Consider the following 142,112-nt stretch of genomic DNA (forward strand, 5'->3'; position numbering starts at 1 on the left):
AGTTTATTAGAATTTATAAGTGATACGATGAGTTTTAGAAATTTTTTTAAAAAAATTTAAAATATAAATTTACAAAATTTACTCTTATATTAATAATTAAAAAATGAAATAAGATGTAATTTTATATAGATTTTAGTTAATTTTTTTAAAATAAAAAAATTATAATATTCATAATTGTAAAAATCATACAAAAAGTTAGAAACACAGTAAATTTTAATATTAAAACAAAATTAATCCATAGTATATCTATATATAACAAATTTAGAATCTAAATAATTGGTAGTTAAAACTTTGATAGCTAATTAGATATCAATTTAGAAATCATTTAATAATAATAGAAACTAATTTAAAAATCAATTTTTTTTATCTTCTAAAATGGTCTTTAATATTTTTCGTCTCTAAATTGATTTTTGTTTCATGATTTTTTTATCGTATTATTTTTGTATGTAATGAGTAAAAGTATTTATATATGAATGGTTTTTTTTTTGTATATAATAGTATTTATATACGCAAGTTTTATGTATATAATAACTAAGAATATTTATATATGAATTTTTTTTCTGTATATAATGACTATGAATATTTAGACACGAAAATATTTCAATATCTAATGACTAGAAGTATTTTTATACAAAATTTTGTTAGTATATAATGACTAAGAGCTTTTACATATATGGAAATTTCCATATCTAATAACTAGGCACAATTATATTAATATTATTATTACTATGTGGATAATAATTTATATATAATGATGAATATATTTATAAATATACATCCATAGATAATAATCTATATGTAATGTAATGTTAAATTTATTGACGAATAAATATTTGTGAGTAATATCTGTATATAATGTTAAATTTATCAATAAATCGTATATATATAAAAATTCATAGATAAATTTATAATTTCTTCTAATGTTTATATGAATCTTAACATTTAATTAATAGTTTTTTAATTATTTGATTAATGGCTTATTTATGTTATTAGTAGTGTAAATGTTCTTTAACATATAATAATTTAAAACGTGTTAAGGTTTTTCACACCTATTATCCATATCACCACTATCTTGTCCTTACAACTAACATTATCTAATAATCATTTCTAAATTATTAATTTTGACCAGTTTAAGATAGCAAAGATTATTTTAAATTAAAAATATATTTTTAGTGTATAATTAAATTAAATAATATACTTATTATTTAGTATAAATAGTATGATTATATATTATTTAAAATTTTCAATCAATAATTTAATTGTTTAACATCTTGTTTTTATTAAAAATAATTATAATTTACTCAGATGTTTATAATTCATTTTTTATATAATAATTTTGAATGATTGTAAAATATTTTCTAACGTACCATAAATAGACAAAAAAATAGATTTTTTATATTAATTTTTTGTTATTCTTTACATAATTTAAAACCATAAAATATTTATAGAAACTTAAAGCATTAAATCATTTTGTATTAGTTTAAAATTGTTTAAAAACATAAAAAGAAAAAAGTTTTTTTTTTATATTTTCTATAATTTAATTATATTATAACTATTAAATATGAAAACCTATTTTTATTATTTTTTTCCTAAGAAATGAAATCTATGTTTGCGATATATTAATATGAAATTTAATATGTAAAAAATAAATTATAAACTCTAAGTAAAATACAATTATTTTAAATAAAAATATATTATTAAAAGTAAACTATTGAAAAAAATTATATATATATATATAATCTCTTGTTTATAATAAAAAATAAATATATTACTTAATTAAACATGTGCCTAAAAAACTATACCTATTTTAATTTGAAATATTCTTGTTAACTTAATATATTTATCTATATTAAGAAGTAGTATCATGTCCTTTAAAAAAGTAAAAGAAATATATCCAGAGCTGCTTTGTAATTTTCTTATAACCACTCATGGCGTTACTTTAATAATGATCAAATTGCCCATATATCTTATTTTGCCCTTAAATTTTCAAATTGCCCATATTTTATGAGGTTGTGATTAGTTAGATATATACTACTTTTATTTTTCTATAACTTTATTCTTATTTTTTCCATATTTGTGTTGTAGCATATGATCCAAAACCATGAATAAGAAAATGGCTAAATATATTTTTCTTCTTCTATTTTTACGTAAAATTGTTTTTTCTTTCTAGTTTAAATTTTTATCTTTTGAATATTTCTATTGAAAAACTATTAAAAAAAATTATTAATTTTTTTTATATGAAAAATGAATTTTCAGAATAAGATATTAAAATAATTCATAATCATTAATATGAATGATATGATATTATAATATAACTCACGTTTAAAAATTTGTTTATCATATTTGAAAAATAATAGTTTCTTCATTGCAATATATAAAAAGATTTAATGTTAAAAAAATAACAGTTTCTTCATTACAGTATATAAAAGATTTAAAGTTTGGGTTAAAGATAAAAATCATTTTAAAAATAAATATTTAATTCATAAAATAATAACTGAAAAATATTATAATATGCTAAAATGTGTGTTAGAACACAACGTTGACACGTTAACCGAACACCTATATGAACATTACCCAATGAGACATGAGACTGAGACAATCAAATGTTGCTTGTTAGTTGTTGATTATGGCCATGTTTATCCAAATCAACTTTAGTTTAATTTGTTTTAGTTTAAAAGAAAAGTTTTCAAAAGCTTTTGCATCTTCAATAATATTATCATCTAACTCAGTTTCAATAGATGGCACTATTAAATTTGTGTCTTGTATCATCAAAAACTGAAAGTGCTTAGTGTTATCCAAATACATTTAGAACACGAAACTTGAGTACAAATTACGAAGAGTGGAATCTTATTCAGGTGTTAGATTCACAAATAAACAAACATGCAAATGTTGTTTTCATACCAAAACAAAACCAACAATGTTTGATGTGATGAGTATCTTTTTGAAATTGGGGTGTGATGAGTAATACGTCAACTCATTCCACGGCTCATATTATTCAATTATTTCAAAATTTATTTCTTCTCGTCATTTTTGTCTTTGATCTCACAAAATATAATTAACAAATTCTTCTGATTTTTAAAAAATTATAAGAAATTCATTCAACGTTTTTTTTTTTTCATCTAACAGAAGAAGAAGAATTATTTTGTAATAATGAAAAAGGTACAATACAATTATTTATTTATTTGATTATCGAAATAAATGCATCAGAATACTATGCATGAATGAGCAACAAATAGAAATTTGAGAATGCCACGTCTAGTGGGCCCAGTGGGCGGTGCCAGAACGATAGTAGTGTCGTTATCACTTTTTTCCGTGGCGTACAGTACAGTATAGTCTACACTACTGTATTTTATAACGTACTTCTACCTCTTGACAACTTCTCTACGCGCACAGAGTGGCGCGTAACCACCTCATATACCCTTCACGTGTATGATTTCGCACGTGAGAGAGTTGTGGTTAGTTTTATGGTCTGTGGGTCCCACAGTTGAACCTCCAAATCTCGGTTGTGGGCTTTTTACAAAATTTGCGGCGGCGGCGGCGGGCGCCGTATATTTCAGAATGGCCGCCGGGTGCCGCCATGGTTCTCTTATCCCAACGAGCATGATGGGTGTTCCGATTTTTCTTTTTTCTTTGAAAAATAATTTAAAACTTTTATGTGTAGTATGAAAATTGTTTCATAAATTAATTAGGGTCAATATATATAAGATTTTTTAATAATAACTTGTTAGGGAGATAAGACCTAGAGAATTATTGAAGTCTTCGTCTTTCTCTTTTTTTTGGACAGGTTGTTAGGATTTTACTGGGATCTTTCTCACCTTTGTGCTACTCCTTCGACTCTCGGGCGAATGCCAAATGGGAGAGGTACCTGCAAAATGCACTCCGATGCTCAAGTCAGTAAAGAGAGTGTTTGACACTCGGGTGAGTGTACAGTAATAATAACGTACCTTGTTTCTTGAAATGTGTGATATTTATATTTTTTTAATAGATTTACCTTATTGGGTCTGATTAGTGAAATGTATCACACTTACGGTTGCATTACCTAATTTTTAGTAGTAATTTAGTTTCACTGACCTTGATTTAAACGTTAATGGTTATATGTATTGGTCGGTCAGACCGTCCGTTGGTATCTCGATCAGCTCGATCAGAAAGACCGAGGCACGTCAGCTTTTCGTTCAATCATACCGACACAATAATAATACTTAAATTACAATTTAAATATAATAATCCATAACATTCTATTTGTATTAGTGGATATATAAGTTTAAACCTCTCCTTCCTATAATAATAATATATAAACAAAAGCAACTTAACTCATTCATAGTTTGAAGACAAATCCATAGAACCAACATCTTTTGGATTTCAAAAAAAGACACTATAAAATATTATTAACAAAGAAAAGTATGTAATTCTTAAGGTTTTTTGGTTAGTATAACTTTTATCGAATGAAGATTAAAATGTTAATATAAATATTGTGAGTAACGCTGTTTGTTTTTTCTATAGAAACACACAAAAATACTGTTTCCTAGAAATAAGAAGAAAGTGTGAGAATAAAAAACAATAAGTACAAGAAAGAATTAAGTTTCAAACTTTTACTTAAAACTCTAACGAAAGTTTGAAAAAAATTATCTTTAATAAATTAATCTTTTATAATATAATTTACTTTTATAAATAATTAAAACAGATATTAATATATTGAAATAAATTATTTTATTTGATATCAAAATTTAAATTAATTTACTATCACTTTAAAATATATCTTTTTATATATTAAAATTTATAACAATTTATTTATTTTAATTTTTTTTACATTTTTAAAAACTATTTTTTACATTAATTTTTTTAATTTTCTTTTTATCAATTGAGAAAAAAAAATTCTAATACAACAATCACATTAATCAAGAACTTTTATAAACATTTTTCTATTTATTTTAATTCATACAATATTATTTTTTATATTTCTTTTTCAAATTTATTTAAATTTATTTCTTCATCCAAACAAAGTTAATAAAAAACGTGAGTACAGTATAATATACTAATAATATGATATATTTATTAATAAAATTATCGTTAATATAGAATATTAATATATACTTTTATTATATTAAATGCTAGTATACTGCTAATATAGACATTTAACTTTGTGCAAGGAAAAAAACCTCTTCCGTTCATTTAACCAAGTAGTCGTTGAATGCTTGTCGCATTATTACTGTATGCAAGATTATATGTTTTTAAATTAAATCGAAGGCAAAAATATTTTTCAAGAAAAATTTATAAATAGATTTTAAATAATTCATTCTTAAATTGTTTTAAAATTTTAACTCTTTAAACTTATATAATTTCTACATTATTTTTAAGATTCAACAATTTATTGATTGTTTATTCTTTCTACAATCCAAGGTAGATTCTGACATTAAAATAGATTGATAAAAACTTTGATCTACATAAGTACTTGTTTCTATATAGTTGATTTTATATTTTTATATTTTTTAATATTACTAGAAAATCATTTAATAAAAATTAATTTTAAAAATAAAAATATCTAGTAAAAATAATTATAGAAATAGAAATTAATTTATGTCATGGTTTGAAAGACATCGAGAAAACTTTTCTTCCTATCTTCGATCAGTCGGTCACTCATCTTCCTTCTATTCAGCTCAACAACACCACTTCACCTTGGACAACTCTCACTCCTTCACTTCTATCAACGTCTTCTCTCCTTCGTAAGTTCTCCATAGGGAGAACACCTGCAAAAAGATGTTTCGACGATCAAATAAGTATTTAGTATTCAACGTTTAGTGTAATTAATGCACAATAATGACTACCTTGTTTCTCGAAACTTGTAACTATTTATATGATTAATATAAATAATTATTATTATGTCATATTAGCGTTTGGATCATGGTTAAAAACACACAACCTAATGGTTACCTACTATTTAGACTCATCAATCTCTTATTGATCCTTAATGTATTTTAGACATGTCCGGATATCGAATATATGGGATATGTCTGATTTTGACTGGTACATTCTAGATATAATAATTTTTTTATTTTTTAAAATGATATCTAATTTAATTGGTATAATAACTAATTATTTTTCATATTTAAAATTAGTTTTTATTTAATAATTTTTTTAATATATGTAATAGTTTTATACTTGTCTGGATTTACTATATTGAAACTCTCCTCTTGAGTTGAAAGCATTTTGGGCCACATTTTGTATTGGGCTATGATCTTGGAACTGCGTACTCATAAGAAAGTTGATGAAGTGAGGGTAAGATACAATACGTATCTTTAAAACTAAACGAATGAAAAAAAGGAGACCAATTTAGAGAATTTAGTGTTGTGCATCTATATTTTAACAAAAATATACTTTAACACTAGAAAAAAAAAATATCTATTTAAAATTCCATTGTAAAAGTATATATTAGTATTTTAAATTTAAAAATAAAATCATAATTAAAATATTAATTTATTGAATTATTAGACAGAATCTCGAAACAACAGCACTCATATTTTAATCATGAAAAGAAAACCATCAATTTGAGAATTCATTTGATTGGTCCCACCATGCAAAGGGACGTACGTACGTACGTACTTTTGCTGCTATCGTATATATCTCAATCTGTAGCTAAATATAATCACTGCACTTTCTTACTTTTGGATTATCGTTTGAGTTTTTGGCATTGAAAACAATTCTTTGTTGGATTTTTTCTTCATTTTCTCTGTTATTCATGTTCTATACCGATAATATAATTTTAATCAGAAATTGAGATTATGAAAGTTTATATATCTTTTATCTAACTTATTAAGATATTTTTTAAAAATAAAATTGAGATGAAATATCAAATTTTAAAATAAATAATATCTTAGATAAAATAATAATACTATTATACTTTTTTGGAATAATATTAGTTTCCATGGTCATCATTATCTAGATACCTAGCTATCTCCATAGCCGTCCAAAGGTTTTGTTTTTTATATAAAAGTTATTCTGTGATGATATGATGATAATCACATGCAATGATAGATTGTATGGCTAATAAGTAGTTTTCGAAGAATATACGTTTCTCTACAACATGCTATCCATGCAGAATTCCCAAACTTTTTATCTTCCTTTTTCCAGGATACCCTAGTTATATCAAATCAATGCATGTCCACTAAATATATATGACCTTGTAAATTTTCAATTTCATTTTAAACAATATATTAACGAAAATCATATCAAAATGGTTATTGTACACGTCCTTATAAATTAGTTGTTTATAACGATAATTCTATAATCGTTGTTATTAAACCACGTTGATGGCACGTTAACTGTCATTATTTTATCAAAAGAGAAATAAAAAAAAATGTATTTATAACTTAATTCAAAAAAGGATTTTTAAAGACGTTTTAAACCGACATTATAAATAATCTTTTTAAAAGATATTTTATTATTATATATATATATATCCTAATCTTACATAAGTCATAACAATGCATGTAATATTATAATTTAAATATAAAAGTTTACAAATTTTTTTTATAAATATATGAATAAGTTTTATATTATTCTAAAGTCACTACAAGAAAATCATGAAATAGAAATCAATTTATAGAAATCAAAATAATTAGTTGCAATAGTAACTAAATTAGATACCATTTTAGAAACTAAAAAGAAATTTGGTTTTTAAATTGGTATCTAATTAACAACCAACGTTTTTGCTACCAAATTTAGAAACTAAATAATTGGTAGTTAAAACCTTAGTTGCTAATTAGATACCAATTTAGAAACTATTTAACAATAATAGAAAATAATAGAAACTAATTTAGAAACCAATTTTTTTTTTAGTTTCTAAAATGGTTTCTATTTTAGTTTCTATTGTAACTAATTATTTTGGTCTCTAAAAATTGGTTTCTATTTCATGATTTTCTTGTAGTGAGTGTTATATATGGTTACCTTAAGGTGCATCCAAGTGAGTTTCTTTACATTTGTACTTGCACTTCTCCTCCCACTCAATATGTTATATCTAGAATATGCACTGCAATAATAAGATTTCATGTTAGAACACACACATAACATTGTGTAATGTAATGTATGAGTAATAAATTTGTGAATGTAATATAATCATAATGGTTTGATAAATCTCTAATTTATACCAGAAAACGTCATGCAAAATTTCAGAATTTTTTGACAAGTGTAAGTATGAGAACTAAAATCTCAAACTACCAAAAAAATACCTAAATAATACTTAAAAAAAATAGTAGACAATGAATTTTTGGAATTTTGGTGGACGCCAGTTCCCTTCAGCATTGACCACACGCCTCTATCCGACTACTCTATCAAAAGTTATGTTACATGCTAATTTTTGACAACTCCAAATCTATCACTCTTCTCTTCAATATGAGGACTCCTCCATCAAATATCCACTAAATGAATTTTCCACAAATCCTAAACTATTAATTAATCAACACATACATTCAAATATTTATTAAAAAAATTAAAACCCTAAACATACTAACTTTTTGGAACCAAGTCTGCGGTGGCAGCGTGTGGTGGAGGTGTTGTCGGTGTGCGGAAGGTGTTGTCAGTGTGTGGAGGTGAAGAGTTGGTGCACGAAGGCAGAGGCAACTATTTGCTTGTGCACACGGAGGAGAGAAGAAGACACTTGGCGTCTTGGGGAGTTTTGATGGTTGGCGCGTTTTGTGCCAACTTGTGTTGCGTGGTGGTGAGGCGTGGACAGATGGACAAGGCACGAAGCGGCGAGGCTGAAGTTGGAGGACGACGCACAACTTTTAGTGTGTTGGAGAAGATGAAGAGAATGGGAGAAGAAGAGTGACTGAAGTAGGGGTCGAATCTTTGAGTGTACTGGAGAGTGAGAGGCGAGAATGAGAGAAGAAAAGAGAATGGAGGAGGGTGTAGAGCTTTGAGTGAATGAGAGACACAAATGGGATAAGATGAGTGAATGAGTGTGCGCGGGATAGATTTATTTTTCGTTTTTTTAACGATAATTAAGTGTTAAACCGTCACAGTTTGGTCCCAGAACCCATTTTTAACGATTGTTCAGAAAAAATCCATCACAATTTTCACACAGGACCATTTTTAACGACGGTTCAAAAAGAAATCGTACAGTGAAATGTTGAGTTAATAACATAAATGCATTGTGTTTTTCCCAACGACGGGTTTCAACCAACTGTCGTTATTCAGTTTATTTTTAATGTTCTTTTTTACTAGTGATCAAACCTCCTTTCTCCTTTATCTTAGAAACCTTTTATTTTATAGCGTTCTATTTGGAGAGGATTAAGCAAAATCATCAGCAAATTGGAAGGATGCTAATGGTTGGAATTGAAAGGATGTTCCCTATGTCTGAGGTGGAGAGGAGAAAAGGTAATACAAGGGTGGGAATTACTTGTTGCAGGGAAGCCAGGCTTGTTTCTGTATACAGCAAAAACTTTGGTTTCTTTAGGTCCTGAGACCCATTTTGAGGTATTAACCGTCTCACTGATCACAGTGCAAGTTTCTTGTTCAAAGCTTGTTTTGTGTTTAAGCTAGAGTTTGCAAAACACCTTCTGCACGACCATTGCAACTATGAACATGTTAACATTGTTGGCGTAGAGTTAAATAGGTGTTGTTGTTTTAAGCACTGTAAGGACAGAGCTGGAAGCCCAGTAGACCTCTCTTTTCAGGACTGTTTTGTGCTTTTTTGTTAAAGGTTTACTTCGATTTATTTTCATAAATGTTTATTAAAAATAAAAAAAGAAGATTTGTATTGTTAATTAAATCAATTTAATATAATTTAATTTATAAAATTATATTATATAATTATTTAAAAAAAATAATTTTTAATTTATATATGTAACCAGATTTCGGTTTATTAAAAAATATTTTTATTTTCTTGAAATTACTTGTTGAGAAAACAAAACCTACGTAAAATATAATTTTTTTGTGTTATTTAGATTAAGGCTACTCAAAGAGATTACTCATTTCCAATTGGTACTGATGTCAAATCTTGTCCTTTGAAGTGCAAAACACTATAAGTTTAAAAGAGAGAAAAAAAATACATTATTATTTAATCACAAAGAACATAAGCTTATTGAGCTTTGCAATAATTTTCTTAATAGTGATACTAATAATTTGTACTCCAATAACTATCCAATAACTATGTAAGACTATTTTATATATATCAATGCATAAATATGAAATTTGTAATTTAAATAATAATTTATTGTTTAAACAACAGCCTTAAGAAAGTGGTTTTCTAGAGACAATCTTTTGTATGTAAAATTTTGGTAATATATATCTTCCACATGGAATAATAATGCTTAAATAGGAAAAAAAATAAAAATTGAAACTCCAGTGAAATTAAAGAATAATTAATAAAATTAAGTCATATGAAAAATTAAATAATCCACTCTTAATCATGATCTATATATTCATTTCGACTTAACAATAACAAGGTCAATCACACTTATATAAATAGACACGACAACAAAGACAAAATGTATATTACTATTACACATTTATGACACCGAATATCGAACACTTATTTGAACATTGTGTGCTCCCAACCAAAAATTGAGATAGTAAATCAGAATCGTTCAAAGTAAAAGAGTTGGAAACGAAAGATTGAAAAAAGGAAAAAAATAATTAATTGTTCAACTAATTAAATTTCTTTCGGCCTTTGAAGGAGAATAGTTATCAAATTTAAATAAAGAAACAAATTATTTTTCAGTGTAAACTAATGATAAAACTAAATGCTGTGTGAGAAAAATAGTGTAGATGTTTGAGAGAAAGAAAAATAGTGTTTGAGAGACAACAAATAGGAAAAAGTTTATGTTAAGCTTCAAACATTAAAGAATACCAGGCAGAAGTACTACTTATCATGATTAGCATATATATATAATCAAACTATGCAGTTCAGAAGAATAGAGCTTTGTCTTATATATTCATATACTATTACTTGAAATTAATTAAGTTTCAAAGCACTGTAATGTCACATGATAATTGATGTGACTCATAGCCATAGTATTTAATAATAAATGTAGCACTCACCAGAAGAATCTAACGAGGGTATAATTCAGTAATTGAAGCCCCATTCACTGATTCCTGAGCTGATATACCACTGGACTGAGTCCCTTTTGTTGCCCATGAATCTTCCGATGACATGTTTGGAAGGCTTCCAGTTGCACTATCTATGAAAAATGCAGGTTTTTTAGGCACTGGGAGAGTGATAGAACAACTATTAAGCATGAGTGCAACGTTAGCCATGGTTGGTCTGTTGTTTAAATCTTCCTCAACACAGAGTAAACCAATGCCAATGCATCTTATCATTTCATCTAGTGAACTATTGTTCAATGTTGGATCCATAATATTTGTAACTGTCCCCTCTCTCCAGTTTCTCCAAACCTGCAACAATTTGCTCAAAACAAATAATTAACCACATCTTATAGTATTGGATTTCTTTATTAGTTTTGTAGTATTCAGAAAAGTAACACTCACAAAGCTTAATAGACCTTCCCCATTCTTCTCATCACGAACACCATGGTTCTTTTGGCCACTTACAATCTCAAGAACTAGTACACCAAAACTAAAAACATCTGATTTCACTGAAAACTGTCCTTGCATTATGTACTCAGGTGCCATGTATCCACTGCATAAGAATATTTTTTTTCTTCAATAAATTATCAACATTTGACCAGCTAAAATGTGAAATAATTAGTTGATTAATCTTATGATGATTAATAAGCACTAATATATCTTAAAACTTACAAGGTTCCAACAACTCTGCTGGTATTTTCTTGTGTTTGACCTGCAGTCATTAATCTTGCAATACCAAAATCTGATATTTTAGGAATCATTTCTTTGTCCAAGAGAATATTACTTGCTTTAAGATCACGATGTATAATACGTAATCTTGAATCTTGATGAAGATATAGAAGACCTCGAGCAATGCCTATAATGATTTTGTAACGTGTATCCCAATCCAATTGTGCTTTCTCTGTTGGATCTATTTGAGTTTCAGAACATTTAGTATAGTTGGTCTTTTTCATGAAACAGAGATAAAGTAAAAGAGAGAAAATGCTAATATTTAAACCTACCAAATATGAAGTAATCAAGACTTTTATTCGGAACAAATTCATAAACAAGTAGCTTTTCTCTCCCTTGCAAACTAAAACCAAGAAGCCTAACTAAATTTCTGTGTTGAAGCTTAGCCAGCAAAAGGACTTCATTCTTAAATTCCAAGTCTCCTTGACCAGAATTCGTTGACAACCTTTTGACAGCAATCACTTGCCCATTAGAGAGCTTTCCCTAAAGATATATATTAGTATAAGGTAAATTTATTTGAAGTTCAGTTTATAGGTAAATATACCATGTTATATGAAAGAGGTAACAATGTTATCTTACCTGGTAAACAGATCCAAACCCTCCTTCTCCTAATTTATTAGAATCAGAAAAGTTACTTGTTGCAACTTGTATTGTGTTTAAATTGAATTGCAATGATTCAACCATTCCAATTTCATCATCGTCTCCATCGTCTTCTTCAAATGTGATACAAGAACACAATATTATAGTTAAAGAACATCAGGAAATATAATTCATGAAAATTTTTGGCTTCCCTTTTTTTTTTCTTTCTCTTTTTCTTTCTTCCAAGTGGTGACTAAGTTCCCATGCTTAGAACATTATTGTAAAATTTTCCATTTTGCATTTACTTATTATTGTATTCATTATCTACACTATGATATGCTTGAATACTCTAAATTATATGTCCACTTACCAAGACTAAATTTGTGTTCATATCTTGGAAACTCATTTTGACATATAGGCTTAGTTGAAAATAGAAAGTATCAAATAACTAATATTAGACACATACCAGCTAGAAGATTTTGTCTTGCTTTCCTTCTTAAATATCTGCCAATAACAATCAGCAGAACAAGAACAACGATAACAGTTGGCACAACTATGATGATTGCAGTCCGCAAAGAGTTGCCATGATCCTCTGCAAAAACCAAAAATCTTCAACTCCATTTAAACCAGATGCTCTAATATACAACTTCATTTCTCTATCTAAAATTTCATTTTTTATATATAATGATAAAAATACTCTTTCTTCGTATATCAATCCATAATTATACGACCAATTAATGAAGCAGATTATTAATATATCATTTTTCATAAGTATTTATGTAAAGTAACTAGTATATAACGGTGAAAAGGGTAATGATACCTTGGTGAAGCGAAAGTGGTGCAGGTGGTAGTGCAGGTGGTAGTGGAGGGTCTAATATGGCGGTAGAGTTGTAGAACTCGTAGATTTCAAACCTAAGATTACAACTGGGTAGAAGAACTAAGGCACCAACCTTGTCTTTGGCAAACTTTGGGAGAGTTGAGATGCTCCAATCCAAGCAGTCACCGCAATCTTGCCTTGACAAGTCAGGTGTACACTGCATAAGACCGTTTATGGGTTGAAAATTTGCAACAATTGCAGTGTCCGTGGCATACTTACGACGAGAGTCACCCCCTGCAGCTTTCTCTCTTAGATTTCTCAGTAACCCACCTAACACTTTATTGAACTCATCCACATCGGTTGCATTGTAGGTGTTGTGCATGTAATAGGGTGGAGAAGTGTCCATGGTGTGAAATATTGGGCGGTTGGAATAGCGCAGCATGCACTTTTCTTCCCACGAAATTGCCTCTTTCTGGTTTGGACAAAGCTGTCTGAGATTGGCTTGAGAGGAGTTGAGGCAGCTGCGACACTCATCTACCTTAAGATCTCCTCTGCACAACCCTATGGCGTATACTTTGTCTGAGTTTTGGCCATGTGAGAAATTGTAGAAACCGTAGTTGATTTCTGTGTGGGAAGTGAGGGTGGATAAGAGGGTGTGGAGGTTGGTGTTGAAGGTGCTATTGGCTGTGTAGTTCATACTTGATATACAGATCTTGCTGGCTCCGAAATCTGGTCCGAAGCTGTCTTCACATGCTGTCATTATTACATGGAGCCAAAAGAGAAAGAAAAGCAGAGTAGAAGAAATAGTAGCCATTGCCATGGTAAGTAAGTTTTTCTGTGACTAACAACTTCTATCAGTGCCAAGATCTTTATTTATAATACGCGCACACATTCATATACAGGCTCCTCTTTGTTAAAGTCATGAAGAGAATATACCAGAGAAAATGTGTTCATCGCCCATTGACTGACCAAGAGGATTTATCAGACAAGTTTTATCGATTGCTAGGTGTGTGGAGAAAAGTAGCAACGGGAGAGTTTACTACTTTGTTTTTTTGTTTTAAATATTTCAACTACCCTTTACCTTTCATTATTTCCACTCAATTAATACCCATTTCTTTTTTTCAATAAGAAATAACTAATATTAAATAGGGGTGGTCACGTTGTCCTGGGACCTCCTTGCTTTTCACTATGCATTCGCCATACAAGATCTTTTTTTTTTTAAAACTTCTCGGTTGAACTTTCAAGTTATATCCATCACTTGGATTTTGCTTTTATCTCAGTTTGTTTATAAGGTCTAGGTCCACTGATAAACTCTTTTGGTTGAGACTCAAGTCAAACATTTGCCTTCTTAGGTACGGTTCTCCCACTTCAACCGGGATCATGTCCTGGTCCCATAAATCAAGTTCTATGACATTTCTTGTGTAGAGGTTTGAGGTTACAACGATACACTTATAAGACTTCTATCGGCTATTTTGTCCATCGCCCCTTCACCGTGCCAAGTCGAGTCGTTTCTTTAATTCGTTGATCATGACTTTGTTTGCTGCCTCGACCTACCCATTAGTCTGAGGGTGTTCAACCGAGCACGTTATGGATTTGATACCGAGTCCTTCACAAAATGATTGTAGAGCTCAGTTGATGAATTGTTGGTCGTTGTCTATTATGATTGTATGAGGTACTCCAAACTGACAAACTATGCTTAACTAAATAAAGTTTTATATGTTCCTGGCTGAGATCGAGGCGAGAGGTTCGTGTTAGGTATGAAGTCAAGACCAATTGGTTGGGCTGACTAGACACCATGTTTAGTGAGTGAGCTTAATCATTGTACACAATTGAAGCGCAGATGAACATTGTTTTGTGGCTTCAAGTGGGAGATTGTTGGGTATGAAGCCAGGACCAATTGGGTTGGGCTGACTAGACACCATGTTTATTGAGTGAGCTTAATCATTGTGTCCCTTTTATAATCTCTATTTAAAGAGATCATTGTACTTGTAATTAGTGTGCAACAGGATAGAATGAAAACCTAATAGTTGTCTGTGTGGATATAGGTTGCAGTTGGCGACCGAACCTCGTTAAATCTTGTGTTGTTTAATTTTCTGCAATTGATTCGTGATTGTGTGTGTTACTTCCGCGTGCATTTTTCCCATCAAGTGGTATCAGAGTCTGGTTCGTTTACACACTAGAGATCCGATCCGCATAAATTAATCGACGAGATGTGAAAATTGTGACTGCAATAGCATTCCAAAGCTAGGGTTTCGTAGGGGCTGCAGTAGCGTCCCAAAGCTAGGGTTTTGCAGGAGCTACAACGGTGTCCCAAAGCTAGGGTTTCATGGCAACCCAGGATTCCTGACAGCCCAGACTTGGGACTCGCGGCAGGCACGCGCAGTAGGCGGTGCGACGTGCAGTGGTGTGGGTCGCGACAGAAGTGGTGACGGCTCGCGACGTTGTACAAGTGGCTTGCTCGGAGTAGGGTCATGTCCAGGCAATGCGGCGGAGTGTGCTAGTAAAGCGACAGATCGTGTTTCACGACGAACAGGTGTAGGTGCTTACGGTGAGCGAGACGGCACAGAGGTGCAGTGTGATGGTAGTGACGGAAGACGCAGGGTGGCGCGTGCATTTTTCTACTGGTGCAGTAGTGACGGTGCGGTGCTAGACGTGGGGTGTGGCTGTTTTTCGCTGTGGCACAAAGTTAAGACAATTCAGTTACTGAGCACATTAATAAAATGAATTCGATCTTAGCCAGACTTATGTCAGTGGGCATTAAGTTCGATGATGAAGTTCAAACTTTACTACTGTTATTGTCTTTGCCTGACAGTTGTTCCGGAGCGGTTACAACAGTTACCAGTTCAACGGGATCTAATGGATTCACTTTTGAGAAGATTCGTGATCTCATTCTTGGCGAGGATGTCCGAAGAAGAAATTTTGGGGAATTATCTAGTGAATCGTTATATGTCATCAGAGGTAAGAAAAATATAAGAGATAGTGGGAGCAAGAACAAAAGAAGGAGTTAGTCAAAAACTCGGAATTGCTAAAGTGTAATATGTTGGAACTGCAAGGAAGTGAGGCATTTCAGGAATCAATGCCCAAATGATAAATAAGTCAACATTTCGGAAGACTTCACGAACGAGGACCTTTTAGTCTGTTACGAGGATAACAGTGTGAATTCCTGGGTCATGGATTCTGAAGCATTGCAGAATCTAGTTATTGGAGACTTTGGAAAGGTAAGACTAGTGGACAACAGAACTCTTGATGTTACAGGAATGGGTGACATAGTGTTGAAGACACCAGTTGGTTTCTGGACTTTGAAGGATGTTAGAGTTGTTCTAAGCTTGACGAAAAGTTTGATTTCTGTTAGGTAGTTGGACGGACAGGGCCATGAAGTGAAGTTCGGAAATTAGCAATAGAATGTCGTAAAGGGAAATCTTGTCATGGCCCGCGAAAGAAAGAGAGGTTTGCTGTATATGGTCGGATTACCGTCTGAGGGAGTAACCATCCCAGTTAAGAAGATAAACAAAGTCCGGTTCACAGAATCTCGTAGGCAGAAGAGGGTTGTTTTTACAAGAGAGAAACCCAGAGTCATAGGTCAGATTCAGGATGAACGAGCATGTAAAGGTTCAGGTAGACCAATCAAAGGTACTTATGGCAGTGGGAGCACGGGTCGTGCTTCAGCTGAGGTTCCTAGGCGACAGTGTGGGTTAGGAGAACCAGTATTCTAGCTGTTGAAACTTCTCCAAAAAATTTCTTGTTGAATATGGAGAGTGTTTGTTCTCAGGTTGTTCCAGGATCCGTGGGAGCCGGTAGGAACAGAGAACGGGTCAGTGACTGACGTGTTGAAACTCAGGGGAGTTTTAAAGAAGTCTTCAAAATGATTAAGAAGGCTGGTGGCAACTAGATTGAGTTTCGTCGACAGATTACAGAAGTACATGTACACAGTTGAAGCGCAAGTGAACATTGTTCCGTGACTTCAAGAGGGAGATTGTTGGGTATGAAGTCAAGACCAATTGGGTTGGGCTGACTAGACACCATGTTTAGTGAGTGAGCTTAATCGTTGTACACAATTGAAGCGCAGGAGAACATTGTTCTGTGGCTTCAAGTGGGAGATTATTGGGTATGAAGCCATAACCAATTGGGTTGGGCTGACCAGACACCATGTTTAGTGAGTGAGCTTAATCATTGTGTCCCTTTTATAATCTCTATTTAAAGAGATCATTGTACTTGTAATTGGTGTGCTACATGGTAGAATGAAAACCTAATAGTTGCCCGTATGGATATAGGTTGCAGTTGGCGACCGAACCACGTTAGATCTTGTGTCGTTTATTTTTCTGCAATTGATTCGTGATTGTGTGTGTTGCTTCCGCGTGCATTTTTTCCATCAGCTTGACCTCAATCCACTTAGTGAAGTAATCTACTCCAACTAAGAGGAACTTTGTCTGCCCTTTACCATGCTGAAGGGGTCGATAATATCCATCCTCCATACTACAAATGGTCATGGAGATACAATGTTATGAAGTGTCTCAGGCTTGAGATGAGATAAAGGGTCATGCTCTTGACACTCTATGCACTTTATGCACTTCTTCACGTACTTCCCAAGTGGGTAGGAATATAGATAGTGAATCACAACATTTGGTTCAGTTTACTTTGCTACAGTTTGATGCAAAGAGGAATCATGTGTGAAAAGGCATGTGGATAGCAATTGTATGGAGTATCTGGAATCAAAGAAATGGGGTGCTTTTTAAAGGAAGGAGGGTGGATCCAGACAAAATTTTTACTCTAGCACAGCTACAAGTAAGATTATGGATGAAGAGGAAAGTAATAGATTTCACCTTTGCTTATTCTGAATGGGTGATGTATCCTTTAAAGTGTCTACCATCTTTATGTTAGTAGGTTTATGCAAGACCTTCAAAGCTTAAGTTGCTGCTCTGTGTGTCCTAAACAGGTACTACTGAGGGGTTTTCTTTGTTTGATATAACATGTTAGTAGTAAATAATAAAAAGAAGGGTTAAGGATTAGAGTGAGGATGGAATAGAAGAGAATGGAAAACAGAATAGTGGAGGCAACAAAATCTACTTTGGAGTTGTGATTCAAGGTGTTGTCATTGCTTCAGCACCTAATTATGCAAAAGTTTGGGAACGTGCTTTTTGGCTTGAAGATCCGAGAATGAAGGTGCAAGATGGAGCCAATGGAAAGGATCCGTAGTGCACAGGTCTAGTTTATTTTTGCTAGCACGATATAGCACAACTCTTATATTTAGCTAAAGTTATATCTGTGTAGGAATGGAGATGCAGATATAATGTTGATGTTAGTATTTGTCTAGTGTTTTAAAATAAAACAGGTGCTGCTTACGGTTTTATTTATGGCTGCAGGGAGAAGAATACAATTTAGGTGGGAATTAACATTGCAACTATGAACATGTTAACATTGTTTTTCCTTTTTGTGATGTCTGTAATGAACTTCTGGTCTTGCAAGTTAGATGATGTCTTATTTTATTAATTCTTTGTTATAAAAAAAAAGTGTAAAGAAATAAAAAATTTCACAAAATTGAACAATCTAAGAATATTTCATTGAACTAACCTTTATTTTTATAAATTTCTCAAAAGCTTACCATACAATACATTGGCGATTAAAGGTTACTTCGATTTTTTTTCATAAAAAAATAAAAAAGAAGTTTTCTTTCGTTAATTAAAACAATTTATATATAATTTAATTTATAGAATTATATTATATAATTCTTTAAAAAAATAATTTTTAATTTATATATATAACCAGATTTCATTTTATTAAAAAATATTTTTATTTTCTTGAAATTACTTGTGGAGAAAACAAAACCTACGTAAAATATAAATTTTTGTGTTATTTAGATTAAGACTACTCAAAGAGATTACTCAATTCCAATTGGTTCTGATGTCAAATCTTGTCATTTGAAGTGCAAGACACTATAGTTGAAAAGAGAGAAAAAAGTTACATTATTATTTAATCACAAATAACATAAATAAATTAAGCTTATTGAGTTTTACAATAATTTTCTTAATATTGATACTAATAATTTGTACTCGAATTACTATGTAAGACTATTTTATAAATCAATGCATACATATTAAACCTGTAGTTCATATAATAATTTATTGTTTAAGCATCAGCCTTAAGAAAGTGGTTTTCTGGAAACAATTTTGTGTGTGTAAAATTTTGGTAATATATATCTTCCAGAAGAAATAATCTCAAATTGAAAAAAGAAATATTTAAATTCAAAATTAGTGATTGTATCATAGACCGGACGGTTATGAGAAGTCTCGGTATTCAGTATTAACTAAACAACGTGTTTAAAATGTAGTAAAATTAAAGAATGATTAACAAAGAAGGTTAAGTTGTATATGAAGAATTAGATAATACACTTTTGATCACAATGTGTTAATTTCAATTCAATAGTGTTATGGTCAATCACAGTAATTTAAATAGGCACAATAATTAAAAAAATATACGTTATTATTATGCATTTATGATATTGAATACCGAACACTTACTTGAGTGTCTCAATATTTTTTGGGTATGTTCTTTCAACCAAAAATCCAAGGTAGCAAACATGATGGAAGGAAGTTAAACCCCCGAAAGCAAAGGAATTGGAAAAGAAGGAATGAAACGTAAACGTTAATTGTTCAACTGATTGGAAGTTCTTTCAATCCTTTTGTAGTTTGTACGAGAATAGTGATCAAATTGAAATAAAGAAACAAATCATTTTGCAGTAAACTAGTGATAAAACTAATGCTGTGTGAGATGCTAACAATTGCATTATAGCATTAAAGAACAACAAGCAGCAGCATGAGTAGCATAATATATATAATCAAACCATGCAGTTCAGACCAACAGAACTTTGTCTTATATATTCATATATTATTACTTGAAATTAATCACAAGTTTCAAAGCATTGTAATGTCACATGATAATTGGTGTGACTTATCTTCATAGTATTTGATAATAAATGTAGCACTGACCAGAAGAATCTAACGAGGGTATAATTCAGTAATTGAAGCCTCATTCACTGATTCCTGAGCTGATCTACCACTGGATTGAGTCCCTCTTGTTGGCCATGAATCTTCCCATGACATGTTTGGAAGGCTTCCAGTTGCACTATCTATGAAAAATGCAGGTTTTTTAGGCACTGGGAGAGTGATAGAACAACTATTAAGCATGAGTGCAACGTTAGCCATGGTTGGTCTGTTGTTTAAATCTTCTTCAACACAGAGTAAACCAATGCCAATGCATCTTATCATTTCATTTTGTGAACTATTCTTCAATGTTGGATCTATAATATTTGTAACTGTCCCCTCTATCCAGTTTCTCCATACCTGCAACAATTTGCTCAAAACAAATAATTAACCACATCTTATAGTATTGGATTTCTTCATTAGTTTTGTAGTATTCAGAAAAGTAACACTCACAAAGCTTAATAGATCTTCCCCATTCTTCTCATCACGAACACCATGGTTCTTTTGGCCACTTACAATCTCAAGAACTAGTACACCAAAACTAAAAACATCTGATTTCACTGAAAACTGTCCTTGCATTATGTACTCAGGTGCCATGTATCCACTGCATAAGAATATTTTTTTCTCTCAATAAATTATCAACATTTGACAAGCTAAAATGTGAAATAATTAGTTGATTAATCTTATGATGATTAGTAAGCACTAATATATCTTAAAACTTACAAGGTTCCAACAACTCTGCTGGTATTTTCTTGTGTTTGATCTGCAGTAATTAATCTTGCCAAACCAAAATCTGATATTTTAGGAATCATTTCTTTGTCTAAGAGAATATTACTTGCTTTAAGATCACGATGTATAATGCGTAATCTGGAATCTTGATGAAGATAAAGAAGACCTCGAGCAATGCCTTTAATGATTTTGTAACGTGTATCCCAATCCAATTGTGCTTTCTCTGTTGGATCTGTTTGTGTCAAAGCAATGAGTTTCAGAACATTTAGTATAGTTGGTCTTTTTCATGAAACAGAGATAAAGTAAAAGAGAAAAAATGCTAATATTTAAACCTACCGAATATGAAGTAATCAAGACTTTTATTAGGAACAAATTCATAAACAAGTAGCTTTTCTCTCCCTTGCAAACTAAAACCAAGAAGCCTAACTAAATTTCTGTGTTGAAGCTTAGCCAGCAAAAGGACTTCATTCTTAAATTCCAAGTCTCCTTGACCAGAATTCCTTGACAACCTTTTGACAGCAATCACTTGTCCATTAGAGAGCTTTCCCTAAAAATATATATTAGTATAAGGTAAATTTATTTGAAGTTCAGTTTATAGGTAAATATACCATGTTTGATGAAAGAGGTAACAATGTTATCTTACCTGGTAAACAGATCCAAACCCTCCTTCTCCTAATTTATTAGAATCAGAAAAGTTACTTGTTGCAACTTGTATTGTGCTTAAGTTGAATTGCAATGATTCAACCATTTCAATTTCATCATCATCTCCATCTTCTTCTTCAAATGTGATACAAAAGCACAATATTATAGTTAGCCAGTTAAAGAACATCAGGAGATATAATTTATGAAAATTTTGCTTCCTTTTTTTTCTCTTTTCCTTTCTTTCAAATGTGGTGACTAAGTTCCCATGCTTAGAACAATATTATTGTAAAATTTTCCATTTTGCATTTACTTATTATTGTATTCATTATCTACGCTATGATATATACTTGAATATTCTAAATAGATTATATGTCCATTTACCAAGACTCATTTTGACATATAGTTGAAAATAGAAAGTATCAAATAACTAATACTTAGACACATACCAGCTAGAAGATTTTTTCTTGCTTTCCTTCTTAAATATCTGCTAATAACAATCAGCAGAACAAGAACAACGATAACAGTTGGCACAACTATGATGATTGCAGTCCGCAAAGAGTTGCCATGATCTTCTGCAAAAACCAAAAATCTTCTACTCCATTTAAACCAAAACATTTAAGAAGGAATGACTAGTTTATCATAAGTATTTGTGTTAGTAACTAGTATAACAGGGAAAAGGATAATGATACCTTGGTGAAGCGGAAGTGATGCAGGTGGTAGTGGAGGGTCTAATATGACGGTAGAGTTGTAGAAGTTGTAGATTTCAAACCTAAGATTACAACTGGGTAGAAGAACTAAGGCACCAACCTTGTCTTTGGCAAACGTTGGGATAGCTGAGATGCTCCAATCCAAGCAGTCACCGCAATCTTGCCTTGACAAGTCAGGTGTACACTGCATAAGACCGTGTATGGGTTGAAAATTATCAACAAATGCAGTGTCCGTGGCATACTTACGACGAGAGTCACCCCCTGCAGCTTTCTCTCTTAGATTTCTCAGTAACCCACCTAACACTTTATTGAACTCATCCACCTTCGTTGCATTCTCGTCGTTGTTCGTGTAATAGGGAGGAGAAGTCTCCATGGTGTGAAATATTGGGCGGTTGGAATAGCGCAGCATGCACTTTTCTTCCCACTTAATTGCCTCTTTCTGGTTTGGACAAAGCTGTCTGAGATTGGCTTGAGAGGAGTTGATGCAGCTGCGACACTCATCTACCTTAAGATCTCCTCTGCACAACCCTATGGCGTATACTTTGTCTGAGTTTTGGCCATGTGAGAAATTGTAGAAACCGTAGTTGATTTCTTTGTGGGAAGTGAGGGTGGATAAGAGGGTGTGGAGGTTAGTGCTGAAGGTGCTATTGGCTGTGTAGTTCATACTTGAATCACAGAACTTGCTGGTTCCGAAATCTGGTCCGAAGGTGGTTTCACATGCTGTCATTATTGCATGGAGCCAAAAGAGAAAGAAAAGCAAAGTAGAAGAAATAGTAGCCATTGCCATGGTAAGTAAGTTTTTTCTGTGACTAAGAACTTGTATCAGTGCCAAGGTGTTTATTTATAACAGGCATATTCATGAAGACAAAATAGCACAGAAAATTTGTTCATCGCCCATTGTCACGTTGACTGACCAAGAGGGTTTATCAGACAAGTTTTATCGATTGTTAGGTGTGTGGAGAAAATTAGCAACGGGACAGCTTACTTTTGTTTTCAATATTTCCACTACCCTTTCATAATTTCCACTCATTTAACATATTTTAACTATTTTTACTTTTAACTTTAATTTAATATATTATAATATTTATAAAGAGTTCTTGAATGGTGTTGAGTGCTAACATAACGTTTTCCTATGGGAAGACTCTCATGTTAGGTGAAGTTTTTGACATATCAAATATCACATTGTCACAATTTTTTCATAATAAAATTATATTATATTGATATAATTTTTTTATATTTATAATCGTTCTTGAGCGGGTTGGAACTAAGAGAACGATTGTCCTTCTTTTCGATTTGTCGATTAACTTCTCATTCATTCTTTTTTAGACCGTTTTCGTGTTCTCCTTTTACTCCCTTGCTTTTCATCTTTGTGAACTTCAAACTCGGATGGTACCTGCAAAAGGCACTCCGACTTTCAAGTGAAATTTTGATGTCTGACATTCAGTGCTATCAATACTGAATGGCGACTTACCTGGTTCTTGAAATTTGTGTCTATTTATATGATTATCATGAGTTCTTTGTTATGGGGTCGAACTAGAGTTTTGGATCGTGAGTAAGAGTGTATTACCTAATAATTGACTACTGATTAGTTTGTTGATCTTATGTTTGAGCATAATGATTTAGTCGTGTCAGTCGGCCTTAATTGGGTGTTGAGCCTTTAAGTGTGGTACGGACCCCGACCGGTATAATAATATTTTCAAAACAAATCTTATTTTAATAAATAAAATATTTATAAAAATTACTAAAAAAACATCTGAATTAATATGGAATCCATATACAAATAAAGTTTATATAAAAAATGAGAAAGAGATTAATACAAAACATTCCTTTTTAAGTAAACGTGTATTATTAGAAAACATCAAATCTGTCCTGCCTTATAATTATTCCCAGAAATTTAACAAACCGGTCGTACACACTAAAATGTAAATGTTCATGTGTTTATTGAATTTTTTTTAATCTATACATTGATAATCCATTTTTTTATCTATTATATAATTTTTAATACTACTATTTTAGTAATTTTTTACATAATCTCATTACAAATTTATTTTTTATTATATATTTTTTTTAAAACTATCGCATGTTATATGCAACTTAATTTATATACGGCTATGTGGTTGTCAAAATATAATTTTTTGTTTTTTCCACTAATAACCGAAGATTAAAAAAATAATCTAAATGCTATTTAACAAGGATAACATTAAAATTTGAATGTGGGTCATCTGAGAGAGTGCATTTTGGAATATAAAGTGTGCACTTACAATAGTAAGCATATATTTGATAAAATATAAAACTAATTACGATCTCGATTATTTATTTTCTTTTAATAATTATTTTACATTTTATCTTTAAAATGTATTTTTGTCACTTTAATTGTGACGTTTTAAATTTTTTCTATTTCCAAAACACCCGTTATTTTTTACACTAAATAAATATTATTGTCAATTGGGTTTAGTAAATTTGTTCATTTTCCAATTATTGAAAAGTCTTTTTTTACAACTTGTTGCATACTTTGAAAACAAAAAGTCCAAGTCAAGTCATAGTTAACAACAAAAATTCATATAATATTTTTCCACAAGATTTCAATATTCAAATCCTCAAATTTATTTTCTAAGAAAAACTAAATTCTAATACAAGAAAACAAACTATTAGCTTCCAAATATTTGTGTGGGTCAGCAACGGACGTTAATATCGTCGGCTAAAATGACGCAAAATCCATGCAAAATAGCATTCGACGCAAAAATGACGTACTTGTTGATTTAATTTTTTTTTTTTTTAAAAAATCAGTTTGCGTCAACCGCGGCCCACGCATGTTTCACGTTCCCCACATTAATAATAATAATAAGTATAATACAAATCATATTATGACAAAAGAATTTGTTTGGTGTAGTGGTTAAAACTTTTTCGCCACCGATTTTGACTCACTCTATATCCTTATTTTCTTGTAGTAGGATGTCAAATTATTGATAATATAATACTAGAGGAAACTACAACAATATCCTTTACAGTTTTATTGTAAATACACTTGCACCTCACAGTACTGTTACCTTACCAGTCAACTTTGGAAAATAGTTCAAGTGTACTTCTAAGATATGAACAGAAAATAAAGATTAAAAAATATGAGAAAAATCATACACACTCAATAATATAAGAGAAAACTATACTAATTAACTTTAAGAGGTTTTAAAATTCTCTTCGACATCTCTTCCTTTTTTAATTCATACATTCATTCTTTTTAATTATTTGGAAAACATCATACTAATACTTAATATACATTATATTTATTTTTTAAGATATTTTAAAAATCACATGCGTACACTTTAAAAAGAAACATACGAAAAATTAGAAAACTATGTGCAATATATTAAGAAACTTTACAATAAATTTGTGTAATTTATTCTATTATAAAATATGTCGAAGGAAATAGAGAATTTAAAATAAAGGGAAAATGAATTAAAGGAAAAATAAAATATAATCAATAATTATAAATATGGATAATAATTTTAAGCAAAATAAAAATAAAAATACATAGAAACATATATTAATTGTATGAGTGTTTTACTTGTAAATCTTCCAAGAAGAAGGTGTGATTATTTGTATATCCTCATTTTTAGTTTTTCTTATAATCTTTTAAAACTTTTGATATATAATCAAAAGTGATTTTATGTATTTCCGAGACACTATACACTTGTGGTTAATCTTTCGACATATTTAAATACTTAGTTAGAAATGACAAGAGTAAGTTTATATAATTAACTAGAAATGACATTGTTTAGTTATAAGGAAAGATTAGTGGATACTCAGAAAAAGAAAAAGTGACTTTGTATGTTATTGTAAACATAATAAATAATGTCAATATTTATAATTATGTTTTGATTAATAATTTGTAGTTGAAAAAGTATTACAGTAAATGAAGATGAATATTCCTTGTCTGATGTGATGCTTTAATGTAGCGTACGTAATCGTAAGGAAGAAAGAGAGGTTTTGATGAATCCTAATTGTAGAGAAAAATAAATATAAAAGAAATTTGTATTCACTTGTATATTAGAGAGTAAAATACATGATGTATATATAAGAAAAAGATAGCTGAAACAAAAAAAGAAAAGTTGGATCAAACAAACAAAACCCAATAATTTAAAATAGAAAATTAAATATATTAACAAAAAGGATAATTGAATGCAACTAGGACCGATATAAACTAAAGTATTCATTAATATTTTTTTACATGAGTTGGTTATTTTTTGCAATTTTTAGATATTTGCAAAAATATTGTAAACTTATTTTTAAAACTATCATAGGACTCGAGTGTAATAGAGTTATTCATAAAAGATTTTTTAAAATGTTTTATCAACTATACTCAAACTCCAATCTTTCTGAAGTTAAACATTTACAAATGAGCTCAAATTATAATTTGACATGTAATTCAAAGTTTGATAATAATAAAAGATAGATAAAATAAAATCTAGTGAATAATGCATGTGACATAATCAACTTTCAATAAATGTTAAAATGTGTGTGTTTGCTCATCACTCCAACCAAATAGACATTTAATATTGATCAAAAATAAACACAAATAAGTAAAAAAAAAGAGTTAATTAGTTAATAACATTATATTTGTGTCTTACATGCAACAAAATCTAAAATCATTGATATTAATCTATTAGTGTCGACTTTTGAAGGTAGACATTAATTCATCACCAATTTTCAAAATAATTTTTAGTTAAAGTAATTTAGTATTGTTTAAGCCAAAATTAATACATTTTTTTAATTTAGCATTCATTCGACGCTGAAGAAAATCTATTTAAAAAATGTTTCTCGTACAACATTTCTATTATCATCTTCAATAAAAGTAAAACACAAAAAAAAAAATACGTTCATGAGTTGAATTGAAAGAAGTGAGTGTGAGTAAATTTATATGAAAAAAGGAAAATGTGTATTTTGGATGATTAAATCAAACTCACAAATTGCATTACATTTACCATTTTTAAATCTACACATTTGGATTAAGAATAATCTATGATTCTTATTCTTTGTCACGAAGATACACAAAATTCATAACATATAAATAAAATTAGTGTGAATTTTACACTATAAGAAAATCATGAAATAGAAACTAATTTTAGAAACAAAAAATAATTAGTTGCTATAGTGACTAAATTAGAGATCATTTTATAGACTAAATAAATTTTTGGTTTCTAAATTAGTTTTTATTATTGTTAAATGATTTCTAAATTGGTATCTAATTAGCCACCAAAGTTTTTGCTACCAAATTTAGAATCTAAATAATTGGTAGATAAAACTTTGGTTGCTATTTAAATACCAATTTAGAAATTATTTAATAATATAAACTAATTTAGAAATCAATTTTTTTTAGTTTCTAAAATGGTCTCTAATTTAGTTACTATTGCAACTAATTATTCTGGTTTCTAAAAATTGATTTCTATTTGATAATTTTCTTATAATGTTACTGACTTAAATATATATTAAAGATATATTATATTAATGTCAGCCTAATTGACGCTAACTAAATAAATAATAAAATAATCAAAATTAGTGTCAGTTTATCCTATGTCAATTTACATGAATATAATTGTTAAAATTAAATAAGATTAATGTGATTTATGTGGGAGCTAGTTAGTACTAAACTTATTATTTATTTCAAGTAATATCTTATACTAATACAAATATTTTTACTTATTAAAAATAATTAACATCATCTTAGAGTTAGCTAAATTGGCTCTATTAGTGTTTTTATATTAAGCATACATTCGTTATTAGGTTGTTCAATTGTGACATTCTATAGTGAGCATCAACTTAATTGACGTATACATTTTACATAATATGAAAATAAATTTAAACATGATTATATATTTTTAATTTTTTTATAAAAATTAAACTTTTGTATCACATTAAATTAAAGATGATAATTGAGTCTAATAACATTTTATTTTGGTTGACACAATTATTTGAAAGCTAATTTGATGTTTTCTTGTTATGCATCTTAAATTATAACATCATTTATATCATGATATCATGAAGTTGTTGAAAAATAGTATTCATAAAAAATAGTTTAATTAAATTTTCTCTAAAAATACCTACCGAAAATGACCCTAAAGATTTAAAGAATGATACCAATAATCATTAATTAATAACACTAATGACAATTTTTCCATCAATTCAAAGAACAAGATGCAAAGCTACATATTCTAACAAGGTTATGAATTTTAGGGACTAATCATTATAACTTTCTAATAATTAATTCTTATAAAACTTACTCTTTTTATCATTTATGTTTATGTGTATTTTGATTCGCTAATATTTCTCTCAATTCATATACATTGAATTCATTTGTATTAGTCCATTACATCGTTAACGTATATCTGAAAATTTTATTTTTATTTATTCATTATTTTTAAAATTTAAAATAATATTAATTATTATTTATATCTTTATTCCTTAATTTTTATTTAGTTTATATATATTGATGTAAAAATAAATAAAGATAAAATAAAAAATAATTAATATATTTTTATAATTTAAAAAAAAAAATTATATCTATCCAAAAACTTCAAACCACACTTTAAAAAAATCTAAAGTAGAACTAACAAGTTTCAATTTGTCATCCTATCAGGTAAATTAGTCATACTAATTGAATCTTCTTCTTCGCATGGCTTGGGAAGTCTTTTCTACTGCTTTGCTTTACATCAAATTGGAAATTTCGGAATCTTATGACATTTCTTCTACTTTGTTTAGCAGAAAAGAAAAAATAGATAAAAAAAAACACTATATAAAGAAATAGTATAGAAATGAATATGGTTTAGTTTAAAAGAAACATAAAAAAATATAATTGAAAATTTGAGATTATTTATTAAAAAATAAGAATTAATATATTAATAAAAGTATCATCTAAGGTAACCCTTTCTGAATCATTCTAATTGCAGTTATTTATTTGCAATTAACACAACTTTCCATTGAAAAAAAAAAATCATCTAAGGCATTTCCTGAAGATTTGTTCATGGAGCTTCTCAATATTCTTATCACAATCCTGCTCCTATATTTGTTCCCTCACTCGCAAAATTGCCAACAAGTATACCTCAACAACACTGTCTATGACTGCTCTAATGACCCTTCTGTATCTAAAGGATATCTTTGCAATGGCCTTCAAAACTCATGCACTTCCTTCTTACTTTACAGGTCCAAATCTCCCTATGACAACCCTGTGATCATTGCTTACCTTCTTGGCTCTGAAACATCTGATATAACCTCAATCAACAATATCTCAGCAACTCACAATATTCCTTCCAATAAGTCAATCATTGTTCCTGTCTTCTGTTCATGTTATGGAAACATCTACCAGTATGACACTCTTTACTCTGTCAAAGAGAATGATACCTACTGGGCGTTGGTAAAAGAAACCTTCCAAGGCCTCACCACCTGCCAAGCAATTATGGGTCAGAATTACTATCCTCCAACTGATATTGCAATTGATGCAGAGCTCAAGGTTCCAATGTTATGTGCTTGTCCCACTGCAAATCAGACTGCAAAAGGGGTCACCTCTTTGCTGGTTTACTCGGTCATCTCTGGTGACACTATTAAGTCCATAGGAGAGGCTTATGGCGTGGATGAACAAAGTATACTAGAGGCCAATAAGTTGTCAGTGCCACAGAGTGCAAATAGCAGCATGAGTCTCCTTGACTTCACACCTATTTTAGTTCCTCTAATAGGGAATAACTGCAAAGAGAACCCAAATGAATTCTACTGTAAATGTTACCGAGAGCCACAAACAGATGGAAGCTCCAAGGGGCTATTATGTGATGAATCTGGTGACAAAGAATTTCCTACAAGATTGGTTGCTGCTTTAGGTAATTTTGTCTAAACTCTCTTCAAGAAGAATCAAGATATATTTGTATTGGAGTTTGGATTTACCATTTTAACATAGCATAACATAACTGAGTTTGGCTCTAACTCAACTTCAGAAACTAGCTCGTGAAGTTTGAGTTGTCTTCTTTATATATATATTATTTTGGTTAAATCACTGAGTCATAAGGGATCTCCACCATGCTTGCTTTTATGTCGAGCATTGTACGCTTCAAACTTCAAGTTTTCACAGGATGGTATATCTCATGTAGAACCCTTTTAGAATTTGACTTTTACAAGTGGAATATCTAAGTAGTTACTCTGAAAATATTTTATATAGTTGATATTTCAAGATAATATGTTTTCCAGAATAATTTATTTATTTCTTAAATTAGATTTTGTTATTTATGATAAATACTCATAATACATTAAAAATCACTTTTTATACATTTGTGGTTTTGGCCAAATTCAATCTATTTGACAAAACTCTATATACATTTAACTTCATAAAGCTAGCTCATGCAGTACGATCTGTGTCCTCTTCATATATACTATTTTTGCCAAATCATTGAACTTCAAACTTGTTATTTAACCATTGTTACAAAAAAGAGTATCTTCATTGCAAGTCTATTTTGCCACCCGAATGAAAAACTTGGCATTTGCAGGTGTTGGAATTGGCGCAGGTTTTGTGTGTTTGTTTCTTTTGGGGTACAAATCATATCAATATATTCAGAAAAGGAGAGAAAGTATTCGTAAGGAAAGCTTATTCAGGCGAAATGGTGGATACTTGTTACAAGAGAAGCTCTCTTTTTATGGAAATGGAGAAATGGCAAAGCTGTTTAAAGCTGAGGAGCTACAGAAAGCAACAGATAACTATAACAAGAGTAGATTTCTTGGTCAGGGTGGCTTTGGCACTGTGTATAAAGGAATGCTACCAGATGGGACCATTGTTGCAGTTAAAAAGTCAAAAGAGATTGAAAGGAACCAGATTGAGACTTTTGTCAATGAAGTGGTGATTCTGTCCCAGATCAACCACAGAAACATTGTCAAACTCTTTGGTTGTTGTCTCGAGACAGAAACTCCTTTACTGGTCTATGAATTCATTCCCAATGGAACACTCTCTCACCATATCCACAGGAGAGACAATGAGCCCTCCCTTTCATGGGAGACTCGCCTTAGAATTGCATGTGAGGTTGCTGGAGCAGTTACATATATGCATTTTTCAGCTTCTATTCCCATTTTCCATAGAGACATCAAACCTACCAACATACTTTTAGACAGCAACTTCAGTGCCAAAGTGTCTGATTTTGGAACATCAAGATCAGTGCCACAAGACAAGACTCACTTGACCACAGCTGTAGGAGGGACTTTTGGGTACATAGACCCTGAATATTTTCAATCTAGTCAATTTTCAGATAAAAGTGATGTGTATAGTTTTGGAGTTGTGCTCGTAGAGCTCATAAGTGGGAGAAAGCCAGTTTCATTCTTAGAGGAAGATGAGGGTCAAAATCTGATTGCACAGTTTCTTTCTCTGAAGGATAACAAAGTTTATGAAATTTTAGATGGCAGGGTGGTTAAGGAAGCAAGAAAAGATGACATGCTTGTCATTGCAAACCTTGCAATGAAATGCTTGAGACTTAATGGGAAGAAAAGACCAACAATGAAAGAGGTTTCAGTGGAATTAGAAGCATTGAGAAAACAATATATGATAGAAAAGGTTTATATTAATAATAAAAATTATTTTATATATTAATAATTTTTTAAAAATAATATTTAATTTAGTAAATATAGTGACTAATTAATTTTTCTTTATTAATAATTTAAGTTTCAAACTTATTTTATTTAAAATCGTAAAATAATTATAAAATAGCAAATTATATTTTAATAGGCAAACTTCTTACTATAAAAAAAGTTGTAATAGGGTTTAGGGTTTAATTAGAGAAGTGAAACAACCCTCCATACCTTGATTTGAATGAGAAAATTAAGGAAATTGTGTCTTGATGATGTAGAGTAAGTTCTTAAAGAAAATATGTTTTTTTTTCTCCTCTCCTCAAAAACACTTTCAAAGTTATGTCTCCAACCTTTTCCAACTTTTGTTCGCTCTTAAACTCACTCTAGAATGCAAAACTTAAACCTAATTTTAAGGCTTGTAGGAACACTTTAATGAATTTGAAATGATGGTGAGAAGTTAGGCTTGTAGGAACACTTTAATGAATTTGAAATGATGGTGAAGTTGGGCTCTCTGGTTGTGTTTTTTGAAAAAATAAATCATAAATGGTTCAGGTATTAGAAAGAGAAGGGTAATGTATCCTAATTTAAAAGAGATAATCTTTAGTGTTGATAATCTTGTTGGAGTGTTAAAGTTTTAGATGTGACTTTGATTAAAAATTTAATTAGAATTACTATCAAATTATCCAACCCATCAATATGAGGTTCTGACACTCTTTATAAATGGCGTGTTCGTGTCGGACATACGTATTGAATATCGACACTCGTATGACACTCGTATAACAAGTATTAGTGAAATGTTCAATTTAAAAAATATTTGTTGGATTTCTAGCAATTTTAGCACTGAGTCTAACACAATTTAAAAAAAAAAATTAATTTTCTAAAAACTTAAACTTATTGTATACATTTTTATTATGATTGTAAAAATAATGAACAAATCATTTTGAACAAGCTATGAAAACACTTATTTCTGCTCCAACAAAAAAGCTGAAACATACTTATTTACATAAATCTTTATTGTCAATTTATATCAATTTATATAATTCATAATTATATAATATATAGATTCGTGTATCTGTAACCTACATTTTAGAGATTGTACGTATCTTTGTGTCCGTGTCCATCCGTGTCAGTGTTGGTACTACATAGCCCATCAATTTCTCTCTATAGTTAATTATAATTTATTATAATAAAAATTAAAAATTGTATTAACATATTAATATACAAAGTTGTGTTTGGGATTTGAGTATACATAACCAAACTCACAACTTAACTTTATTTGATTAGGTTTTTCATTCTTTTATTCAAATTATCCATAACTTACTAAATGAATTCAATTAGATTTAGGTCAAGTTGGTTTTTAAAGATTTTTGGATTATTCCAACATATATTCGCATTTTTTAAAACAAGAAGATGCTATCAAATAATCTAAAAAGTAATAATTAAGGAAGTTTTAATATATTATATATTTAAACATTTTTCAAAATATTAAATTATTTTATTTTTATATAGTAAATGATTTTATATTACAAAATGTACTAGTTAATATAATAAAATTATTCATAAACGTGTTTATATTATAAATATAATGTTCAAAATAATTATTTTAAGATATTTAATACACTGTTAATTATATATAAATAATGTCTTCAATTTAAGGTTTTCTACATATATCCCATGTATTGAAACAATTTTATCACATAAAATACTTCCACTTTCTCAAAAGAGAATGGCTTACTTTTGTCTGTTTGTAGATATAACTATTAATGTAATTTATTTTTTGAGCAAATTGGAAATAAAAGGTCATCATTTCATTAAAAAACATTGGTCAATTTGGACAAAACGGATGGAGAAAGTCATTTTCTTTGTCCTTCTAATAAAACTCTTTTCCAGTTTTTTTGCATTAACTACTTTTTTAAAGAAAAAATTAGGTATTTTAATTCATAAAATAATAAATTCTATGGCTTATATTTCTGTATTATAATGATTGTGGGGGCATGCAAAAGTATACTTTTAAAAATTCAAATTCCATTCCCACTATCATCTCTATATATTAATTATCTAAGCAAAAATTTGAAAAATGATTTCACAAAATTAATGATACTAACTAAATTAACCAACTTTTTTAGTAAGTGTGAATTATTTATCAATATATATTTAGTAACAAAAGGGAACATGTGCTTAACAGAAAAATTACTCTATTTTATAATTTTATTTAGCAAAAATTCAAAAAAGATGACTAAACAATCTCATTATTATTGTATTTTAATGGATTAATTACAGGCTTTGTTGCCTTTAGTAAACATTTGAAAATAAATATATGTGATTAATATAAAAATGTGATATTTATTTTTAAAGTAAACACATTTATTTATTATTAGTAGAAAATGGAGCAAAGTTACTAACTTTCTTTATATATAAAAACCATTTTTATTAAAAAATTTAATTATGTAAAAATATTAAAACACTACTTCATTAATCCCATCTTAAATATATAAAGAAACAAAATTATGTTTCTATTTAAATATAAATAAATTTTAACAATTTAAATATTTTAATACAAGTTTTAAAAATATTAAAATAATTTTTTAACAACATTAGTATGAGTAAACGATATCATCTGACTTCTTGTGTATTAATTGTTTTTATCTTGAAGATTAATTTCTTAAAAAGATTAAAAATATAAAAAAAAAGAGAAGAAAAAAAATAAAAATCCCTTTTAATTTCTTAGAGGTGGTTGAAAATGGCTGGTTCCAAAAGTGGCGACAGAGAGGGTTCTAAAGCGAAAGCATAAGTGAGAAGGCAAAGAGTGAAAGCAAGAGAGGAAGGAAGAGTAGCAGATCCAATCGTGTGTGGCAATGCCTCACCGTAACAACCCTGCGCCTCTCCCTCTCGTCGTCACCCTAAACTGCATCGACGACTGTTCTCTCGAGCTCCAATCCCTTGCCGGCAACGCCGGCGTCGAGCATGTTCCACTCAGCCGCCTCTCCGAAGGCAAGATCGAGTCTGCCGCTGCGGTCCTCCTCCACTCCCTCGCCTACCTCCCGCGCGCCGCCCAGCGCCGCCTCCGTTCCTATCACCTCATCCTCTGCCTCGGCTCCGCTGACCGCGCCGTCGACTCAGCCCTCGCCGCCGACCTCGGCCTTCGCCTCGTCCATGTCGACACCTCGCGCGCCGAGGAGATCGCCGACACCGTCATGGCGCTCTTCCTCGGTCTCCTCCGCCGCACGCACCTCCTCTCCCGCCACGCGCTCTCCGCCTCCGGCTGGCTCGGCTCCGTCCAGCCTCTCTGCCGCGGGATGCGCCGCTGCCGCGGCCTTGTTCTCGGCATCGTCGGAATCTCCGCGTCCGCTAGGTCTTTGGCCACTCGCAGCTTGGCCTTCAAAATGAGCGTGCTCTATTTTGATACTCAAGCAGTACGTATTTTTTAATCTTTCTTTCATTAAGTGAAGAACCCTTCTTCTGTTGAAATTTAAATAGTATTTGATGTTTCTATGCTTTAATTTTGTGATCCACTTGTTGTTTGCGAGACTAGGTGATTAACTGATATTGTAGCATTTGTTTCATGACTCTGAAGCTTTTTTGTTTTTGTGGCGTTGTAACTGGTGTGTAGCAATTTGGGTTATATGGTTGGTGTGTGCAATAACACCGTTGATGTTTAACAAGAAACCAGACAAAAAGGTGGAAATACTGGAACTAAAAATATATTTGGTTTGAAATCATTTCTATGGAAAAGTCACAAATGCTCTTTGACCATTCGCATTGGCCCATGACTGTGCCTGGTAGATGAGAACGTATTTCAGTTTTTGATAGAATTGGCTTAGCATGTATGAATTTGTTGTTTTCAGTCCGTGCAAACAAGCATATCTGTTACCGGAGTAGTGTACATTTGTTATTTACTATAATTAGGTACTACTATCGATAACTAGCGAATTCTTGAAACTTAAATCTTACATTAAGCTCTAGAAGACAAAGGACAGTCTTCAGAGAGAAGCAGAAGGAAACCAAAATTTATGCAATGCTCTGTGGTTGAGCTCCTCTCTTTCTAAGTAGTTATATTACATGTATCATTTAAATTTTACCTCATGTACAAAATTCTCCATCATGACATTTGGTGTCTTCTAATGTATGAAACTTCCATTCCCCACTCATTGCTGTCCCTAACCAGGTCCACTTGATCCCATTTTCATCTAATTTTGCTTTCCTCTTAACTATCTTGGACTGCATTTCCTTTTTTAATTTTGCCTGGCATCATTCCAGCATGTTGCTTGATAAGCACCAAAGCATTTGGAAAGCTCATCCTTAAAAGCTAGATGTCAAGGGGGAAGAACTAAGAACCCAACACTAAAATACTCTCTTGAGCGTCAAATATTACCTTAAGAAATTTTCACACTATGATACTTTACTTGGTGACACTTTATTCAACTTTCTCGTTAGTCATAACTCTTCACTAGTTTGAATCCTTTGCAAGTGGCCCTTTCTCAGACATTGACAATCAGCTCCAGTAACAATTAATAAGCATCCTAGCATTGGGGAACCAAGCCTTAAAGACTACCTGTTACGGGGAAGAACCACCACTTAAATACTTCACCGAGCTTCCCATATCATTCAATGTGAGACTTAAGCACCACATAATACCCAAGTTCCTATCCTTTCTTTTGTCAACTTAAATTCTCTTTTCAGGTAAGAATAAGATACTGTGGTCTAACGTGAGACTTTACTGTTGTCTGGTTTAACTTATTTTAAAGAAATTATAGCTTATTTTGGCAGGTTCTTGAGAGAGCTTTAAAAAAACAAGTGATTATTTCCCCCAAATTTAAGCTAAATTGTTGGTGGAAATTCCTGTGTTTTTCTTAAACCATTGAATTTGTATTTCCTATTTTTGATTTTTTTTATAAATGTGTTAATTGTGAGAATTGACTATTAGTTGGTATAAACCCTTTCTCTGGTTAATGCAAAAGCTTCAATTTTTCTTAATTGCACCTGTTCCATAATAGTCCCTGAGGACTTTTTAAAATAAAAACATGAAATAGTAGTCTGTTCTTGTTTACTTCAGGTTTGATGATTACTAATCAGTTGGAGAGCTGAAGAATTGATTTGTTGGTATAAATCCTTATTGGGTAAATATAATACTAGGGTACTCTGTTCAAACATGGGGATGGAATTTTGTTTAGCTGGTAACTTTGTAATATAGCCATACCATATGCTATTTCTTCATTTTGTTAACATTTTGATCAATCTTTTTTTAAGGGTGAATGAGCCTTTTCATTTCTTCAAAACAATCGTGAAATGTTTATTTGTTTCGGCTTCTTTTTGCCTTAAGGTTTCTGTTGCCCTAACAAACTTGCACAAGGGTACGCATAGACAATTAATTGAGTACCAGTAGCTTCAGGGAAAGGGGGTTACAGAGGCTTTGTTGTTCTATATTTCAACTTCTGAATGTTTATTTCATAGTCTGCTCTCTTTGATTTCCATTCTTTATTTGTTTCTTTGAAACATTGGAACTTAGCATGACTTGTACTAGTCCCAAAAAGCTGATCAAATACTATAAGGTTTTGGCTAATTTAGTAATTTTTCCTTCAACCTTGCACTCACAGGGAAAAGGAAAAGCAAAGTTCCCTCCTGCAGCACGAAGAATGGATACTCTTAATGATTTACTTGCTGCAAGTGACCTTGTATCACTCCATTGTGCTTTAACGAATGAAACAATGCAGATTATTAATGCTGAATGTCTTCAACATGTGAAACCTGGTATTTACTTGTTCATATGTTATATATTTTTCTTTGTTTCTGTTATTTATGGTTTGAGTTATCTTCACAAATATATAATATATCTAATGTTTTCATAGGAGCCTTTCTTGTAAATACGGGTAGTAGTCAGCTTTTGGATGATTGTGCTGTAAAGCAGCTCTTGATTGATGGAACCATCGCTGGATGTGCTTTGGATGGTGCAGAAGGGCCCCAATGGATGGAAGCATGGGTATGGTAAATTTAGGTTTTGCATTCTTTAATTTGCAAGGTATGATGCAGGCATTCACAAATTTCTAAACTACTGATTGAAATTCACAACTTTTTGTTCCTTTACTTTCTTACTTGAATGTTTCGAAGGATGTTAAGTTTTACTTTATAATAGGAACACAAGTGCAAAATAGGAAAACATCGGCAAGAGCATCTAAGAATAAATGCATTTGTGTTTGTTAAGTATAGTTTTCATCTTAAGATAAGACAAAAAAATGTAGAGAGGAGAAGGGGATACCTATGATCTCATTCGTTTATTTAATATTGAATCCGATGATTTATGAATTATTGAGAAAAAAAAAATCCTTCTTACCAATTCTTGATGTGCTACACGGATGAATATACATGTGCTTTGGTTTTGATGAGGGGTTCCTATCAAGGAAAGGAAGAGTTATGTCTGATTAGATTTAGAATAATAAAATGCATTAAAAGTTCATAATAAAAGGCGAGGATGAAATTGAAGATATTATTCAAGATGGGAGGAAGGGGAAGATCTTTTGATATAGGAGGATGAAGATGAACTAAGTAATGTTGATCCTGGGGATGATAATTGATCATTAAGTTGTCCATTTGGACTTGGCCATACTGATATGTTGTCATTTTTTTGTGTGGTGGGGGTGACTTTATAGCTTAATTTAATCAGTCACTTTTTTTTTCATTGTGACTGATGATTTAGATCTTTGTTTTACTTGAGAATAAATGTGAGAGAAGGTAAAAGAGAGATTTCACTTGAATCTCTCTTCAGATTCATTTATATATAGAGATATCTATCTTGCAACAGAAGTAAAAAGAGAGAGGAAAAGAATCAAAGTGTAGCAATGACAGATAGATCCAACAAAAATGGATTTATAAAGTTGCTCAGAAGATATTATAAATTATTTTAACACTTTTGAAGTTGTTTATTCTATTTTGTTAGCCATATAGTGAGCCATTTGACTTTTTATGTTAACATGCTCCTAGATTTTTGTTATTGGGCATGAATTTGTGCTTTTATAAATTATAAGTCTGGTAGTTGTACATGCTATTTTTCTTATTGATAATGAATATTACAACTCAGTTCGTGAATCGGAAAATAGGCATTTTGATTCCCAATTTGACTACCATTTTTTATTTCGGACTGCCCCGTTTTCCCCATTCAATACTGCACTACCCCTAACTAACTTGGATGTTGTCAAGTCTCTTTCAAATAAGATGCTCTCTCCTCATGATAAGTGGGAGGTTTAAGCCCGTTAGATATTCACCAACCAATTCCAGCATTTTGATAAATAAGGAACTTCTCACCAAATTAAATGGCGAAATATTGCCATAAATGCATTTAAAGATGTCTTGAGTCACCACCTCTCTATCTTTCAACACCTCATTCATTGTATTTATTTTCTTCATATATGCTCGAATTCCCTCCTACCTCTTCACAAATGATTTCACATTTCTGTTTCCTTAGCATCTTGGATACCAACATCAAATTATTCTTGATCATTTGCCCCTTTAGCTTCCTTTTTATCTTCTAACAGCTTCAAAAACATCTCTCTAACTTCATCATGAATAGATGTGCAAGACTAACATTCTCCTTTATTCGAGCAAAGTGATGTTTCATCCTTGTAACACCACCACAATATATATGTGAACAATACTTGTACTTAACTAAGCCTATGTGGAGGAACACTCACTCTTGCTTCATGTGATATGTCCCTTTTCTTCTGCTGGCCCAATACCCCACTAAAAAAATTAATGCAACAGTAACAGGGAGGTAAAGACTTGAGAATTCATGGAAAGAGACCGGGTGGGGCGGAGTCACTCGAACTGAGTAAAGGAGACATTAATAGAGAGGGCACAAAGCACCAAAAGGCAATGATGGAGTCAGAAAGTTGAACATGTCAGACACTCTAAAAGTAAAAAGTGGGGACTAGTCCTGGGGCTTCAAACTTTAATATTCTGACTTTGGTTCGAAATAGGAAAGGAATTCGTCATTTTTTATCCAATTTTCTGAAAGAATTCAAAAAAAATACTGGTATTGCTATTGCTCAGACCTACCTGATTAGAAAGACATTGCACCTTTTTTGTGATAATGGAATGCAAACATTGGTAATCTATGATGATCTTAGTAACAGGCTGTTGCATATTGACAAATGTAAAATGGGGATTTTCTCAAAACTGGCTCAAGACCCATGCCATTTTGTGTGCTTGACTCGCTTTTCAAGAATTGCATAAGGCACCAATTAGCAATTCCTCCAATAAAGAAGTGATTTACACAATTTAGTAAATGATTCAAAGTAAAAAATGAATTTCCTGACAATTTGTTTCAAACTCTGAAGATTTTGTACCAAATCAGGACACATACAATTCTTGTGATTCTAACCAACATTATGATAATCAGGGTCAAAGTTTTCTTACGAAAGTTATACAAACCTACATGTCAGTGTTATGTATGTTTAAACTTGCCTTTACCTGGAAAAACTGTATTATCAAAATAAAATAGGTTTTACAAAAGTTTGTTGACTTCATGGAATTTGATTTTGTATTTGCTACTCTTAATCATATAACGCTCACTCACACATTAGATTATGTCCTGTCACTGTATAGCAATGATAGTTTAATAAATAGGATAATACCATAATAACATACTTTCGGTATGTCTGCATCAGGTGAAGGAGATGCCTAATGTGTTGATACTTCCCCGAAGTGCAGATTACAGTGAAGAGGTTTGGATGGAGATAAGGGAGAAAGCTATATCCATATTACAAACATTCTTTATTGATGGAATTATTCCAAAGAATGCCATGTCAGATGTGGAAGAAGAGAGTGAGGTTGACAATGAAAGCGAGCAATCTGATCAGCAATACAAAGAAAATGCTCTCCAGATTATTGTTAGAGAGCAAACAGATGATGTTCACTTAAGTCCTGACAGTTCCCAAAAGAAAGTAAGTACTCAAGTGAAAGAGTCTTCATCCCATCATCAGGTTTCAAGTTTGTCTCAAAGTGCCTCTGCTAGGTCTGAAGGAAGACGCAGCAGGTCAGGTAAAAAGGCCAAAAAAAGGCATACCCGTCAAAAGTCCCAACAAAAATCAGAAGATCCTTCTGCACTAGAGAAAGAAGGCACATCTCAGAGAGATGATACTGCTATGAGTGGCACTGACCAAGCTTTGAGCTCCAGCTCTGAAGATTCAAGAAATAGAAAAACTCCAATAGAAATGCAAGAACCAACTAGTTCTCAAGTTATAAAGTCAAGTGCGAGACTTAGTGGAAACTGTACTGAACTTTTGAGAGATGGATATGTTATAGCTCTGTATGCTAGAGACCGCCCTGCCCTTCATGTTTCAAGACAAAGAGTTAAAGGTGGAGGTTGGATCATGGATTCCATGTCGAATGTGTCAAAAAGGGACCCTGCTGCACAGTTCCTCATCATCTTCAGAAGCAAGGTTTGTCATGAAGGAACTTTGTACTTATTCTATCACTTTTATTTTACATGACATCATGTATTTCAAATATTAGTTTAGGCTTTAGAATGGTATAAGATGTATTTTAACTCAAGTGTTCTGCAAATTAGCTGATATTTGAATGTTAATACATTTGCTTCAGGACACAATTGGATTGCGATCTCTTGCTGCTGGTGGAAAATTATTGCAGGTAATTGCATTATAATGCTCAGTTTATTTATTTTATCATATATTTCCTTTAGAATTTATTATTATCCTATATACCAATTCTTTAGTATGCTGTGTTTCTGTTTTTATTTTCAATAAAAGCTAAATATTTAGACATATGGCTAAATCTATTATTTATGTTTCACACACAATGTTTTTTATTTGGTTATAAACTGTCATTTTTGCAGATCAATAGAAGAATGGAGTTTGTATTTGCTAGTCATAGTTTTGATGTTTGGGAAAATTGGACACTGGAAGGTTCCTTACAGGAATGCAGACTGGTGAACTGCAGAAACCCATCAGTAAGTTTTCTTTGTTTTTCTTGTTGCAATCAGTGTTTGATACATTGGTATGAAATTTAAATGGTTCCTTGCAATCTGATAACTAGTTGTAAAACATTTTAGTTGGCTAAATATGGTGTTGAGGCTTTCCAAAATTGGTTGGTTAGAACCTTTTAATAATTGTACAGCCCCATCTTTCTTAATTTTCCTCAAAGACGTAGAGGATGGCTTTCAATGGCTCATTTTGTTTCTTCGCTTGCCTTTTTAGCTTTTCCTATGAACACAAATTGTCAACTATTAGCTTCTTCCATCAGCTTACTACAGCAAGTCGTCTCTCTGATGCATTATAGTATACAATAAATACTTAATTCGTGTTGCTTAATTGTTATATCCATGCTTGTCATTGGCTATGATCATATAGAAGCTGACAATTTAGTTTGTAAAATTTCGGAAAACTGATTGGTTAATCCTTGAACTTCCTCTTATTGACATATCATCCTTGATCATATACTAGGCTGTTTTGGATGTACGCGTTGAGATATTGGCAACTGCAGGCGAAGATGGAGTTACTCGTTGGATTGAATAGAATGATTCTAGGTCTGTAATACTAAAAAAGGAGCTTGTAAATCACTCCTGTCACGGGATTTAATGATCTTTCAAATGTTTCTTTGTGAAAGATTGGAATGTATTTATAGTGTAGAGCATAATTTTTTTCTTCTTTATTTTGCTTCTTTTTCTTTTTTATTTATTGAGGAATTTCATGAGATTTTCACCTTGTGATGGCACTTTGCCCTGGTGTGATGATGAATGATCTTTTGGTTTTCTCCTGTTGCAATTTCACCTGTAACCCCTTATCATTTCTGAAGTATTGCACCAGTTTAATTGATTTAACTGATTTAACTTTTTAGTATATAATAATATTATTTATAATCCAGTATCATTAATTTTCGAAAAAAAATATTTAATCTTTTAGGTTGAAAGCTCATTATTCTATTAATGTTGAACTCAACATGTAAAAGTAATATGTTAAATAAATTTAATTTGATAAAAAATAGTGGGTAAAAGTATCCATTGAAATTTAATCCAAGACACAACATTAGAAAATAAAAATATATTGTATTTATTTTGAAGGGAAAAATTAATTACAATAAAATAGCGTTGAAGCATTAGCGTATGTTGTATGGTTTTTGTCAACTAATTCTATTTATTGGTTTGGTACGTTATATATTTAATTTATTTTATAACGTTAGAGTTATGTTCATACTTAATTTTTTTTTGTGTTCAGTTTCACCTTTTTAACATTTAAAAAAAATCCAAAAAAATGTTCGAGAGCCAATGTAAATAGATATATCTGTAGATTACTATCCAGAATCGAAATATTTTATTAAATATTAAATTGTTAAAATTAAGAAGCTCTCTTCTACAGTGAGATCAGTCATCATGAGGTTGAAAAGGTTTTATCATTCATACAAAGATGAAACACTTAGAACATGCCTTTGAATGTCATGGACATTACATTTTTTTTTCATGAGTCACATGCCTCTAATGTCATAGTCATGTCATTTTGTTGACAAGAAAAATAAACTTTCCAAAGAAAGTCACAACTATGTCTCTTGATATCACGATCGTGCCTTTTTTTTTATGAGAAAAATAAGGTTCTATACTCTGAATTTCTATAATTCATTCTTAAAACTTGAGTTTTCCTCCCAAGAGTTCTTATAGCTTCTTTTCAATAGATTAAGTCTTCTTGTCAACAAAATTTTTCCTGTTAGACAAATATACCTAATAAACAAGTTTGAAAATTAAATCCAAATATGCAAAATGTTTTACTTTCATATTCTAAATATCATGTAAAAATAATGTAAAATGTAATACATCACATTAAAAAATTAGGAGAATTACTAATCATTATTCCATCTTTTACACATTGCATACTAGATAACCTAATATATAGTTACACAAGTTATATGTAAATGAAAAATCTTGAAAAAATAATTATTATAATATATTATAATAATATAATAATGATAAGAGTTTTAGTAATAATAATAACAGTGAAACTATCATGGTAATAATAAATAAATAAATTATATAATTTAAAATAACGAGAAAAAATAAGACTTTTTTTCATTATATTCAACTTTAAAATACATCAATCATAAAAAAAAGAGAGCTTTTATTATGTTAGAAGAATATTGAAATATTAAGAAACTCGTAACTATATTTATTATCAATTAAGATCTTAATAGATGTAACATATTTTAACATAAAATAATTATAAAGATCGATTTTTGCATGTTAATAGTATAATTTATATCATTTATTATAAATATGAGTAAAAAAATATTATTGATTTGAACAAGTCATGTTTCATTAGCATGACTTTATGTGTGAGTATAAAGTTGTGAATTGTTTCAACATAATATATTTGTAATTAAATTGCGTCAACGTGACACGATTTTACTTAAGCTTGATCTCACCCTTAGTCAAAGTTGTGTAAGTCCCCCATAACTTATGTACAAACTCATTTCAACATGAATCTCTCCTTGTATGAAAGTCATGTATACTATGTATGAATTTTCTGTATAAAGACTAAAATTGTATACATATGACACGACTTCAACGTGAATCGCTCTCTGTATGAAAGTCATGTATATTATGCATGAATTCTTCATATAAAATTGTGTGAACAAGATACTACTTATCCAAATTAATAATAATTTTTTTATCTATATTTTTAATAATTGATGAAAATTCAATAATAAACATGAAAAGCTCACAAATATCTATTGGATATAAAAAACAAACAATACAGATGAGTAATTTGCACAAACATGTTTAATAATATTATTAAGACACAAGTTTTTTTATCATCATATTTATGTGACACGTGTCACAATGCTAAAAGAAACCTATATTTTAAATAAACTTAATATACACTAAAACATATTTTATTTTTTAAATATCAATAAAATACCTAACTACATCATCTCTCAAATAATTTAAGAATTTCTTAGTATGTTCTTATTTAAACATCTCACAAATGACAATTGATAAATAAAAAATTTAAATGACTTAATCACACAGATGTAATTTATCCTACATATTTTGTTCAACCATAATTAACAGACAATAAATCATAACTATTTTTCAGTTTCTTTTTTATACATCTTTTTTCAAATTATCATTAGCATTCCTTTATAACTGAGTAGACTTTTCTAACTTCAGAGAAGATAGAAAATCAATGTTTGGACTATGACAAAAAACAAGTTATTCTAAGCTAATAAGTTGTTTTAAGTCCTTCAAAAAGTTAATGCAATGCCAAACCTAACCCCTAACCCCCATCTCCTCAAAGAAAAAACATAAAGTCATGTTTAATGGGTAATATATCATTTTTATAATGATGAAAGTCAATTTGGAATATTTCAAGTTAATGTTTATTACACATCAAATTAAGTGTAGTATCAACACTTCTCCATGCCATTTAAGAACTGTTTCATTCTTTGATTACAAAAAAAGATATTGTCACTTCACTATTAAACATACTTTCTAATTAATGACATTTTATTCTAGTAAAAAAAATGCATCAGTGAATCAAACTACTTTAATTAATAAGCCCAAGAAAAATATTTTAAGAGGTTCTACATCCATAATTTAAAACTGATTTTACTATTATCTTGTGCTACATAAAGAAAATCTATTAAAAACATAATATTAATAGAAAAACAAAAATATACAGTTTTACTATTTAAAATAAAATTTATACATTAAAAATTCGAGAAACAAAAATGAAACCATTTTCATAAATAAACGAACATGTTAAAATAATGAAGTTAAAAGTATATTTTGAGTGAAAAATAGCAGCAATGGCAATAAACATTTACACCAAAGTTGTGTGGTTTTAAAATTTGAAGATATGGAGTGCATATGAATTTGTGTGAAAGAAGAGAAAAGGAAAAAGAAAAAGGTTGTGTTTTGAGTGAACCTCAAACGTTGTTTTCTGAGAAAGAATAAGAAGCCACTAACTGTTGCCACATGTCTTACTACCATGTTGTGTGTCTGTATATAAAGGAAGAGAGAAAGGTCGGTTCCAATAACTTGTGGAAAAAATCACTGCCTCTCATTCTTCCCACTCAACTTCTCTAAGCTAAGTTACCAACAAACACCAACACCAACAACACTTGAAAGAGGTTGTTGAACTCAGTGTTAGTGTCATTTATGGTGTCCCTCAACTCAAACCCCCCTCAAACTTTTCCCTTCTTGGACCCCTTCAACATGGAGGATCCCAATAAGAAGGTTAGAAAGCCTTACACCATTACCAAGTCAAGAGAAAACTGGACGGACACGGAGCATGACAAGTTTCTCGAAGCTCTTCACTTGTATGTGTTTTCCTTTTCTTTTTGCTCTTTAACTTGTATGATCCATTCATGCTGTTGAAGTTTCGTTTTTTATCTTAAGTTTCAGTTCTTGATATAGTTTAAGACTTGTTTGGATGCTCTGTTGTCTTTTGTTATCCATGACGGGTTAATTTTGGGTTCTGTTTGTGCAAGGATTTTGTGTTTGTGATTTTTGCTGCTGTGGAGACCCTTTTGGTTTTTGGGTTGTGCTCTGGGTTCTTTTTTCAATTGGGGGTCTAAAAAAAATTCAATTTTGCATGTTTGCATAATTTTGCTTATTGTTTTCTCTTTGTATTTCTCTTTACTGATTTCAGATTCGACCGTGACTGGAAGAAGATTGAAGCATTTGTGGGTTCAAAAACAGTTATCCAGGTATTTTTAGACAAGTGAGAAGAGCGCTTGTGTATTTGAAAATTCACAATTGGTTATTTCACATTTTTTTTCATTCCCATGTTGGGCATTTGGGGTAACTATTCAGTGTTAATGACAGTAATGGCTTTAAGATTGGCTTAAAAAATGAGAATATTGGTGCACACTCTTCTATTTATTTAAATTCATTTGAAATCAGAGTTGTTTTGGCCTCACATCTTATTTTATAAACCTTCATCATAATTTTTATAGTTTTCAATAAATTCTAGCTAACAGTAAAACAAATGTGTTCCAGTGGTTCTAGCACTTGTCCTCAAGAATTGTCAGTTAAAAGTCCAGCATAGTTGGTAGGGTGATCACGTTTCCTAAATATATTAACATGAGTTTGATTCCTACCTGATCGTGTGGATAAAGCTTAGTTAAGAGAACCTTTACAACTTTAGTGATTTTGTCCATCTTAAAAGGGTCTGGTTCTGGTTGTTGGTTTGGAATATATACCATTGATGTGCACACACACACAATAATATATATATATATATATATATGTGTGTGTGTGTGTGTGTGTACTAGAAAACTGATTTAACTTTTTCCACCAAATCAATAATTACATCTTAATATGCATTTTTTAAATTAAATAAATCTATTCATCTGTGCTTTTCTTTACATTCCTAGGGGCAGGGGATGTGAGATGTTCATCATCTAGTGAAATATACATATTCAGTGTGGTTTTTCTATTTCCTTCCTACTGTATTTGATCCTTCTATGCAAAACTTCTTGTTGAAAAGAGGCTAGTTGTCTGGTGATATCTATGCTCAGATCAGATAAAAAGAAAGAAAAAATCTTGTAAAAACTGTTTTTCGATGTATTCTGAAATGTAGGACAGATTCTCGTAGTCTGAACTTGACATCTGAATCTTCTCTTGTACTCTTTTTGCAATCTATATATATGCGCTACTGCTGCTGAGTGTTGAGATTATACTTATTCAAATATTCAACACTTATGAATTCATTGTTTTCTTCCCTTCCTCTTTTTGGAAGATAAGGAGTCATGCACAGAAGTATTTCATGAAAGTTCAGAAGAATGGAACAAGTGAACATGTACCTCCCCCTCGTCCGAAAAGAAAAGCTGCTCATCCATACCCACAAAAGGCTTCTAAAAATGGTTAGTGTGACTAACCTCATTTCAAGTATATGTGACCTTAGGTCTTGTTTGAATAAAATTTCAATAAACACTTATAGAAGAAAAAAAATAAAAAAAGTTTAATGAATTAAGTTTCTTCCATAAGTTAAAATTAACTTTTGAGAGAAGTTGAATGAGATACTTTCTGTAAAAGTTGAAGTACATAAGTTGATTTTAACTTATGAAAGAAGTTTGATTTATTTTATATTTTTTTTTCTTCTCTTGTGAGTGCTTGTTGAGAAGTATATCCAAACAGGGTCATAATCAATGCATGAATAACTCTACTATTTTTGGCATTTTATCAGCTCTCACTATATCCAAAGTTACGAGGCCTTTGCAATCTTCATCTGCTTTGTCGGAATCATCATACATTTATAGGCCAGACTCATCATCTGTGCTAAGAACTGCAGTTGGCAGTGTGCCATTATCATCTTGGGGTTATAATCTTACGCCACAAGTTGTTCTTCCTGAAGTGACAAAAGGTTTTCTTTTGCCTGAACTATATTTTTTAAAATCTTAAACCATGTGTGTACCTTTTTTATGTATTCTATGACAAATTTAGATATGTGGAAATTTATGTTAACATGCATTTTCACTTTTATGGTTAGATCATATGGTGTCGAGTCAAAAAGTCAACCCCTTCAATTACTGCTACAGCAGTAGTAATGAGAGCACTCCTATGGGCTTGCCAAGTAGCAAACAGACAGATCAGGGTGACCAAGGCCAAACAATTAAAGGTAGGAATACGTTTTTTACTAAAATTTTAATTTGATACAGCCTAAAACTGACTAAAAAGCATGAATAGTGAACACCTGATGTTCATTTGGATTGTCACAAACTTTTATGAGTACATATAGGTATGTTTGGATAGCTTTTTTAGAAGAAAATAAGAAAATAAAATAAAATAGGTTTCTTTATGGGCTAAAATTAGTTTTTGTATAAACTAAGATCACCTTTTAAAAAAACCAACATGAGAACTTTTACGAATTAATTTGTGTATAAGCTAATTTTAGTTTATGGAGAAAGTCATTTAATCTTTTTTCTTATTTTCTTCTCTTAGAAGTATTTATAGAGAACTATATCCAAAGAGACCGTTTTTAATTTCATACATCCATTTTTTCTATAACTCTTTGTACCTTATCTATTCTTGTTTGTGTTCTCATGACATTTCTAATAACTAGGTCTGTTGGGGGTAGTACTTCAATTGAACAAATTTAAGCTATGGCAGTTTATAGGAAACTGGCCTTGGGAATCCATGGTGTTGCTTGTTAAAGCTTTCATTTCAAGGAAGTAAAAAAAAGTTAAGATAAAGTATCTTTCAAAGTTTCCACTTTATTCATTGAAAAGATTATTCAAGAACCATGCAGACCACAGCCAAAAAACCATAGAAACAGCCCAGAAGGATCTAGAAAGAAACTAAATAGAAGATCATAAAACAACCACTTGGATATGGGGCTGTTAACAATTGTTCAAGTACTATTGTTAAGTTCATCATGATGTGTGTCATGCAACATGCCTGGTGTTTCCAGTGTTCATAATCTGTTTATTACTGTGTTTTCATGCTTTGTTTGACAAATTCACTTGTCCTATTAAACAGCAATGCCAGATTTTCCAGAAGTATATAGCTTCATCGGAAGTGTGTTTGATCCAAATGTGACTAATCATTTACAAACACTACAACAGATGGACCCAATAAATGTGGAAACCGTAAGTGGCCTCAAGTCCTTTATTTTCTTTAGCCCCATATCATTCTTTTATTTATCTTTTTCCCTGATTTCTTATAGCTTAAATTAATAGGCCAATGTAGATTTATATGGCATTTTTCTCTTTAGCAGGTATTGCTGTTGATGAGAAACCTCTCCACCAATTTAAGGAGTCCTGAGTTTGAGAATGAAGTAAGTTTTCTTCCTAGCATACTGCATTTCTTCCGTTGGTACCTTTTGGTCAGTCTATTACTTTTTTGCACATATCTATTTGGATGCCTTTTTCATCTTTCGATCTTCTACTTCATTTATTAGATATTATGATGCTTGTTGTAAGATGATGTTTTCTACTGTCGGATTACGTTAATGTAATCAAAATACTGATTTTGCAATCTAGGTAGTTTGTTGCTGGAAACTACAGAGTGTAAGATTTAGGCCTGGGACTACAGAACTTTTTCTCTTGACACTTATTTTTATAGGGCTTATGATTCAAAATTGAGCTTTGATTTTTTATATTGGACGCTTTTCTTTGCTTAAAACAAAAAGTTCAATTATTTTTTATTATGGTTGCCTATGTTTTAGTGTTGAATGTCAACAATGCAACATTGTTTTAAGCTGACCATAATAAAATAAGCACTTCCATTTCTGATATTGTAAATGGAAGATGAATTACTGTGTCTAACAATATCTTGCTTTAATCAGTATTTAATAAACTATATCAAATACTTTTAATTACTTAAAAGTAAGTTTAAAATATTTTTGCACTTTCAAAATAGTAATTATTTCCCTTATCTTAGGCACAATCTACTTCTGTTTTCACAACTAATGTCCTAAGGGCACCCTATAGCATTTTCCTTAATTAGTTTGGATAGTTTTTCTTATGACCATTTGGGCAGTAGGATAGAATACAGGGTAGTGATAGTAAAGAGACTTAATTAGATAAAAAATAAGAAACTTAGAAAAGTTCTTAGGTGTTGTTATCAGAATTAGAGTTTCACTAATATACATAATTTGTTAGTACATACTTTTACGACACTGATTGCTGAGGTGAAATTTCAATCTTAATTGAAGAACAACTCTAACATCACTTAGGAACTATATCCAAGTTTTGTAGTTAAATATTAGATATATAAATGCTAATAGTTGAGAAAAGAAATTCAAGAAATTGTATTTCAGAGAGAACCGAGTAAGAGAATCTCCTTTTTTCCCTATTCAGGTTCCTTCGTCCAATAAAGGTGTTCTCTTCATTCCATATGTTCTTGTTTTTCTGCCAGAAGTATTCATTCTCATATCATTTTGCTGAAAAAATCTTAGAATCTGTATTGGTTTATTGAATTCGACTTAACATAGTATGACATCAAAATATATACTCAATGATTCACTCTTCACCAAACATTTGAAATGAATGCAGAGAAGGATGCTGTCATTGTACAATGCTAACTCGGAGAGAACAAAATCATCTCAGCCATCTTTAACTGACAGATCAGAGAGTGTTATCCTATCTGCTTAAGGTGTTACCAGTGGTTTTGCATGAACACAAATTTTAAATACTTTCTTGAAACAAAATAAGCTTCCCTCTCAGCTACCAACATAACTCCAAATGGTGAAATATTGGACACACCAGAGGAGCAAGAATAAAAGTTCTACTAACAGTTTGTAGGGTGAATATAGTAGGATGTGCACCTGCATGTAATTTACAGTCATTTAGGTTTGTGTGCATCTTATAAAGATGGTTGTCCTAGGAATGCAGGATAATGGGAATCCTGTTGAGGTAACCTTTGGAGGCTATATGTACAGAGAATATTGAGAGCTTGTGTGTGTAATTTAATGCCTTCTTTTTTACAAATTAGCATATAAGAGAAGAAGTGCTTTTAGTTAGGAGGTGTTGTCTATGTTGTACATAATCCAATAAACAGCATTATTCTCCTAAATTGTGATTGTGGTTGTTGTGTTGTTGTTATGTGAAATTATTTGCGTCCAATGAAAGTAAAAATGAGTAAATTTGTAATTACTCTACTTTTTTTTCTATATATTTTACAATTATGTTTACATTGTAATCACAATATCTGCAACACACCACTATGAGATGTTTGGCACTCCCTTCTGATATCTCACTCTCACAAAATCACATTGTTCAATCATTAACACTTAAAAGTTGGAATAGATGACTGAAAATTAAAGTTACATTGAGACTCTGATGTAACTCTATTGTGGCTACTTTGTGTGATTGGGGACCACCACAATTTCATATCATGAATAACATATATGATTGTGCAAGTTTATACTTTTGTTTTTTCAACAAAACAAAGGTTTATGCTTTTTAAAAATATGCATCTGAGATGAAGATGAGAACTTGATTTTTTTTGTCTTTCACAATAACAATAGAAGATTGGATCATTGAATAGCAGGATGTAAATTAGTTCAAAAAGATTAAATATGATTTGTCTTTTGAAATGGGATAGTATTTATTTAGTCTACAATAAATCATTCTTAGAGTCCTTTATTTATGACGGGGAAATGTAAGGGGTATGCTTCAAAAAACTGACTTTGAAATGAATTTTTTTAATAGATAAAAAAAATTATTCATTTATTTTAGAACTGTTTGAATAAAGTAATTAAAATTCTTTATCTCTAAAATGTCTTATTTTGATCTTGGAAAAACTCTTCTAAAAATAAAAATATAGAAAACTAAAATCGACTTATTCACAAGTAGAAATGGCAGTGTGAGATGGATATATATTCGTAATGAATATTGAACCAGTACTTATATGTTTATATAAATTAATTAAGTTTTGAGCCTTTTGTACAACTTTTTAATATTTTTAGTTAAGTTTCTATTAAATTCTTTTGTATCATGAGTATTTGAAATTTTATTTTTTTAATTAATTTTTTGTTGTTTAATTTTTTCTATTAATAGGTGTTTTATCATATTCCATCACCTTGTTTATTTGTGAAAAATGATCATTGAATAATAAAACATTAATTACACTAAACTTCACATTCTGAAATCATAATAGTTTAGTCATACTGAAGAAAAATTTGAGGAATTACCGAGAAGAAAACTAAAAAAAATGTTCTGTTTTACGAACTTATCCTAGAGGGAGACTCAATTGGATTTATGAATTTATAGGTTTCTTTGTTTTATGAATCTCATAATTATATTATATCTCAAATATTGTTCATAAATTCTCATTTTTAACTTTTAAAATGTTCTTCTTTTGTTTAATGTTCTATCACGAATTCATTTTTTTCATATTCTTTTTAAGAAGTTCAAATTTACGAGGGACTTGAAAATTAATTGACCATAATGATATTTAATTAATTGCAATTCAATAATTTTTATAATTTAATCTTATAATCTATGTTTTTTATTTATAATTATTGAGTTGAGATTATTTAAAAAAAAATATTTTAATTATTTTTCTCAATAACATTTGTCTTGTGTATTATAGAATTAAGCACGACTGATATCAAAAGGTTTTACAAATCATTTTAATTATAAACTTGAGGAAAGCAAACAAACAAATATCTTCTGAAGAAAATATCCAAGGAAAGAATTTTTCAAATTTTTAGTTTCTAATAATCAACTTAATCATCCGTAACTTCTTTATATATTTTTCTATTCTCTTTATCCTGATCCTATCACACCATCTTCATCATTCCACAAAAGCACAACCAGACAGAACAGACTTTACAGCTCTGCTACCTAACGACTTTCCTTCCATCTGTCTGGCCATTAACATCCCCAAAACATGAAATAGCCTTACTCCTCCTGAATACAACATTAGTCTTTGTTCTAAAACAAATGTTGGAAGCACTTTGATTATGTTAACAAAAGGAAGGCAGGCAGCAAATTGAAATCCCAGTAAAATGCAAATTGATGAAAAATCATTAATTACATAATAGCTATTTTTTTTTCCAAAGAAAAGCATCATATGAAACCCAACATCCATGCAGGAGGTAGATCAGCACAACATTAGGTGAATACAATCTAGTATACACATCAACAAGGATGGATAGTACACTATCTATACCCAAAACCCAAGTCTAGCTCTTGACCATACATCCCCTGGCTGTGACCTGAAGCATGGATTGACTTTGGGTTTGACCTCAGCTCCATCTCAAAAAGCCTCTGAAGTGCTTCTGGATGATTTCTTCCACCACCAACATCAGGAGCTAAATGAAATGGCCAAAAAGTATATCAAGAATTGAAAATAGATCGAGACTAAAAAATATAGATTAAAATTTGTCATGTGACCCGACAGCAGTCGCAAAACAAGAAAACAATAATCACTATCAGACATGATATCTTCCACCATAGTGTATTAGACTTGGTTGTAACATCCAAAAATTGTTGTATCACCGTGAAAAAAAACAGAAGTACTTGCTGCTTAGAGTGTGAACGTGGAAACAGAATTAGCTACCTTTAACACTACCACCCCAAACATAGCATACATGGCTTGAATAGGTATTTTGTTCACAAAGTAAAAGCAACTGTGTAAACCAGAACAGAGCAAAACCAATGATATGAACCGGAGGATGAATGTTTATGTGAACGCGGAAATGTATCTGAATCCGTGCATTGTGTCTATCTCGTGTACACACTTAAAGTTAAGTGTACAATGTTTTTGCTGACATGCTCATGGCAGACAGACTAAAGTGATTAACTAGCTCTTAAGACACCTACCCATTAAGATGAATGAAACATGGGCAAGCAGAAGAAACTACAATGAAGATCAACTGTGATCACCAAAATGTACAATAGTAAGTACAACTGTGCATTTTTTTATGCATTCAAGTTAGTCACAACAATCATACAAAGGCAAATACAATGCTAATGTACATCAAATGTTTTACCTTGTAATTGCATTCCAGGGCCAGCAAAAGAAGGATGCTGGTGACCACTAAATGGGAAGCCTTGGCCTTGCATTGGGTTTGGTTCCTGCATGAAGCCAGTCATCGGATTGTTGGGATGAGGAGGCACAGGTCCACCCCTTGGGAATCCACGCAATAGATGAGGTGGTGGGTGGTTTCCTTGCATGTGCAACTGTTGTAACATAGAATGATGAACAGGAGGATCAAACCCCGCTAGTCCACTGCTTGGTTGATGGAAAGGAGGACGAAGCATATTTCCTGGAAATTGATGATTTGGTGATGAGTCGTGATGAATCATGCCCTCAGGATTTGGAAGCCTCATATAAGAACTGATGTGTGGAGCATGAGAATCCAGTTGATTAAACATTGGGCCACCATGATTCAACTGGGGGTGGATCTGTTGAGATCGTTGGACATTAAGATTCTGATATGAAATACCAGGCTCTCTCATATCATAAGGACCACCATGAGGGTATGCTGGGCCTTCATGATTTCTCATAATAGGTCGGTCATCCCTAAATGCAGGATTCAGAGCTGCCAGTTTTCTGGTAATGTCAACTGTTGTGTCTTGGGACATATCTGTTTTAACTATATTTCCAGCAGATAAAAAGTTTTGCAGAGGATCACTACCTGTAATCAAGTTATCATCTTCGGGAAGGTGAATATCACGAGGCCCTTTGAAACCACTAGCTTTGGAAAATTCACTCTGAAGCAACGATGAATTAACATCTCCCTGGGAATCAGAATAACCCAACCACTGTTCATCAAATCTATTAGTTTTGGGTTGATGTGTTTGTTCTGGTGGCAGGACACCACTTCCACGCCTGTTCAGGGTATGTTCACCGGTGGGAGGGTGAACATTGTCTGCGGTAGGGAAAGGAAACAGAAGAGACTCTGAAACATCAGCCCCTGCAGATCCAACTGAACCCCTTTGAACAGAAAGGGGCGCTCCAACTGATTGAAGCTCCTTCATAAAAGCTGACCCAAAAAGTGTTTCTAGTGTCAAATTATTAGATGAATTGGAAACTTCAGCATTTTCTTCTCCAGGATTATCCAGAACATGGCTGGTAGTGAATACATCAGTATTAGGAACCTTGTTTGTAGAATCTAGAATAGATGATAGTTCCGTTTCATTGTGTGAGGTTCCTTTTTGTAACAAAGAAAGGAGGTGTAGGGATGCATGATTATCAATTGAAATAGACTGCTCAGTTTTTGCATCAAGATCTTTGTCCTGACTGGGCTGCTGATGTGATGATCCATTTTCACTAACTTGTGATAAAATTGACTGTTCCAGATCTTCACAGGTAAGAACTGCTGCAGAAACCTCAGGTTTATCACTCTTGGACAATTGCTCAGAGTTGTCAATAGTGGTATGTACTGCATTTGATGCCATATGCTCACTAACTGGTTCAGGATTTAGGAGAGAAAAATTAGATCCAATATGCCCGGTAGTTTCTACATTAGAAGTCTGCAAATCCCCCTTTTCGCCACCAACAATAAGTGAGAGCAAGTCATTTGGCCTCTGTGTCATCTCATCCACCCGACTCTTTTCTGTGGTAAGGTGAGTGGGAAATTAACAAAATAAGTTCAAATCAACTCAGAAAGTACAAACTTAAAAACCATAATAACATTGAAACCACTAAAGAACTTTTAACGTCTGTATACCTTCTTCAACAAACCAATGAGCAAACTTGGAAGATTGGAAGGCATGTGGACTCCATGTCACATCAGCTTTATGATCAGGCTGCTATAAAAACAAGAGCATAATTAATCAAACTCATAGTAAAATTGTAGTGTAGAGGCAGAAAATAAAACACTTGTCCAAACAACTATATTTTGAGTCAAGCAAGTATCTCTCTTTCACAAATATTCACCAGTTGAGGTATATCTACTTTTATAACCCCAAGGACACGAGACATAGTTGAATGAAGATTATAAGTTCAGTTAATGTGTTCTTGACATTGCTAGAAAGAAATTCAGTAAGTTCTACAACAATTACCTCGATAATACTAGTAGATTTATCACTGTCTACTGTTGAAGCATTTACCAAGGTAAGTATCTCTTTTTCACAAATATCCAACAGTTGTGTTTTATCTATTTTTATAACCCCAAGGACACGACACATAGTTGAATGAAGATGATAAGTTAACACATTCTTGACATTACTAAAAGGAAATTCAATAAGTTCCACAATTACCTCAATAACACTAGTAGATTTGCCACTGTCTACTGTTGAAGCATTACCAAAAAGCTTGTATAGAATAGAATTTGAATTGTCTGGATTGAAAGCTCCCACAGAGTCCTTTCCTTTTACTTCAGCATTCAGTTGAGATGCTTCCAAGACTTCTGAAAGAGCAGATCTCTTCCTCAATTGATCACCCGTTCCAATTGTAATGTCGGGGACATCCAAAACTGGTGATAAATTTAAAATGTTATCTTTAACATGGTTAATTGAAATATTAAGATTTGTGCTTTGGAGATTCTGTTGATCATTATCCATTTTCTTGGTTAATAATTCTCCTTTATTGCCAGAATTTATACTGAATACATGGTTACCTCCAGTATCACCAGGTGCAGGTTGTCCAGCCTATCCAAGCATCCGGATAAGAAAAAAAAATGTATTAAAAAAGAGTCAAGAATAATAGCACATTAAAGCACACATTATTTGTAAGTGATAAAGTAACATAGCAAGCAAAAGAACTACAGGTCATTTGGTGTCCACGTGACACGTTTTATAAATAACATTCTATGATTGTAATTATTAGCTAAGTAAAAATCTAGGAAGAAATCACACTCCTCATATTAAACTGAGTTCTCAAGTTCTAGGCTTTCAGTCTATAAGGAGAGAATTATGTCCGCAGGTAAGAAATAATGCAGCAAAATCCTACAATATCCTCTTTCATATTGATTCAGCATCCAATACGAAAAAAAGAGGCAGAACCCTAAAAAATCGAGGGTAGAGACTGTACTTATGTACCTTTCTGGTTATACAAATTTTGAATGTTGACATTGGAGTATGATACTTGGACATTAAAAATTTCAGCAGGATGTTGTTTTAAACATATCCCAATCTAGTATCGTGTATCCTCTCTTACAAGGTTATTAGGGACAATCAAATTACAGATCACTCTTCCTTGATTGGAGGTTGCTCTATAAAAATCTTGAAATCTCTAAAGCATTTTGTATTTTAACTAATAATTAGACATGAATCTAACATTCAAACTAGATAACATCAAATCAAAATTGGCTGCAATGACAGAATCTAAGTTTTGGTGTCTTGAATAAAGCCATCATTCACTTCAACTATTTAAGTTTATTAGATAAATGTCACTCTTCAGACAGCCAGGACATTTTATAACCACAGTCCAACCATCACTTTGAAATAATAAAGTCCTTTAGTGATTTCTAACATTTTTATGCCAGTAGAGCAGTTATGGTTGATTAAAAATACAAAATTTCATCTATGATTCCCATCTCAAAATATCACATAATAAAGAACTTAGTTCTCAAACAAGAAATATCAACTTTCTATCATAACATTAACAGTTACAAAAACAACAAATTCCCTACACAAAGAGAAAACATTTTAAAAAGAAGATATCAAAAATAAAATACAAATAAAATCAAGTTGAATGCCCAATTCAAGAAATTAATCTTTTCCCTTAACACTGAAATAAAAGCTTCTAAGAATAACTAGACTACAAAATATCACAAGTAAAATATGAATAAAAAATGTTAACTAGTTACCTCAGTTGAATGAGTGCTAAGGGGTGTTTTGGTTGCAAAATTTCGTTCCAATTTTGTACTTGCAAAACCAGGGGGTACAAGAGGTCTAGCTGCTGAAGGAGTCTGTGAAAAGGAAGAAGATTTCTCATCATTGCTTAAAGCTGCTTGAGTCACATGAGGCTCCACAGACTCATTGCTCCTACTAACTAGCCTTTTCTCATCGTCTTCAACAAGTGAACTTATGTCAAAATTATCGTTATTCTTGTCTGGGTTCAACTTATGCTTATCTTTATGCTGTTCCTTTCTCATCAGTTCAAAAGAAGCTGGCAAAAAAGTTGTCATCCATTTAATAAATAATTCACTAAACATTAACTTAACAATGATCCTAAATACAAAGGTAACAGAACCTCTAAAGACATAAATAATAAGAACAAATACTGACAACCACAGTATCTTCTAGAAAAGAATAGTTACCTCTTCTTTTTCTTTCCTCTTCAGCCCTGTCCTCACTTGTATACTCCAAAGAACCAAATGTTTCATCATTATAAGAGTCATTAGTCTCCCGCCGTGAGTGAGGTGCCTGGAAAGCATCCAAAGCAAAAGCAACACCAGGCATTGAAGTTAATAAAATTAAATATGATTTCAGTATTATCCATGGCATTGCCACAAAAATGATAATCATACTTCAAAGTTAGGAATTGTTGGAAGTAATCAATATTGCAATGTAGCCAGCATACAGCTGTCTGACATATAACAACTTCAACTAACCTTGTAAGGGCGTGGAGGATGATAAGGCTCATTAGACCGATTTGGCTGGTAGTTGTCATTAGCTCGAGGTTTGGGAGCAGACAACCCAGGGGTATACCCAGAGGGCCGAGGAAAAGAACCACTACCTAGAAGCCCATCATGCTCAGGACCTTGCCAAGATCTACGCGACTGGTTGCCAAAACGTTTTGCAGAATCTGCAAATAAATACAGATAATGAAATAGATCAAAAAGAACCTTTTACAGAAACTTCTACTTCAACACACTAATCAATGAGTCGTAAATATAAGGAAGAAAGTCATCAGTCTAGACAGTTGAACTTTGTATATAATTAAAGATTCTTCCGTTAAAAAAACAGGATTATTCTTGCTGATCAAGTGTAAAAACCTGAATCCCATTCCGATTGAGAATCACTGTCTTTATCAGACCGTCCAGAAGATCGAGTCTCCCATTTTCCATGGATTCCCCGCGAAAAGCTATCACCTCTGGTGGGAGGGGATGAACCATAGTCATTACGTCTAAAGCTCTGCATTGACAAACCGCCTGAACTTCTCTGCTTATCTTGAGAAACATCTTCGAGTTCACTGTTTTCCAAATAAATACATAATGGACAAAGATCACCATCAACAAAAGCAAACCATAACACAATAACCGAAAAAAAATCCAGCAATCCGGCACAAGTTCATTGACTTGCGTCCATCATACGAGTAGAAACAGATGATGCAGCACAACAAACTTTACCTTAAAAGCGATTGATCAAACCCACTAGGGAACTCTCTGCATATATCCAATCCACTTAGCGATAACAAAAATTCCCTCGTGTATGAAATTCTTATCTTCCTGAATCACCACCCACAGATTAGTGTTACAACACGCATCTTATTTTTTATTTTGATGGAAAACATGTATAACAAGCAACAAGATTATCAAAGAAGAAAGGTTACTTTGGAAATTCTTGATCAGTAGCCTGATCCAACAAACTCGGCTTTTCACTTTCAAAGCTCATTTTGTTCTCTCCACCTAAGAATTTCTCTCCACAAAGTTGGTGAAAATAGCCAAATATTTCCAACCAATTTGCAATGCAAAGAATCAACCACAAAGAGCACTAGTCAATAGTCATCATCACTTACACAATTCATAACGCAAGCTCACCCATCTGAGAACTAAAACCAAAAACTCTTTTGCTCCCAATACCAAACACGGAAAAGGTAAAAACCCTCAAATATTATTATCCTAGTGTAAGCACAGGGTGAATTCCTGTTTATTCATCGCCCACTTCTACAATCTATGATGTGGAAATCTTCAAAGCCAAGAAAACAAAGAACCCAGAACCAATATACACAGGCAAAATTCCAGTCACTGATCCAACTCAATCAACGAGACCCACTATCCAAAACCCGCCCAAGCTCCCTCCTTTGAGAAAAATTCGCAATACCCATCACCTAACAAGATGAAAACCACTCTCCTCTTCAATGAAATTCGTGAGAAATATATATACAGTTCATCACCCAAAAATCATAACGCAGATTCATTGTTAAAAGAAATTCAATTCAAAATTTGTGGAATACCCATGAAAATTGGCTCCAAGGGAAAACAAAAGGGACCGTAATCATTGAAGGGTTTGGGCCTAATCTAAAGCTCCGCCGTGAAACTAAGAAAAGGAAATGAAAAGAAAAAAACTAGGGTTTTTGGATTTTTACAGAGGACCTGCGTGGATCGAGGGTTATGGAGAAAAACGATCACCGAAAGAGCGTGGAATCGAATCTCGGTGAGTTATGCAGTGATGGATCGCAAAAGAGGAAGAGGGAGTGAGCGAGAAGAGAAAGAGATTTGAAGTGAGAGAGAGAGAAAATCGTTACTATTATGGTGTTATAATTATCTACGCCAGGCATTGGGATAGGAATGCTTTTTTTTTTCTACGATGATAAACAAATTAGTAATAATTATAATTAGTGCCTTAATCTCTCTCTCAAAAACATCACTTAATTCTTACTACTTTCTAATAATTATACATACATGTATCAGTAATTAAAGGATTTTTTTTATCATTATCACATATTATTAAATGTATGATAAATTTGTTTTTTATCATACTTATGATATAATAAATCTTAATTTAATTGGTATAGTTTTGTACTTGTTTAGATTGGGATTTATCCCAGATTTTAATCTTTTTTATTGCATGATTCGTATTTATTATTTCATAGTAGAGCCAGAGATAACTAATTTTTTAGTGTAAAATATTTATTTTTTATATATTTATTTATTTTTAGTGTATAAAATTTGTATGATGTTTATTACATACAATTTTTTCAAAAAAAATCCTACACGAACATAATATTTAAGGTGCAAATAATTTAAAAAAATGCAGCAGTAAGCAGATGACATGACAATTGTAACTTTTTTATTTGCAAATATGTTATTTTTTTTAGCAAAATTAAAATTAGTTCAAATTATAATTTTTATGTATTAGTTAGAAAAGGAACTAAAATGTATAATTATAAGTGTAAATGAATTTTTCTTTTAATTTGGTATAGTGAATAAAATAATCATAAGTGGGATTATGTTGGTTTTGAGTTAAAAAATATATTCCATGAAAGTTGACGAGGAGAGGAATAATGTCTATACTTCCTATAGAAAATCTTTATTGTGATTAAATTTATATTTAATATATATTTATACTTATAAAATAAAGGAATTTTTTTATTAGAACTCTCTGTAATTATTTTTTATTTTTCAATTTCAACTTAAATTTTTTTTTTATGTACTATATTTTTATCATCATGAAAATTAAGTAAAAGATGAAAATATGGATCTATGTTTTTACTAGTATATATAAACGTATTTTGTATTATATGTAGATAAAATCTGAACAATAAAAAATAAATTAAATAACTTTTAAAAATATTGTGACTTAACAAAATAAAAAATAAAACAATCATTAAAAAATAATTAATTACAAAAATATATATTTAATTATTAAAAATTAATTATTTAAAAAGTTTCTAAGAAATAAGAAAAATAAAAAGATAAGATAAGATTACATTTAATATTATTTACTATCAATAATGAGATTTTTAAAAAAAAATAAATGAAGAAATAAGGAAAAGTGAGAGGTTGAAATTTGTTTATATTAATTTTAATAAATTTATGTGAGTTGACATTTTAATTATTTTAAATTATATATTACCTTATTTTTTTGTTTTTTATATATATATTATTTAATTTATCTTAAATTATATATCAGTCTTATTTATTTATTTATATCATTGAATTTATCTTCTATATATTAGTTTTATTTATTTATTTTTAATTTTATTATTTAATTTATTTTTAAGTTATGTATTGTTATGTTTTTTTATTTTTTTATGTTTTTATTATTTATTTTATTTATATTTACGCATTCATCTTATTTATTTATTTATTATGCATTGGTTTTATTTATTTATTTATATTTATATCATTTAAAAATTGTATTTATATTAATTGTATTTATATTAATTGTATTTATATTAATTGTATTTATATTTATATAATTTATTTTATTTTTAAATATTGATTCAGTTTATTATTTATTTATATTTATATCTTTTAATTTATTTTTCATTAAGTATTGATCTTGTTTATTTATATTTATTAGGAATGACAGAGTGGGATGGGTCGTGCGGGTCGACCCGCTGAAAAAAACCCCGGGTTGCTTATTTCAACCTGTTGGCCCGCATAATCTGCAGCCCACACGGGCCAAGTGCGGAGCGGGGCGGGTTGGCCCGCATAACTTTAAAATGTATATTTTTTTTTTTTACACCCTCATATTTTCTTCATGTAGCCTCATATTTTACATTCCGAAATTTTTAATAACATCTTACAACGCATGTTTCATGAAACTAATATTATGAAACCATTACCTGATGCATTTAAATAAAAAGAAATCAAACTTTTTATTTAAAAACTTATTTTATTAATAAATAATTCTTATGCGGGTTGTCCCACAGACCCACGGGCCAACCCTTATGCGGGACAAGTTAGAAAAATCAATCCACAAATTCTATGCGTAGAGGGTCTATGCGAGACGGGACAGCGCGTATTGCCACCCCTAATATTTACATATTTAATTTATCTTTAGTTCTATTTATTAGTTTATATTTTTGTTATTTTTTTTAATATATTTATTCATATCTAAGTATTTTAAGTTTTTTGCATTAATTTTTATTTTATTTTATATTATTTGAATTTTTTTTTATAATTCTTATAAATGCATAAAGAATACTAAAAATAAAGTAAAACTAAATATTATTATTTTTATTTAATAAGTTTGGAAAAAGAAAGTTACCAATATGTTTTATTTTATTTTTATAGTTTTTATATATGTTTGAATGATGTGTTTAGATTAGTAGGACGAATATAACGTATCTTAATAGTTATCATGTTATGTGATTACTGAAAGTGTCAAAGAATATGTCAGTTTAGAAATAATTATAAAATTCATTGCATTTTGAGACCATGCTAATTATGGGTCTTTTTATTTGGAAGTCAGATTTTGATGCACTACAGGATGAAAGATAATGATCATGGTGTGTGGTATAAGGAAGTTGTCAAGTAGGTGAATATCTAGATAGTTTAGAGCAACGTCCTACACTGTGATATTTATAATGGGATTATTTGATACATGCTCAGCATCGTCAATATTAAGTAGTGAGTATATATCTCTTTGTGGAGTAATAAATGACTCAACTCGACATCGGTCCGGGTCGACTTGGCTCGTCATGGGTCTAGGCCAAATAGACTCGACTTGGGCTCTGACCCACTCAGTTGGACTTGGGTCAAGGTTTACTCGACTCGACTTTAACTTGGGTCGACTTGGCTCGACTTTGGTCCGAATCGACTCGGCTTGACTTTGGTCTGGACCAAATCGACTCAACTTTGACTTGGGTCAACTCGACTCGACATGGACTCGGACTGACTTTGTTCGACTTGTGCTTGGATTTACTCACCTCAACCGAGGTCGAGGCTAAGTTAAAATCCAATCCAAAATTCATTTTGGATAATAAAAAATGTATCCAATTCATATTTAATACATATTCAGTTAAATGAATTGAACTTAAAATCCAAAAATATAATTTTGGAGTTGAGATAAATCCATTTAAATAGATTAAAAGTGATATAAATTTAGATAATTATGGATTGAATATCACAATTTAAATTTTTTTTACATCCTTGTATATAATAATAATAATATTATTATGACTCTGGAACTCACGATCTCTCTTTCCCCTCTCTCTCTCAATTTCTCTAATATCTCACACTCATTATTCATTTCACAATCTCTTTTTATTTGTCTTTCACTTTCAATCATGACCTCTCACTTTTGGTTATGGTCTTTCTAGTTTCTCACTTTCAATAATTAAATATTAATAAGATGTATGTTTTATCATTTTTTGTTAACATTATTATTAAAATTGGTTATAGGTCATAATATGATAATTAAAATTGTCTTAGTAGTTTTAGGTTTTATGTTAATTCGCATATTAGTGTTTACATACGTAAAACACTTAACAAATAGAACTTATAAATACTTAGACATAATCAACTTTACAAATTAACTCATAAAATAAGATTTAAACTTATTTATATACTATATTTTAGCCATATTTATAAATAAGATGATATTTTCAATATACTATTTCATATTAAAAATTTAATATTTCAAATATGTACTAATTATTTTGGAAATAATTTGATAAAAACCTAATAATGAGTAATATTACAGACTCAATAAACTTGTTAAATACATTAATATCATCTTATAATTTACATTAAAAATTCGTTTAAGATTGTAAAATTCGTTTTGAATATAAAATCTTCCTATTTATGTACTATTTTTAGACTTTATCTTCAATGAGACTTGATTTTTTTAATAAAACATATAAAAACATTTCAGCAACAAAAAATAATTGCTTCTCCAAAAACTTTGCTTAAAAGTGTACAATGACACTAATGATCAATTTTCACAATATCTATGTCCATTATGAATTGAACAAACCCATACTTATTTTTAGGAATGATTATTCTTCTAACGTCTCTTGAATTTAATAAATATCATTTATAATAATATTTTTAAATTTGTAACTAAAATATTGTTAAGTTATACTCTAAAAAATAAATGTTGCCACAATAATCCTTAAATTTAATAAAATGTTAAAATTTTACGTTAGATGTCAAATGAGGTAATTAATTAATTGAATAGTTGTGACTTTAGTCGTTGAATTTATATTAAAATGACCACTTTAGTTATATAACTTTTATAGAGTGTTTTTAATAAAACATGTGTAATTAATACGTACAATATAAAAGAATGATTAAAATAACGTCTTATTCCGTAATGAAAAGTATAGTACGAGAATAGATAATCATAAAACTAAGTTAATTTAATATATTATGTATATAATTAAAACTAAAATTATTATTAAAAACAATGTATTCCTACATTTAAAAATCATGGGATTAATTCCCCAAAAAAATATATTTAATAGCTAAGAAAAGAACTCTTCATCACGCATGATGTATTCATTTTGTTTGTATTGATAGGAAAACAATCACACAATAATTAAAAGTATACCATTGGTAGAATTCTTTAAATTTGTAAGAATTTACCATTAACAACAATATAAATAAAAAACGACAATAATAAGTATAAAAGAAATCAACAATATTTTTAAAAATAAATAAACTCTTTTAATATGATAAGTAAAACTTTAGTGACACAAGTCAGTCAATCAAAATTTATTAAGATAAATAAAAATATAAGAAATTCACATTTAAATAAACAAAACAATGCATCAAAATAATAATGTTTTCAAATTTGATGAATAGAGAAAGAAAAACTTAAAATAGAGCAATAGTGTGCAACTGATTTCTCCAACCACAAACTTTAAATCGATGATCACAATGATTAAAATGAACACAATATTTTATAAACATGCAGTAAAATTTTTAGTCCAATCCAATGTTGAACAAATTGTCAATAGTAATTTTGCTAAAGCTACTTGGTGAATATGAGAATCAAATTTTCTCTCTCCCAAATACTTTAAAAATTAACACCTTCTCTTGACTTACAATACCCATTTTCACTTAGGTTAAATGAGACAAAATAAGCTTGACAAGTTTGAGTTTTTTTATAAACGTAGTTTGAGTCCAACCCCTCGCAACTATATGGAGGTGACTGCCAATGTGACGATCTCACAACAAGTCTTAAAGCTTATGTCTTGACAATGTCTTAGTCATCATATCAACACCATTGTCATCAATGTGAACTTGATCCAATACCAACAACTTAGCATCCAAAGCATCACCTATAATGATATCTCACATTAATATGTTTGGACCTAGAATGAAAAGTTTGATTTTTACAAAGATGAATAACATTTTGACTCTCCACAAATAAGGGACAGTTATTGTGCACAAAATCATACTCTTGCAATAATTTCTTTAACCATAAAAACTTATTGTATGTGTATGTAAGACAATGAACTTTGCCTTTATAGTAGACAATGTTACACAACTCTGTAGTCTTGATTGCCAAGCCACAATCCCATTCAAACTTAATCCAATTGGAATTTATAGAGTTAATGTCTCCAATTATATCCGAGTTTGAGTAACCTATAAAACCTCAAATCATTAATACTTGTTGTAGTTGTATTTACAGTAGCATTTTTGTTATAGTATTCCTTATACCACATTTATTCTACTAAAATATTTCTATTTATTGATTAAAAAATAAAATAATAAATAAATAAGAGTTTTCGTTTAGATCACTAAGAAATAAAAGTTTACTTTGATAAACGATAAGTTTCCTAAAAAAAAAATATTACTTTGCGTATAGATAAATAATTGTATGTTCAGAAAATTTGAAATACATTAATAATTCTTTTTACAATAACTAAAATATCCAAACCCTAAATAAAAGATAAAAGACATAAATTTAAAAAATAATATATTTCAAATTCTTACTTTTAATATTTCCTATACATAAATAAATCTTATAAATTTTTATAATTTTAATTTATTTTAAACTATCATTTTCAAAGAACATATTTTTGTTTCATATAATATTTCAAATTATCCATAAAAAATATATATCTTTTAAAGATTTTCTGTCCTAAGAGTTAAGGTAACATTAAAATTTTACATGAAAATCCTAACCTAATAAAACGTTATTGATAATTTTATTTTCTAAGAAATCAATTTATGTAAAAAAAAAACTAGATAACGAATATAATATATTGTTTTTCAAAGAAAATTATTATTATTATTATTGTTTTCTCAAAAATGGTAAAACGGTTAGTTTTGGACTCCTTATCCATTCTTAGCTTCTTACACTCAAACAAATAAACACAAGTTCCTTGTATACGCTTTGGTTGGCTAAGAATTTCTCTCATACCACGTTGTTCATCTTCGTAAATAGGATTCAACACAAGGGGCATTTTTCAACACTGTTCCAACGCTATCTATCCATAATCAGCTCAGAGTGTGTGAGCACTCAGTAACCACCATGGCCACTGCTCCTTCGCTCCTGCACTCATCTGGGTCCTCATTTTTCTCTCAATTTCGTGCCTTTCCATTCTCTTCTTCCTCTTTAGTTTTCCCTCACGGAAACAGACATGGGAATGCAGTGGTGTCTGTGAGGGCATCTGATTCGGCAGTTGTGTTGGTGGAGAAGTCTGATGCAGAGAAGGCCAATAGGCTCAAAACAGCTTACAATGAAAAAGTTGTTCCCTTGCTCATAGAAGAGTTCTCTTACCCCAACAAGCACCAGGTTTTGCGAAGTTTTTGTTACCTTTGCTTAATGGGCGTATTGTTAAGATAGCTTGACATTAAAAGTTTGAATCTTTTTTGGTTTCGGTTGATGGGATTCTGCGGGTTTGGTATCATGTGGTGGGACAAATGTGATGGGCGTGTGTTTTATGTGGGTTGTCTATGAAGTTTTGTTTTGTTTTTGTTGTTTCATTTTAATTTTCATGGTTTAGGGTTGATGGGGCTTGCAACTTTGGTCTTACACAGTGGGGAAATTAAGGTTAGGCATGATAAGTTGTTTTGGTTCATGGTGAAATTTCAGTTTTCCCTGGGGGCTGATTAGGGGGAAGGGGGACTAATGGTGTGGAAAGAAAACAAGGATGAGGAGAAAATGGTAGGGAAGAAAGTATTGAAATTTTGTTTATAGAATGTCGATGTTTTTCTTCTAAACCAAATGTAAGAAAATGTGTCTTTATCTGCCCTTTCTTGTTTATACTCTTTTCTCTCCCAAATATACCATAAGTTTCAATGTAATATAGTGTGAAAAATGATCATTTGGTTTTCCTTCAATTTTTGCAATGTTGGGTTTTATCTTCATTTCAGGTGCCTAAAATTGAGAAGATTGTGGTTAACTGTGGTATTGGAGACGCTGCACAAAACTCAAAGGGTTTGGACGCTGCAATAAATGATCTAGCAATGATCACAGGGCAGAGACCTGTGAAGACTCGGGCTAGGGCTTCCCTTGCCACCTTTAAGATCAGGGAAGGTCAACCGCTTGGGATTGCTGTGACACTAAGAGGAAACGTGAGCATGTTGTAGCATTCGATTTATATTGTTGATTGGCATGTGATGCTTTAATGAGTTTGTTAACTCTTTTTACCACGACTGTAGATGTTTTCCAATTTGTAGATGATATTTTAGATCAATTTGAGTATCATGATGTTATTGGCTTCTGGTACTGAGCTGCTACACTGCTGATACATGGATCTATTATTTTCTTAACAGTGTGGTTGTTTTGCTGGTACAATTACAAGTCTTGCTATAAGGAACCTTCTTGACTAGTGCTGATATAAGGCTGGAAATTTATTCTGAAATGTGTTGTTGCTACAATTTTTTAATTTGACCATTATCTGCGGCTAAGGATCTTGTGTAAGTTTTTAACATCCCTTGAGAGAAAGAGAATAGAATGAGGTGCAAGTATTGGATTGGAATAAAGTTCCATCGGGATTTATATGATTATGAAAGGGTATTAATTATTTACCGAGGCATTGGTAATGGATACGTGGCCAACAATAGAACTTGAGAAGTTAAAATAATCTTTTGCAGATGTGCGGATTCCATACTGATAAATGTGCTGCTGTTTGTTAACTTGTCCTTATGTGCGACTAGGATTGTATATGCCTTTTGACATCCCTTAAGAGGCATAGGTATAGAATGAAGTTTGGAAATTGGAATATAGTTTAATGGAGAGTTATATGATTATGAAAGAATTTCATTTTTTTACTAGGGCATATTCGTTTGGTCTGGGAAGTTAGTAGCATTTCTGAATAGTTGTAATCAATAGGTGGCCAACTTAAGAACTTGAGAAGTTTAAAATAATCTATGGGAAAAGTGTGGATTTATACTCAACACTAAAAGGTAACCTACAACATAGTTGCTATTTAGGTTTGGAATATATGCTTTCATTTTGCAAATTGGCAATATTCTTTGTTGACATAATATGCTCCCCATCAATTAGAGATTGTCTTGTAACAGAAAATGTTTACCTAGAAAACATTATTCTCCACCTATAGGAACAGAAGGTAACATTATTCTCAGATATCCTGAACTTGTTTCTTTAGAATCTGAAAGTTAAAGTAAATTTTGGCCTTTTATTTTGTTTTGGATGTGTGTTTATGATGGTCAAAGTTGTTTTATTTCGGATACCTACTCTAATCATTATTGTTTAATTTTCATTGTCCCCTTCACTTCAATAAAAAGTGTTGTAAACCGGAATTTGCTGAATGAACTATCTACGCGTTTGAAAACATATTTTACCACCCAAAATTCACATCTTGGATGTAAAAATCTGAAAAGTACAAGCCATTAACTCAGATATGCCTATCATAATCCATTTCATAAACGCAATGGTTTCTGATGTCATGCAATATATGCAAATTTGATATGCATTTGAACTTACATTACAGTTCTGCATTGACTACCGAATCCTAATTCTGATATTATACATAGTCCTGCTGTATTTTTACATAGCAGAAATTTGATTTTTGACAGATTATGTACTCATTCCTAGACCGAGTCATCAACTTGGGACTTCCGAGGACTAGAGATTTCCAAGGTGTGAACTCCAACAGCTTTGATGGGCATGGAAACTACAGCATTGGGGTAAAGGACCAGGGTGTATTCCCAGAGATCAGAGCTGATGTTGTTGGCAATCCTAGGGGAATGGACATCTGCATCACCACAACGGCTAATACTGATAAAGAAGGTCAAAGATTATTGGCTCTTATGGGTATGCCCTTCAGAGAGGGAAGTGGTTCTGCCGCGGCGGCACCGAAAAAGAAGCTTAAGTCTCATCATTTTGATTCAAAAAGGGGAGGAAGAGGAAGGAAGTGACACAGTTTTGATGCAAAATCTTAGGATTAAAGTAAGGTTGGAGACCAGAAGAGACTGTGCTGTATTCCTTGTTTCATTCAGATGTAATGTTAATATGTTACTGATTCTTTTTTTTGTATGAAGCATTTCCATGCTTTAAACCATGTCTCTGATGGATTTCATGCAGATCCTGCTTTCTAATGGATTTCCATTTATTTCCTGATTATGTGGTTCACTCCACTGTTGTTTCAGTGTGCATTTGGTTCTCTATTCATTTAGTCTACAATTAGCAATAATCCAAAACACCCTAAATTAGTCAATAGAGGCATGAATACTTATCAGAACTTTCTATTACATTTAAAATAATCATTATAGAAGTTAAAAACTTTACCATTTACAACACTGTAAGATTTTTATATTGTTAATTTAACTTCATAGAATTTGCCATTGGTTAGAAAGAAAACAGTTAAATCCACAAAGGGGCTTAAATTGTTAGTCTGAGATGGATCTCACTTTCTGTTTTCCATTATTGATTAATTTTAAACATACAGTTGTCTTTAAAAATATAAAAATCATGCAATATTAATAAAAACAAAGATATCAAATGTTGACTTTAGTAATCATTTTAAACTTGGTCAGCACGTTGATTGAACATTAAAAGCTAATTAACTAGTGTTTATGGAATTAAAACTTGGTCAGAAATGTTGATTGAACTTGTTCCACTGAATCAATGATATATAACTAGGAAGAAGGTTGAAAGGTTGGACCATAAATGTAGAATTAGTATGATCCAACCAAAATTTAGTTTTGAAGTGAATAACTGTAATACACTTTTTTGAAATGGTTGAGGTACAGTGATTTTCTAAAAATTTCCTAAAGTATAACAGTTATAATCTGTAATTTATTTGATTTTTTTATTATAAACTTTCTTCTAATTTAATAAATTGGATATTTTTTAAAAACAATTTAGCAACAAAAGTACTTACGTAATTAACACTATTTTAATCAAGTCTTTAGTCTATAAAATTTGAGAATGAATCTGTTTTATTTTTTCAAATAAAAAAATATTTTGATCCCCATTATTTCAGAAATTATGTATTTAATTTTTAAAGATTGATAACATTATTTTTGTTTGTATATGAAAATTGTGAAAACTCAAATATTTTGAAGTTAAAAAAAACAAATTTATCCTAAATTTTACACTCTAAAAACTTAATTGAGTGGATAACATAACACCCAAAGTTGGACCTAAGGGGTTTTAATGCCAAATCCGATATTCGAAACAACTCTCTATAAAACCCAATGATCTCTCCCTGTTTCTGATTTATCACACTTCATTTCTTGTTGTGTTCAGCAGTTTTTGTGTAGCCATGGCGTTTCCCTACATGGAAGCGGTTGTCGGTGAGCTCTTTCTTCTCTCTCTATTGCCCCTCTTATGCATTCCCCCCTTTTCTTTCCTCTCTCTTATTTTCCACACTAAAAAACCATTTCTTTCAGCTATGGGTCATGTTATTGTAAATCAAGATTTCTTTTCCCTTGTAATTTGATTTGGGTTTCTCATGAGTTTGCCATTTTTTGAGTTCATCGTGTAATTTGACCCCTTTATTGGATTGAGATAATGCGTTAATTGGAAGTGCTGTGGTTATTCACTAGAGGATTTTGAGTCGCAGCCCCCTCTTTTACTTGCACTAGCATTGCCCTTTGAAATTGGAAACCCCTTTGGTTTTTGACCATTAACCAGTGTTGGGGGGAGATACGAATAATGTCGATAGACATTGTGCTTTCTTTTCTATTAAGTTAATTATAACTTGAGATGAAGAAACAAAGGACAAAGTAGGGTTTTAAATGATGTTGTGGAGAGCCCAAATGGACTTGCAGCATTCGAAACTTCACTGATTGGCAGTTATACTGCGATATTTAACAGGAATTATTTGGTTGTAGGTGGTCTAGATAGCTTCAAACAAACTTTAGGAGTAAAAAGTATGATTATTTTATGCCTATATATTATGTTTTTTGGGCATTTTAGCTAGGTTTTTTTGTTTTGCGTTGATTCTTCGGTGGATGTTTTTAAAACACAGTTGTCTTGCCTTAATGAAATCGGGTGTTTGGTAGTGAACAACTTCATAAGTATGTCAAATTTGATGGATGTAATGGAACATGTTAGGCAGTGCTTCATGACTCTACACAGCTCTTTTCGTGTGAAAACTTTTTGTGTGTTAATGAAAGTGTTCTAATCAAGTGAACAAATATAAATAGGGAGAAGAAACAGACATGAAACATAATGTGGATCGATCTATATATACAGCAAACTATAAGATTATACTTGGGCAAAAGTGAAACTAATAAAATGAATATTACAAGGAGTAGCTGCTTAAATCTGACACCTAATCTTGATGCATCGTAATACTCGCTGTTGTTAAGCTTCACTGGACCCTACAGCCAATTTGTCTAGCCCCTTCGCTTTTTTCTAACATTTGGTTTGGTCCAGTTTTGTCTATTTTATATTGTTTTCATGTACTGTTTTGGCGGCATTCCACTGCTTAACCTTGAAAAATTCAAAATGAAATGTAGGATATAAATGTTACTGATTTTCTTCTGATCTATTACTATTTTCAGGGTTTATGATATTGATGTATATATTTGAAACTTACTTGGATATGCGGCAACATAAGGCCCTCAAACTTCCAACTCTTCCAAAGACTTTAGAAGGGGTTATCAGCCAAGAGAAATTTGAGAAATCAAGAGCCTATAGTCTTGATAAAAGGTTTGTTCTTTTTGTTCATGTGAATTTCTTTCATTAGATAATGATATCTTACTCTCGCAAAAGGATTTATCTGGTATTTTTTTTTTCGTAATTGTGTATTTGTTATTGTGTCCTATTAGCATTCTTACACTTGACTTTTGTTTTTACTTTGTCCAGCAACTTCCATTTTATTCACGAGTTTGTGACAATAGTGTCAGACTCTACAATTTTGTACTTTGGGGTATTGCCCTGGTTTTGGAAGGTAAGAATTTGATGTGGTGTTTATGAAGTACAGCTTCTTCTCTACCATTGTAAAGTTTATATCTATTGCTTGCAGAAATCAGGAGAATACGTGACAACAGTTGGTCTCAATCCTGAGAATGAAATACTGCATACTCTTGCCTTTTTAGCTGGTTTGATGATTTGGTCACAGGTATGCTTTTGACACTTTTTATTGCTAGGGAATAAAGTAATTCTTGGGTTTATTGTGCATGATTGAGACCATCAGTTTTACTCCATATTCAACTTCACGAAGATAAACTTGGATATTTTGTTTTTTTGTTTTTCTTTCTTTTTGATATCATGTGCTGAAACATTAATTTTTGGAATAAGGTTTTCTTTTTTAATTCCTTTTTTAGTTTTGGCAGATCATGGATGCTAGCTTTTTTATGCTTCTGATATATATGCATTTTGAATTATTATCAATCTTATCGCTGACATTTTAATAAAATCTATTATGCACTTTTACATTTTCTGCAGATAACTGATTTGCCTTTTTCTCTATACTCAACTTTTGTGATTGAGGCCCGTCATGGTTTTAATAAGGTTCACATTCTTCCTTCAAATTCAATCATTTATGTATTATTTCATTGACATTTTTCACACCTGACTATGTAAGTTTCTGTTGCAAAATTTATATATGCCTGTATCCTTACATTTATGACCTTTATACAGCAAACACCGTGGTTATTCTTTAGGGACATGGTTAAAGGAATTTTCCTTGCTGTAATAATTGGTCCACCTATTGTGTCTGCAATCATTGTAATAGTACAGGTAAATCTTCTGCCATTCAAAGTAATCATTGCTTGAAAACTTAGCTTTGATGTTTTGGATTTTCTAGTTGTTCCTAATTTCTAGATATTTTGGGATGTGATATTTACTACATTATGTTTTATGCTCTTTCTGTCATTTTGTTCGCGGTGATGGATAGATGGTCTCATTGTTTTCTATTTAAACATTAATTTTAATTTTTGCAGAAAGGAGGCCCATACTTAGCCATCTATCTTTGGGCGTTTACATTTGGGCTTTCTATTGTGATGATGACTCTTTATCCAGTACTAATAGCTCCACTCTTCAATAAGTTCACTCCTGTAAGAATTTCTCATCATACAATATTTTAGAAAAAGTATATATGTACCATGTTTTTTTATTTTAATTTTGGGTTGAATTCTTCTAAGGTTAGTGCTAATTACACTTGGAGTCTCTTCTGTTGGGGATTGGGGGGATGACATTGAGGATTTGGGAGAGATCAAGCTGATGGTGGTGGGTGCGGGCAGTGATGGTGGGGGGGATGGGGTGATTTAGAGCATGGCTTTGATAAGAACAGTCTGTCTTGACTTTGGGAGAAACATTCTAGAGGAAGGGTGCAGTAGTCTTTTGTTTAATTTGTTTAATTTTGCTTAAACTAGAACAAAATTGAAATCACGGGCATGTTCAGTGCCATTAATGCTTTTCACAGACAAATAACTGCCGGGTTAGAGCTGTAATCATAATTAACACATTAATTGAGTTGGGTTTGGTTGTAATTGTGCTAGTGCAAATTGAAGGGGAGATCAATGTAATTTTTTTCTGCATTTTTCAAATCACACTTTATTATCTTTGTTCTCACGATATTCTGGTAACTAGCTTCCAGATGGTCAACTCAGGGAGAAAATCGAGAAACTTGCTTCCTCCCTCAACTTTCCATTGAGGAAATTGTTTGTTGTTGATGGCTCCACAAGATCAAGTCACAGCAATGTAAGGAAATATTGAACTCCTGTAAAATAAAAACCAATGTGATACGTTGTGTGATGATGCATATTTACTCTAATCTCAAATAGATTCATTGACTTTAATTTATATTGTCCATTACTTACACCTGTCTTTGAGGTCCAGTAAGTCTTATTTTTTTCTTGTCTGCTGCATGCAAGCGGATGATTCAATTTTTTTTGTAGCTTGTCAATCATGACTTTTTTTTATAAAATGCTAATCATTTTGAATTTTCTTATGTTGTTTGTTTGTTTGTTTGTTTTCTTTTCTTGGCCTAGATGTTAAAAAATGTGTAGTTGTCTTTTTATCTGTTTTTTTATTCCCTTCTTGGGATGATTATACTTTAGCCGTCATATGTGCTCACAATCACTTTTTTAATACACAATAAACTATTTTGATAAACTTTTTCGTGTTGCCATATATTGAAAAAGGGTCTTGAATAATGGCTTCAATATGATTTGCTTTTTTTAACCTTGTTTATGAAGGTTAGGTGCATCCTATTTTTGTGATCATTTTTGTTAAAATTAATTTGGTATGACGTTGTTTTGAACACTGCACCTTTCCTTGCAGCTCAAATTTGAAATGGAAGATCAGGCCTTTATATTCTAGTACATTTATTTCTTTTAACTGAGTTTTATATGGGTGCTGATCAATCAAAGCTGAATAGCAGTAGGATTAGGTTTCAAATACTGAGCATTATAGGCAGAAAGAAGTCATGAGGATTTTTATTGCATGCTCAAATTTTGTCATACCTCTGTTGATGTAATTATAGGATTGTATTTGATGTCAGTCTATTGTATTTGTGATTTTCAATATTGAGTTGCTTAGGGGATGATTTCTTGGAAAATCTCATGATGATGGCTTATAAGGGAAGCTGTTTATTTTTTGTATCTTGTAAATTTTTTGAGTTGGATGTGATCACACTTTTTTATTTGCATAACCTTTCTTTAGTTTCTTATGTCATAAAGAAGAAAGTATAGTAACTAATCTTTCACCGTTTTTTTAAATATATATTGCAGGCCTATATGTATGGATTCTTCAAGAATAAAAGGATTGTGCTTTATGACACATTAATTCAACAGGTTAGGAATTACTAATAACTGTAGAAAGTTATTTTATCTTTCAGGTTGTTTTATAGCTCAAGTATTATTCTTTTAGAAGAGCTTTCTTTGTATATAATTCTTACTCTTTATGTTTTCTGAAGCTGCATATTAAAAAATAATCTTGAGTGAATCTTTGCATTTCTCGCTCTCCCAGCTTTCCTACATTGTAAAATTTCTATTTTAAATTTATTCCGCAATTAACTAGAAGTCTCCCCCCCCCCCGTCATTCAATGAAATGGTACCTCCGCTTCTGTTTAAAGTGGGGTAACTTTTTTAATACAGATGTGGTTTTTTCCAGGTAGTGGTTCTGATTCCAACATTATGTGACTGTCTCTATATTTACTGGCTCCCGTAGCGTGAGAATTATGGAAATCTAATGTTGCCATTTTCTGCATAAATGACTGGTCCTTTGCAATCTTTTGAATTTACTTAACTCTTGGTGGCATTAATATATATGAGTACTTTGTGAATGTCCATATGAAGTTCTCAATTTTAGAATTGTGGTTGACTTATCCTTACATTAACAAATGGTGTTGTACAGTGCAAAAATGATGAGGAAATTGTTGCTGTTATTGCTCATGAGTTGGGACACTGGAAGCTCAACCATACTGTGTATACTTTTGTTGCAATGCAGGTTTGTTTAATACATTACTGAACTGAAATTGAATACTTGATTGCCTCTGTTATTTTAATCAATAGAAAGAATGCTATTGCATCACTATAGATGTGGTAATTCTAACCAATTTAGCACTACAACCTTTACCTATCATATGCAGTATTTTTAATACAATTAAAAGATAAACCAAAACCCAGCAAGAAAGTCTGTAGTGTGGGCAACCATATCTATCTCTACAAAAATCTGGATAATACAATGAGGCACTCCATCCCACCAAGTAAAAATTAAAGTTCTAAGACTATAGGCAGCCAAACTATCTACACACCTATTTCTCTCCCTTAATAAACTTCATAACATTATTTCATCTATTCCTTAATTTCCAAAGAACTGAAGAAGTATCAGACAAAGCTTTCCAAAGACCACTCCAACCTATTTAAATGGCCTAGATAACACCCAGGAGTTCAGCTTCAAAAGCTGAATTTGCTTGTATAAATTTCACAAACAACCCATGTTCTTAGGTCTTGAATTCCTAAAAATTCCCCCACATGCTACATTGTTGCCACAACTAGTGTAAGCTCTATCTGTATCACATTTGATTCAACTTGCATCTGGAGGAAACCAATCCATCTGAATAATATTATCTGCTTTCCTTCACCTGCTAGTAATAGTAAATGCTTTAAGAATTTTAAACTAAAAAATGTTAGATTTCATATTACCTGCTGCTATTGATCCAGAAAGATTTACAGCAGTGAAAATTCTATTATTAATATGTTGATACTGTATTTTGAAGCCCCTCTGATTTAATCTTGTTTCTGCTACTATGAGTAACAGCAGATAGCATCACTGCTGGTACCAAATTACTCCAATTCCTATTGGAATGTATAAATGTTTTAATTGTTGAAGTGTCCAGCTGCTGATCTGTGATGCTTTGAAGCCAAGTCCATAATGTAACTGCAAATGGACAAGCTAAAAAGGATGATTTTCAGTTTCAAAATCATTCTAACAATGAGGACAAAATGATATCACATTTACGGTAAATGTCTAGCCCATATCAACCCGAGCTGGCCCGGGCCGATATCGAGCCGAGCAAACCCGGGCGGATGTCGAGTCGTCGGGCCCGTGCCGATGTCGAGTCGAACAGGCCAGGCCAATGTCGAGTAGAGCAAGCCCGGGCTGATGTCAAGTCGAACGGGCCAGGCCGATGTCGAGCCGAACGGGCCCAGGCTAATGTCGAGTCTCCCGTGCCCGGGCTGATGTCGAGTGGAGCGAGCCCGAGCCAATGTCAAGCTGAGCAAGCCCGGGCTGATGTCGAGCCGAATGAGCCCGAGTCAATGTGAGTCTCCCATGCCAATGTCGAGTCCCCTGGGCTCGGGCCAATGTCAAACTGAACAAGCCAAGGCTGATGTCGAGCCGAACGGGCCCAGGTCAATGTCGAGTCTCTCGGGCCCGGGACGATGTCGAGTCGATTGGGCCTGGGCCGATGTCGAGTCTCCTGGACTCGAGTCGAATGGGCCCGGGTCGATGTCGAGTGGAGCGGGCCCGAACCGATGTCGAGTCTCTCGAGCCTGGACCAATGTCGAGCCGAGACGGCCCGAGCCAATGTCGAGTCGATTGGGCCCTGGCCAATGTCGAGCCGAGCGGGCCCTGGCCGATGTCAAGCCAAGTAGGCCTGAGCCGATGTCAATTCGTCCGGGCCCAGGCCATTGTCGATTCGTCCGGGCCCAGACCATTGTCGATTCGTCCGGGCCCAGACCAATGTCGAGTCATCTGGGCCCGGACCGATGTTGATTCGTCTGGGTTCGGACCAATGTCGAGTCGTTCGGGCTCAAGCCAATGTCGAGTGGAGCGGGCCCAAGTCGATGTCGAGTCGAGTGGACCCTGGCCGATGTCGAGTTGAACGGGCTCGGGCTGATGTCGAATCATCCAGGCCTGACCATTGTCGATTCGTTCAGGCTGATGTTGAGTCGTCTGGACTCGAGCCCATGTTGAGTCATCTAGGCCCGAGCCCATGTTGAATTGTTCGAGCCCGGGCCCATGTCGAGTCGATTGGGCCCAATCCCATGTCGAGCTGAGCAGACCCTAGCCAATGTCGAGTCTCCCGGGCTCGGGCCGATGTCGAGCTGAATAGGCCCGAACCAATGTTGAGTGGAGCGAGCCTGGGTCTATGTCGAGTTGATTGGGCCTTGGCCAATGTCGAGCCAAGCGGGCCCGGGCCGATGTCAAGCCGAGCGGGCCCGAGCCGATGTCGAGTCGTCTGGGCTCAGACCGATGTCGAGTCGTTCAGGTTTGGGCCGATGTTGAGTCGTCCAGGTCCGGACCGATGTCAAGTCGATTGGTTCTCGACTAATGTCGAGTTGAGCGGGCTCGGGCCAATGTCAAGCCGAGCGGGCCTGGGCTGATGTCGAGTCAAACAGGCTCGGTTTGGTGTCGAATCATCCAGGCCTGAGCCATTGTCGAGTCGTCCGGGCTCGGGTCGATGTCGAATCGAGTTGGTCCGCGTTCAAGTTGAGTTGGCTTAGGCCCGGTTCGAGTCAAGTTAGTTTGTGTCCATATCAAAATGGATTTAATGTAATTGACAAAGTGGATTTAATCTAATTAACAAAATGGATTGAATCTAGATTTAATCCACTTTAAATGGATTTAAAAAAGATCCATTTAAATTTGATCTAGTTAAAACGGATATGAATTTTAAATCCAATCCATTTATTTGGATTTGGATTGGATCTAGATTGGAATTTGAAAAATCCAATCCATGCCCACCCCTACATTTACCCTACATTTCCTAAGTAGCTCATCCGTAGGCAAATTATTATGTAGCAATCTCCGTAGGATGAAAGTTTTAGAAGAGGGAATGACTTTGCTCCAAATTATTTTCCCCCAAGAAACCTGTGGTTTAGAATGATGAATATGTAAATAAGCATCTTTAATGGTTAAATCACCACTTAAACATGCTTTCATCTAATCATATCCTGGGAATTAGCAATGGAAATCACAATCTGGTTAATTTGTTTTACAATATCATGTGGCAAAATATTATTAACTCTCCATTCCTTTTGAAAAGTAAACTCAGAAACCTTTGGATTAAGCATATTATGTATGCTCCTATCAATGTCTCATAGAATTAACAATTGGTTCAATTAGCCAAGTATCAGTCCAGAATTTGATATTTCGCCCATTTCCAAGTTTCCAAGCAGTGTGATCTTTACCTGAGTATATATATGCTTAATACTAGCCCATATAGATGATGCGATTGTTTTTTTAACAATAGAAGCATTTTTCAATAAAATTCTAGCAGCCAGAATACGTGATCAATCCATTTCATGCTTTGATTGAATCCCAACATAACTTAACCATATATGCTTCATTTACAGCCCTAATAGATATCAGCCCCAGACCACCTTCATTGTATTCAGAGCACAACTTATCCCAAGCAACAGTGGCTACCTTGACTTTTAAAATATCACCACTCCAAATAAAATTCCTAAACCAGGTTTCCAGCAGACTAAGCAGCAGTTTTGTTCATCTATGTATTTGAAAACTATAGAAAAGCATACTATAAATAACTGGTTTAACAAGAAGAACTCTCCCCATGTATGACAGCAATGAGCCTTTCCATTTGGCAACCTGAGCTTTAACTCTTTCAACAACTCTTCCAACTATAGGCATCAAATGAACCTTCTTAGGTTTCCCTTTTAACATAGGTACACCAAGTTAAACAAAAGGCAAAGAATCTTGTTGGAAATCCTATACGATTTCTGATTCTGCTAATTTTCTGTCTTGAGAAATTGCTACTGAGAATTTAGACTTAGTACTATTAACCTGCTGCCTTACTATATTGTTCAAGCGCATTTGTTATGTTAGATAGATTCCTTTCAGTGCATCTACAGAAAATCATTTTTATCATATCATCATATAGGGCATGTGTACGAAATTTAGATTTTGATCCCATAATTCTCAACACCTTTCCTTCTTGTGCTAGTTTAGTAATATTTTTTACTTCCTAACTGCTCTTCTGCTAGGCAAAACAGGATAGGTGATAAACAATCTTCTTGTCGCACACCTCTAGAGCATGGCTCTGTTTCAATTACACGTGATAATGGAATATACTTGTGTGGTCCAATTTGTGAAACCATCATGCACAACATCACTTAGAATTTACTGTTGCATTTGGTGTTTTAACTGTAAATGATGTATATGGCAATGGAATATTCTGCTGTAAACTTGTAAATTCAATGAAATCCCCCTCTTTTGTACGATACCTTTAGAAAATCAAAGGCATGCTTTGATTGGATTATCTTAAAATTAAAATACATTAAAGGATAAAGTAAACTTTCCTTCTCAAAGAGATGCTTAAATTATTTTTCTCAAGTCTTAAAACCTTCCAATTAGAGATGAAATATGTTACACTTTGGTCCAATTTAATGAAAATGAGCCTGTTGGAGATATTTTTCTTTCTGCAATTTGCAGTGTTGCTTACAGCTAATTTTGAGCTTCTTATTATTGATTTTAGGATAGGCAAATTGATGTTTTGATCACCCTATTTGTTTGGAACTTCAAAACTAACCACTGATAATGCTGAGTGTCATAAAGAGAAAAAAAAGGTCATAATAGGCTCATTCACATTAAATTATATTGAAATTTAATGCGTTAATCTTTCACGAGAGTGGATACTAATTTTTAAAATAGAAGGAGGGGAGTGTAAATTACTATTTTGTGTTCTGTCTATCAAATGGCTTGTGTTTTTCATCATGTCAAATATAATTAAATATTTAATGGAAAAGGTAATGCAATATTTCTCCGAGTTTATGTTTAGTGCTTTGATATTATTGTTGTAGATTCTTACCCTTCTGCAATTTGGAGGATATACATTGGTGCGAAATTCAACTGATCTGTTTCGAAGTTTTGGGTTTGATACGGAGCCAGTCCTCATTGGGCTCATCTTATTCCAGGTACATTTCAAAATTGTTGTCTTATCACCTAAAATATTGTTTGCTTGATTTTGATTGGATGTACATCTTTCTGCAGCATACATACAATCAATTTTTTGTGCCAATGATTGGATAATATTTGTTTCTTTTAAGATAATCTATGTGGTACATATTCAATTAACATGATATACTAAATTTTTAAACATTCAAAATTGTTAATGCTAAATGGAATATGTATTTGAGATGATGCCTTTTGTTCGCTAGCCATCCTTTTATAGCAATTACGAATTCAATCTACAATGTGGTGGGTGGCTTAAATATAACACTTATGCTTGCTCTTTGGCTTGCGTACCATCTCATGGCACTATAAAAGTTGTGCTTTTCTTTGTATCAAGGAGAACTGAAATTGAATATTTGTTTATTTTCTTCGGATGTTGGGGCCTTGGAGCAAGAAGCCTTTTGAATTTGAAGATCAAAAGATGACTAATGAATCACAATTTTCTTTTAAATATATTTTTTCTTGACTTGTATAATTTTAGGCCCTGCCCTGTATTCCTGGTCAATCAATACCGTGGGTGTTAGCTGTATTGAATGCTCAATTGTTTTAATTCAGAGTTTTTTTTATCATTGATTTGGCCATTCAATCATCTCAAAATGTCCATATAAGGAGCATAATATGTTGTATGATACAGATCTACATAGCCATATGCTTGCATGGGAGGCATCCAAGATTGTGCTTTGGGAACCATGTTTAATTACTAACTTTCAAACTCATTTAGCTTTACCTTCTCAGTCATTCTCTTCTACTGGTAAAAAATAAGAGGCCCGTAACCCGTTTGAATTCTTTACATTACAACCATTGGGTAGCTTTAAAACACTAGTGTTTGAAGCCACTGGGGGTGTTGTTTAGGTAGTTTGCAGAAGTCCTAAGTTCGAGCCTTCATGCCATCATTCTTTCTATAGCTTCATGAAAGATTTTATTTACAAAGCACTTAACATACTTTGACCTGGATTTATTTGCAGCATACTGTAATCCCACTTCAACAATTGGTCAGCTTTGGTCTGAACCTTGTCAGCCGATCATTTGAATTTCAGGTTACTTTCCTTTTCTTCTTCTTCTCTCTTTTTTGTGCTGAATACGGATTAGATGAAAATATATATGTACTTTGTTTGCAGATTATTCTGTCCGAATAATTGTCATTTCCACCTACCCTTTTTAACTCTAACTGGGACCTAGCATAGACTTGATCTCCCATGTTTTGTGTTGTCTGTCTCCTTTTGACTTTATTTATGTGTAACATCCTATGCAGGCTGATGCCTTTGCTAAGAAGCTTGGATATGCATCTGAATTACGATCTGGGCTTGTGAAACTACAGGTGACATTTTATTATATATATGTGCTTGCATACTATTATTTTCCTGGTTTGAAATGGGTTTGCTTGGATAAATTTTTCAGTAAGTAGTAGTTAAATTGAATTTAACTTTTCCTTTAAGTTAAAATAAACTTATGTAGAGACCCTGCTTAGACCATAAGCATTTATAAAAGTAGAAAATTAGGAGAAACGATTAAGCTTCTTTCATAAACTAAATTAGGTTATGCATGGATTAATTTCTAAAAGTTTTCTCATTAACTTCTTCAAACACTAATTTTAACTTGCGCATTAGCTAAGGTTAATTTCTGAAAAAAGTTAATTTATTATTTTTTCCTTTTTATTTTGTTCTCTTATAAGCTTTAATGGAAAAATTTATTTGAACATGGCCAAAAGCTGATAAGTACAAGTTAATTTTAACTTAAAAAAGAAGTTTGTTTTGCTTTTAAAAAAATTCACTTTTGTTCTTCATGTTTATTATGTGTAAGAAGTAGTTTTGTTGCCCATCATGGAACTAAACTCCTTTAATGGCTGAATTTTCAGGAGGAGAATCTGTCAGCTATGAATACAGATCCTTGGTACTCTGCTTATCACTATTCTCATCCTCCCCTTGTTGAAAGATTGGCTGTGCTGGACGAACCAGACAAGAAGAATGACTGAAAACAGCAACTTTTAGATGAAGAGCAGCAAAATTTGGTTGTGCTGTACCTGCAATGCTTGAGTACTATAGCTGTAATATGTTAAAGGTGACATGTTTGTGTAGCTTAGGTTGATCATGTTTTGGTCCAGGATGCAAGTGGATGAACACCAAATGGCTTAGATAAGATAGCAAGAGCGAAGGGAAATAGGGAATATTTTGGTCCATTTCATAACTTTTACTTTCTTTGTCCATTTTTTTTTCATACTACATTTTCAAATGTTGACCTTTTGGTAATTTCTTAGTAAAAAAACTAGTTTACAAAATTCTTCCTAGAATTGTGGTAAGTCATGTGTTTGATGAATTATAAGTTGTTTACACAATGATTTGTTTATATATATTTTTTTCAATGTTTTTATCACGTCTGTGTTTTTTTACAGTCAAAAAATGAAAACTCTTTTTAGAATTAATCAGACCATGAAAGGACAAAAGAAATTCGTTCTAATCAACTTTGAAATATATTTAAAATTTTAAAATTACTCTGATCATAAGTAGGCTTCAAAAGAACAACTTTTATTCGATCTTTTTGCAACTCTAGAATAATTTATATCCAATTTTTAGAAATGAAATGAAAATTTTATTTGCGTTTTTGAAAATGATTAGTTAGAGAAATTATTGCTTACTATTTAAATTTTGTATAGGAAATAGTGAAAATGTGATTGATTTTTTTTTATAAAAAATATAAAGAATGTAATATCTATTTTTTGAGATTAAAAAATAATGTAATTTGAATATCTTCTAACGTCTATATAAAATTGTAATGTGTTTTATTATATACTTTTATATTCAAAAGTGAATATCTTTTAACGTCTATATTATTATTATTATAATTTATACTTACCAGAAAAGTATATATTATTTAATCTATTCAAACATAGAAAAATGTCAACTTGTGGTATAATTTTCCCCTGCTAACAACAGAATGGTTGAATAAATATAAAATAAACTCACTAGTCTAATCTACCTTTGTAAATCCACAGAAAGCGATAATAGATATCATCTTTATTATAATTTGATCAGTTATTAAATGAAGTTTTGAAATGATGAACATTTAAAACAATTGAAGGATTAAGTGTAAGTAATTAAAGTTAAAGAAGCAAAAACTGTAGGTGGCTAAACCCTAAAACTAAAGCTGCAATCAAGTCATGAACATGCAACCTATGATTGCAAAATTATAACAATTACAAATGTGGATCATATGATTTTCATTATTAATTAAGTTATCAAAGTGCTTCCTTAAACCCATCCCATTAGTTTTAAAGAGTTATTATTATTATATCTACAAAATAATTATGATACTACAAAATAATTATGATACTATGATGATGTGACTATTTTTTTGTTTATTGTTCTTGAATTGTGAGAGTAGTTTTTTCCACAGGAAGAAGTGTAAAAGTGTGAAAGTGTGGAGCATAAGTAAAGAACTCAACTTCCTTCTTTATTCCCTAATCCATAAGAACTCAACCTCCTTATCTACTTCCCTTTTAATTCCATAAGTTCAACCATGTACTTTAACTTTTAATGTTTCACAAATTCAACCAAAAACACCTACCCCACTTATCTTCTTCCTTTTTCTTCCAAAACCATTATGTTTTCCACCAATCCAATTCATTACACTTTAACAACTCTCATTCAAGTCAATAATGCCAATAACCTTCAAACTCATTTTTAATCTAAGTAAAATTACTATATATTTGATTTTGATTTCTACTATGTATGGTATTAATTAGTGTTTTATATGTTGAACAAAATACTAAATGGTCATTTTAAGTGACATATACTAGTGTTATGATATAATGTCAATGTGTAAAAAAAATCTTGATATCCATGAAATAAATATTATTTATCCATCTTAAAATGAATATTTGAATTAAAAAATAGTGATTTGAAATTTTAAATGAAAGAAAATCTGAGAAAAAAATTTGTACACTAAAATCCATGTTTTTTAAGAGCTAAAAATAGTTATTTCAAAGGAATAAAAATGGCTTTTTATTGAAATTAAAAATATATAAATTACTTAAAATTTAATCGAGTCGATATTTTAACATAATATTTAATGAAAATAAAAATATAGTTTAAATATTTAAATTTTAAAAGACTTTAAAAAAGTAGTAACTTGTGTGAGAGAAATGAAAGTGATAATTTAGATGGAAGTGGAAGAAGTAATAAGATTTGTTAATTGAGGAGACAAGAGGGAGAAAGCATGTTCTTAAAGAAAGGGCAACTGTGAGAAGACAAAGAGATTGACTTTTGACAATGCCATTGCTGCATTATGCTGTCTCTCTCAATGCTTTATTTTACTACATTTTTATATTCTTCATTCAATCATGCATTCTTAGCACAAAAGAAAACCCAAAAACTCTTATTCTTACACTCTCATTATCCTTTTTCTAATCTTACAATTCTTCCACGTTTTATAGTAATTGAATACTGTAACTTCAACAAATTTTTCAATATCTTTTTCTGATATTTGTAGGGTCGGGTCGAACGAACTTGTGATATCGGTATTATAAACAGTTTGATAGATTAAAATAATGTATCAGTTGGGTCGGTATGATCGATTTGAATCCTAGCATCTGGTCAAGATCAATCGAGACCATTACATCCAAGCAGAGGACTAACGACTAATATAAGATCAAACATTAAATAGTATTCTTAATTACATATTAAATCCTCAATCAAATCCAAATATGAAGGGTCCACAATAATTATATAAATTAGCATAAATCCTAAAGGATCAAATACATCATCATCTAGCACTAAACACACTCAGTGTCGAGTGTCGAAGTATCTTTTGCAAGTATAATCTGATTTTAGAGTTCAGGAGACAAAGAGTGGAGGAGTGAGAGGAGCAAAAGTTCATTCGAGAATAAAGAAAAGTAGACTCATCGACCAAAAAGTAAGACAATAGTTCTAATTCCATTTGAAAACATATAGTTTATCAATAATATATATGACAAATTATATAAATAAATAAAAGTATACGATTAATATATTATTTATTATATACTAAATATTAAATACTTACTTAATTAAATGACTGAAAAAAAAAATCAATTGTTAAATCGGGATACAACATAAATATTTTATAAATTTATAAAGGATATTGCGATAAGTATTTTATATCAATAAAAATGTAATTTATGGTAGGGTAACAATATAAAATTATTTTACACTTCTAATATATAGTAATCAAACTCATAACAAGATATCAATATTCTTTATTGAATAAACTGTGTAGTCTTTTTATTATTTGATTCGTATGCTTGGATTTTCATTTTAGATTTTGCAACCGAGAAATATATCATTATTAAGCGATGACGCTATTTACACTCATTTTTATTACTCGCATTTTTTTTATTTACTCTATTTATTTAGTTATTTTTAATTAGTGTCTAAATAAAATAAAAAAAACTGTACTTTTATATTATTTCCCATTGTTAGCTATTATTAATTATTATTTTTTTAAAATGTGATGTGATAATTTATCTTACATGTTACCGGTATGACCATGATTAACAAACAAATCTTATTATCAAATTATTATTTTGAAAGAGTTATACAATAAAAGTTTCCAAATACTAAAAAAACAATTACATTTGATAAAATATTATTCAATAAAAATTGAATTTCAAATATCAATTTATTCCATTGGTATATGCTAAAAATTTGACAGATTAATATTTTTTTTTCTGATACCATTTTATATTTTCTAGGAAAGTCAAAGTTAAAGGTGCTTATAAGATTCAAATATAATTTTGCTCAAATTAAGTAACTCTAGTGGAATCCAATTAATTTAATAAAAGCCAGAAAAAAATGACTGAAAATAAAAAAAGCTACAAAAGCATGTTTTATTTTTCTTTTATGAAGTACCTTAAAGAAAGTGTTTTTTATAAAGTCAAAAACGAAAAATTAGATACCTTAAACTGAGTAATGTAAAACAGTGGCGGAGCTAGAATTCAACAATTTCGAACGTTAATCTTCTGTTACTGTTTCTTTCATTTTCTTGTACTTTTCTTTGGACTTTGTCATTTTGTAGGAGCCTTCTTCCTCCTGTCCACATATGTTGCATGATTAATCGATGATGATAATAATAAATAACAAAATTATTTATTATATTAAGAAAATGATTAAACTAAACTAAACAAGATAGGTCAAACCACACAACACTTCACCAATTAATGTATTTGGAGTATTTATAACGCCATTGTATATTAAATGTTCTTAATTTTTTTCAACAAGTTGATTATTATTATTATTATTATTATTATTATTATTATTATTATTATTATTAATTTTAATTGAGTAAAATTTTAAATACATGTCTTTTAGGACATATCTATTCTCTTACCAAAAGTAAGTTGATTATGATCTGTTAAAAACAAGTAATCCTTCTTATCTCTTATTTACATAATATGTATAAAAAAATGATTGTTTTATTGTAATGGGCAAAATATATAAATATGAGATTAAAATAAGAAGACTTATTTTGAAAACTATAAACAAACATTACTCTATTTCAGTGGAGCACACAAACATATTTAACCTATATTTTTTTATACAATATTAAAAAATGTTATACAACGTTCCTCTTATCTGTTATTTATTTAATTATTACAATTATTATTGTTGTATGAGAAAGAAAACAAGAACAAAAGCATACACAACCAACATGAAACCCTTTCCTCAACACTCTTTGCTGGCTTCATCACTCAACCTTTTCTCTCTCTCTCTCTCTCTCTGTCTGTCTCTTACATACTTCCTTTCATGGTGCTAAATTTTCTATTGATCACTTTATTACAACCCCACATCCTCTTTTCTTTCTCTCTTCTTCCCCTTCATTCAAAGCATTGATTTTTTTTTCTCTTCACTTCACCCCTACCGCGTAAACGGCGTTGGGAAATCCCTCTAATTTCAATTTTCTGGCGAAGCAAATGCTACCCACTTCCTAGAACCTCACCGTGTGCTGGAAAGTTCACTTTTCTTACTTTTCCGGCGACCCATTGACCTCTTTACTCTGCAGCAATGTCAATCTTCGACGGAGCTTTCATGAACACGCAACTTTCCAAGCACACTTCTATCTTCGGGCTCCGTCTCTGGGTCGTGATCGGAATCCTCATCGGCGTCTTCATCGTCTTCACCCTCTTCCTCCTCTCCCTCTGCCTGGTATCTCGTCGGAACCGCCGCCGCTCCGTCACCGGCTATAAGGTCGCCGGATCCGCCGAAGCGGCGAAGGAAATCCATACCATAGTGCACATTCCTGGGTCCCACATGTTTCGGCCGCCGGCGAAGGCGCCGGAGATCCAGGTCGAGATGGGGAAGGCGGAACACCGGGTGGTTGTTCATTGCGATAGGGTTTCGAGTGAGGAGAGTAAGGGAACGGTGGGGAGTGGGTGCGAAACGACGTCGTCTTTTGGAAGTGGGAGTGTTGGTGGGCTTGGGCTTGGGCCTGAGGTTTCTCATCTTGGGTGGGGGAGGTGGTACACTCTGCGGGAGCTTGAGGATGCCACTGGAGGGTTGTGTCCGGAAAACGTGGTTGGTGAAGGTGGCTATGGCATTGTCTATCATGGGGTACTCAACGATGGTACCAAAATTGCTGTCAAGAACCTCTTGAATAACAAGTATGTCTTTTTCTTTAGTTTAATTTTTATGATTAATTGGAGATTTTCATGAATATGACCTGTACTCTTAACTATAAAATTTCATAAATATGGCTTATAAGGTTGTTATTGTAAAAAAAAAAAAAAACTAACATGGCCTAGTGTTAGAAGGCTTCTCTCAATGTTGAAGGTGTGGGAAAGGAAAGGGGAGGGTAATTTTAGGTAGCCTTATATTGGGTATGCAAAAAGTTGTTTTTCCTGGTTGAACTCATTATCAGCTGATGATCAAGGTCTAACTGAGCAATTTCTGTAAAAGTCAATAAATTTTTCATATGATAAGTTGAGTTTAACAGGCATACAGAGTCATTGTAAAAAAGATTACTTAAAATTTGTCAGAAATGATTGTCGATATGATTTTTGTTATAGAAGTTAATCAACTTTTTATACTTGATAATTTGTTAATAAATGACAGTGTAGAAGACGTTTACATTGTGAGATAAGATGTATTATTTATTGTCACATGATAGCTTTACTTTTATTCTGTCTCGAAAAGTCTTTGTTGCAAGTTTGATGCTTTGGTTGGATTTTGGTTTGGTCTCCAGAAATCTCAGGAAAAAACTAATTGTCTAATTTATTTGTGTCTATTGATGTCATTTTTTCTGGTGAGTCTGTATCCTACGGATTGATATGTGAGCTGGCTTTTCTTGATTTGGCTCACATGATGAAAATTTCGTTTGTGATTTTCAACCCTGTGCTGCCCGTTGATATTGTGAATTGGGAAGGACAAAAGCAAATGATTTGTTTTTTGTCGTGTCCTATTTGGTTGCAAACAAGTTTAATAAAATTTTGCTTGAAAATACTACTTGTAAATATTCATTTGTCTCTATTATAATTGAAATGATTTAGACATGCTGTTTGTTATTCTCTTCAATGATTGTCCTGGTGGCAACCAACCATATTTATCCTCGCCAATGATACCGGCTTTTTGTTGTAGGCCAGTGTTTGCTTCTTTTACTTTTAACTAGTGTTTTTGCTTTTTAACTTTTATTTTTTTGTTATCCTTGTCTGGTATGCTAGAAGTTATCCTTTAAGTGAGTCATTCGTGTGAAGAAAAGAATAATTTTTCTTTTGAACTCCTTGTTCCCACTAAATTGATTAATATTTCATTTGTTGGAGTTTTGTACTCTAATGTATTTTAGTAGTAGACTTTCCAGTCTCTCTCTCATATTTGGTTGATTATTTCATGTTTCTATCCTGTGATTCTATGGTCCTGGTCTTGTGCTTGTCTTTCTCTTAAAAACAAGCTATTCAAGTTTTACTTCTTTTCAGGGGCCAAGCTGAGAAAGAATTTAAAGTAGAAGTAGAAGCTATTGGACGAGTGCGACACAAAAATCTTGTTCGGTTGCTTGGATACTGTGTTGAGGGAGCCTACAGGTATCAACATCTTCTCTTACAAACTAAAGAAAAATAAAATTGATGCTATAAATTCTGTTTGGTTTAATGAGATGTGAGATTTGACTTGTGGTATTGTTTTCACAGGATGCTTGTGTATGAATACGTTGACCATGGTAATCTAGAACAATGGTTGCATGGGGATGTCGGACCTGTAAGCCCTTTGACATGGAACATACGCATGAACATTATATTGGGAACTGCAAGAGGGTACCATATTTGTTATTAATCTTCATAGATTGGAATCCATGATGATTTTTGATTGTTTTGATCATGTGCTTTTGTTTATCTCTTCAGATTGGCCTATCTTCATGAGGGTCTTGAGCCAAAAGTTGTCCACCGAGATGTGAAATCAAGCAACATACTCATTGATCGCCAATGGAACTCCAAGGTTTCTGATTTTGGGCTTGCCAAGCTTTTGTGTTCTGAGAATAGTTACGTCACAACTCGAGTGATGGGGACATTTGGGTTAGTATGATTAAACAAAGCGTTTTCCAATTGCTTACCAAATTATAATTAGTTTCAATTCCTGTATGATTATTGTAGCCAAAAAGATAGTGACTCTCCCTTTTCTCTTCCCGTAGTTATGTTGCACCAGAATATGCCTGCACTGGAATGCTGACTGAGAAGAGTGATATTTATAGCTTTGGAATCCTTATCATGGAGATAATAACTGGAAGAAGTCCTGTTGATTACGGTAGACCACAAGGAGAGGTTAGATGCCAGCACCAATAAAAGACAACTGCTAAAATATTTGTCATCTTCTCTCTTTTTTTGGCTAAGTATGCATGTCGGAACAATTACAGGTTAATTTAATAGAATGGTTGAAGACTATGGTTGGGAATAGAAAGTCTGAGGAAGTAGTTGATCCTAAGCTCCCTGAGATGCCATCTTCAAAGGCTCTTAAACGTGCTTTGTTGATTTCTCTTCGGTGTGTTGATCCTGATGCAACAAAGAGGCCAAAAATGGGACATGTGATCCACATGCTTGAGGCAGACGACATGTTATTCCACAATGTATGTTCTTTTTATCTTCTTAATTTTGCCTTATACTTTATTGGACTAAAACAAATCAATGTTATTCAACATGCTACCCACTTAAACTTCTTTCTCTTTCCTATATTAGGAACGCAAAACTGATGGAGAGTCTTCCCGTTCCTATCAAAATGAGCATAAGGACTCAAATTTAGACAAGAAAACAGATGATTTCACTGATCAAAGTGAAGATGCTAGTAGCAGTAGAAATCATCAACAGGCCTCTAGACGGAGATGATAACAAGCTGATAATTAAATAGAACTACGTGCTTATTTTTTGGTCTCTATTAATAGTTTGCCAATTCTTATGTCTAGCTCAATTTAAAAAATGAAAGCAGTATTCCCCCCTTTTATTCATTATTATGTAAGTTTCTAGAGTTGTTATCCACCCCAAATTGGGATTCATTTTCAAGTGTATACTCTGATTCGTTGTTATAAAGTAAAAAATTTATGACCTATCTGTTCACAGGACAATGTTAGATAAGCATTAAAAGTACTTTCAATAAAATTGAGTTAGTTTCCTTCTGCTGATGCATTTTGGTTTTTAGTAATCATCTTGGCCCCATCACAAGATGGTTGGATTGCTTAGCATATTGAGTGCAATTGGTGGCCCAGTTTCATATGCCTATTTGATCAGCAGACCCACCATCCAGCTATCTTGAAAGATGCAATTAGATTGCACCATCATTGCCAACTCCCCAAGTTGGATGCTTGTGGGAAATGGACCTTTTCTCATTGCCGGCTACCCATTATGAAATATCAACTTTTGTCTGCTACTTTTTGTCATTTTGGCTTCTAGATTACTCCATTGTACAAGCAAGCAATGAAATAGTAGCACAAGGAATAAGTCTTCTGGTATTTGATTATAGACTTAGACTCTTCTATCCAAACTAATAGAAAATTTGTCCATGGAAACTCAATAGACTGCACATGTTAGAGACTTCTTGTTCATCATTGCATATTTGCATTCCTCAATCTTTTGTTAGTTTCTTGTACTACACCAACTCGTGTAAAGAACCAATTTACCCTTTTTTGTTGGACCATCCACCAAACTTCAAAGTTCAAACAAATTTAGTAGGCCATTACAACATTTGGCAATCTAGCTTGATCATGTGCATTTCTGTACTTTAGGGGCCTCATATTGGCTTAGGTGAGTCACCAAAGCTATCAAGAGGTCAGATAAGGCATAAGAGATTCTTAGACAGTGAAAACTAATGGAACATTGCAAAGAGGACACTGTAATATAAGATTCTTATATGTGCTCTTAAACACTTAAACACTTCAATATATTTATTCTAACACACTATTATAGATTAACATTGATTGAAATCTACATAATTAGAAGTATAATTCGTTAAAAAAAATTACTAGAATACTTTATTAATTTATAATACATTTTAGTCAATAACAGGGTTTAATCCATGTTTATCATATTAGAATTGAATGGTGTTTATACTACCCCACCCTATACTTACCACGTGATACCTTCGTATTGATGAGCAAAAGCTCTTCTAGTATTGACTCTTTTAGAAAAAGACCTTTTGATAACTTTTTGTGTAATAATGTGTGTTAATGTTAGTGCTTGACACCCAAATGGAGAAGCTGTAATAGGTAACTGAGGATCAAACAACGTTTTATAGTCTGCAAACAACTGACAAACACCCTATGTTTGAACATATATGGTAATGTCATGCTAATTTCACCATTATTTGGTGAATAGACCACTTGAAATTTGGTTATTATTTCTTAAAATAAGATGCTAACTCTTGCTTGAAGTGTTACAATTTGCTGACAAATTCATTCATTGTGGGTTGGAAGAGGCCTCATGCCATGTGATGTGTTAATGTATTGTCTTGTCTGGTAGGCCAATATAATGTTATTGTTTTGCCATATTGCCTCGGCAATGTCTTGTTATTAGAACTAGGGGATTATGCTCCAAAAGATTCTGAAAAATACCCAGAAAAATGAGAATGGTTTTCAAAATGCATCTTAAGCAAACCAAGTCATAATAATGGATATAATAGTTTTAAATATTTTTACAACATCCTTTGATTTATTACACCAAGAAAAATGAAATACATGTTATGTTTTTAAAATATTAAATACATATATATATATATTTATTATTATTTAATACTATTTTATTGAATATTAAGAGGAATAATAAAAGGATTGAGAAGCATGTGAGAAAATTAATAGATAAACCAGCTAAAAAGTTCAAAATATACCAGAAAGTTCAAGGTTAATAAGATAGTTGACTAAATTAAAACAATTTAATAGAACTAACTTTTTTAAATGTAAAATAATATTTAGGTGGTCATATCTTGAAAGTTAACATGGTAAGTTGGTCATATATATATATATATATATTTGATTTATTTCAAATAATTAATCTTCTTTAAAAGTTTTGTTTTCATTTTTATTAATGGAAATGACATAATTGAATAATTTTACACATAGAAAAGTAATACTTGGTAAGAGAGGAAGAAAGTATTAAGGGTTTTGAAATTATAGAGGAGATAAAAGTAATAGCTAGGGAATAGATCACTATGTGTTTTCTCTTTTTATTGTGAAACTCTGTGCTAGTAAATATAAATAAGTTCGGGCATAAGTGAAAGTCTATACTTAGTTTACAACATCATTGCTTTCATATTTTCAAGAGGCATTAATATATTTGTAGAAACTACTACAAGAAATAATAATATTAGTCTCCGCAAAAAACCTACACGAAAAGTAAATTAGAGGCACTAAATGATGCTTAAAGTGAGTTTAGTGTTCCATTAAGTTGACACTAATTCAAATGTTGCTAATGAATTAGTGGGGACTATGAGGGACACAACTAATTTTTTTTTTATGATTTTAGTGTCCGTTTAAAACTTCTTTGTCCACACTATAATTAATATTTAATTTTGTGTCTCAATTATGTAGGATTTGGGGGCACTAATAATGTCCCTTACTTGGCCCTCACTTTTTTTAGCAGCTAATTACATATTTTCTTGTAGTGATACAACACAATTTTAGATGTTAAGATTCTATATATGATAAAAATCACGAGTGAAGAAAATAAAACAAAATAATGTAAAGAATTAAGGTATAAATGGTGATATAGTGATAATTGTCATATCAAAATTCAACTCCATAAAAAAATAATAGGTTAAATATGTTTTTCGTCCCTAAACTTTTAGGGTGATTTATTTTCTTCCTATAAATATTCAGGAGATTTAAAATTTAAATTAAAAAATAATAATTTCACTATATAAGCAGTGATTTCTTTTTTCAAATTGACATTTTCTCTAAGATCTAAGTAAATTATATAAACATTAACTTTATGCAATTTGAAGTTATTTTCTATTTATGTAATTTAATGTATTTTCTATTTAAATTTAAACATTTTACTCTCTACTTAAATGTTGAATGGTTTTAAATTTCAATTTTTATACACTTAAAATAGGTTAAGTAGTTATATTTAATTGAAAGAAAATTTTACAATTTGCCAACCAAACTATATATTCATAAGAATTTAAGAAAAAATGAAGCAAAATATTTGTTTGACAAAAGTAGAAGTAGTTGAGGAACAAGAATGATGATAATGTTACATAGTTTCTATATGCAGTACATGCCTTTACGTGTTATAGTTCTATGAATATTAAAGCATGAAGTTGAATTGGGTGTGTGAGATTTTTCTTAAACTCTTGGAAGAACATGTTAATTATCTCACACGTGCTTTAATTATAAAGTTGCTTCTTCATTTGGCACTAAAGTAGAAGTTAAACAGAGTTTTTATAAAGTTTCTTGTAATCAAACCCAAACCATTTCGAAGCAGTGCCTTCAAGAAACTACTATTCCATATCATCATTAATTCATTCATCATCATTTTTAATATAACAAAAAAAATTGTTAATATAATAAAAAAGTGTTGATAAATTGATTAATTTAAGATTTATTTATAAAAAATTATTTTATTAATATAATAGACTTTCATCTAATTTATTTATTTATTTTTAGAATTTTTTATGAATATGTATAGACTTATTCTCTCATATTTTTGTAATTTTTTAATAATATTTTTTTCCATATGATGACAGATGGTCGTTGTTACGTGAGATGTCAACCTAACTGAAATGACAAGTTGCATAGTAATATCTTATATAATTTTTTTTTATAAATATATATATATATAACAAAAGAAAACACGAAAATAAGAGATAAGATGACGTGTGGCTAATAAATATTGGTAGAAAGTGATGCATGCCTTTCTTGTTCCTTTTTACTTTTTTTATGGGAAAAAGGTTAGTGTTCATACCTAACCCTAATTCAGTTTCAGTGGCAACTATTTATGCTTAACTTTTAAGTCATACCAAGTTTCGGAAAATTAGTGTTTGGTTTGGCTTAAAAGTTCCAAATTAAAGGGTTTTTTTTCTACTCACCTTTGCTTAGATATACAAACTAGGAGACAACCTTATTAAGAGGAAGAAGGGATGTTTTTTTAGAAAACACCTTTGTTTGGTAAGGAATCATGTATGTTTGTGGACAAAGATGAGTTGTTTCTGGAAAATATAGAATGGGACAACATTTCCCAATAAGGGATTATTACTGAAATTTTGCTATCGTAAATGATAAGAATTTGTTTCTGAAGGTTTTTTTGTGTTGAATAAAGGTAAAGTTCGTATGTTAAAAAAATGAGAAGCATGCATATACATAAAAGGTGAGTTGATGAGTGGTAAAAGGGTTTAAAACTGAATCAGGTTATTTAAAATATTGTCAAATTGATTAATAAAACTGAAAGTGGATCTAACCTAAAAAAAATATGAACATCTTTATCATGTGTGTTTTTTAGTTATGAAAATACTTATCTTTCCTTGCACTTTTATAAAATGTTATTAACGTGATATTTTAATTAGGATAGCATGACACTCCATATGTTTGGATTTTTTTTCCAACTATGTTAAAGTTTGGCTAATTAGCTGTAAGGTTGTGAGATTTTTGTAATTTAATAATTATTCTCTGTGATGATTAAATTGATCATCATTATAGTATAGTTATTATATTCTACAATGTGTCACCTTATTTATTAATGTCAAGTTATAAATATTTTAAGAAATCACATGAAAGTAAATTGAAAAATTAACAAATTGTCAAATTTTGTTAAACCATCATATTAAGAAATTGACTTTAGGTTTTAGGTGTAATTCAACCTTATAAAACTGAATCATAAGATGAGGTTTGCAGTCACTTATATATTATGAAATGTCTTTATCTCTAGTCATGTGGAATCTCCAACACACCCTTCTCATGACGAGGTTGTTAACTCGTGAATGAGACTGTATATTTATGGATGGTTCGATGATGAATCGGTAGTGAGTGATTTGATAAACCCAACAAACTCTTAATATGATAGACTCTAAATGACTTTGATATTATATTAAGAAGTGGAGTTTAAGTCTAACTCAACCTTATAAAACTGACTTTATAATGAGGTTTTGAAATGTACTTATATAGTTAATGTGAAAATATCTAACACACCTTCTCACACCGAAATTGTCAACTTGTGCGTAATACTATATATTTATGAGTGGTTCGATAATTGTCCGATAGTGGGTAACTCAATAAATCCAACAAACTCTTATTATAATAGATTCTAAATAGTTTTAATACCATAGTAAAAAGTAAACTTTAAGTCTAACTCTAATTTATAAAATTAGCTTATAAGATGAAATTTGCATCAAATTATATACTATGAAATGTCATTATTTCTAATCGACGTAAGATTTTCAACAAATGCTATGGACTACCTCAGCTAAAGTGTATATAGTTATATTTTAAGAAGAAAAATATCCGAAATATTAATAATATTATTGAAAATTTGTCTTCGAATAAACTAAAAAATAATAATTGAAATTCATATTTTTTTTTTCAAAATTCAAGTGATTAAAACACATATAAAAGCAATAATAGAAGTTATTAAATATATGATAAATTTCAAACGTTAGAATGTTAGAAATTTGCATGCATTGTTTATGAATCACTTCAGAATTATGTTATACCACTTGCTATAATATCCTTTCTTTCTGAGTTTATAACTTCAATCAAATTACCATGTTATGAGATTCCTCACCAACCAAAGACTTGCACAAAAAATAACTCCCCCCCTCTCAATTCTATTCACACAAACTCAGAAACACTAACAAAATAGAAAAAAAAATCATATCATTGTTAAAATAAAAAACTTAAGAGTGTCAATTATCTTTATCCTTTCAAAGTTATTGCTGTTAACTTAAAATGGGTTCAATTATTTTACATAGAAAAATGTTAAGTTTTTGGAGATAATTGATAATTTAAGAGTCACGAACCAATACCTAATTAACTTAAGGATTGAATCTACTACATAAACACAAAAACATAGTTTTTCCACCTCCCCTTTACTCTTCCATCATACACCAATTAAGACACAAAGTTTATGATCATGCTATCTGCCTAATCAAAGATAGTTTTTAAATAATTATATTTTAAATATTAATTATTCACATTTTGTTACTCATAAGATTCAAATTCAAACCTTAATATAAAGAAACTTAACCTAATTCCACTGAATCTAAACAAATGAATGATATCTATTCTTGGGGTTATCTATTAAAATGGAGAAAGAAATTAAAGTTGCATGGTGTAAGTTACAAGTGGTGTGAGTAAAAGACTAAGCAATGATGTAATTGAAAGATGTGAGACATACCAACATTAAGATTATTATTATAACCTAAAAAATAAAAAAAGTGTTCTATGGAGTGGACCCCACTATCACATGTTTCTCATCACAATTTCATTGGGCTCAGCACATTGGTTTGGCAAAATATTTTCAATTTTTTTATATCAAATTTTAGTTTAACAACAAAATAAGCTTACAAAATCTAATGACATCATGATGCAATTATTGAACTCTTTAAAAAAAAAAAAAATTTCCCTCTTTCAAAATCTAACTTTTTATTTACTATAAATTAAAAGATAACATTTTATGATAGGAAAATAAGCTATAAATTAAATTTTAAAAAAAATATATTACGTTGAATAAGAAATTATTACATGATTTTTTATTAAGAAAAAAAAGAAAGAAATACCTTTGTATAGATGATGTACGCGTTTTAACAATAAAAACACTTTTTCCTCGATATTCAGTGTAGAACTGGCAATGTATAAGAACCGTTGGATTAAAACTACTAAGAGAAACATGACCGTACAATTAGAGCCGTTGAGATTAATCATGTTGCAGCTCGCCAAATTTGAATGCTACCGCCGACAATTATTTTTAATACTAATTAAATTAACATCATATGCCACTCCAAATTAAAAAAATATTAAATTAAAATATTCTGAGACAAAATAAGATTACTTTAAGCTATATGAAAATTTTTAGTCAGAATAAAACGATTTTATACTTAAATAACATTAAAACTTAAAGAAAAAGTGTATACTACTTTTTTATCAAAAAAAAAGAAAGAAAAGAGTATTAAGACCGAAATTTTAGCTGGAAAAAACATTTCGTCAAGAAAAAAGATGTTTAAAAAACACGTGGGAAAAGCACCAACGATACGGTACCACGTGTCCAATATTCATAGAATTTGAGACCAAACTTGGTAGCTTTATCATCATCACCTCCCTTCATCATCTACCACAAATAAATATTGATTCTAACGCGCTCAAACTCTGTCAAAGGAACAAACCCAAATCAACAACCCAACTCTAATCGTCTTTTCCGATCTGATCCTTTCCCAGGTACCTTCTTTCACCCTCTGATCCTCTCTCTTAACCTATTTCTCAATCAAAGTTTCGATCTTTTAATTCTGGGTAAATCTCTTGAAAAGAAATCTCCCCACCCATTTCTTTGCGTCTTTTAGTTGAAAATCTTGAGAATTGGTTATGTTTTTCGCTTTGATTGTTTTCTGGCTCCTTGATCTATGCTGTTTGGTGAGGTTCAGACGATTTATTTGTTTTTTTTTTTTTTAGTTTTTATTAAAAATAGCAACATTTTCCCTTTGAGATTTATCGATATGGCTACATCCGTCACTTGTGTTGAGGGAGTGATGGTTAGGTACTGTGAAATTTTTAGCTTTCTTGATTTGGGAAAAGAGGGGTGGTGGATTTTTATTGGAGAGCAAAATTTTAGGAAGATGGGAACTATAGAAGAGGGAATAATTTTGATTGGTATTAGGTTTTGTTAATTTCTCTATTTCTGTTTTCTCTAATTTGTTTTTTAGGGATATATTAGCTTGTTATATATATTAATTTCTGATTCCCTTAATTCTTTTTCAAGAATAAGTGAAAATTTCTGATGTTGGAATTTTTATTTCTTCAATTTTCGGTACTTTTTACTTTGTCTTCCTTGCTAGCTATAAATTTTTTAGGATTCGTTTGTCAAACTTATCTCACACCTTGTTACAGCTCGAATTTAAAAGCAAAGTAAGTACATATAATAATGGCCTAATAAGGGGAAGGGAGGAAGCAGTGTTTGCAGTGGCTAATGGAGGGTAGTTGTTTGACATTAAGCATGCCAGTGTTATCATATAAAAATATTTGTATCTGCCCTCTTCCTTATCCTTTTTAATACCACTTTCGAATTAAATCATAGTACTCAGGCACAGAAATACTAAACTTATTGGATAAACAACACGTAGTGTACTGCGTCTTGTGTGGCTGATTAGTGACGACAGATGTTGACTTTCTTTTTTCATCGATGTTATATCTTACTACTTTCAATCTTTTTTGTTGCAGTAAAAGTTCTAAAAAATGAGTCGTGCACATGATATAAACCGATCATTCTTCCCTTTTGGGAATCCTTTTAGGATGAAATCACCTAGAGGCACTAAAATTACTTCACAGCTTTTGTTAGTATCACAAGCTTTTGAAGCAAGTTTGGAAGAGAGGCTGAAAAAGCTTATTCCCGAGAGCAAGGATGAGATTCTTAGCTTGTCTTGGATGACTTTTGCGATGCGGGCACTTTCTGAGAGTTATGATGACATTAAAACTCTCGTAACAGAGCTTGAGCTTCCTGTTAATGATTGGGATGAGAAATGGATAGATGTGTACTTTGACATTAGCGTGAAGTTGCTGGATATTTGCAATGTATTCAGCTCTGAATTATCACGAATGAGCCAGGGTCATCTTTTACTTCAGTGTGCGTTGCACAACTTAGGTTCCTCCTCTTCAGAGCAGTATGGTCGGGCATGTTCTTCACTTGATGGTTGGAAACAGCATATTGGTTCAGGAAACCCTAGGATTGAGAAATGTAGAAACATTTTGGATGGTCTTCTGGGGTCACTTGATCTTCCTAAGGTTAAAAAATCTGCAAAAGGGAAGGTTTTGATGCAAGCTATGTATGGAGTCAAGGTGCTGACAGTATTTGTTTGCAGTGTGTTTGCTGCAGTTTTTTCAGGCTCTACAAAGAATATGCTGGATTTGGACGTGGCCGACATATATTCTTGGGCCTCATCCTTTAAAAGTTTGCAAGATGTTGTAAATGAAGAAATCAGGGGTAGATTTTCAAGTGGAAGATTTACTGTAATGAATGAATTGGAATCTGTTGATTCCTCTGTAAAGGAATTATATCCTATTATCCAGGGTGTTGTAGATCCCGTCAAGATGGAATCACATACGAAGATTGTCGAGGAATTGGGCAAATCAACAGAGAAGCTTTCACAGGGACTAGATCTTCTTGCAAAGGAAGTCGATAGCTTTTTCCAAGTGGTCTTGGCTGGTCGTGATGCCTTGCTATCTAGTCTGAGGTCAGGTGCTACTGTCATTCACAGCAACATGGGGGTTAACAGAAATGCACAGATAGTCAGTTGAATTTGTTGCAACCTAGCTCCGGTACACACAGACGGATCTAGGTATTTGGTTTTCTTTTTTATGATTGATGATGCTCAATCATGTCTTGCATATTATATGGATGGTAGAATGATAAGTAGGTTATATGGCTGTATTATTGTTCTGAAATGTATATTCCTAGTGGCCTGTGTAATGTTACATAGTAAAATATATACAATGAAGTTACTTGTGCTCATAGAAGTTTGTAATTTGCAGCCCTGTGATTCTTTCTCTTCATTTCTTCATGAAATATCTTTTTCCATTATCTGAGTGAATTTAAAAAGAAGCTTAAATTTTATTTGGAGGGATGTGGAAGAGGAATGAAACCCTCAGTAGTATTGAATAGTGTAGTATAATGGTATATCTCTTTTACAAAGCTTATCTTAACAATTTTTATTGAATATCATATGATGATGCAGAAAATTGTTGAGTATTGCATGTTTATTTAGCATATTGCATTTTTTGATCATCTGATATTTTGAAACTCACAGATCAGTTGCAGTACCTTCATATCAAGGTGCGACATCTGATTCTGATCTCCTGACACCTTAACTCACAGAACTTGCTGCAATTGAGTGTCAGTTGGGCAATAATTTGCTGCCTTGCGTCACTTCTTGTTGAGGTCTGTGAAAATTGAGTTTTTTTTTGAGATCTGAAAACTGAAGTGAATTTTTGCTAGAGTATAACTCAATTTCTATGTCTCAACTCAGAGCTTTGCAAGCTGTGTTGAAGGGGATTGTAGACCAGGTTTTGGGTCGATAATATGTTTCATCTCCCTTGATAAGCCCCTCAGAAGGTGAGGTGGTAAAGAAATCAAAGGTGTGAAAACCACTTTACTCAATGAATATCATGCTCTAAGCTGATATGAGAGAGTTCTACTGGCTCTGTTGAAGAGTGCAGAGAGAGAGTTTTCTGAAGATGATCTATTGTGGATCGAAAATGGGGAGAACTGAGCTACTCAAGTTCTCCTAGCAGTCTCTCATTGTGAACGAGACACAAAAGCCAAGCCACGTGCATGCCATTGATATCCTCAACGTATTGGTTTTTTTTACACACTATATATACATTTACTTGTTCAACCCTCTTACAAAGCATCAACTCTTGCACTTCTTTCATTTTGTTACATCTGACAAAGATATGAACAAATTTCTTGGACGTCTTTATATTTCTACATAGGTAGAGAAAGAAAGAGTTAAATATTGTATTTCTTTTTCAAGACATTAAAATCTAATTCTAATGTGAGTAACTTATTATCCTTGCATCTTAAATTGAGTGATTTGCTATTGTAAAAGCTTGAGTAAAATTTTAAAGAATGATCATTTTGTAAAAGCTGGGAGAAGCTTCTAAATAATTATCATGTAGTTTGTTTGAATAAGTAAAGCAAAGAACACTAGTGTATTTAGCAAGGAATAAAATTGGAATAAAACTTTTGTTGAAAGTCCAAAACATTGAAAAAACACTAAAAAAACACTTTTATTAGTGGAACTTGACATATTTATTAAGAATTGGATCTAGACTCGAACTAATATAAATAAATAATCTTATATTTATCTTCTACCTTTCTCTATTTTAATCTTATTACTAGCATTAAATTGGTACCCTCTTAAATAAAAAAGAGAGTTTAATTTTAACTATTTACTAAAATTTTTGACCTAACAATAAATACTTAATTCAAAGTTTTTTAATCTTGAGTCTAGTTATACTTGTTATTGAAAAAAATTACCTATTTTGAGAAAAAAAAATTAAAATTTATTAAAATACAGTTTAACTCGCTTCTTATATTTTATCATGATTCTTTAAAACTAATTGTTGTTAATTTTTAGTTGGTTCAATTATTTAGAAAAACATTTTTAAATAATTATCGATCAAAGTCTAATTCACTCACATTCGTTAAAGAAAAATATAAGTATAAATTTTCTTGCTTTTAACTGTTCCTTCACACACAAAAATTAGCCATAAAAGATTAATTTTTATATCATGTGGTTAATAGATGATATTTTTCAGACAACTATATTATAACTATGAATTATCTATTAATTAATCGCTAGAAAGCAAATTTTAATGAGTGAAAATCTATTTATGATAAATGTATTAAGATATGTTTTTCAATCACCACTTTAATAATTTTGGATTTATTCAACTTACACAAATTATGTAAAACTTCTCCCTAAATTTTAATTTATAAGACTATTAATGGGTTATACTAAAATATAATTACTAACTTATAATGTTCACATTTCCTTACCCAAACAACCAAAATGTCTTGTTTAAGTGAAGGTGAAATAATTTGCTTAAATAAATTATATTCATTTAACTGAAAAAATCTTCACTTTAAACCAATTTTGTGTTTGTTATATAATAAAAAAAATTCAACCAAATTTTAACTATTATATTTTACACTTTTAACAAATATCTAAAATTACTCCATTTGTTAACGAAAATAAAAAAAAACATCTAAAATAAATTTTAAAAAAATATTAAAAGTCCAAAGTTTAGCATATAAGTTGAATAATCGTTTTTGAAATCAGGATGACTGGTTTTAGCACATCGGTTTGAACATATATATTTATTTTCGTATTGAATTTATTTTTTAAATAATGGAGTTAATGATGTGAGATGACATCATTATAGTCTTAAAGAAACGAAAACTTTGACTTAATCTCTAAATATAAAAAAATAAAATTAGTTTTTAAATATTATATCTTAATATAAAAGATTCAATTTATTATCAAATTCGTCATTAAAATTATAATTTAACAATAAAGTAATCTCACGGACAAAAAAGAAAATATGTACAACGTTTAATCACAAATTATAACACGATCATATTTATTAAATAATAATAAAAGAAATACTTTTATGTGGAAGCCACCAACAATTTGGTACCACGTGTTCAATATTCAAATAATATCATGCCAAACTCGGTAGCTTTATCATCACCTCCCTTTATAATCCACCACAATCTAATATTCATCCACACAGGCGCAGACCCTAACAAATGAACAAACCCTAATCGTATTTTCCGATCCGATCCTTTCCCAGGTGCCTTCTTTCACCCTCTGATCCTCTCTCTTAACTTATTTCTCAATCAAAGTTTCGATCTTTTAATTTTTCTGTGAATCTCTTGAAAAAGAATTCCCCACCCATTTTTTTTTGTCGTTTAGTTGAAAATCTGAGAATTGGTCAAGTTTTTCGCTTTGATTGGTTTTCTAGTTCGTCGATCTATGGTGTTTGGTGAGGTTCAGACGATTTATTTATTTGTTTTTTTTTAATTTTACTTTTTATTGAAAATAACAAAAATTTCCCTGAGGTTTATTGGTATGGATATATGCCTCACGTATGTCGAGGGAATGATGGGTAGATATTGTGTGAAATTTTTAGCTTTCTTGATTTTGGAAAAGGGGGATGAGAATTTTTATTTGCGAGCAAAGCTTCTGGAAAATGGAAGTGTAGAAGATTGTATAATTTCAGATTTTGTTAATTTCTTTATTTGTTTTCTCTAATTTGCTTTTGTAAGGATATATTAATTTCGATTGTTAATTTCTGATTCCCTTATGAGTTTTTTTCAAGATGGTAGAAAAAGGAACCTAGGTGAAAATTTCTGAGCTAGGACTTTTTTGTTTGTTCAATTTTTCGATACTTTTTACTATGTCTGCCTTACTAGCAATAAATTATATCGGATCAGTTTCTCTTACACCTTGTTAGAGCTCGAATTTATAAGCAAAGTAAATACTTATCATAATAATGGCCTAAATAGAGGGGAAAGGGGAGGAAACAGTGTTTGCAGTGGCTTATGGAGGGTGGTTGTTTGACATTAAAATATTTGTATCTGCCCTCTTCCTTTCTCCTTTTTAATACCATTTTGGAATTAAAACATACTATTCAGGCACAGAAATACTTAACTTGTTGGATAAAGAATACGTAGTGTACTGCTTCTTGTGTGACAATTAGTGACGACAGATTTTTTACTTTCTTTTTTCATCAATGTGTTATCTTACTACTTCCAATTTTTTTGTTGCAGTAAAAGTTCTAAATGAGTCGTGCACAGGATGGAAACCGATCATTCTTCCCTTTTGGAAATCCTTTTAGGATGATATCCCCTAAAGGCCCTAAAATTACTTCACAGCTTTTGTCAGTATTACAAGCTTTCGAAGCAACTTTGGAAGAGAGACTGAAAAAGCTTATTCCTGAGAGCAAGGATGAGATCCTTAGTTTATCTTGGATGACTTTGGCGATGCAGGTACTTTGCGAGAGTCATAATGACATTAAAACCCTTATAACTGACCTTGAGATGCCTGTTAATGATTGGGATGAGAAATGGATAGATGTGTACTTTGACATTAGCATGAAGTTGCTGGATATGTGCAATGCATTCAGTTCTGAAATATCACGAATGAGTCAGGGTCATCTTTTACTCCAGTGTGCGTTGCACAATTTAGGTTCCTCCTCTTCAGAGCAGTATGATCGGGCATGTTCTTCACTTGATGGTTGGAAGCAGCATATTTGTTCGGAAAACGTTAGGATTGAGAAATGTGGAAGCATATTGGATGGTCTTCTGGCGTCACTTGATCTTCCAAAGGTTAAAAAGTTAGCCAAAGGGAAGGTTTTGGTGCAAGCTATGTATGGAGTCAAGGTTCTCACAGTATTTGTATGCAGTGTGTTCGCTGCATCTTTTTCACGGTCTACAAAGAATATGTTGGATTTGAACGTGGCTGATGTATATTCTTGGCCTCCAACCTTTAAAAGGTTGCAAAATCTTGTAAATGAGGAAATTAGAGTTAGATTTTCCTGTGGAAGATTTGCTGTATTGAATGAGTTGGAATCTGTTGATTCCTCTGTAAAGGAATTATATCCTATTATCCAGGGTGTTGTAGATCCCATTAAGATGGAATCGCTTCCGGGGATTGTTGGGGAATTAGGTAGATCAACGGCAAAGCTTTCACAGGGACTAGATCTCCTTACAAAGGAAGTTGATAGCTTTTTCCATGTGGTCTTGACTGGTCGTGATGCCTTGCTATCAAATCTGAGGTCGGGTGCTACTGTCATTCCAAGCAACATGGGGGGTAACAGAAATGCACAGATAGTCAATTGAGTGTGTTGCAACCTAACTCTGGTACATACCGATGTATCTAGGTTTTTGGTTCTGTTTTATGATTGATGGTGCTCAATCATATCTAGCTTATTGTATGGATGTTAGAATGATTAGTAGGTTATATGGCTGTGTTATTGTTCTGAAATATATATCTGTGATGTTCTGTGTAATGTTAAATAATAAAATATATATAAAGAAGTTACCTGTGCTCATTGAAGTTTGTAATTTGCTGCCCTTTAATTCTTTCTCTTCATTTGTTAATGAAATCTGTGTAATTTAGAAAGAAGCTTAAAGTGCGGTTGCTTTGTTTTTTTTTTGGAGTGGTATCTCGTGTTGACTGGGAAGAACTTTTGTGATGAAACTCGATGAAGTGATTGTATGAGAGCAATTTTCAGATTATTATTCTGTGATTGCATCATGAATATAATCTGTAGCATGGTAGTACACATTTAGAATGTTTAAATGTCAGAGGCAGATAAAGAACTGGGGATACAGACGAAGAACAGAAGAAGTCCCAGATTCAGTTATGAGCTTCGACTCTGTTTTTGAACTCGGGCGTACTAATTGGTGAGCTATTTCTACACTGTACATGCAACTTGCTATTTCTTAGATTGGTTTGTGCACTTTGTTTAGCTCCCTTCTCTTGGTCTCTCTACTTATTTATGTACACTTTCTTTTAAATTTCTTGTGGTTATTCAGGACTTAATTGTCAGTAATGAATAGTGTAGTATAATGGTATATCTCTCTTACAACACTTGTCTTAACAATTTTTATTGAATATCATGTGATGCAGCAAAATGTTGAGTATTGCATGATAAGTATATTGTATATTGTTATCATCTGATATTTTGAAACTCAGATCAGTTGCAATACCTTTATATCAAGTTGCCACATCTAATTCTGATCTCTTGTCACCTTAACTCACAGGACTTCTTGCAATTGTGTAAGTTGGGCAAAGAATTTGCTGCCCTGCTTTACTTGTTGAGATCTGTGAAAATTGAGTTCTTTCTGAGATCTGAAAACTGAAGTGAATATTTGCTTTATTACACACTCAATTTTTTTATCAACTATGAACTGAAGTTGGAGAGGTTATTGGAGACCAAGTTTTACTAGGTCGATGATACCGTTTCATCACCATCGATAAGCCCCTCAGAATGAGGTGGAAAAGAAATGAAAGATTTGAACCTCTTTAATAAATATCATGCTCTACGATGATACGGTAGACACTGTACATTTATTTGCAACAGTCTCTTATTTTTTGTTTTTTTTTTAATTTCTGATTGCAATTAAGTTAATTGAGTTAACTTTTTTGCTGGAGCATTCTAAGTTGGTACTTATGTTTAAAAAATGGAGTTATTTTTACAAGCAACTGTTGTTTAAGAATTAAAAAATTATTTGACTGAAGTCTATAATTATGTTGAATATAAGTTGATGTTAATGATGTGACTTAATAGATTACAAATCATATTTTCAATGTAAGAGGCAATCTAAGTGAATTACTTAAATGTAAGATCTTAAATGCCTTGTTCTTTTATTTACTCTCTGAATGGCTTTGCATGTTATTTAGTTCTTTAAAAGATAGTAAACTAAAGTCAAGACATAATGAAATAAGTAAAATCTAGAGTTACATGCATGATTATATATATAGAAAATCAAAAGAAGAGAAAAATGTAAAAAATCCTTTGACATAATTTAGTACTACTTATGTCGAATCCAAACAATTGACTTGATTTTCGAAAGACTCTGCATTTAATTTAGATTCAAATATTTACCCATGTCATATTATATTCGGTGTGGTATCTTCTCCACATAGTTAAATTCCAAACTCAATCATATGAACTTTTTCATATAAACTTTCTTTCATTCTTACTACTTGATAATCTTTATTTACATAATTTACATATCAATAAAGTCAAGAATTCTTAATTTAATGCACATCCTACTACCAATGATTTATAATTTATATCACATACACATAAACTTAGATTTTAAAATAATTTAAAAATGTTTAAAATATATTCAAACAAAAAAACAATGTGTTGAATATATGTATAATTAAAATTTATATATAATTAATTGAAACAATCAATAACTATTAAACAATCTTTTAAAATATTTTTTTTTAGCTTGAACAAATGTCTTGCATGAAAATTACTATGCTTGAACGAAAATTGTTTCGCAGGTTCACTTACAATACAATTTTTGTTTGAGTAAAAGTTGGGCTGACACTAAATTTAGTTGCAGTGATAGTTTTGCTTGAGTAAAAATTCATATGCAGAAAGATCTTATACCTCAATTTATTCATACAACCATACTTAACATTACGATCTAAACTAAAACATATTCAATCACTCATTCACAACAAAATCAACCTATACAATACCAAATATATGAAATTAACCATTTCAAATTTTTAATTTCAATTAAAATATCACTTTACACAAAATCAAACATCCTCGCAAGAAGATTTGACACTGGTAACTACGTTACCTTCACATCTAGATCTTTTAACCTAATATTGTAATGGAAATAATTACTTGAGTTTAAGCGGGTACTCACTAAGAATTTAAACTTCTACATGTTCCAAAAACAACTTAACCTGCACCATATAATCCTATAAAAAAATGTAACTATATCACTAGAACTTTAAGCTAATCGGAACTAATCATAAAGCTAGAAACCTTACATGCAACCTTAAAAATGAACTTACTCTGTTTAAGATTCTGATAAGACATATTTGTAGAAATCTCTACCAAGAGTCCAATGACGATAGAATTTTAAACAAAGACAAAGAAAGGAATAATTTTTTTTTTATAGAAATGATGATTCATGAATAACTAAATTTTTTATTTATATATATTTTTCACTTTAATAATAAAATATTCATGTTACATGACATAAATAAAAAAAAATCCAAGTTAACATCAAAGGTAATCATCCAAAAAAATGTCTCTATATTAATCAAATGGGTAACGTATTAACAAAAATTAAATTAAAAAAAATATGAAGAGAAAATATATAAATTTGAAAGCATGAAAATTTTTAAATTCTCACATTTGTAGATAGATTTTATAATTTTAAGTAATACAATTACTCTAATAAAATTTTAATTTTTTTCAAAATTTCTTATTCAAACAATATATGTTTCTATAAATATTTCAAATTATTTATAAAATTAAATTCCATTTTAAAATTTCACATCCAAATACATTATTTCAGAAATCAAGACGAATAGTTATTACTTTTAAAATAAGTAAGTTGTTGCGGTCTGATAATACAATATCTAATTTTTTTTTTTTTCATTTTTCTTCAATCAAATACTTTTTTTTTCTATTTCTCACTCATATTTATTTACTTTATTTTTTTCTTCACAATTTTATCAGTTTTATTTTTTTTTAGTTTTTCCCCTCTCTGTTAACAAGAATAAGAAGAAAGTGTAACAATTGATGAGGTGTTAAATTCAATATATGTTTACTCACGTGATTAATTCGTAATATTTTTCCAATTCAACTTAAGATTATGTATAAGATGTTTATTAAGTTGGATAATCAAATTAATTAATCTGATCCAATCAATGTAGGTTAGGTTAAATTTTTTTACGAGCACTACATTTATACTGATTTAATTTTTTACTAGTTGGGTTGAATAGAGTTATGTATTTTGAATATGATATACAAGGAAGCCTTCGGTGGAGCTTCTAAAAAATTTTTGTTGTGTATGTTATGCTCTTATTCCAGATGTAAAGAGAGAAGCTGCATCACAAGTCATAAATTGGTATTTTTTTGGAGTACTGTAATAACTCCAAAGGTTACAAGATATACAATCCTTTGACAGAGAAGATTCTTATTTGTAGAAACGTGAAGTTTGATGAGTTTTCTTGATGGAATTGGGAGAAATGCAAAGTAGAAACCTCAAGCAAAAAACAAATTGGAGCAGACAATCTCCAAGAACAATATTCAGAAATTAAAGAAGATTTAGATGATGATGATGATTATTTTTTTAGTTAGAGACACTAAAATTCTTGCTAAAATTTATGAAAGATGTAACATTGATGCACTAGAACCTAAAGAGTATGATTAAGCTACTGAAATAGATGGGTGGAGATATGCTATGCAGGAGGAGATGAATATGATTAAGAAAAATAGAACATGACAAATTGTAGATAAGTCAACTAATCAAAAGGTTATCGGTCTTAAAGTGGGTTTATCATTTTGATGTGAAATTAGCTTTTTTAAATGGTTTTCTTGAAGAAGACATCTATGTTGAACAACCTAAAGAATGTGTTGTTCCTCACAGTGAAAACAAAGTCTACAAACTTCAAAAAGCTCTTTGTGGATTGAAACAGGCTTCAAGGACATGGTATAATAGAATTGACAGTTATCTACTGTACAAGGGGTTTAAATGAAGTGAAAGTGAAACTACTTTGTATGTAAATAGGTAAAGCAATGAAGTTCAGTTCATTGTGTCCTTTTATATTGATGATTTGCTCGTCATTGGCAATAATTTATATTCCTTGAACAAATTTAAGAATCACATGGAAACTCAATTTGAAATGATTAATTATACTTTTTTGGAATAGAGATACACCAATGTGATGCAGGAATCTTTATTACATAAAGAAAATATTCTTTGGAAATATTGAAGAAGTTTCTCATGCAGAACTATAAACCAGTAAATTGGAAGTTTGTGGACTCTTATAGCCACTGGACCTAACATAATGTTTGCTGCAAGTTTTTGTCCAGATTTATGCATTGTCCTAGTCAAGCTCATTATCATGCAGCAAAATGATGATTGACATACATAAGAGGCACAATATGATAAAAGGTTTTCCAAGGATGAAAGTGGAGATCTTCAAGGATATGCAGTGAAGATAGTGACTCGACAGGAAGTTTGGATGATGTCAAAAGTTTTCTCTTGGAATTCAAAGAAACAAGATGTGGCAACTGTGCCACTCGTACTTGGCACCACCACTGCATGATATTTATAAGGAACCTCTTTGCATTAGGCCTTTCAGTTTTGATTTTGAGCAACCATTTTTCACTGAAGAGATACCAAGGAACTTATCTGGATAGAATCTGTGATATAATGATATTCAATCCCGATCTACCTATTTATTTAGATTTTGCATTATTATTATATGTGAACAGTGAAATACTTTTTGACTGGTTTACCACGGTACTGGGGGAGTTGTCAGTTCTGCACAGAAGTATTAACATTCTTGATATACTGAGATTTTGAGATTGTCTTTCATTTTATAATTATTTGGTATTCTTGGATAATTGTATCAATCAAACCGCTTGTTACTGTTTGAAAATGTTTTTTAGGATACTCATAGCAAGACTTTTGATCAATATTAACTCTGAAACTCATAGCAACATCGAGTCATCAAGTTCCACAAACAAGGAGAGAAGACAAGAAAACCCTTTCATTTCTCTATAATTTGAAACACCATTCATCTATTAACTTGAAAAATGCTTTTCTTGATATGTTAGAAAGACTATTCCTAAAACAAGAACTTATCTGCAACATATGTCATGCTGGTAGTACATTTCTTAAGCTCCAGCATGTCAATAGGCAGACTATCTGCTGGGAAATCACATGCTGTGATCTTCTCTGGCCCCTGATCAGGTAACAAACCACAAGGTGGAGGATTCACCCCACTTGTGACCCCTTCAATATCAGTGCAGGTCCAAGGCTGCTTCTTGGCCTTCACTGCCATCCTTAGAGTCACATTGGCAATGCAGATTCCTGTAAATGGGTCATTGGAGATTCCTTGAAACCTAGCAGCTATGGTCACATTATCAGCCACAACATCTCTATAGTTGATGTTTTTTATCTCAGGCAAGGCATTAGGGTCATAGTGGCTATCAGCATGTGAGTTATAGTCACCAGTCATCTTAAATGCCCATTTCATAGTATGCAAGGTCATTCTCTTCACATATATGTCCTTCACATACCCTCCTCTTCCTGCTGCTGTCTTGATTCTGACCCCTGATTCGGTTTGGATGGCTGTGATGTCCTCAGCTCTCACATCTTGGATACCACCTGACATCTCACTTCCCAAGGCAATGGTTGCACTGAATGGTGAAATGCATGTTAACCTTCTTATCACTAGGTGTTTGGTTGGCCACCCAAATTTTATTCCATACTCATCCCATCCACTCTTAACAGCCACACAGTCATCCCCAGAAACTATGTAGCAATCTTCAATTCTTACATTTGTGCAAGAATCTGATAAGAAAAATTAAAAGATAGAAAAGGAGTTTGAACAAACTGTTTTATAAATTCAAACCAAACTCTATTGTTCTTTCCTTCTATACACAGTTTATATTTGAAGAGTTTGAAGCTGATAATGAATGAACTACCAACCTGGGTTGATGCCATCAGTGTTTGGAGATGTGATAGGAGCAAAAATGGTGATGCCTTGCACAATAATGTTGCTGCATAGTATTAAAACTTGTCAGAACATTGGAAGTAAAAGATAGTTACAGAGTAACTGAACAGTAACTATACGAGTAATTATATAAATGTAAGAACACTTTTTTTTGCAAAACTTGAACAAAATAAAGTGGTATTACCTGCTATAAACTGGATGAACATTCCATGATGGGGAATTGAGGAGGGTTAGATTTGAGATTTGAATGTTGTCTGAGAACATCAATTCAATCAGGTACGGACGAGTGTACTTCAACTTTTTTCTGTGAAATTGCTGCCACCAAAACTCACCCTGACCATCTATTGTGCCATTTTCTCCTGTTAACAAAAAGGATCATGATTGATATAATTTATCTATAATAATAATAAGATAAAATACTAAAAATAGTCTATGTATTAATAATATGAATGATTTTACACCGATATCCATTTACAAATTAATATGCATAGTAAATTTATCGATTTTGTAATAATTACAGTAAAATCATACTTACCATGACTTCTGGTTAATTGACAGAATGGATTTTATATAGAAATTCAATTCTAATAATAATAGAAGAGTATAATCTATAGTTAATATTTAAGACTTTAATTTATATACTATAGGGATGTGTGTAAATATATGTACACAAACATCTAGAATTAAACAGGAATTCACTTTATGATCACTTAGTATTAATTTCTATACAGTTATAAATAAATACATACAACAAATTTTGGTGATTAGAACTTTTGGATACACAGAACTGGTTTTTTTGCCTCCTTACCTGTGACAATAACATCAGTAAGGTTTGTTCCAAATATGAGGCTTGCGAATCTTCCTGCTGCTGCGTCTCTTCCTCTGCCGTATGATGGGAGGGGTTCAAGCACAGGCCATTCAGTTATATCCTAAACCATTTTATTAGTTCAGTAAAAAAGAGTTAGCAGTAGCACACATGAATGTGCCAAAAGTGTGTCACACTTGCAACCTTTTTCCTAGGTAACACAAGACAAATGTGTAAGGCACTCTGAAAGTTTTTGTCTGAATGTAAGAACAGACCAAAAGTGTCAGGATAAAGTGATAAACTTTTGTGTATAGTTGAATTATTTTAAGACTAATGTTCTCATCTCATATGCTTGGTAGAAAGTGGGGAATCTTGTGACACATTCTTTGCGTTTCATTTATTGGACATCTTTCCTTATTTGTTACTCACGTGAACCCCTTATTCACCATTAAAAAATGATCAATGAGTTTATGATAATAATGACAAATAACAAGGTGGAAATATTGTATTATATGTCTATGTTTCAGCCATTTTCTAAAAAAAAGTTAGTAAAAATTGACTAAATGTCACGTCAAATTGAGTAAATTTGTGAATATGTGTTGTCTTTGATCATAGAATAATTCTTAATGCTTGAAGCCTAGTTTTTCTTTGATATTTATTGTTTTCTTCCGGTGAAAGCTCGAAATGTATTTCATTGCCTGTTTTGTTCTGTATCAGACTTGGAAAATGTTCTAGTGAGATACTGCCAAAAGGAAAGGTGCAAGAACAGTCAGATGAAGCCAACTGATTGGTACAGTAACACTCTTTTCTAAACCCAGAGTCAGTAGAAAAAGAATTAGGAAAAGGTTTTGGCTATTTCTACTTTCAAAGGCTTGTGAGCAATAATAAGGCTTTGAAATTTGAGAGCTGGAGAGTACTCATGTGAGTGATGAAAATTGTGAAAGACTATTTTAATGTTCATAGACAACAGATTCTCACAGATAAAAGTCTCTCATCTAACATGTGTGGTGAAAATTTGTAGGTAGTTGCAATTGAAGCACTAATGGAAATGATGGATTTTGAATAAACTTGAAAGTGCTTTCAGAAAGCACAAAATGAACACTCATTATGCCTTAAAACCTGATGTTTATTGTTAAATTGTCACCAAGAAGGAGTAGAAAATGGGATACCTGAGAAGCAAGGAGAACAGCATCTTTGTCCAGATAGAGGGTGAAGTGACTAGTGAGACTGAAGCTACCAGTGAGCCATTTTCCTGCAGGAACGTAGAGCTGAGAACCACCTTCAGAAGCATACTGACTCAGCTGACTTATTGCTGACTGAAATGCCTTTGTGTTGGATGTCTTTCCATCCCCAACACCACCAAAATCAGTCAATGAAGCACTATGAGCTCTGCAGTTGATAGCGTTGTACTCTAAAGAAGTTGTCACAACTTTGGCTTTTCTGCTCTCTACTCTCTCTGAATTCAGTAGTGTAACCAAAAGGAGAGCAAAAGCTGTTCCAATCACCTGCAAAAACCATACATCAATGAAAATGGCTTGTAAGAAAATGAAGCTGTAGGTGGCTTTATTATCTCTCTAAGAGGTTGGTTCTCTTGCAGAAGCAACAAGTATATGCACTAAAGTAGTGCATATATTAAGAACAGAATATGAGAATATTGGTTAAAGTAGATAGAGTAAGAAAGGAGGAAAAAGTGTCTTAAGTGTACCCTCATATGAGTTTTCCCCAACAGCTCCATTCTAACAAAAAGAACTTTGGAATTTGGTTTAGATATGTGTGGAGAGTGAACCTGTGACAAGTATTTATAGTGGAACTCAAGTTATGGCCACTAGGTTCATTGGTTCCTAAAAGATTAAAAACCATAAACTACTCAAATTTCTTTTGTTTTTATTTTGCAGCAAACATATCAGACCTGTTTGAGCTTAGATATTGCTATTTTTATAGGTAAAATTTAAATGATTAATTAATTATCTTTAGGAGCAATAACAAATCAAAGCAATGGTAATTAGTGCAAGTCTTGACCCTTATTTGCAATTTAGAATAGGAATTGTGTTTGACATCATGTGTTTCAAAAACAATTTGTTCTTTTCCTCATAAGGCTTTTCTTTAACAGAACTTGTGTTAAGAATATTCAAGCAGATGAAGTGATTTGATTTTTTTTAATAGATGAAGTGTTTTTGTTTTCATGAGTTTTCCTCAATTTAGTGGTTGAGAGAGTAATCTCGTTGATGATAATCTGAATTTCATATATAACATGAATCATATATGTACATACATTTCCCAGGAAATGAATTCGTTTTCATGTGTGAACAAATTTTCAATTGATCAAGCATTTGATAAGGAATGTTTTAGTTTCAACTATCTACTAGAATTTTATCAAAATTCTATTAATGAATTTTAAATTGACCACAGACTGTTTAATTCCTAGTATAGAATCTTCTGACAGCCTTAATGTCTAACACAGTCAACCCTTAATATATCAAAAGAAAAAGGAAAATGTGTACATATAGATTATTCTTCAAATGATGTAAATTAGTAACATGTATTAATTCAAGATAGCGTTCTAAATTAAATGTATTAAGTGATTTTAAATATGGTTGGATGAGTATATATATATATATATATATATATTTCAATTTTATAATTTGGCAAATAAAAAGAGTTCTTGGTATCACTATTCAAATATGTTTGGTAATTAAAGTTATGATCTAAACTAGAAAATATATTTTTATAATAATTTTTTCATTGAATATTATGAATAATTTTAAAAAAATTATTTTAAATTTTGTTATAACTAAATGGTTTAAATAAAAAACGAATTATTAAAAAATATATTTATTTGTAAGGTATTGGATAATGGAATGCATGCAAGCAAGTGGGCCATGTGGGCCCATAGGTTTCGCTTTATTGGAGATCTAACCTTTTCAAATTGGGTCTCGTGAGTGGGCCCCTTTCCCTTGCCGACCCACTTCACGGGTGGACTATTCCTGTCACGTGCTTCTCTCAATCTCAATCTTCTCAGCTTATAAATGACTCAATCATTACAGTGTTCATTTTGTAAAATGTTATATTTTTTTTATTTGTGTAAAAAATGAAAACGAAATAAGAAGAAGAAATTATATATAATGAATATTAAAATTAATTTCAGTTAAAAATGTAATATTTTAATTATTAAGTAATAATATGATAAGGGTGTAGTGTATATTAAATGTGGTGAAATTAGGGTTGCAGAGCATGTAATATAATATTACATGTGGTGAAACTTTTGTGTTCCACTGAGCGATAGATGACACGCGTCAGAATCACATCCACACATTCTTCGGTGGGTGTTTGTGGATGTGATTCAATCAATGAAAATGACACCTTTTTTTTCAGTTCAAAAACCATCACCAACAATTTATCTCTCATTTTTCATCTTTAATTTTTTTTTATTTAAAATTTTTATTTTTTATTTGATCTAAAATTATATTATATAAATTGATTTTTATCGTTATCAGAAATAAGTTCACCATCGCGTTAGATAAAGTTTTTTTAAAAACTTATAAAATAATTTAAATTTAATTAAATATTTTATTAGTATAAATTATCCATTCACTTTATTATAACTATTTCATAAAAAGTTCTACCTAAAATATTTTTTGTTATTTAAAAAAGAACACATGTCTCTAATTTGTTTTTATATTGAAACATCTATAAATATTTTATTTAATTTATTCATTTCTTGGCATAGTTGGGTAGTTTCATTAAACAACAATAAATTTTGGTGGCTAGTGGAACTATCCTAGTTTTCCATAATCCAAACACTACAACATGCTTAAGATTCTCTCACACACTTTAAATATTATATATACACAAAAAGTGAAAAGCTATACACTTTTTTTCTCCTAATACGTTTTCTTTCACCTAATCTAGAGTTGGATACTAATTTTTCACTCATACATAATAACAAAATAATTAATAAATACAGACTAAATTAAAGATTATTTTAAAAATTAAAAAAAAGTTTTTAAATTAATTTTTATTATTATTAAATAATTTTTAAATTAATATTTAGTTAATTACTAAAAATTTAACTACCAATTATGTATATTTTAATTTCATACTTAATTACTTACGAGTTTAATTAATGTTAATATTTAAATAAATTGAAATACCACACTTCTACAATAATTTAAATATATAATTTGTTGTTTAAATAGATGAAGTTGATTTGAGTAAAAATATTTGTATATTTCTAAAGGTACCAAACACAATGATAGAGACTGTTTTGATTTGTCATTTCAAAGATGTGCTTGTGACTTATTGTTTTACACATAAAAAACCTTGATTGTGAGTTATAAAGAATGATATATGTACCGGTATGGCCGAGAGGCCGAGACCTGAGAAGACTTGGCCGAGAGGCCGAGACCTTAGAAGACTTGGCCGAGGGGCCGAGACAACCGAGACCACTAGAACATGGCCGATGGCCGACCCATGCCATGATGATTTGGCCGATGGCCGACCCCCATTACAGTTAACGCTCAAACCAAGATCAGTGAAGTTAATCTATCATTAAGAATTAGGTAATGCAAACCTAAGAGGTGTTCACCTCGATAAATGGGCCCAACAAGGTAGGCCCACTAGAATAATATAAATAGTACGCATCCCAAGGAGTAAGGTATGTCATTTATCACTCTGAGAGCTGACTACCCGATTTACTGACTTGAGCGTCGGAGTGCCTTCGCAGGTACCCCCACCATCCGGTGTTCAGCCGAGGCCGAGGGCCGAAGGAGAAGCAGGAGGACGAAGAGAACCTCAGTTCACTACCCAGGAAACAATATATATGACTATGAATTTAAAATCAAAGTTAGAAAATACCACCAAACCGACCAACCCAATAATTAAGAGTTGCATTGTTTTAATTTTTAATTATTTGATAAAAATATATTCCTAACTCTATACACTAATTAGATCATTTCATTATATTTATATAATACTTTTAAGGCTTCATATTAACCATGGACTATATATAGCTTTATTTTGATTTTTTAGAACAGAATTTTATTTTGCATATATTTGCATCCTATAGGAAATTAATTTATAAAAATATATTTTAATGTTTTTTTTTCTGTAAACGTATAAATGAGTTTGTGCCCGAAAAAGATAAAAAACCAGAATTATTTTGCCCCAAGTTTTGTCCAAATAAGTCGAAATTACTGTTGGTCCGTGATCGTGAATTGAGTGGTTCCTATTATTTTAACTTATTAAATAAATAAAATTATGGTAAATTCTAACAAAACACAGTCATATTTTCCTGTACATAATTAATAATGCTACAGATTATCTCAACAAAATAATAAATAATTGTATATAAATAGATTCAATTTCAAAGGCATCCCAAGGTATTTGAAGGTTTCATCACCTTGCAATTAAGAATAACCGCAAAGCGACAAATTGTATAATGATCAATCCCTATCCCACTAATACTGTTTTTAAAGAAACTCACCTTGAAGCAGATCAAAACATCTTAAAATAGCCTTTATATTAAACACACTTTTGATATCCGCTTTGTAAACAAACAAAGTACTCATCCACATTCTGAAGCATATTAATCTTAAACTTCTTAGCCCCAACCTCCAAACTCTCCACCATATTTTTCTTAACTGCAATCCTTACCACTCTTGCAAGGCCTTCAGCCGTAATAAGGAACAAAAGCAGAGCAAGAGGATCTCGTTGTCTCAATCCCTTTAAAGGAATTTGGGTTGTTGTTCACAAGTACAGACACCAGAGTAGACTCCAAACATGATTTAATCCATACAATCCATTGTTCAAAAAATTCTAATCTACCAAACATATAATAGATGAACTCTCACCTCATAGAATCGTACGCCTTCACATAATCCACCTTGAAGAACACACAACTTTTCCACTTCCTTTTTGCCTCCTCTAATGCCTTGTCGGCCACAAGAACTCTATCCAAGATTCCCCTTCCCTCAAGAAACTCAGATTGCCTTGGATCAATGACTTTGCTAATCACCTTTTTAAGCCTTAAAGACAACATCTTCGAAATGATTTTATACAAACACCCGGCTAAAGAAATAGGCCTGAAATCACCAAGTTGTTGTGCATTCTCAGACTTAAGGGACCAAACACACAAACGAGGCATTCGTACCCCTGGGCCATTTATCAGAAATTACGAAATCATTCACAACCAAAAGAATATCGTCCTTTAAAAAATCCCAACAGAACTTAATGAACCCGAAATTAAAACCATCTGACCCAGATGGCAAACTTGATTTCCTCTTCAGAAAAAGTATTAATCAACATTTCGTTGTCAACATCATAAATATAATTAAAGGATACATTATTCAACTTGACTTGAGACCCATCACATCCTTCAAATCTAGCCTTAAAGAACTCTCTTACCTTCTTTTTAACCAACTCCTTATCTTCGCACCAACAACCATTAATAAACAACCCATTAAGCTCGTTCCTCATCCTCCTCCATTTAACGACCGAGTGAAAGAACTTTGAATTAAGATCATCGTCTTTCAACCACTTAATACGGGTTTTTTTTTATGAATAACAACTTCTTGCTTGAAGATTTTTTTTGTTTTATTCTGCCAACAATGACCTCCTCTCCGCTCTACCCTCCTCATCTAAGCCACCGACATCGTCACACTCATCCAACTCCTGAATTCTCTTTTGTAGTACCTCCCCTACCTGGTTGACATTGTCAAAGACTTCTCTATTCCAAATTTTTAAATCTGATTTTAACTTTTTCAATTTTTCTTTTGAAAACAAACATCTCTTATCAATGTACCTCATAACTAAGCCAATGACTACGAACAAAATCTATGAATCTGCCATCCTTTTGTCAACCATCCAAACTACGGAAAGGTTTTGGACCCCAATCCGAACATGAATCTTTTAACACCAAAACACAGTGAACGAATACAATTCTACTATAAATAAATTGTCTACTGTTTGACCATACTTCCAACCATTCCTTAGAAACCATAGCTCTATCAATTCTACTTATAATAGTCCTATTTGATTTATACCAAGTAAATTTCTTACCAACTATTGGGATATCCAACAAATCAACTTTTTCAATAAAATTATTAAATCTGAGATTTTTTCTACTATAATCAGAGCCAGATGTCTTTCTCTCCTCCTTCCTTTTGATAGAATTGAAGTTCCCTACAATGCACGACACCCAATTTAAAAGCCTCATCCTAAAAACACTAATCTCATCCCACATCAATTTCTTTTCCCTCATAGACCCAAAACAGTAATTAAAATTCTCATATTTCTTGAGGTATTTCATAATTCTATACTTTTAAATAATCCTATTACTCTTATAGAAATTTTAAAATTTCAATTTCTTTCAAAAATTTCTTATCCAATAACATATTTTGCTATAAAAACATTTCAAATTATCTATAAAATAAATTATTATCTTAAAATTTTATATCAAAACACATTATTAAAGACATGAATAGTTATTAATTTTAAAAATCATAAGTTGTTTTTGAGCTCTGATAATAGAATATCTAAAATAAATTAAATCATTTTTCTTAAATCAAATACTCATTTTTTTTTCTATTTCTCTCTCATATTTATTTACTTTATCATTTTCTTCACAATTTTATCAGTTTTGTTTATTTTTAGTTTTCCCCCTATCTATTAACAAGAATAAGAAAGAGTAATAATTCATGAGGTGTCAAATTCAAAACATATGTTTATTCACATGATTAATTTGTAATATTTTTCCAATTCAACTTAAGATTATGTCTCAGATCTTTATTAAGTTGGATAATCAAATTAATTAATCTGATCCAATCAAAATAGGATAGGTTTAATTTTTTTTACGATTAAGTGAAATTCACTACATATATATAACTTGATTACATTCATTATGTACATACAAACTTCTATTCTAACTTCATTGTTGTAGCATATATTATAATTACAAGGTTTTAATTTTAATTAAGAACTGTCAAATGATCTATTTAATAAAATAATAAATATGGTAATGATACAAATTTTTAAATATAACATTACAATAACATCATGAAATAGAAACCAATTTTAGAAAAATAATAATAATTAGTTGCTATAGTGACTAAATTAGATATCATTTTAAGAACTAAATAAATTTTTAGTTTCTAAATTAGTTTCTATTATTATTAAATGGTTTCTAAATTGGTATCTAATTAGCAACCAAGGTTTTTGCTACCAAATTTAGAATCTAAATAATTGGTAGTTAAAACTTTGATTGTTAATTGGATAACAATTTAGAAACTATTTAATAATAATAAAAATTAATTTAGAAATTAATTTTTTTTAGTTTTTAAAATAGTCTTTAATTTAATTAATATTGCAACTTATTATTATTTTGATATCTAAATGGTTTTGATAAGAAAATATTGAATATTGTATAGCCATATTTATTCCCAGCATGGGTGTACAGGGAATCTACACTACTTTATGGTGCCTTGAGACTAAAAGGATGGTTATATATGTATATTAATTAAATTTGATATATAGTCTTATTTACTTAATTATTTCAAAATGAAATTTAAAAAATAATTGTTTAAAGTATCTCCATGAGGATTTGAAGGGTTAGAAGTATATGCATTAATTCATTGTAAACTAATGATAATTAAAAAGAAGTTTTAATTACACTTGTACTTTGTACATGAAATACATGAAAGAAACAGTTTAATTTACTATAGCATAATACAATTATACCTACATTGGAGAAAGCAAGATTAAATTTGCTCGCTCTTGGCTATGAGCTCTAAGATTGCCATTGCTTTCCTCTGTGCTCTATTTGTTCCACTTTGTTTGATTTCCATTAAATGTTCATACACTCCAAACTGAAGTGCTGCCAATGTAAATGATGAGTTATTTGAGCACAACTCAAGAAGAACTGAAGCTGCACATTCCTTGTTCTTGGGAGTCCCTTCTCGCATGAACTCAACAAGGGTTTCAATGAAAGTAAGTTGTCCAATCTCATGTCTTCCTTCTGAATTTGTTACAAGGAGTAAGAGAATGGAGAGAGCTTCATCAATCATGCCTAAGTTTACGTTCTTCAGCAATTGAAGCAAGGGTGTCACAATGCCAGCCCTAATGGCTCTACCTTTGTTTGCATGGTTCAGAGATAAGTTAAAAAGAGCTGTGATAGCATCTTTCTTCCCTCTAACTGTTCCATTCTTCAACAAATTCACCAAAGGGGCCATCCCATTTGATTGACCAACAATCTCTTTAATCTCATCAAGCATTGACAAGCTAAACAAAGTTGCTGCTGAGTTTTCCTTCGCCACACAACTACCATTATCCAAAACTTCTATGATAGCTGGAATGGCACCTTCTTTCGATATAAGTCTCTTGTTACCCTCATCAATTGATAAGTTCAAAAGTGCTGTCACAGCATGCTCTTGTATTTTTGAATCTGGATACGACAGTAGTTGCACCAGTGGTGGTATTCCTCCACGTTCAGCAACCAAAACCCTGTTCTCAGCATTTTCCTTTGACAGCATGCGTATCTTCTCCACTGCTTTTCTCTGCTCTTCTAAATGAATGGACCCTAAGCTCTCCACCAAAGCTGGAATTTCCTCTTTGCTGTCCACGGAACTACTTTCTTGAGCTGAATCGTACTTTTTAGGAAGCTTGAACTTGTTGTTCACACACCATTCTTCAATCAAGCTTCTCAATGCGCAGTTTGGTGCCAATGACATGTGCTCCAAAGGTTGCCTAGTCTTTGGGCATGTGTTGTGGTTCGTTCGGAACCACTTATCTATGCTTTCCCTTTCATATGTCTTTGTAATCACAAGAATTTTTGTCTCTCAGTGTCATGCAGATTTAAACTTTTTAGAAAAATCATAAACATTAAAGAAATAAAAAAATAAAAAAATTGAGTTTTGGTAAATACTTAATGAAAAGTTTATGAGATCAACATCTTTTTCATTTTTCTAACATAGTTTTAAAAGAAGTGTGATTACCTGTCCACTTGCTATGATAACAGGATCTGTCATGATTTCTAGAGTTATTGGGCAGAGAAACTCGTGAGGGATGACCAAAGAGGTGCACCTCTCTAGCATCTTTGGTGCGACAGGATCATCAAGGACACTGGTTTCTTCCATGCCTGCAATGCGTTTGAATTTGTTAAGAAGTGCAATTATTCGCTTAGTACTCTCAATCTGTTGCCCTTTTCTTTCTTCTGCAAGGTTCCTAATGGCCATTGTTTCTGTGTTAAGATCCTCAACACTATGAAGCTCCAACTTTTTTGCCAGCCTCTCGATTATAGCACTGTCAGAATTTCTATCATCCTCCTCAGAGAACACTACCATCATATCCATTGCAAGTTCTATGTCCTGTGTATCAGTTCTTCTCCTGGCTCGCCTGAGTTGCACGTGCATTAGGTCAAGCTGAAGCACAAAGTATAAGAATATTGCCTCAACATGTATGATTTTACGAATGCCACAAGAATTCATAATCACCATTACCAACAAGGGAATTTCTTTCCAAAATTTCAAACTTGAAACCAAATTCGACAAAAAATGAAGGCTATGATTATATTAAAGATGAAACTCACATTTTCATATAAACATTCACAAACTCTCAAAACCATTCTTCCAAAAAATGAAGAAACGCGAAGATATGAGAAACGAAAAGGACCTACCTGCTCTTTGACTTCATCCGAGATGCCTAATTCATCACAAGGCACGCCATCAAACGCTTGGCTTAATTTTTCGTACACTTTCTGAAACGTGACCATTATCCCCTCGGTCTCCAGAGACTGAACCAAAAATAAATAACAAAAAGCAAAACACCACATTCAATAAATGTTCTACATTACAGTTTTACATCTTCAACACCCAACAACCCATTTTGCCTTGCAAAATAATGCATGGACAAACATTCACGAATTAACTTTTTCCCAAAAGTCAAACAATAAATCTTACATCACACATTGTTCAATAACTTGACATTGCATCGACATTAGTTTCATTTCAAGCAAGGTTTTCAATATTCCAATTGCAGTTTTGTGAAATCCTTGTTATTGTGGAAACTAAAGACAAATTCTTTTATATTGTCTCGGTTGTAGTTACATCAAGATTTTATAGCAGCAACAAAAATCTTGATGTTACAGCTGAAATAGCTGTCATAAAACCTTATTTCATGTCGAATAATAACCCTTTGGGATCAAAAAGCGAAACCACACCATAACATTTGAAAACTAAACATCTCTCTCAAGAGTGTTTGTGTTATGATATTGGACAAATATGGAAAGAACCAACTACTTTTTGTTCAAACGGAAGAAACTAGTTTCCCCATAACAAATGAAGGTTAAAATTATAGGTGGAAAAGGGATTAATTAATTACGAGGTGAATCTTGCTTCCTTGGCTGCACAATTGCAACAAATCCTTGGCGAACAAAAGCGCGTCCTTGAATTTAACTAACCAAGCGACGCCGATCTTAGGAAAGGGTTGTGGGAGGTCGCGAAGCTCTTCCAAGATCGGCAACATGAGCTTGAAACGGCGCACGAGGTTGTGGCACTCCCGCCGTTGCGTCCTCCGGTAGTCCCCGAACTGAACCACCGATTCGATGACTCGCTGCACCTCCGCCACCGGGTCATACTCCTCCTCTGACCGAGTCGACTCGTTCGACTCATTTCCCAACTCTCTCTCTCTCTCCATCGCCATCTTCTCCTTCCTCTCTCTCTCTCTCTCTGCCTCGCCTATGCTACGCCATGCACACACGTCGCTACGTAATAGCCAGGTTTTTACCGAAACAAGAAAAGTGAATTAAGAAAAGAAAAACATGTTAATGTTTTTTTGTGTAACTGATTCTGTTTATGGTTGGTTTGGTTGATCCATATGATTGTTTGTTCCATTCCGACATTCTCCTGTTTTTCGCGCTTGCTCGTATATTTCGGGATTCATCTCTCACGTTAGGAAAATATTATAAAAAATATATATATTTTTTCAACATTTTCATTTCTATTCTTTCGTATAGAAAGTCAGAGACATGGCCTTGTTGAGGAGGGGTTTCTTTCACACAATTCAACGTTACTGCTCATTAATCTGTTCAAAATTTATTTTAATTTTTTTTGTAAGAGAAATATAAATTAATTTAAATAATTTAATTAACACTCAATTATTATTATTTTATAAATTTTATCATTTAAGTTGTTTTATATTTTATTGTCACACCTATATTTTAATCATAGGGGTTTTTACCTATATGTTATCGGTGTATTGAATGAACAAAAGAGAGGATCAAAACGATGTTGTTTTGCAAAATTTGAAAACAGAACAATGTTATTATTTTATAAACTTTCCTGTTGCGTCAATATTTCGTTAAAAATTTAACATATCAATCAAATGTAATAATATGTGTGAAAAATGATAAGTTTGATGGTAAAATGTACTACAAGAACTTGAGTGATTAAATTGATAATAGTGATAAAATGTGTAATCAAGGTTTTAAATTAATTAATATAAATTTTAAAAGTCATTAATTACAAGAAAAAATAGGATTTATCAAAATTGAAGGGTATTATATATATATATGATAAAAATGACTCAGTCCATCTTATTTATCACATTCATTCCCGCGAATATGTATTCACATTTTATTATCTTAAACTTTATTATTTTTATAAGTAATTAATTAAAAAAAATAATATATAATTTTATAATAATAATAATAATAATAATAGTATTAACAAATTATGTGACCATTACTTTTAAAAGATAAGTTATTTAATTATTTTAAAATAAAGAAAAGTTACTCTATTTATTTTATTAAATAAATAAAATAATATATATTTTTTAAAGGTAAATCATTATATATATAGCTCTTATTTTTAAAAGGAAAAAAATGTTTAGTTATTTTAAAATAAACAGAAATTACTCAACTATTTATATAAAAAAAATAAATTATATTTTACTTTTGAAAAGAAAAAAAATATTACGATTATTATAATTAATGAAATAAAAATATATTATTAAATTGTAAATAGATGTTCATTAAATATAATTATAAAAAATTGATAATTATTTAAATTTTTAAAAATCATTCAAAAGATAAAATTATAAGAAGTTATATATAAAAAAAGTGTTATAGATTTATGTTAATCAATCTATAAAGAAGCTAACTTCGGTTAGTCTACTAACCAAAAACAAAACAGGTTTAAAAAACGAAAGGCAATTGCTTCCGCAACATATAACTCCACCCGATTCTAGCAGAAAAGACGAAATTATCCTAAAAAAAATTTCAAAATATGTGTTCTGGATAATTTTTTTCAAAACAAAATTTTGTATTATGGATTTTTTTATTCGGAATGGATTTTTCATTTTTTTTCCAGATTTTCATATCCGAAACACAATAATTTTTTATTCGGATTTTTTTTTCGGAATGTATTATTTTTTAATTCAGAATTTTTTTGTCCAAAATAGAATTTTAAGTTTTTGTTTTCGGATTTTTATTTCTGAAATTCAATAATCACTTCCGAATTTATTTTTCCAGAATATATTATTTTCAATTCCAGATTTTTATTTCCAGAATTAAGGGCATTTTGGGAAATTTAAAAGATATGTTGGGTGCAGGTTAAAAATGATTGGGTGTAGGAAGCATTTGCCAAAACGAAAACGGGTCGAAAAATTGAGTCCAATCCATCGGCCCGTAAAAAATAAGAAAAAAAATATTATTAAATAGACATTTAGTAAATAAAATTTAAAATGAAAAAATAGTTTAATTTAATTTTCATCAGAAAATGTATTTATATTTCTTAAAAATTTTAAAACCTAAAATATTACACAGCTGGATTAATAAAACTAAAATCCCTCACTCTATCCCACCTATTAGATAATAGGTTGTGGAATCAAGTTTTCTTTAAATTTATACAGAGAGGGAAGATGAAGTTATTAGAAGAATAAAATTGCTCATTTTTTTTATTATTTTCATTTAATTTAGCAGTTAAAGATGAACTATCGTTAAAAGAGTTAAAATGAATAAAGTAAAATAATTTTTTTAAAAAATAATACGGTGTATTCTAATATTTATCGTTTCAATAGTTTGTTTCATAGTTAAGGTTTTTGAAACTGGTTTTAGCATATTTAAATTTGGTTGACTTTGTTGTCAAACCAAATTGGTTATTTCGATAAAACAATGACGGTTTTTTTAATTGTCTTAACAAAAGTATGTTAAGTTAGTTAAATTGTTTTAAATGATTTGAAACTGATTTGACTTTTATAATAAATGTTTTCAATTGCTTATTGGAGTATATATGTTCTGTTTTACACTCCTAACATTAATTTTACAAGATCAATTTGTGAAATCAAGTTTTTTCCAATATTGCTTAAAACTTTGGATATTTCTCTAAGAGTGAAGTAGGACTTGCCGTGTACTTTGATTTGATTTGTACCAGGTGTGATCAATCCTATTTCTTTCTTCATTTGTAATTCTGTAAGTACTGGTGTTCACAGAGTCAAAGGGTCTTCTGTGGTGTGATTGTGGTGTGCCAAAGGAAGTGTGTGTTCTTGAGGGGATCAAAATCACTTCTTTGGTGGTTGTGTGTTTGTAATATGGTTTTTGATTATTTAGTGGATACCCAGAGGTTTTTGGGAATTGGATATCACTCTTGGTGTAAGAGTGAACTAGTAGAAAACTGTTTGTATGATTCTTTCTCTCCCTTAACTCTTTTATAACTACTTTTAGTTGTTTTCGTATTCTGCGCATAAAAACAACCGGTTGAATCGCATAAACAACCAGTTGAATTTCTGGAATTCAACTAAAACTGTTTTATAACTTGTGTTCTTTCATTCCTTTGACTGTGATTCTTCTTTGACTTTCTTCATATCTTCAAACTTTATGAAAAATGTTTAAAAATAATTCACCCCCTCTTGTTTAAGGCCTTCAATTCTAACAATCTTTGCACATTAGTGAAGGAAATAGTTAGAACTAAATTTGGTAAAGAGATATTTTTAACTAGTTAAAATGGTACTTTAAATATGTTAAAGGGTTATTGGTTGAAGCTCTTTTGAATTTCATTAGGTATTTTAATAAGTTGAATTGTGGAGTTAATATGTTAAAATTACGTATAATATGGTCTAGTTTTGGCAAAGTGTTTTCAATGATGTTAACTAATTTCCTAACAAGTTGAACTCACTTATTTACTTATAAGACTTTATCCGTTAATATATGATTCAATCTACGTATTATATGGTCTAGTTTTGGCAAAGTGTTTTCAATGATGTTAACTAATTTCCTAACCGGTTGAACTCACTTATTTACTTATAAGACTTTATCCGTTAATATATGATTCAATCTACGTATTTTATTTCACTAATGAGTGAATTCACATTACTAGAAAATCAAAATTAAAGTTAACTTTATAAACAAAACAAAAAATGAGTCACTATATTGACTAAATTAGATACTATTTCAGATATTAAAAAATTATTGGTATCATCAGCTACCAGTTTCTAAATTGGTATATAATTAGCTACCAGTTGGTAGCTAAAACCTTGGTAGCTAATTAGATATCAATTTATAAATTATTTAGTAGAAACTAGTAGTTAATCAGATACCAATTTAGAAACTGGTAATTAATTAGATACCAATTTAGAAACTGGTAATTAATTAGATACCATTTTAGAATCTGGTAGCTAATGATACCAATAATTTGTTTAGTTTATAAAATATTATCTAATTTAGTTAATATAGTGACTGATTATTTTTTGTCTTTAAAACAAGTAATATTTTTTATGTATTTTTTTATTTACAAGAAGATTGCAAGTGTTTATACTAGATAGGATGTTCAGGGTGAGTTATGTAATAGAGTTTTACATAGTTATTGTGAACCTGTCCTTTTAGGGTGCAAGAAACTGATTCTTGATATCTTGTAATACACTACAAGAAAATTAAATTATTAGATAGAAATTAATTTTAGAGAGAAAAATAATTAGTTGTTAAATTGACTAAATTATATAATATTTTAGAGATTAAAAATATATAGTTATCTAAATTAGTTTTTATTATTGATAAATAGTTTCTAAATTGATATCTAATTAACTACCAACTTTGGAATCTAAATAATTGGTAGTTAAAGTTATATCAATTTAGAAATTATTTATCAATAATATAAATTGTACCGATATGGCCTACCGACATGATGACGTGGCTCGATCTTCCTGACCTAGCTAATTGAGACACACACTGACGTGGCTCGGTCTTCCTGACCGAGACACCACACATATAACCATTAACGCTCAAACTAAGGTCAGTGAAGCTAAACTACCATTAAGAAATAGGTAATGCAACCCTAAGTATGATCCATTCCACTAATCAGACTCAATGAGGTAAGCCCATTAAAATAATATAAATAGCACACATTCCAAGGAACAAGGTACGTCATTTATTATTGCGCACCTACCTGAGTGCCGATCACCCACTTTACTGACTTGAGCGTCGAAGTGTCTTCTGCAAGTACCTCTCCCATTTGGCATTCACCCGAGACTGAGAGTTGAAGGAGAAGCACGAAGGCGAGAAGGATCCCAACAAAGTCCTAGCAACCTGCCCAACCAAAGGAGGAAGACGAAGACTTCAATAGTTCTCTAGGTCTCATCTTCCTATCATGAACATAAATTAATTTAGATATCAATAATTTTTTTAATCTCTAAAATCGTATCTTATTTATTTAATATAACAATTAATTATTATTTTTTTCTATAAAATTAATTTCTATCTAATGATTTTCTAGTAGTAATATGGATTTATTGTGAGTCTAGTACAACTAGACTAAGCTATTATGTAGCTATTGAGAAAGAGTCAAAACACTATATAAATTTCAGTATTTTTTTTTTATCTTTTAGTTATTGCTTTAAATTGCTATTTGTAAGAATATCAATCAAGGTTATTAATTAATTTTTCAGTTACAAACCACTAAAATTTAAGGCTAATCACTTTCAGTAATTAATTAATTAATGCTTTTTACAGTATTAATGAGAAAGTTAAACAATTTATTATTTTTTTTAAAAACTGTTTGAGTATTATATAATTAATTATTCTAATTATATTAGTTACTTTGTATTAGTTTAAATTAATTTCAAACATGTTACTTATTTATTAGTATTAATAACTGTGTTAATTATTATTTTTTTAAATGTAATAAACCCTAAGATAATCCATGAACTGAATTGTCATATTCTATAGATGATAGATTAACCCAAATCATTAAAATAAAGACATAATTTGCACGCAGTTTTTAGTTTCTCGTTTGTTTGTTTTGTTTTCCACTGAAAATGAATTTACCTCAATAATTAGTATTATAAACTTGTTTATTAAAATATCAATGTAAATTATCAAGACAAATCCTCAACTAAAGTAAGAAAAATGTTGAACATCCTTTGTTAACAGTTGATCGAAGGATTCTAGAGAAAACTTTATATCGCATTTTAAAATAACCTATGATAAATCCACAGTATAATTTTTATATTTGAAAATATTTTTTTACTTTAAGTTTAATTACAACTTTTACTTTAATATAAGGGATCCTGGAATGGAATGAAAATAAAAATATTAATAGATATTTTTTAAAATATAATTAAATATGCATTACAAGAAATTAATGAAATAGAAATCAATTTTAGAAACCAAAATTATTTAGTTGTTATAATAACTAAATTATAGACCATTTTAGATACTAACAAATTTTTGGTTTCTAAATTAGTTTTTGTTAAATAGTTTCTAAATTGGTATCTAATTATCTACTAAAGTTTTAACTACTAATTATTTGGATTATAAATTTGGTAGAAAAATCTTGTTATTACCAATTTTTAACAATAATAAAAATTAATTTTTTTTAGCTTTTAAAATAATCTTTAATTTAGTCACTATATCAAATAATTAGTTTTAGTTTTTAAAATTGATTTTTATTTCGTGATGTGATGGTTTTTGTTTTAAAATTATATGAGTAGTGTTTGTCCAGAAATTGAAAATTTCAAATAGTGAATTTTATTTGAATTTTAGAGATAAAATATAATGAATTATGAATTCTGTTACTAGATATAAAATATTTTATTTTCAAAATTTTAACCAACTTCAACTGTTATGAGAATCATAACGACTAAAAAGGGACAATTAAAGCTTAAACATTTACTAAGAATTGATGAGATTTGTATGAACTCCCCAGGAATTATGCATTGAGTCTAAAACAAATAGGGGCCCAGAAGAGGTTCCTTTTGTTGTGTTCTGTCAACTCTCGTTTTTCACTCTTTCTGCCGCTACTTATCTGTGCCCTTCTTCTTCTTTCCACATTTTGTTTAAGCAAAATCCTTGAAACCATTGATTCATCTCCACCATGAAAAGCAACCTCAAGGATCAAGAACACTACTTTCACTCTTCATGGACCATAGCAAAACTGGTGAGCTTCTTCTTCCTCTTGGTTTCCATCTCCTACCTCTGCTACTCCCTTGGATTCATCACTCATTCATACGATTGTTCTCTAAAAAAGCCTTACCCTCTTACCACCACCACACACCTTTCCATCGCCACCACTCCTCCCCCACCTCCACACACCCCAAAAGCCTTTGAGAAAACCAACATATCCCACATAGTGTTTGGCATAGGAGCCTCGTCCAGGCTATGGAAGCAGAGAAAAGAGTACATCAAGCTATGGTGGAGGCCAAACGAAACAAGGGGCAATGTGTGGCTAGACCAAGAAGTGGAAAGTGAACCTGGGGATGAGACCCTCTTACCAACATTGAGAATATCGAGCGATGTCTCGAAGCTGAAGGTGAAGAATCCACGTGAGGAGTTGGGGGTTCGTATATCTCGAATTGTGTCGGAGACAGTGAGGCTTGGGATGGAGAATGTGAGGTGGTTTGTGATGGGGGATGATGACACTTTCTTCGTGACTGAGAATTTGGTGAAGGTGTTGCAGAAGTATGATGAGAAGCAATTCTATTACATAGGGGCGAATTCGGAGAGCCACTTGCAGAATATTCACTTTTCCTATAACATGGCTTATGGGGGTGGAGGGTTTGCCATAAGTTACCCTTTGGCAGTGGCATTGGAGAAAATGCAGGACAATTGCCTTCTGAGGTACCCTGCATTGTTCGGCTCAGATGACAGGATCCAGGCTTGTATGGCAGAGCTTGGTGTCCCTCTCACCAAGGAAATTGGCTTTCACCAGGTTTCTACTCCCTCAAATATTCTTCTCACTCACTGCTTCTGTTGTCTTCTTCACAAGTTCTTCAGTTTATCTTAGAAAATTGTTCAGTCCAAATCATGCATTGTGTAGCTATAAAACAAAACCTGCATTTAGTGTTACTGTTTTAGCATTAATTAAGTAGGTCTTTTGCTGCTTGAATTTTGGTTTTGAGTTCCCAAACATATGGTTGATTCATATATGCTTCATTATCATCATTAGTTTAATGGACAATATCGTGCCTGGAGTTATAATTCAATGATATGAGTTAATAATAATAATAATAATAATAATAATATTTTTCTAGGGTGCTATAATGCCATAAAACAGAAAAAAACAATATTTGTAGGTGGCACACACTAAGTACAATATTTTGGGTTTCATATTTGAGGCAAATTTTGATTGTTATTTAAGAAGATGCCTGGGAAAGAGTGGAGTTACCGAATTCCTCGAGTTTGTCTATGAAACAAAAGCGAAATGAGAGAGTGATTGTGATGTTCCAGGATTCGAAAAAGCAATTATGAAAAGTTGTTGCTTCCTCCACCTTTTCTTTTCTCATTTATTTTTCTTGTAGTATTTATTCAACACGAGCTTTTAAGAACATCCAATGCATGCGTTGCCTCCACGTGTGATGCACGTGGCTAATTTATTACTCTTCCTCTGCAGAGGTGTCCTAACATAACTCATGCAACCACATTGTTTTTTATGAGTGCCACGTAATCACACAACACAAAACCTAATTCATCGTGCATTCAGTTTTTTACAACTGTGCTTCTTTTAATGGTGTTTTCAGTTTGATGTATACGGCAACGTGTTTGGGCTCTTAGCAGCACATCCCATCACACCTTTAGTTTCCATGCACCACTTGGACGTCATTGAGCCCATATTCCCAAACGCCAGCCGTTTGGAGGCCCTGCAGAGGCTTATTGGGCCCATGAGACTGGACTCTTATGGGCTCATGCAGCAGTCCATATGCTACGACAGAAGCCGGTATTGGACTGTATCCGTTTCGTGGGGCTATGCGGTTCAAATAGTCCGGGGCATTGTCTTGGCCCGGGACATGGAGATGCCGGCGAGAACCTTTCTGAATTGGATCCGGCGGGCGGATTATACTGGATTTCCGTTCAACACGCGGCCTTTCAGCCGGAATGCTTGCCTGAAACCTTTTGTTTTCTACTTGGATAATGTGATCTATGATGGGGTTGCTGATGAGACTGTCAGTGACTATGTTCGGGTCCAGCCCAACCCGGGTTGCAGGTGGAAAATGCCGGATCCCACCCAAATCTCAATCATAAGGGTTCATAAGAAACTTGATTCGCATTTCTGGGACAAGGTAGGTTCTTTCTTTTCTCAAGGCCCAGTTTTTGGCCCATATTCATTACTATTTTAAGGCAATTGCTTCCTGCACCACATGACTGCACCCAATTACAGGGAAAAAGACAAAGATACCCTTAAAAAAATGGGTTACGTATAAAATTACATTCTGGATCCCTTTTCCGGAACACAATAATCTCTTTCAGATAAATTTTTCCAGAATGTATGATTTTTAATTCTGGATTTTTTTTTATCCGAAATAGGATTTTGATTTTTTGTTTCCATATTTTTATATCTGAAACACAATAATCTCTTCCGGATTTACTTTTCTGGAATGCATTATTTTCAATTCCAGATTTTCATTTCTGGAATAAAGGATATTTTTGGAATTTTGAAATTGTGTTGGGTGCAGGTTCAAAAGTGTTGGGTGCAGGAAGCAATTGCCCTATTTCAATTGGGTAATATGTGGGAAAGAAAAATCATAGGGATACTACCTCTAATAGACTTTAATCCATAAATGAGTGTGTTAAAAGATTTAGATAAAAAAAAAATGAGTGTTAAAGATTTTGTTACCACTCCATAATGAATTAGAGTCCCATTTAGGAAACTTAGAATACTGGGGACAGAATTTATGGAAGTGGAGTCCTTGGAGTTAGATCACATTTCAAATAATATTTAAAGTTAGATTTATTGAGATAAAATGAGTCATCTTGATTAATAGAATGTGTGAATTTGATATATTTGTCTTTATTGTATTAGTTTCACTTGATATTAATGAGTGGAACTGAAAAATTGCTTACTTAAAAGGGTTTTGGTTTGTGTTATTGTTTGAGCAGTCTCCAAGGAGAAATTGTTGCAGGTTTAGACCAACAGAGGAGGAAGGAACTATGGTGATTGAGGTGGGAGAATGTAGAAAAGATGAATTTGCTAATTAATAATTAAGAGACATGAGGATTCACCTCATAATATTCTTAATCATGTTCTTTATTTTTCTTTTTTCTTAGCTGTGGTTTTCAAATGATTTTAAGAACTTCGTAGTGGAAAGTGTAGAGTGTGCCGAAGAGTAGCATTGCAAATGTAAATTAATTGGTGTTTGTTTGGTGGGGTTCTTATGATGATGTAAAATTATTATAACTTACATTAGATTTTTAAGATGTGGTGAAAGAATACTCATGCCAATCAGTTTCTCTGTTACATGTATTTTCTTCTGCATAATTTTGTTTGTAGTTTCCGACACAAGCAAATTATATGAAAAAAAGTGTATGTAACTTTTATACTGGAAAAATATCAGTATGTGGATTATGATTAATAGAACAAAATGGAAAGGTCCATTAGCTTATAAATGATTAAAATTTATTTTTTAATGTCAACCTTTTTATTTTTATTTATATGTTAGAAAGTGATGTAAATTAATTTTATAATGTGATTCATATGAAATAGATTTTGGACTTTAAATTTGAATATGATTTAATAAAATTAAAGGTTCATTGGTTAATGTAAGAAGTTATATATATATATATATATATATATATATATATATGAGATAACTGAAAAAAAATTCTAATTTGATGGAGATTGGAAAAGAATAGAAACAGATTTTGTCTCTGCAAATGAGGTTGTTTTATTGGTTAACTATCAAGAAAGAGTGCGATTGAGAAAAGGAATTAAAGAAACGGCTCACATAGAGACTCTGATTGATCAAGGTAAATGTCTATCTCTATTATAATAAATGTATGGAATGTGAGAATAATAATTTGTAAGATCCTTATGATGATGTGCATTATTGTTTATTATTGTACGATTTGATTTTACATGTGCTATCAGAGCATGGATGCTCAAATTTATGATTCCCATGAATGATGTTTTTTCCAATTTTATGAACCCTAATTTTAAAAAGTTAGGCATAAGCCCTTTAAAAAGTTAGGCATACAAAATGAATCTTGTTACCTGTTACATGCTACCTTTTACCTTCTACCTTCTACTTGTTACCTATTACCTGCTACCTGCTACCCACTACCCACTACCCGCTAGATTAGTCGTACAAATTAAACTTGTTACCTATTATCTGTTACTTGTTACCTATTATCTGTTATGTTACATGTTACCTATTACCTGTTACTCGTTACTTGTTACCTAGTCCATGTTACCTGTTCCTGCTACCTACTACCCCTAACTTGTTACTTGCTACCTTTTATCTTCTACCTTTTACATGTTACATGCTTCCTCCTACCTGTTAAATGTTACCTGCTACCTCCTATCTGTTAGGTTAGTCTTTCTGAAACAAGTTAAATAAATATACTCAAATGCGTATCTATTAGGATCTGCATTATTTTCACTTATTTTTTGTGACATGTTAAGCCTCCCTGGGTAGAACAAGTGGCTCCAAAATTTACTTAATTGTTTGTTGTTTTCTGAATTGTGATGGTACTAACTGAAATTACATACAACAAAGAACTTTTTTTTTTATATCATCGTGGATAAAAGTAAATTAGGAAGTGATTGATCTCCTAAACAGAACTTATATCAGTAATTGATTTTGTCAAAATAATCTTAGAAGCTCTTTCTTATAATGAGATGTCATGCTCGTGTATCTTTATATTGGTTTAGGAGATACTCTTTTCTAAATATCAAATTTTTTTATACTTTTCATGGATATCACCCTAAACAGGTTATAAGCATGCTTTTGTTAACACATTTGGTTAGCTTTCTTACTAATTTAGCTTAAATACCAATGTCATATAATTTATAATACTCTTGTTTAATACATTAAATGGCTAAAGGCATCTTTGTGCCAATTTCAATCATAACTAATTCGTTCACAAAATAAAAAAGTATAATTTTAAACAAGAAAAACTAGACATTCTAGAATGTATAAATTCTTTCATATAATACTAAGTTAAAATTCTATTTACCTGTAACCTGTAACCTGTAACCTGTTACCTGTTACCTGTTACCTGTTACCTGTTACCTGTTACCTGTTTTTACCTGTTACCTGTTACCTGTTACCTGTTACCTGTTACCTGTTACCTGTTACCTGTTACCTGTTACCTGTTACCTGTTACCTGTTACCTGTTACCTGTTACCTGTTACCTGTTACCTGTTACCTGTTACCTGTTACCTGTTACCTGTTACCTGTTACCTGTTACCTGTTACCTGTTACCTGTTACCTGTTACCTGTTACCTGTTACCTGTTACCTGTTACCTGTTACCTGTTACCTGTTACCTGTTACCTGTTACCTGTTACCTGTTACCTGTTACCTGTTACCTGTTACCTGTTACCTGTTACCTGTTACCTGTTACCTGTTACCTGTTACCTGTTACCTGTTACCTGTTACCTGTTACCTGTTACCTGTTACCTGTTACTGTTACCTGTTACCTGTTACCTGTTACCTGTTACCTGTTACCTGTTACCTGTTACCTGTTACCTGTTACCTGTTACCTGTTACCTGTTACCTGTTACCTGTTACTGTTACCTGTTACCTGTTACCTGTTACCTGTTACCTGTTACCTGTTACCTGTTACCTGTTACCTGTTACCTGTTACCTGTTACTGTTACCTGTTACCTGTTACCTGTTACCTGTTACCTGTTACCTGTTACCTGTTACCTGTTACCTGTTACCTGTTACCTGTTACCTGTTACCTGTTACCTGTTACCTGTTACCTGTTACCTGTTACCTGTTACCTGTTACCTGTTTCCTGCTATCTTCTCTTTGTTATTTGGTACTTGCTACTTGTACCTGTTACCCGTTACCTGTTACCTGTTACATGTTACCTGTTACCTGCTACTTGTACCTGTTACCCGCTACCTATTAACCCTTACTTGTTACTTGCTACCTTTTACCTTATAGGTGTGCTTTTGTTAACACATTTGGTTAGCTTTCTTACTAATTTAGCTTAAATAGAAATGTCAAATAATTTATAATACCCTTGTTTAATACATTAAAGGGCTAAAGGCATCTTTGTGGCAGTTTCAAACCTATTTGTTATTTGTTACTTGTGACCTATTACATGTTACCTATAACATGTAACATGTTACCTATACAATGTAACATGTTAACTATAACATGTAACATGTTACCTGTTACCTGTTACCTGTTACCTGTTACCTGTTACCTGTTACCCGTTACCCGTTACCCGTTACCCGTTACCCGTTACCCGTTACCCGTTACCCGTTACCCGTTACCCGTTACCCGTTACCCGTTACCCGTTACCCGTTACCCGTTACCCGTTACCCGTTACCTGTTACATGTTACCTGTTACCTGTTTCCAGCTATCTTCTCTTTATTATTTGGTACTTGCTACTTGTACCTATTACCCGCTACCTATTACCCCTTACTGTTGAAGATGGTTGCTGCCCCTTCAAGATTGTGTTTGATGAAGACTTGTATGTAGTGTTTGATGAAGACTTTTATGTCCTTTCCATGTATTTGTGCTTTGCTTTAAGTATGTCTTAGTTTGTGCTTAGAGGTTGTCTAAGAGTAGCTTTTTGCTGAGTAACTCACCTCATAACCACTGGCCATGTGTTAAGAACAAGCATAAGTTTTCTAAAACTGTTTTGCACATGTTTTACACAAAAAACACGTTTTACTGCATAAAAATAAATCTGTTCTTTTCTAAATAAACAGATTCATTTTCTTCACTGATGCCTTGGCTAAAGTCTTGTAAAAATTGGATTTTGTGCATCAGGTATTTTGACTAAGTCTTCTTCTTTTCAAAACGACTGAGTTTCAAATAGTTAAACCTTCTCTGTTTTCGTTTTGAAAAATAAATCTGTTCATCTGTAAATGAATAGATTCTTTTTCTCTCTGGTGCCATGACAAGCTTAAACGTTTTCAGTTTTATCTCTGCACCAGAATGGTTGACTAAGTCTCCTCACTTAACAGATTCTCTAACTGCTTTTTGAAAATAAATCTGTTCATTTTATTTTCAATCTGTTCATTTTATAACAGCTTTAACTGTTTTTCAAAAATCTGTTATATGCTGGCTTTCTATAAAATGCAAGCTTGTTTTCTGAGTTAAAAAAACGATTCAAACAGTTTATACATTTGCAAAAAACAAGTTTTGACAGCAGAGAGTTAAGTGTTTTCAAGGATTAGCATTTGTTCTTCAAAGATTTCGAAAATCACAAAGTGCTTGTTCTTGGTTTGGTTCCAAAAGCTTGGTGTGAGGTGCAGCTACTGTTCTAGCAATCTTGCCTACTGGTTTAAGGCTGATCTTTGCTACCTCAATCAGGTGTAGTCGTTTCACTTCTTATTACTTGTAAAAGTTTGGTTGAATCCTCTTCTTGATAGGTGTTCTTGGAGAGTGGATGTGTGTGTGAGTGCTGAAATAGGTTTTTTCAGCAAGAGTACCTAAGTTCTTGTAGGTTTCAAGAACAGTGGGAAGTGTACTTGATTGTACTGTGTTTTAGTGATTTCCACCTGTTGTTGGTGAAGACTGGATGTAGCTCAGGTTGAGTGAACCAGTATAATTGCTTGTGTTCATTCTCTCTCTCTCTCTGCAATTTCGTTTCTGCATAATTGATAAAACAGCAAAGAAATAAATCTGTTCAATTGAAAATAAATCTGTTCTTTCTGGGCACTGTGCATACTGTTCTTGATTTCTGAAAAAGCTGTTGTAATCTGATAAGAACATACATAATCTGCTAAAACCATTGGAACAGATTGACTGTGATAAGCTGATCAAGAAACTGTCAATATCATTAATTGAACCTTAAACAAATTGCTAAAAGTTGAAGCTTGCTGTTCTGTGATTAAGTGTTCTTAATTTCTGGAAAACTGCTTAATATCAAGAAGGACATTCATAGTCTGTTAAAGTCCACTGGAACAGCTTGTGTGCAAAGGTAACTCAATTAATTAGCATGCTATAATCACTTGCTTGAAATTGAAGCTTACAGTTTTGTGTTTCACTGTTTTTCAAATCTGATATTTGTGTGTGTGCTGCTGAAAATTTTCACTGCATGATCTTGTGATTAATCTTGCTGAATTAAAAGCTTTTCAAACAAAAAACAGTGCTGAAATAAATCTGTTCATTTTTACATAAATCGATTTATTTTCTGTAAAACTGGGTTAAACACTGTTTTTGCGAAGAAGTTTTAAAAGGTCAATTCACCCCCCCTCTTGAACTTTGGCACTATTAAACCCAACACTTACTTGTTACTTGCTACCTTTTACCTTATAGGTGTGCTTTTGTTAACACATTTGGTTAGCTTTCTTACTAATTTAGCTTAAATACAAATGTCAAATAATTTATAATACCCTTGTTTAATACATTAAAGGGCTAAAGGCATCTTTGTGGCAGTTTCAAACCTATTTGTTATTTGTTACTTGTGACCTATTACATGTTACCTATAACATGTAACATGTTACCTATACAATGTAACATGTTAACTATAACATGTAACATGTTACCTGTTAACATGTAACATGTAACATGTAACATGTAACATGTTACCTGTTACCTGTTACCTGTTACCTATTACCTGTTACCTGTTACATGTTACCTGTTACATGTTACCTGTTACATGTTACCTGTTACATGTTACCTGTTACGTGTTACATGTTACGTGTTACATGTTGCATGTTACATGTTACATGTTACATGTTACCTGTTACCTGTTACCTGTTACCTGTTACCTGTTACCTGTTACCTGTTACTTGTTACTTGTTTCCTGCTTTCTTCTCTTTGTTATTTGGTACTTGCTACTTGTACCTGTTACCCGCTACCTATTACCCCTTACTTGTTACTTGCTACCTTTTACCTTATAGGTGTGCTTTTGTTAACACATTTGGTTAGCGTTATTACTAATTTAGCTTAAATACAAATGTCAAATAATTTATAATACCCTTGTTTAATACATTAAAGGGCTGAAGGCATCTTTGTGGCAGTTTTAAACCTATTTGTTATTTGTTACTTGTGACCTATTACTTGTTACCTATAACATGTAACATGTTACTTGTGACCTATTACATGTTACCTATAACATGTAACATGTTACCTATAACATGTAACATGTTACCTATAACATGTAACATGTTACCTATAACATGTAACATGTTACCTGTTACCTGTTACCTGTTACCTGTTACCTGTTACCTGTTACCTGTTACCTGTTACTTGTTTCCTGCTATCTGCTCTTTGTTATTTGGTACTTGCTACTTGTACCTGTTACCCGCTACCTATTACCCCTTACTTGTTACTTGCTACCTTTTACCTTATAGGTGTGCTTTTGTTAACACATTTGGTTAGCTTTCTTACTAATTTAGCTTAAATACAAATGTCAAATAATTTATAATACCCTTGTTTAATACATTAAAGGGCTAAAGGCATCTTTGTGGCAGTTTTAAACCTATTTGTTATTTGTTACTTGTGACCTATTACATGTTACCTATAACATGTAACATGTTACCTATAACATGTAACATGTTACCTATAACATGTAACAACCTATAACATGTAACATGTAACATGTTACCTGTTACATGTTACCGGTTACTGGTTACCAGTTACCTGTTACCTGTTACCTCTAATCTATTACCTATTACCTGTTACCATCTACCTGTTACCTACTTGTTACCAGTTACCTGTTACCTACTTGTTACCATCTACCTGCTACATGCTACATGCTACATGTTTTGTGCTACCGCCTACTTGTTAACTACTACATGTTACATGCTACCGTCTACCTACTACTTGCTACCTA

General features: G+C 31.5%; 14 protein-coding genes across 29 annotated transcripts; 9 read left to right on the forward strand and 5 right to left on the reverse strand.

The window, feature by feature from the left end:
* Positions 1 to 5,728: 5,728 nt before the first annotated feature.
* Positions 5,729 to 14,280, reverse strand: LOC137825783 (cysteine-rich receptor-like protein kinase 10). Of its 5 annotated transcripts, XR_011083347.1 has the most exons (9): positions 13,208 to 14,202; positions 12,854 to 12,979; positions 12,388 to 12,521; positions 12,081 to 12,291; positions 11,752 to 11,989; positions 11,482 to 11,632; positions 11,035 to 11,388; positions 7,942 to 8,023; positions 5,729 to 5,744 (listed from the first exon to the last, which is right to left on the reverse strand). XR_011083347.1 is itself a non-coding variant. In XM_068631566.1 (8 exons), the coding sequence occupies exons 1-7, from the start codon at positions 14,022 to 14,024 to the stop codon at positions 11,044 to 11,046; spliced, it is 2,022 nt and encodes a 673-aa protein (XP_068487667.1). In that variant the 5' UTR covers positions 14,025 to 14,202; the 3' UTR covers positions 7,894 to 8,023; positions 11,035 to 11,043. The 5 variants fall into 5 exon arrangements, 4 of the variants coding, with proteins under 4 accessions (XP_068487667.1, XP_068487666.1, XP_068487668.1 ...); XM_068631566.1 differs by lacking the exon at positions 5,729 to 5,744 and having other exon boundaries at positions 7,894 to 8,023; XM_068631565.1 differs by lacking the exons at positions 5,729 to 5,744; positions 7,942 to 8,023 and having other exon boundaries at positions 10,915 to 11,388; positions 13,208 to 14,280.
* A 5,731-nt stretch (positions 14,281 to 20,011) lies between these two features.
* On the reverse strand, positions 20,012 to 23,141 carry LOC137825784 (cysteine-rich receptor-like protein kinase 10). Of its 2 annotated transcripts, none has more exons than XM_068631570.1 (7): positions 22,242 to 23,141; positions 21,999 to 22,124; positions 21,554 to 21,684; positions 21,247 to 21,457; positions 20,905 to 21,142; positions 20,635 to 20,785; positions 20,012 to 20,541 (listed from the first exon to the last, which is right to left on the reverse strand). In XM_068631570.1, the coding sequence occupies exons 1-7, from the start codon at positions 23,044 to 23,046 to the stop codon at positions 20,197 to 20,199; spliced, it is 2,007 nt and encodes a 668-aa protein (XP_068487671.1). In that variant the 5' UTR covers positions 23,047 to 23,141; the 3' UTR covers positions 20,012 to 20,196. The 2 variants fall into 2 exon arrangements, with proteins under 2 accessions (XP_068487671.1, XP_068487670.1); XM_068631569.1 differs by having other exon boundaries at positions 20,043 to 20,541; positions 21,554 to 21,687.
* Positions 23,142 to 29,215: 6,074 nt separating this feature from the next.
* LOC137823571 (putative wall-associated receptor kinase-like 16) lies at positions 29,216 to 32,420 on the forward strand. The gene is made up of 3 exons (XM_068628758.1): positions 29,216 to 30,121; positions 30,782 to 31,833; positions 32,400 to 32,420. The coding sequence occupies exons 1-3, from the start codon at positions 29,275 to 29,277 to the stop codon at positions 32,418 to 32,420; spliced, it is 1,920 nt and encodes a 639-aa protein (XP_068484859.1). The 5' UTR covers positions 29,216 to 29,274.
* A 2,140-nt stretch (positions 32,421 to 34,560) lies between these two features.
* On the forward strand, positions 34,561 to 42,619 carry LOC137827254 (C-terminal binding protein AN). The gene is made up of 7 exons (XM_068633526.1): positions 34,561 to 35,260; positions 37,442 to 37,595; positions 37,694 to 37,824; positions 40,505 to 41,278; positions 41,439 to 41,486; positions 41,692 to 41,805; positions 42,299 to 42,619. The coding sequence occupies exons 1-7, from the start codon at positions 34,703 to 34,705 to the stop codon at positions 42,368 to 42,370; spliced, it is 1,851 nt and encodes a 616-aa protein (XP_068489627.1). The 5' UTR covers positions 34,561 to 34,702; the 3' UTR covers positions 42,371 to 42,619.
* A 3,207-nt stretch (positions 42,620 to 45,826) lies between these two features.
* LOC137827255 (protein REVEILLE 6-like) lies at positions 45,827 to 51,443 on the forward strand. 2 transcript variants are annotated; one of them, XM_068633528.1, is made up of 8 exons: positions 45,827 to 46,163; positions 46,496 to 46,553; positions 47,588 to 47,711; positions 48,035 to 48,211; positions 48,338 to 48,466; positions 49,327 to 49,436; positions 49,562 to 49,624; positions 50,844 to 51,443. In XM_068633528.1, the coding sequence occupies exons 1-8, from the start codon at positions 46,003 to 46,005 to the stop codon at positions 50,940 to 50,942; spliced, it is 921 nt and encodes a 306-aa protein (XP_068489629.1). In that variant the 5' UTR covers positions 45,827 to 46,002; the 3' UTR covers positions 50,943 to 51,443. The 2 variants fall into 2 exon arrangements, with proteins under 2 accessions (XP_068489629.1, XP_068489628.1); XM_068633527.1 differs by having other exon boundaries at positions 45,830 to 46,163; positions 49,565 to 49,624.
* A 1,843-nt stretch (positions 51,444 to 53,286) lies between these two features.
* On the reverse strand, positions 53,287 to 60,642 carry LOC137826620 (uncharacterized). Of its 7 annotated transcripts, none has more exons than XM_068632660.1 (13): positions 60,367 to 60,642; positions 59,929 to 60,240; positions 59,743 to 59,818; positions 59,540 to 59,638; positions 59,186 to 59,382; positions 58,802 to 58,995; positions 58,508 to 58,613; positions 58,055 to 58,356; positions 56,864 to 56,894; positions 56,505 to 56,719; positions 55,973 to 56,054; positions 54,290 to 55,858; positions 53,287 to 53,608 (listed from the first exon to the last, which is right to left on the reverse strand). In XM_068632660.1, exons 3-13 carry the CDS (start codon positions 59,802 to 59,804, stop codon positions 53,457 to 53,459), a joined length of 3,009 nt encoding a protein of 1,002 aa, XP_068488761.1. In that variant the 5' UTR covers positions 59,805 to 59,818; positions 59,929 to 60,240; positions 60,367 to 60,642; the 3' UTR covers positions 53,287 to 53,456. The 7 variants fall into 7 exon arrangements, with proteins under 7 accessions (XP_068488761.1, XP_068488762.1, XP_068488757.1 ...); XM_068632661.1 differs by having other exon boundaries at positions 55,973 to 56,051; positions 60,367 to 60,635; XM_068632656.1 differs by having other exon boundaries at positions 56,505 to 56,894; positions 60,367 to 60,635.
* A 6,510-nt stretch (positions 60,643 to 67,152) lies between these two features.
* Positions 67,153 to 70,406, forward strand: LOC137824232 (large ribosomal subunit protein uL5c). Its single transcript, XM_068629769.1, has 3 exons — positions 67,153 to 67,610; positions 68,192 to 68,392; positions 69,860 to 70,406. Exons 1-3 carry the CDS (start codon positions 67,347 to 67,349, stop codon positions 70,199 to 70,201), a joined length of 807 nt encoding a protein of 268 aa, XP_068485870.1. The 5' UTR covers positions 67,153 to 67,346; the 3' UTR covers positions 70,202 to 70,406.
* A 1,005-nt stretch (positions 70,407 to 71,411) lies between these two features.
* On the forward strand, positions 71,412 to 83,931 carry LOC137824057 (CAAX prenyl protease 1 homolog). Its single transcript, XM_068629488.1, has 14 exons — positions 71,412 to 71,581; positions 72,797 to 72,944; positions 73,101 to 73,185; positions 73,261 to 73,356; positions 73,683 to 73,748; positions 73,878 to 73,976; positions 74,180 to 74,293; positions 74,829 to 74,939; positions 75,971 to 76,033; positions 76,596 to 76,688; positions 81,506 to 81,619; positions 82,622 to 82,693; positions 82,909 to 82,974; positions 83,512 to 83,931. Exons 1-14 carry the CDS (start codon positions 71,551 to 71,553, stop codon positions 83,626 to 83,628), a joined length of 1,275 nt encoding a protein of 424 aa, XP_068485589.1. The 5' UTR covers positions 71,412 to 71,550; the 3' UTR covers positions 83,629 to 83,931.
* Positions 83,932 to 88,296: 4,365 nt separating this feature from the next.
* LOC137824216 (probable serine/threonine-protein kinase At1g01540) lies at positions 88,297 to 92,207 on the forward strand. Its single transcript, XM_068629747.1, has 7 exons — positions 88,297 to 89,286; positions 90,595 to 90,699; positions 90,805 to 90,927; positions 91,015 to 91,185; positions 91,302 to 91,431; positions 91,524 to 91,733; positions 91,843 to 92,207. Exons 1-7 carry the CDS (start codon positions 88,691 to 88,693, stop codon positions 91,987 to 91,989), a joined length of 1,482 nt encoding a protein of 493 aa, XP_068485848.1. The 5' UTR covers positions 88,297 to 88,690; the 3' UTR covers positions 91,990 to 92,207.
* A 7,167-nt stretch (positions 92,208 to 99,374) lies between these two features.
* Positions 99,375 to 102,871, forward strand: LOC137823663 (protein BPS1, chloroplastic-like). Of its 4 annotated transcripts, none has more exons than XR_011083155.1 (4): positions 99,375 to 99,515; positions 100,512 to 101,626; positions 102,095 to 102,225; positions 102,314 to 102,871. XR_011083155.1 is itself a non-coding variant. In XM_068628885.1 (3 exons), the coding sequence occupies exon 2, from the start codon at positions 100,527 to 100,529 to the stop codon at positions 101,583 to 101,585; it is 1,059 nt and encodes a 352-aa protein (XP_068484986.1). In that variant the 5' UTR covers positions 99,375 to 99,515; positions 100,512 to 100,526; the 3' UTR covers positions 101,586 to 101,626; positions 102,095 to 102,871. The 4 variants fall into 4 exon arrangements, 2 of the variants coding, with proteins under 2 accessions (XP_068484986.1, XP_068484985.1); XR_011083156.1 differs by having other exon boundaries at positions 102,163 to 102,225; XM_068628885.1 differs by having other exon boundaries at positions 102,095 to 102,871.
* A 1,634-nt stretch (positions 102,872 to 104,505) lies between these two features.
* LOC137823664 (protein BPS1, chloroplastic-like) lies at positions 104,506 to 106,907 on the forward strand. The gene is made up of 2 exons (XM_068628886.1): positions 104,506 to 104,645; positions 105,625 to 106,907. The coding sequence occupies exon 2, from the start codon at positions 105,637 to 105,639 to the stop codon at positions 106,693 to 106,695; it is 1,059 nt and encodes a 352-aa protein (XP_068484987.1). The 5' UTR covers positions 104,506 to 104,645; positions 105,625 to 105,636; the 3' UTR covers positions 106,696 to 106,907.
* A 5,195-nt stretch (positions 106,908 to 112,102) lies between these two features.
* Positions 112,103 to 115,758, reverse strand: LOC137823665 (probable polygalacturonase). Its single transcript, XM_068628888.1, has 6 exons — positions 115,600 to 115,758; positions 115,064 to 115,399; positions 113,898 to 114,018; positions 113,274 to 113,448; positions 113,065 to 113,135; positions 112,103 to 112,926 (listed from the first exon to the last, which is right to left on the reverse strand). The coding sequence occupies exons 1-6, from the start codon at positions 115,627 to 115,629 to the stop codon at positions 112,199 to 112,201; spliced, it is 1,461 nt and encodes a 486-aa protein (XP_068484989.1). The 5' UTR covers positions 115,630 to 115,758; the 3' UTR covers positions 112,103 to 112,198.
* A 6,889-nt stretch (positions 115,759 to 122,647) lies between these two features.
* Positions 122,648 to 125,605, reverse strand: LOC137826338 (U-box domain-containing protein 15). The gene is made up of 4 exons (XM_068632270.1): positions 125,265 to 125,605; positions 124,561 to 124,677; positions 123,881 to 124,306; positions 122,648 to 123,697 (listed from the first exon to the last, which is right to left on the reverse strand). The coding sequence occupies exons 1-4, from the start codon at positions 125,583 to 125,585 to the stop codon at positions 122,648 to 122,650; spliced, it is 1,914 nt and encodes a 637-aa protein (XP_068488371.1). The 5' UTR covers positions 125,586 to 125,605.
* Positions 125,606 to 132,066: 6,461 nt separating this feature from the next.
* Positions 132,067 to 135,652, forward strand: LOC137823666 (uncharacterized). The gene is made up of 3 exons (XM_068628889.1): positions 132,067 to 133,081; positions 133,890 to 134,429; positions 135,247 to 135,652. The coding sequence occupies exons 1-3, from the start codon at positions 132,248 to 132,250 to the stop codon at positions 135,343 to 135,345; spliced, it is 1,473 nt and encodes a 490-aa protein (XP_068484990.1). The 5' UTR covers positions 132,067 to 132,247; the 3' UTR covers positions 135,346 to 135,652.
* Positions 135,653 to 142,112: the final 6,460 nt, after the last annotated feature.

This window comes from Phaseolus vulgaris, chromosome 8 (genome assembly GCF_000499845.2).
Source record: "Phaseolus vulgaris cultivar G19833 chromosome 8, P. vulgaris v2.0, whole genome shotgun sequence".
Taxonomy (NCBI): Eukaryota; Viridiplantae; Streptophyta; class Magnoliopsida; order Fabales; family Fabaceae; genus Phaseolus; species Phaseolus vulgaris.

What these genes read in the sequence shown, in the direction of transcription:
- LOC137825783 (XM_068631566.1), bottom strand. Translation starts at nt 14,024, where the DNA reads ATGGCAATGGCTACTATTTCTTCTACTCTGCTTTTCTTTCTCTTTTGG. An exon ending in TCTTGATTACTTCATATTTG is followed by an intron (nt 11,990 to 12,080) that starts GTAGGTTTAAAT and finishes AAACTCAAATAG; the next exon opens with ATCCAACAGAGAAAGCACAA. An exon ending in AGCAGAGTTGTTGGAACCTT is followed by an intron (nt 11,633 to 11,751) that starts GTAAGTTTTAAG and finishes ATTCTTATGCAG; the next exon opens with TGGATACATGGCACCTGAGT.
- LOC137825784 (XM_068631569.1), bottom strand. Translation starts at nt 23,046, where the DNA reads ATGGCAATGGCTACTATTTCTTCTACTTTGCTTTTCTTTCTCTTTTGG. An exon ending in AGCAGAGTTGTTGGAACCTT is followed by an intron (nt 20,786 to 20,904) that starts GTAAGTTTTAAG and finishes ATTCTTATGCAG; the next exon opens with TGGATACATGGCACCTGAGT. An exon ending in GGGAAGATCTATTAAGCTTT is followed by an intron (nt 20,542 to 20,634) that starts GTGAGTGTTACT and finishes AAATTGTTGCAG; the next exon opens with GTATGGAGAAACTGGATAGA.
- LOC137823571 (XM_068628758.1), top strand. Translation starts at nt 29,275, where the DNA reads ATGGAGCTTCTCAATATTCTTATCACAATCCTGCTCCTATATTTGTTC. An exon ending in AAGATTGGTTGCTGCTTTAG is followed by an intron (nt 30,122 to 30,781) that starts GTAATTTTGTCT and finishes TGGCATTTGCAG; the next exon opens with GTGTTGGAATTGGCGCAGGT. An exon ending in AACAATATATGATAGAAAAG is followed by an intron (nt 31,834 to 32,399) that starts GTTTATATTAAT and finishes TAAATGGTTCAG; the next exon opens with GTATTAGAAAGAGAAGGGTA.
- LOC137827254 (XM_068633526.1), top strand. Translation starts at nt 34,703, where the DNA reads ATGCCTCACCGTAACAACCCTGCGCCTCTCCCTCTCGTCGTCACCCTA. An exon ending in TCTATTTTGATACTCAAGCA is followed by an intron (nt 35,261 to 37,441) that starts GTACGTATTTTT and finishes TTGCACTCACAG; the next exon opens with GGAAAAGGAAAAGCAAAGTT. An exon ending in CCCAATGGATGGAAGCATGG is followed by an intron (nt 37,825 to 40,504) that starts GTATGGTAAATT and finishes TGTCTGCATCAG; the next exon opens with GTGAAGGAGATGCCTAATGT.
- LOC137827255 (XM_068633528.1), top strand. Translation starts at nt 46,003, where the DNA reads ATGGTGTCCCTCAACTCAAACCCCCCTCAAACTTTTCCCTTCTTGGAC. An exon ending in TTTCTCGAAGCTCTTCACTT is followed by an intron (nt 46,164 to 46,495) that starts GTATGTGTTTTC and finishes TACTGATTTCAG; the next exon opens with ATTCGACCGTGACTGGAAGA. An exon ending in ACAAAAGGCTTCTAAAAATG is followed by an intron (nt 47,712 to 48,034) that starts GTTAGTGTGACT and finishes GCATTTTATCAG; the next exon opens with CTCTCACTATATCCAAAGTT.
- LOC137826620 (XM_068632654.1), bottom strand. An exon ending in AATCTACTAGTGTTATTGAG is followed by an intron (nt 56,055 to 56,504) that starts GTAATTGTGGAA and finishes TTGTTTTTATAG; the next exon opens with CAGCCTGATCATAAAGCTGA. An exon ending in CCCTGGAATGCAATTACAAG is followed by an intron (nt 53,609 to 54,289) that starts GTAAAACATTTG and finishes CATTTCATTTAG; the next exon opens with CTCCTGATGTTGGTGGTGGA.
- LOC137824232 (XM_068629769.1), top strand. Translation starts at nt 67,347, where the DNA reads ATGGCCACTGCTCCTTCGCTCCTGCACTCATCTGGGTCCTCATTTTTC. An exon ending in CTTACCCCAACAAGCACCAG is followed by an intron (nt 67,611 to 68,191) that starts GTTTTGCGAAGT and finishes TCTTCATTTCAG; the next exon opens with GTGCCTAAAATTGAGAAGAT. An exon ending in CTGTGACACTAAGAGGAAAC is followed by an intron (nt 68,393 to 69,859) that starts GTGAGCATGTTG and finishes GATTTTTGACAG; the next exon opens with ATTATGTACTCATTCCTAGA.
- LOC137824057 (XM_068629488.1), top strand. Translation starts at nt 71,551, where the DNA reads ATGGCGTTTCCCTACATGGAAGCGGTTGTCG. An exon ending in TCTTCAATAAGTTCACTCCT is followed by an intron (nt 74,294 to 74,828) that starts GTAAGAATTTCT and finishes TCTGGTAACTAG; the next exon opens with CTTCCAGATGGTCAACTCAG. An exon ending in CTGGGCTTGTGAAACTACAG is followed by an intron (nt 82,975 to 83,511) that starts GTGACATTTTAT and finishes CTGAATTTTCAG; the next exon opens with GAGGAGAATCTGTCAGCTAT.
- LOC137824216 (XM_068629747.1), top strand. Translation starts at nt 88,691, where the DNA reads ATGTCAATCTTCGACGGAGCTTTCATGAACACGCAACTTTCCAAGCAC. An exon ending in TGTGTTGAGGGAGCCTACAG is followed by an intron (nt 90,700 to 90,804) that starts GTATCAACATCT and finishes TTGTTTTCACAG; the next exon opens with GATGCTTGTGTATGAATACG. An exon ending in ACGACATGTTATTCCACAAT is followed by an intron (nt 91,734 to 91,842) that starts GTATGTTCTTTT and finishes TTCCTATATTAG; the next exon opens with GAACGCAAAACTGATGGAGA.
- LOC137823663 (XM_068628885.1), top strand. Translation starts at nt 100,527, where the DNA reads ATGAGTCGTGCACATGATATAAACCGATCATTCTTCCCTTTTGGGAAT.
- LOC137823664 (XM_068628886.1), top strand. Translation starts at nt 105,637, where the DNA reads ATGAGTCGTGCACAGGATGGAAACCGATCATTCTTCCCTTTTGGAAAT.
- LOC137823665 (XM_068628888.1), bottom strand. Translation starts at nt 115,629, where the DNA reads ATGGAGCTGTTGGGGAAAACTCATATGAGG. An exon ending in TACTGATGTTATTGTCACAG is followed by an intron (nt 113,449 to 113,897) that starts GTAAGGAGGCAA and finishes TTTTGTTAACAG; the next exon opens with GAGAAAATGGCACAATAGAT. An exon ending in GTTCATCCAGTTTATAGCAG is followed by an intron (nt 113,136 to 113,273) that starts GTAATACCACTT and finishes AATACTATGCAG; the next exon opens with CAACATTATTGTGCAAGGCA.
- LOC137826338 (XM_068632270.1), bottom strand. Translation starts at nt 125,585, where the DNA reads ATGGCGATGGAGAGAGAGAGAGAGTTGGGAAATGAGTCGAACGAGTCG. An exon ending in CGGATGAAGTCAAAGAGCAG is followed by an intron (nt 124,307 to 124,560) that starts GTAGGTCCTTTT and finishes TTTGTGCTTCAG; the next exon opens with CTTGACCTAATGCACGTGCA. An exon ending in TTATCATAGCAAGTGGACAG is followed by an intron (nt 123,698 to 123,880) that starts GTAATCACACTT and finishes GTGATTACAAAG; the next exon opens with ACATATGAAAGGGAAAGCAT.
- LOC137823666 (XM_068628889.1), top strand. Translation starts at nt 132,248, where the DNA reads ATGAAAAGCAACCTCAAGGATCAAGAACACTACTTTCACTCTTCATGG. An exon ending in AGGAAATTGGCTTTCACCAG is followed by an intron (nt 133,082 to 133,889) that starts GTTTCTACTCCC and finishes TGGTGTTTTCAG; the next exon opens with TTTGATGTATACGGCAACGT. An exon ending in ATTCGCATTTCTGGGACAAG is followed by an intron (nt 134,430 to 135,246) that starts GTAGGTTCTTTC and finishes TTGTTTGAGCAG; the next exon opens with TCTCCAAGGAGAAATTGTTG.